The sequence below is a fragment of the Trichosurus vulpecula genome, chromosome 7 (assembly GCF_011100635.1).
Source record: "Trichosurus vulpecula isolate mTriVul1 chromosome 7, mTriVul1.pri, whole genome shotgun sequence".
In the NCBI taxonomy this organism is placed as follows: Eukaryota; Metazoa; Chordata; class Mammalia; order Diprotodontia; family Phalangeridae; genus Trichosurus; species Trichosurus vulpecula.
The window spans coordinates 21,103,144-21,225,647 of record NC_050579.1 but is presented as its reverse complement, the minus strand read 5'-3'; the positions used below and the strand labels follow the sequence as shown (position 1 = coordinate 21,225,647).

Sequence of the window (122,504 nt, the reverse complement as noted above, 5' to 3'; positions counted from 1 at the left end):
TGATCGATTATGTGAGCTTGGGCAAGTCACTTAACTTCTCTCAGGCTCAGTTTCCTCCTCTATAAAATGGTGATAACAGGAGCTCCTATCTCATAGGGTTGTTTCTGAGGATTCAATGAGAGAATGTGTGTAGAAAGTATTATCACACTTTGACAAGTTCCATTTCTCATGGGGTCACAGTATTCCTTCATTCCTATCCATCATACACAGCACAGGTAGGATCTAGAAAAACTGCCATTAGTTCTAGGAACACAAATAGGCCATTACCTTGATGACATATCCATGAAGGTGTTAGACTCTGAGGCCATGCACCCTATGTGCAAGCCCTAGCAAGGCCGCATCAGACTCTGGAAGATCAAGAACAGGCAGTTACGCTAGATAAAATACAGTGCCCTGCTCAGTCAATCAGGTTCCAGGATAGGTTGGGGAATGGGAGGGCAGAGGAAATACCTTCCCAGTGAAGGACGAATGACTGAGGTGAGTCTCTCCAGTCTCCAAGAATGAGGTTTTCAAACTCATTGACCTTTGCTTTAAAAGCTAATGGCCCTCTTCTGGGCATATGTCTCAACAATGTTAAAGACAGAAAGTCCACACATTCACCAAAATATTCACTGTAGCCCTTTTCACAGTAAGTAACAAAGAACTAGAAACTAAGTAGATTCCCATTGACTGGGAAATGGCTAAACGACATGTGGCCCATGAATGCAATAGAACTTTACTGGGCTGCAAGAAAAGATGATTGTGAAGAATATGGAGAAGTATGAGAAGACTTTTATGGACTGATGCAGAGGGAAGGGAAAAGAACCAGGAAAACAACACACAGGGCTAAAACAATGTTCGTGGAAAAATGGCCAAAAAGGCTGAAACCCGATGCTCTGTAATTATAATGATCAAACTTCACCCCCAAAGACAAATGAGAAAATTCATTGGAGTTCTCTTCTCCTGCTCTTAATCTTTTTTTGCTCTCTGAATTGGGGAGTGGGGAGAGAAGTATTTAAAAATGAAAATATGGAAGAAAAAATCTGTATTAGGTACAAATCTGCCAGAGACAAATGCACTGATTAAATGATTCGAATTCCAAGCAATTTTGCTAAAAGAAAATCCAAAGAAGCACAAATCTATTTTGCCTTTGAATATCTTTTTTTGTATTATAATCTATAGGGTTTAAGAATAAAGACAAATTCCACAGTCTAGATCAAACAGGGACAGAGACTAAGCAAGAGTTTTGAACTATCAAATGGCCCTTCACTGTTGGCTCACTCTAGAGACTCATCATTCAATCGTGCTTCAGCCATTCCCTCTTAAGGATTCTTTCAGTCCTGCCAAAAGTTAAATAAAAGATGTTTTTATTAACTGGACTAATCAAGGTCTTCTTCCTTTTCTTCATTCGATCACTTCCCCAGCCTTGTCAATACATGGGGAAAAGAGAAATATTGCTTTTATTGCCTCTCTAATTCTCTCTTTAGGTAGAATACTGTTCTTCCCTAAATTTCCCTTTAGCAGCAGATTGGGGCTTTGCAAAAGATGTTAAATTTTTGGAGACTTAAGAAATCGATGCAATGACCAATCCCAATTCTAGAAACATGCTATGCGCCTGCTGGCAGAGGTATGATGGACTCAAAACACAAATGAGTTGGACATCTTTGGATATGGACACTGTGGTGATTTGTTTTGCTTGGCGATGTATAATTGTTACTGGGATTTTGTTGTCTTTTTTTTTCAATGAGGGAAATAGGAAGAAGAGGAAATAGCAAGCCAAGTCAATGAGCATTCATTAAGCACTTACTATGTAATAATCGATACTTGCTATTTGAAATAAAAAATAAATGAAAAATTTTAAGAGAAAAAAAAGACAGGAAGTGAAAAGAATTTCAGACGAGTACGTGGTTGAGTACTGGGAAGGTTTTCTAGGTAGGTGGGACCAAGAAATTTAGAGTAAAGTGTTGTTCTAAAGCTTTATTATTTTGCAGTAAGCACCCTAGAGAGGGAACTGTGGTTGGGGGTCAGTATGCTTTCACAAGAGTGATATGAAAACAAAGGATTATTAGTCAAACTACAATGAATGAGGTAAAATAAAACAAGTGAGACTGTGTAGGAATTGGAGGTGGGTTATTTCTCCACTAGAATATTCCATTCACAACCATAGACCAAATGACTAGAAAGCAGGCTGAATTTGAATGGGGACCCACACACTGGAAGCATTTCAAAATGCCTGGGCTACAGTCCAGTTGGCATCTCACGGCCATCAGGACCTTCTGTCCCCAAAGTTATCTGACAGATGGCTTGAAGCAACAGTAGCCCTTGACTATGCTCCTAGAGCCTGTGGTAAACCACAAATGGGAGTTAAGGGAATAGGACCCTCAGGATTTTGGTCTAAATATTTGCCTTTTGAAGACAACTATAATTTTGACAAGCAGCTGGCCATAGATTGCTAAGTACTGATAGAGATGGGGAGGCTGGCCTCAAATCAGGGTGAAATCCTAAGATTCAAACTCCTCCCTTGCTCATGCCTGACATTCTATGAGATAAGAAGGGGTTGAAAGGTCAAAGGCATAACATGGTAATGGTGTCCAATGGATAGGATCGAGCCAGGCCCAAATGGAATCTCCCACCACATGGAAAGGTAGTGGGACTCCCTAAGGACTTCAGGGACCCTCTGTGGTCATGATCCAGGCTGTGGCCCTCTCCTCTACTATGATGGCTGTGAGGAACTCTTGTGAAAGCTCTCAGATAATGTCAATGCAGAAGAAAAGGGAGTCTGTGGGTTCACTGATGGGAGTGCTAGACTTACAGATTAAGGCATTAATATCATAGATATTTGCATGTTGCCTCCCACAAATTAGATTGTGAGCTCCTTGACATTAGGGGCTGTCTTTCACCTTTCTTTGTATTTCCAGCACTTAACATGGTTCTTGGCACATAGTAGGAGCTTAACAAATGCTTATTGACTGATTGACTGACAAAATATCCTCATTACCTCTAGGATCAAATACGAAATGCTCTTTTTGGCATTTAAAGCCCTTCTCAACCTGGTCCCTTCCTATCTTTGCAGTCTTACCACATACTACTCCTCTTCATGCTCTCTCTGTCCATGCAAGTTGGTCTTCTTGGTTTTCCTCACAGATGATCCTCTATTTCCAGTCTCCAACTCTTTGCCCAGGCTGTGCTCCATCACTGGGATGGATTCACTCCTCATCTATGCCCTTTAGCATCCCTTTGTTTTTCAATCGTTTTTCAGTTGTGTCTGACTCTCCATGACCCCATCTGGGCTTTTCTTGGCAGAGATCCTGGAGCAGTTTGCCATTTCCTTCTACATCTCATTTTACAGATGAGAAATTGGAGGCAAACAGGGTGAAGTGACTTGCCCAGGGTCATGCAGCTAGTATCTGAGGCTGGATTTGAACTCAGGTCTTCCTGACTCTAGGCCTGGTTCTCTATCCACTGTGTCACCTTAGCTTCCTTGAAATCTCACCTTCTTCATGGTGCCTTTCCTATTCTAACCCTCCTCCTACCTAGATTCAATGCCTTCCTCTCCTAAGTTGTCTTTTTACTTTATACATTTTCTATATATACTTATTATTTAAGTCAGAGCTGTCCAAAATGCGTCCCGCAGTGCTATTTTATATGGGTTTTAATTTTCACAAGTGAAAAAATAAAATAATAATATGCATGGAATGTGTATTAGATTTTTTAATTTTATCACTAATAAATAATCTTGCTGATGTTAATTTTCTTTGGTGCTTTTAAGCAGTATTACGGACAGAAGATATCACGTGGAATTTTCAATTGATCTGTGGGATGCATTCCTTCTGTGCGATGCAGACTAGTCAGTATGCACCTACCTTTATACTGCTGTGTTGTCGCTTTGTTGTTTTGTATTTGCTTTCACACTTCATGCCTTCCCCTGTCATATTGATGATGTGCGTTCCCCCACTTTCTATTAGTTTTTTTTATTCTGGGTGAGGCCCTCAAATAATTATTTTATTTTAATGCCACCCTAAGGTAACCTAAGGTTGGATGGGCCTGATTTAAGTATATGTCGTCTCCCCCACTTGAATGTAAGTTTCTTGGGATCATCACTTTAGACTTATAAAGGATTGTAGAAGACATCTAATCCACTTTACAGATGAGTACATTGAGGCGAAGTGGGTGAAGACCCACTAAGGTCACACAGATAGTCAGTCTACGGGATCATACATCTAGGGCTGGAAAGGACCTTACAAGATACCTAGTCCAACATCTTCATTTCTACAAATGACACTACAGAGGTCAAGTGCCTTGTGCAAGGTCACACAGAGGTCAAGCAGCAGAGCTTGGCTTGGAATCCCAGTCCATCCATCTTTCCACTGTACCACGGCCCTTCCCTTGAGGGCAGGGATTGCTTCCTTCTCTGTGCTTAAGTCCCTGGCACAGTATGTGACCCATAATAGGAACCAAAGTACTATTGGATTGATTGAAGGAAAGTCCTTGATAAAGAAGGACTGAGCCAAGTGCTCCCAGCGGGTTGGGCCTGATGCTGCACACATGGAATCAGAACATCCTCTCCTTCTCATATGAGGTCAAAACCACCCTCCTCTAACCACTAACCCTGAGAATTTCCACAGCCTCTTTCGTGTATAGCCGATGACTCATTAATGGAACAAAAGGGACCGACATCTAGCTGGCAGATTGGACCTTTGCCTCAGTTTTGGAAAGAACTTAGTGACTTGGCAGCCTAAGACTTACTGAGGGGGTGTGTGACTCAAAGGCAAAGGCTTGATTGAGATGACACTCAAGAACAATGAAGCTGACCTGTTGCCCAAGGATGGTAGAGGTCACCATCATCTCCAACCCTGGCAAGGCCAGTGTCTGCACAGGATGTGCATGTTTGGGCCGGGGGCAGGCGGGGGGGGAGCGGGGGAGACAGGCAGCAACAGTAACTGAAAGCTCTACCTTCCAGATTATGAGACCCCACTTATCCACCTGAAGCAGAACCATCCCATGAGGAAAAGTAGCCTAGGAGAAAAGTGGCAGGTTGTTTACATGACTCCCTGCTCCCACATTGCAGAAAGCTTCACATGCCTACCAGAGTGAAGGTATCGTTGGTAAAAAGCATTAAATGTGACCAGCACAATCAATGGACTTAAAATCTATGTTATAATTCCTCCCAAAGTCCCAAACATGACATCATGGCATAATGTCTTTTGTAGCATAATAAAGAGGGCTGAGAATTTGGAGTTAGAAGACCTGAGTTCAAATCCTGATTCTGCCACTTACTACCTGTGAGACTGTGGGCAAGTCACTTCACTCTCCGGGTCTCAGTTTCATCATCTCTAAATTGGGTGGCTTGGGCTTGGTAAGGTCCTTGTTAGCTCTGAGTCTATGATCCTATGATTTCCTCACACCAAGAAACACACTTCTCTGAAAAGAGTATTCATGGCCGGGCTGGTGAAGAAGGCATTACATGGGCCAGTCATACCCTCTGTTGCCCCTAAGCTCCAACCACAGTGGAGAGATGATATGACAGTGAAGTGTCAGTGGGGTGGAACATTGGCGAGAAATCTGGACTTGGAGTCAGGAAGACCTGAGTTCAAATCTTGCCCTATTAGCTGTGTGACCTGAGCAAGTCTCAACCTCCTTAGGCCTTCTGTAAATAACAGCACAGATTTGGAAAGACCAGAGCTGAATAGAAAATTTGGCTTTCAAATACAAGACTTAAGAGAGGCATAAAGAAGTAAACAGGAAAGGGAAATCATAAGGAACTTAATAAGCTTAAACTGTTTACATTCCTATGTGGAAAGATGCTGTTTGTAACTTGTAAGGACTTTCTCATTATTAGGGCAGTTAGAAGGAGTATATACAGACAGAGGACACGGGTGTGAGTTGAATATGAAGGAATGATATCTAAAAATAAAATTAAGGGGTGAGAAAGAGAAATGCACTAGGAGAAGAGGAAAGGGGAAGGTAGAATGGGGTGAATTATCTGACGTAAAAGAGAAAGAGGCATGAAAGAGCTTTGTCAGTGTAGGGGAAGAGGGGGAAATGGCAGGTTCGAAATCACTATTGTTTGGAGAAATGCAAGCACTACCTCATACCTATTAGATTGTCTAATAGGATGGCAAAGGAAAATGACAAATGTTGGAAGGGATGTGGGAAAATTGAGATGCTAATACACTGGTGCTGGAGTTGTGAACTGATTCTACCGTTCTGTAGGGCCATTGGGAACTATGCCCAAAGGCCTATGAAACCATGCATACCCTTTGACCTAGAAACACCACTACTAGGTCTGTATCTCAAAATAGATAAAAAAAACAAAAAGGAAAAGGACCTATATGTACAAAAATATTTACAGCAGCTCTTTTCTGGTGGCAAAGAATTAGAAATTAAGGGGATGCCCATCAATTGGGGAATGGCTGAACAAATTGTGGTATGTGATTGTGATGGAATACTATTGTGCCATATGAAATGATGAGCAGGATGCTCTCAGAAAAATCTGGAAAGACTTACATGAAATGATGCAAAGGGAAATGAATAGAACCAGGAGAAAATTGTGCACAGTAACAGCATTGTTGTAAGATAATCAACTATGAATGACTTAGCCATTCTCAGCAATATGATGATCCAAGACAACTCTGAAGAACTTGTGATGAAAAATGCTCTCCATCCCCAGAGAAAGAACTGATGGAGTCCGAATGCAGATTAAAACACATTTTTTTAAACTTTATATTTCTTGAGTTTTTAAATTTTGGTCTATATTTTCTTTTACAACATGACTAATATGGAAACATGTTTAGTATGACTGCATATGTATAACCTATATCAAATTGCTTGCCTTCTCAATGAGGAGGGTGGGGAGGGAGGAAGGGAGAGAATTTGGAACTCAATTTTAAAAATGAATGTTGAAAATTGTATTTACATGTAATTGGAGGAAAATGAAATACTAAATTAAAAATAGTAGCACAGACTTCACAGAGTTATTGTCAGGATTAAAGACTATATGTAAAGTGTTCTGCCAACCTTAAAGTGCTATATAAATGTCAGCGATCATTATTTTGTTTTTATTAGGTATAGAATAGTTGGGAAGTTGTATTGGCAACCAAAAATGGGCTCCTTAGCACTTAGTCAACAAGTGGCCTTGACTAGTTTGGCTTTTTCCCCTGAACTGAATGCTGTTTGTATGTTGGACTGGAGTAAGCTTGTCGGCCCCTTCACCTTGCTTCCCTTGCTTAAGCTGATGGAAAGAACCTGTGCTTTCCCGGTCAACCCCTTCACCTTGCTTAAGCAGATTGAAAGAACCTGTGCTTTCCCCGGCGTACCTTACACCCCCGCAGAAGCTGGATGGTTAAAAGCAGCTCCCTTTGGAGCCAGAGGCTGCTATGGCTATAGCTACAGCTACAGCTACAGCTGAAGCAGGAGCTGCCAGTAGCAGAGCTGACCTACGGGAGGAAGCTGAACAAAGACTTCAGGCCAGTGGGTAATCTTTTTACCATAGAGGGGGAAGCATGATTTTGCTTTACGCAATCATGCTCTTCTGTAGCCTCCTGGTTACTCTTTCAAGGCGTACTTATTGGGCCTGGAAGCTTTTGATCAATATATCAAAATGGGGTTGCTGGTTCATGGGTTGGTTACTGTGGAGCCTAAATATATGTTTTGATTCTTCTGCCTTCTACTTTGAGAGTTTCTTATATCCGGCGGTTCCGAACCTTTCAGACATGTTTATGATCCTCTTTGAGATTATAAACTCTGCCCTCCTAATACATTTGGCGACGAGGATGGGATCGCTAGGTATAAGATCTCTATTTAGAAGCAGAACAATTCCAGAGGAAGAGATGAATATCCCAGGATGGGAGGATCCATTTTATTCCTCCCTAGCAAAAGAATTGGCTAAAAAAGCTGGACCCTGTGAAAACTGGGAACCAAGGCTACGGAGAGGAGATCCTAGGGATTTAGAAAAGTGTTTACAAGAAGTTGGGATTCAGTCAGGGGCATCACTATCTAGGCAAAGCTGGATAGTGTTATCAACCTACCGGCTAGTATACGAAAGATTGAGATTAAGTGAAAGACATGGGGGCACTCCTACCCCACAGCAAGAAGGGGAATCTCAGATAGCAGGAGACCAAACTGACTCAAATGAGAACTTTTCTATTAATGTGGCTAAGAGCAACAGGAGACCAAAAAAGCCCAGAGTGCATTTCAACCCAGCCCAGAAAGAGCCTGACTGCCTGCTTCGTCCTAGCCATGGTGGCAGAGGAAGTGAGTGGGGGGAAAATGAGACGATGTTAGGGGCTGAGGCACAAAACACTACTGGGGTTCAGGATGTCCCTCACACAGAGAATAGGAGATGGTTAAATGATCAGACAAGGGCTCGACCCATACAAAGGAGGAAGACAGAAACCCGAGGTGAAGATTCAGTTACAAGGGAAATTCAGGAAGATTTCTCACCGCAAGAGGTCACAGATATTTTGAGTAGATTCAGCCAAAGAATAGGAGAACCATTGATATCTTGGATGGTAAGACTCAGTGATCAAGGGGCCAGTGGAATATCAGTAGATAGGACAGACTGCATGAGATTCATAGGTATCAGCCATGATCCTCTAGTTCAACAAGCTTTTAGGGAACATCATCAGCAAGGAGATGGTGATAGCAGGACTACTCTGTTGGCATTAGCCGCTGTGGGATGCAATAAGAGATATGCTACTGATTCTATGTGGCCCACTGAGCACAGACCCTGGTATTCACTTAGAGATTGTATCATGAGACTAAAGGAGGAGGTGATGAAGACTGCCATTATGATAGGAACTGCAGACAAATATTACAATGATCCAATGGGACTGCCTCATAGGAATTTAATAATTAGGACAGCTCCCCCTGCTTATAAACAACTAATTTTGAATTTATTACTTGGAGAAGTAGGGAGCCGTCTTACAACAGTGATAAATAAGATTTTACAGTTACATGACTTAGGTGACTGGGGAAGGGATAGATCTCCTCGAGAGAGAAGGGTGAATAACCAGCAAACTTGGCGCCAAAGGAGAGTAACAAGGAAAGAAATGTTTACTGCTCTATTGAGAGCAGGGGTAGGTTTTGAAATGATAGATGGAATTCCAACCAATGAATTATACAGAATGTATAGAGGACTTGATAACACAAGAAATAGGGAAATAAGAACTGCTCCTGCAAGCCCACAAGCCACTCAGACTGAAGGTGACCTTGTGTGATTAACGGACGAAAACTTGTACATTTGGGGAAAGGCTGGGAGGACAATCCTAGTCTCTATCTAGGATGGGATCCTCTTAGTTTAATTTTCCCATTGTGTTTCCTTGTACATCTGGGGAAAGGCTGAGAGGACAATTTTAGTCTCTATCTAGGGTGGGATCCTCTTGGCTTCCTCATTATGTTCCTTTTGAAAAGAAACATTTCCCACCTGAGTTTGGCTCTGATGTTGGATCTTTGCATAACTGAAATCTCAACCAAACTTGAGATGATTTTATTTGAAGAATAATAGTCCATACTTGTCTACTCTTTTTGTCCTTTGTTTTGGCTAACCTTGTTGCTAGTTTTGTTTCCTTTAGGCTTAAGTACCCTGCACTTTCCAGTGACTGCCTAAGCATGTAGTGTTCTTGGAATTCCTGCCAGCTCGCTGAAAGAACTGACCTCTGGAATGGGACTTTTTGGGGACAGGGCCATCTCTACATCCAATTTCAGCAAGAAGAAGCTATAGAAAATGAGACCTTCACCCCTCACCCCAAGATTTTGAGCCCCAATCGTTCAAGGGGGGTGGGAATGATGATAGTGTTCTATGTTTACTTATTTTGTGTTATCCTTGCTGTGTTGTTTTATTGTTATGATATTATTGATCCTATGTAATGGATACAAGGATCTAGGGGTGGACATTTGAATTATTAATAATTATTTTGGGGATGATTGATTGAAGAGATTATCTTGCTGGGACCTAGGGGTGGATCACATTTGAATCATAAACCAATATTTAGGAATGTCACCAAATGATATGTTTTGCTTTATTATGAATGATATGTTTTAGTTTCCTTTGTAATTGGATCACGATGTATGTTCTAGGATACATGGCTGATTAGATTATGTATCCTATAACAAGGGGTGGAGTGTATTGGCAACCAAAAATGGGCTCCTTAGCACTTAGTCAACAAGTGGCCTTGACTAGTTTGGCTTTTTCCCCTGAACTGAATGCTGTTTGTATGTTGGACTGGAGTAAGCTTGTCGCCCCTTCACCTTGCTTCCCTTGCTTAAGCTGATGGAAAGAACCTGTGCTTTCCCGGTCAACCCCTTCACCTTGCTTAAGCAGATTGAAAGAACCTGTGCTTTCCCCGGCGTACCTTACACCCCCGCAGAAGCTGGATGGTTAAAAGCAGCTCCCTTTGGAGCCAGAGGCTGCTATGGCTATAGCTACAGCTACAGCTACAGCTGAAGCAGGAGCTGCCAGTAGCAGAGCTGACCTACGGGAGGAAGCTGAACAAAGACTTCAGGCCAGTGGGTAATCTTTTTACCATAGAGGGGGAAGCATGATTTTGCTTTACGCAATCATGCTCTTCTGTAGCCTCCTGGTTACTCTTTCAAGGCGTACTTATTGGGCCTGGAAGCTTTTGATCAATATATCAAAATGGGGTTGCTAGTTCATGGGTTGGTTACTGTGGAGCCTAAATATATGTTTTGATTCTTCTGCCTTCTACTTTGAGAGTTTCTTATATCCGGCGGTTCCGAACCTTTCAGACATGTTTATTATCCTCTTTGAGATTATAAACTCTGCCCTCCTACTACAGAAGTAGATACAAAATTTGCAGATGGCAGATAGAAACTTGAATGATGGAGTATTGGCAGCTGCAGTCAACTCTGTGGAAAGGTTGCCTAGCAAAGGAAACAATAGAGTGGGAATAGAGGACTATGGCATTCAGCTTGATACCCCCTTGTATTTGTATTACCAACTGCTCTCTCCCCCTCCCCCTCGCCCTCTCCCTCCCTTCTTCTTCCTCCTCTCTCTCTGTCTGTCTCTCTCTGTCTCTCTCTCTCAGACAGGTTAAGTGACTTGCCCAGGGTCATACAGTAATAAGCATTTGAGGTCAAATTTGAACTTAGGTCTCTCTTACTCCAGGGTTGGTACTCTATCCACTGTGCCACCTAGCTGAATGGATGGCAGAAGACGGAGAATGGCACTACTAATTAAGGCTAAGGGATGACAGCTTCTCATGGGTAAGCTCTGGGTGCGTAGTTGGCTTTAGATTTTCATAGGCAAAAATCATCCATTTTCTTCTGTCCCAGGAAGGTCCTTTTGGAACAGTAGCTGTTCTGGGTGCTGTCCTGGAGGGAGGTGCTGACTCCTGGTGGCTATCTGGCTTCTGTCAATCCCTGTCAGCATCTCACCTGATTCTAGGGTTACCATGAGAACTTGTAAACCCAAAAGGCTTCTGCATCCTGGTGTCACTGAGCTTCCAGGGGGGACCATGAAATAATGGCTAGCTCTTAACTCAAGAGTTCCTGAAGATTTGGGCCTGACAGAGTGACTCATAGGATAGGATATTGTTGGTGTTCAGGGGTTTCAGTCATGTCTGACTTCTCATGACCCCATCTGGGGTTTCCTTGGTAGAGATACTGGAGTGGTTTGCCATTTCTTTCTCTAGCTCATTTTACAGATGACAAAACTGAGGCAAACAGGGTTAAGTGGCTTGCCCAGAGTCACTCAGCTAGTCTGAGGCTGGAATTGAACTCAGGAAGAGGAGTCTTTCTGACTCTAGGCTGAGCACTCTATCTACTGGGCCAGCTAGCTGAGGTGGTGTGGGGTAATGGCCCTGGAGTCAGAAGGCTGGTGTTCAGATCCCAGCTTTCCTTCTTCCTAACTATGTGACTTTGGGTGCGTTGCTGTAAGGGCAAACAAGGTGGGACTTTTTACTGTTTTTTCTTTTGGATTGCTTCTCAGCACTAAGGCAATCAAGTGCCTATGATTGAGTCTTACCTTTGTTTGTAGAAAGGCCCACACACTTTTGCTAATTAGGTCACAAGAGGTGTGAAGCCCTTGAGAGGTGTGAAGCCCTCAGGCCCTGAAAAAGGGTATGTATACCCAGAGGATAGACATTGAACTCCGAATTGAGAATTGAGAGTGGAGAATTGAGAACTCAGAACTGTGGGAGGAGAGATTTTGCTTTGGGGGCACACTCTTTGGAAGAGTGTTGGTGTGGAGACTCTAGGTAGCCGTCAAGGAGCACCCCCCACCTCCGGCTTTGAAAAACCCAGATGTTGGTGCTTCTCTCTCTGGTAACTATGTATGTAATGTGTTGGATAGACAGCTAGAAGCCTGTCTGCTGATTTGTGTTATTTGCTCTGTTTATATAACTTTTGCTTATAATTTCTGTTTGTGTTTTATCTGAAGTTCAGGGTGTTGACTTTTCCCCCTGAACTAAGTGAATGATATATGTATGTTTAATTAAAGTGAGATCGTAAACCCCTTAAAGTTATTTTCCTTAGAAAAGCAGATCAAAGAACCTGTGCTAGCGGCCCTCCTGTGTGCTGGTGCTATTGGCCTTACACAGTCACAGTAGCGGCGAGCAGCATTGTTGTTGTAGTTGCTTGGTCTCACTCTGGAGGCAGAGAACTTGTCTTGTTATGCTGCCTTTAATACCACCTTGGACCAATCATTTAACCTCTTTGAACCTTAGTTTACTCATTTATAAAAGGAAGGGTTGGACTAGGTGGCCTCTGAGGCCCTTTCCAGTTGTAAACCCATGATCTTCTTCCCCTTACAGGTCTCTCTGTGCCTCAGTTTCCTCACTTGTAAAATAAAAAAAGTTGGACTAGATAATCCCTAATGTGCCTGTTGGTTCTAAATCTATGGTGCTAAGGACAATACCCTCCAGGAAGCTCAATTCAACAGTTTTTAAATGTAATTTGCCAGAGGACACGGAAGCCCAGGATTTTACAAACTACTGACATCCGGTATCCATATGTTCGCATTAAACATGATGAAGGAGAAAAATCAAAGGATCTCAAAGAAGTCCCATTCTGTTTCAGGGAACTGGAGATCATCTGGCCTAAGCTCCACATAAAAAGAAAAACCACACAGGCTAGAAGGAATTGAGACAGAGTATTCTGCAGAATGTGTTATGACATCAAGAATTTCTCACAACAGCGAGAAGGGTTGAAGTGGTTTTTGAATTATGGTGGTTATGATTTTGACTTTTTAACCAAACACCGAACTCTAACTTTCCTGAAACAAATTTGGATTGCTTTGAGATCCTTCAACTTCCCTTTCCTGTCCTCTTTGGTATGAACGAGCTCAAGAAGAGTTGCAAAAACACTCAGTATCAATTCTGGGAAGGGGCTGAGCTGGAACCCATAGGAATACAGCAAAAGGCAGGAGGAGAAATGTTCCCCTTCCTGTGAGGAATAGTCTTTTTCAGAAGAAAAAGGGTTTTTCATTTTTATTTTTTCTTTCTTTCCAAAGAGCATAGCAGTGATGTGAAGAATTGTTGGCATTTGTAGACTTGGCTCAGGTTCATCCTACATACAGTAAGAAATGTATAGGAAGAGGAAATGAACAAGTAGCCATGATGTGAAATATACAACACTTTGTATAAACTATATAAGATTGCTTACCGTCTAGTGGGGGGTTGGAGGGGAAGGAAGGGATTGAATTCGGAACTCAAAACTTGAAAAAAAAGTTAAAAATTGTTTTAACATAATTGGGGGAAAAATAAAATATTATTTAAAAAGTTATAACATGCTTTATGGACAGTCTCTTGGACAATAGACAATATAAATTTTTAAAAAATTCCGACTATAAATCACCCTGACTCCTGGGTCCTCTTCTGTCCTCTTTTTACCCTCTCTCAGTGGCCTCATCTACTCTGATGGATTCAGTTATCTTCTTTCTGCTTATGAGTCACACATATCTTTATCTGACTCTAGTCTCCTCAGCCCACATTACTAACCACCTAGTGAGTATTTAAAATGGGATGTCGAAGAGATTGCTTAAGCTCAACATGTCCAAAACAGAACTCATTATCTTTCCCACCAAACCACTCCTCTTCCAGACTTCTGTTGGAAGCACTCCCCTTCTTTCCAGCCTCCTGGGTGTCACCTTTGGCTCCCCACTTTTCCTCATCCCACATACCCTTTCAGTTGCTAAATCTGGACATTTTCCCTTCCACAAGTTTGCTTGCATCTCACTCCTTCTCTCTACTCACAGATACCAGCTTAATCTAGAACCTTATCACCTCTCAACTGTAGTATTGCAATAGCCTCTGATTGGTCTCCCTCCTGAGGGTCTCTGCCTCTTTCCATTCCATCATCCGTATTGACACTAAAGTGATTTTCCTTCAAAAATCATATCTGACCACGTCACTTCCCTGCTCAGTAGACTCCAGTGGCTCCCTTTTGCCTTTAGGATAAAATACAAATGACTCTGGTTGACTTTTATTTATTTAAAATTTTTTTCCAGTTGGCTTTTAAAACTCTTCAAAATTTGACCTCAACCTATCTTTCCAGCATCCTGCTATATTATAATCCCCTTCTTATACTCAGGGTCTAGCCAGATTACCTTTCTTTCTGTCCCTCACACTTGATAGGCCAGCTCCCATCTGCTTGTCTTTGCTCTGGAGTGCATTTCCTCCTCCTCTCTCCCTTAGAGAAGCCTTCTCCTTCCTCAAGGTGCTGCTCCCAGACCACCTTCTATGGAAAGCCTTTCCTGACTCCCCCCTCCCCCAACTGCTAGACCTCTCCCTCCCTAATTACTTAGTATTTGGTTACATTGTATTTATTTTGTAATAATTATTCTGCATATTCTCATATAAGTACAGGTTGTCTACCTCAGTAGAATGTAAGCTTTTTGAGGGCAGGGATCTTTTCTTTTTTTTAATCTGTATCTCCAGTGCCTAATGTAGTGTCTGGCACATAGCAGGCACTTAATAAATTCTTGTAACTTGGTCAATTGATCAAAAGGTTATAGCTTTAGAGCTTGAATGGGCATTAGAAGTCAAATGGCCAACACTTCTTGTTTTATTTTTATAGTATTTTATTCCCCCCATTATATGTGAAGACGATTGTTAGCATTCGTTTTTATAAAATTTCAAGTTCCAAATTTTTCTGTCTCCCTCCCTCTCCTCTTCCTAAAATGGTAAGCAATTTGATATAGGTTATATGTGTGCAATCATGTAAAACATTTCCATATTAGTCATATTGTGAAAAGAGAAACAGGTCAAAAGCAGGAAAAACCATGAAAAAAATAAAGTGAAAATAGTCTGCTTTGATCTGCATTCAGAGTCCACCAGTTCTGTCTCTGGATGAGGACAGCATTTTCCATCATGAGTCCTTTGTGATAGTCTTGGGTCATTGTATTGCTGAAAAGAGCCAAGTCGTTCACAGTGGATCATCACACAATGTTGACGTTACTATAACACTTATCTTAATGATAAAAGAATTGAAGACCAGAAAAGTTAAGTGACTAGTCCAAGGTCATGCAGGTACTAATGGCCAAAGCAGGATTTTAACTCAGTTGAAATTGACTTAAAATCTAGCATTCTGAACCAATTAATTGACGAACAAGCATTTACTAAATACCTGATATTTGCTATGCCCTGGGGATAGAAAGACAAAAATAAAACTTTTCTGCCTCTCAGAGTTTTCTATTGAGGGCAAGGCACATGCACATGTAAATAGATAAAATAGATATAAAATTAAATCCAAGGTAATTTTGGAAGAGGAGGCATTAGTAACTGGAGGAATTAAGAAAGCCCTCATGTAGAAGATCAAGGTTGAATTGCTCTTTGAAGGGAGCTACGGATTCTTAACTGGCAAGAAGAGAGTGTATTGCAGGCACGGAAGGAAACCTGCACAATGTCATTAAGGCAGGAGATGAAGTATCACATGTGAGGACTGGTACATAGTCCAAGTGGCTAGAATGGACAGTTCCTAAAGGGGAGTAATGAGTAATCAGTCTAGAAAGAAAGGCTGGATTCAGACTGTGCCAGCCAGAGGAGTTTGTGTTTGATCCTAGAGGCAGTAAGGACCCATTGCTCCTACCTGAGCTAGGGAGCAGCATCAGACCTATGTTTTAGGAATATCACCGTAGGAGCTGTGTGGACAGGAGATTGGAGTGGGAAGACACTGGCAGGAGCAAACTCAACTAGGAAGCTGTTGCAATAGTCCAGGCTGGTGGCTATGTGAGTGGAGAGAGAGGGATGGAAGAGGGAAATGTCTTGGGGGTAGAATAGTCAAGACTGGGCAACTGATTAGATATGGGAGAACCTTGTTAAGTAGAAGAGTTGTAAAGTCAAATTTGGCTTCCAGTTAATCCAGAGTCATGTTATACTCAGCCTTTAGATAAACTTACCTAGTTGCCTGTGGTTTGTCCCCTGCCTTCCATATCCCATGTACATGTTAATGTACTAGCGTTGACTACACACACACACACATGCATATGTGCCCATATACTCTAAAGTTCTTATTGTGAACTTAGGGGCAGCTAGGTGGCACCACAGTGCATAGAGCACTGAGCCTGGAGTCAGGAAGACATATTCCTGAGTTCAAATCCAGCCTCAGACACTAGCTGTGTGACTCTGGGCAAGTCACTTAAGTCTGTTTGCCTTAGTTTCCTCATGTGTAAAATGAGCTGGAGAAGGAAGTGACAAACCACTCTAGTATCTTGTTTCAACAATCTACTAGCAGCCGCTGTAATGGTGTAAGACCCACCAACAACCAGCACACAAAAAGCTGCCAACACAGGTTCTTTTGATCTGCTTTACTAAGAAAAGCAACGTTAAGGGGTTAACAATCTTACTTTAACCCAACATACAAATTTCATTCAATCAAGTCAGGGGGAAAAGCCAGCACCCTGAGCTTCAGAGCAAATGCAAACAGAGCAAATAAATATGAATCAACAGACGGATTTCTGTCCGACAAAATCATAATATACAGTTACCAGAGAAGCATCAACATCTGGGTTTTCTCCAAAGCCAGGGAGCTCATAACAACAGCTGGCCCAGAGTAACGCGCCACTCCTGCTGTGGCTCAGAACTCCAAAAGAGAAAGCCAACCTCTGGGTTTGTATATCTTGTTCAGAGTCAGAGGTGAGTTGCACATGTGACTCACCCATGTGACCTAAAAGTGTCACAAAAATGTGACTTAAACCCACGTGGTCTAAAAGCCTCTGATGTCACAGACATGTCACTCAAACTCATGTAAACTAGGCTTTCCCTTGAGGCAAGGAGGTCATCAAAGACTCCTGATTTTTTTTTTTGACAGCACTGAAAATTGATTTTTAATGATAAATTACAACTCGGACACAGGGCGGGTAATGGGACGAGAGCTGGATTGTCTGTGGGGTTGCATTACGTTGATGGTCTCAGGGGCTGGGGCCCCAGGACCAATGCCAAATCTTGCCAAGAGGCTCTCAGCCTTGGGTACTGGCAATCTGGGAGGGCAGCAGGGCCTCTTGTTGCAGGGGAAGCAGTAGGATGACTTCTCTAAACATAGTGTTGCTGTTGCTGCTGCTGCTGCTTCTTGGTGGCGGCCTTGCTGGCCAGGTCCTTGGCTTTCTCTGTAGCTGCCAAAGCAGTTTCCTTCGCCTTCTCAGTTGCTTCCTTAGCTGTTTCAGCTTGGCCAGGATGTACTCAAAGCCTTTGATGGTCTTGGTCACGTTACTTTTGAATCTAGCTAGGCCCAACTCCTGCACAGCTCTGGAGACCCTGAACAAACTGGAGGAGACCCAGGCCTCCCGTCGGATTTCAGTCCAGCCACTGTTTTCAGGGTTCACACAGTAAACACATCTTTCCTCCACCACCATCAGCTGGGCATGGTTGATGTTCCAGGTGAAAGTGGTCATGGTCTGGTTCTGTGGATCCAAGATAGAGTCCTCGAGGATGTACACCGAGTGAGCTACCTTAGCAGAAAAGAAGCGCTCTGCCCAGAGGGGCATGCGGTTGGTCTTCGTTAGAAGCCGCCTGGACAGCAGCTTCCGATTGGGGGTCACCTCCCGGTGCACGATGTCCTCCGTCAGCACATGCTTGTTGTAGGGGTTGGGGTAACGCTGCCAGAAGGCAGCAAACACTTGGTCCCAAGAGCTCCGGAGCACGCTCTGCCCCAGGAAATACTTCACCATCGTCCCGGCGGGGGTCGGGGTCGGGGCAGTGTCAGGGGGCGCACAGCGTGGTAAGTAAGGGAGAGATGGGTCCCCGGGCTCGAGCTCTCCGTCACCGTCCCAAAGCCATCGCTGCCGCCATGAGGGGGTGTCCGGCCAAAGACTCCTGATTTAATCAAGAAAATGAAGGCCAAACTCTTCAAGGGCACTTGGTTGAATAAGTGCTAAGAGCCCATCTTGATTGCCAATACATATTTTCACCAAGAAAACACAAATGGGGTCATGAAGAGTTGAACACAACCGAAATGACTGAACAACAATGAATTATGAACTTAACAATTATCAATAAGCATTTCAGTATAAAGAAAAAAACCCAAAATAGTGTTGTAAATGAACCTGGGAACCTCTGTTATGTGCAGTTTGTTCTTCAAAAGGGTATATTAATTTGAACAAGGTGGGACCAAAATCACCCTGTTTATGTCCTCTCTTCTCCTTCTTTCTATTTCTTTTCTGGTCCATCATTTATTTTCCCATTTTGTATCTGTCCCTTTTAATATGCTGGAGGTTGAGTGGTATGAAATGGTGGACCATCCTTGCTTTCTAGTAACTCTGACTCATTTATTTCATCTGGCGTTAGGGGTTTTCTTGCTGTTAGTTAGAAAAATGATGATCTCTTGGGTCTAGAGTGATTCCCTTCTTTTGGACTCATGGGACAGAGTATACTCATTGGAAAGCAAATTGTTGATTCAGAAAAGTGAACCCCAAAAGGAAAAAAAGAAGACACTGTAGGAAGAGTCAGGAACTGCTGCTCCTGATAGTTCATCTTCCAAGTACATCCTGTGATGGGTAGTTTTGAATGTGTGCATGTATGCACAAGTGTATACATTTATGTAGATGTGTATATATGTATGTGCATATGTGTATTGCATTGTGCATGTATGTATACACACATTCATACATTGTGTATTGTGTTGTGTGCAAGGAGTACATATGCATGTACATGTGTATGCATGTGTGGATTGTGTGCCTGTGTGTAGGTGTGTACTGCTTTGTAACTATAGAAATGTTCTGAATCAACCTTCTACCCTTCAGTAATGACCCTATATTTAGAAATGGAAAGTGGAAGTCAACCTGGGAGCTGTGTCTATGGCTCTTGACAGTGCCACACTGGGACAGCATCTTTTCCTTGACCCATTTCATGCCTTTTTTTTTTTTTACTGCCCTAACATTTCTCCTTGGCTCCCCTCCTCCCCCTTGTTTTATTTGATAAAGTGCCATTTACTATGTCCTTGATATGATCATTCCTCAAATCAATTTAACAAAAGTCTAAAGCCAGCAAGTCATCTTTGGAACATTTTCCTTTTCTTCCCCTTTTATTTCTTCCACAAGTACATTTAAAAATAATTTTAATATTCATTTTTAAAATTTTTGAACTCTAAATTCTCTCCCACCTTCCCCCTTCTCCCCCCTCATTGAGAAGGCAAGCAATTTGACATATATGACATATACAGTCATGTAAAACATATTTCCATATTAGCTATGTTGTGAAAGAAAACCCAGGCCCCCTTCCCCACAAAAAAACCTCAGTAAGAAGAAGAAAGTTTTAAAAATATGCTTTGATCTACATTCAGACTCCAACAGTTCTTTCATATTTTCTCTCTCTGGAGACAGATAGCAGTTTTCATCATGAGTCCTTCAGAACTGTCTTGGATCATTGTATTGTTAAGAATAACTAAGTCATTCATGGTTGATCCTCATACAATATTGCTGTTACTGTGTAGTGTTCTCCCGGTTCTGCTCATTTCGCTATGTATTAGTTCATGTAAGTCTTTCCAGGTTTTTTCTGAAACCATCCTGCTCACTATTTCTTATCACACAATAGTGTTCCATCACAATCATATACCACAACTTGTTCAGCCATTTCCCAACTGATGGGTATCCCCTTGATTTCCAATTCTTTGCTACCACAAAAAGAGCTGCTATAAATATTTTTGTACATACGAGTCCCTTTCCTAATTCTGTTATCTCTTTGGGATACGGCCCTAGAAGTGGTATTGCTGGGTCAAAGGGTATGCACATTTTTACAGCCCTTTGGGCATACTTCCAAATCGTTCTCCAGAATGGCTGGAGCCATTCAACAATGTAACAGTGTGCCAATTTTCCCACATCCTCTCCAGCATTTATCATTTGCACCTTATAGTCTTACAGAATTGCTTGTGACATTGAGAAGTTGAGTGGATTGTTGACAGCCAGTATGTATAGGAGGCATGACTTGAACCCAGATCTTCCTGGCTCCGATTCTAGTTCTTATCCATGATGCCATGCTGCCTCTTGTTTTAATTTATACTAAGTTAATTTAGAAGTGATATTGTGCCTTCCTAGTCACTCCAAGGACAAAACTGATTAATATATTGGTTTGTTGTTCAGTTGTGACCCCATTTGGGGTTTTCCTGGCAAAGATACTGGAGTACTTTGCCATTTCCTTCTCCAGCTCATTTTACAGATGAGGAAACTGAGGCAAACAGGGTAAAGTGACTTGCCCAGGGTCACACAGCTAGTAAGTGTCTGAGGTTGAATTTGAACTCAGGAAGATGAGTCTTCCAGACTTCAGGCATGGCACTGTATCCACTGTATCCATCCAGCTGCCCAACATATTAGTTTAAAAAACACTAAAACTTATTTTAAAAACTGACAGTGAATAAAATCACTTGACAAGTATAACATGTCTTTGCATGTTGTCAAAAGGAACTGTCAAATACTTTCTTAGCCTTGTGGACATGGGATCAAAGGAGAGTTTTATGGTAATTGGAACAAAACACCACTCATGCATCACAGAATTTGAGAATCAGAAGGGATTATTGCCTCTGTCTGGACCAACCCACGCCAGAAAGGAATCCCTTCTCTGATACACCTGACAAGAGTCCTCCAGGCTGTGCTTGAAGACCTCCCTCAAAGGGAATCTGGCACTTCCTGAGGCTGCCCCTTTCACTTTTGGACAACTCCCAGCGTGGGAAAGTGATTTTGCCTTTTTTGTTCTTGTTCTAACTACCAAGCCTACATTTCCCTTGGCAACTTCTCCCCGTTGTTTCTGGTTCTGCTCCCTGGGGCTAAATTTTATACCTCTTACACTTGGCAGTCTTTTCGATACTTGAAGACATCTATCACATCCCTCCTGGGTCTTTATTTTTTCGGGACAAATATCTCCATTTTCTTGAAATGCTTGCAAATCTTGCAGGCTATTTCATAGACAAACTGTGTCCTTCATTTTCAAAGAGGATCAATGATATTGTGGATGTCATGAATTGGCTTTAAGTGAGGCAGAATTGTGCAAAATCATCAGCCTCTCTCTTCTAGAGAAGACAAAAGTCAGAATGACTGGCATGACCACCTCCAGATAGAGGACTGGCAGACCCACAGTGCAGACTGAAGCATTTTTTTTTCTTTATTTTTCTTGCTCTCTTTTGGAACGTGGCTAATGTGGAAATGTTTTGCATGACTGTGAATAATGAATAGATATTGTATTTCCTGGCTTCTCAATGAGTGGAAGAGTGGGGAGGGAGGGAGAGAATGTTCCAAATCTATTGATGAGATTCCTTGAGCTCGGAGGAAATAATGCTGGTGAAGATTTTTTTTTAAAGGTTGGAAGGAGTTCCAAGACCAGCTGACAAGGTAAGTCCTCTTCAGAAAGTCTTACAGGTCTGATGGATATGCCGGTGCCAGCAAAATGAGTGCTTAGGAGAACAAAGAAAGAAGGAGAAAGCTCAGGATTAAAGGAAATGGTGTGTGTGTGTGTGTGTGTGTGTGTGTGTGTGTGTGTGTGTGTCTGTGTGTCTGTGTGTCTGTGTGTGTCTGTGTGTGTCTGTGTGTATGCTTGCAATGTACAGGTAATTGAGTTCAAACACTAACCAAATCCAAACAGTAATGATTAATGGAGAAAGTCCTTACTGGGGGTTTTCCAGGGCATTTTCTTTGAACTAGTCCTGTTTAAAATTTTATCAGTGATTTGAGTGAATGCATAATTGGTGTACCTACCAGATTTGAAGATAACATGAAGCTTACAGAGATAGCTTATATATTGGATGACAGGGTAAGAATCCAAAAAGACTTTAATAGAATAATGGGCTCATCCAGCAAGGGAGGAAGTGTGCCTTAACGGAAACAACATTGATCCTGGAGTCAGAGGGTCTGAATTCAAATTCTGTCTCTGAGAGGTGTTACCTGTATAGCCTTGGACAAACCGCTTAACCTCCATGAATCTATTTCCTCGACTGTAAAATGAGGTTGAATTAGGTGACCTCTTCAGGCAGGGATACAGTGGATAGAGTATGGGGCTGGAGTCAGGAAGTTCTGAGTTCAAATTAAACCTCAGACCCTTACTAGCTGTATGATCCTGGGCAAATCACTAGATCTCTATTTTCTTAACTGTAAAATGGCATAATAATAGTACCAACCTCCCAGGGTTGTTGTGAGAAGCAATGAGTATCAATGTGAGTATTGATGTTTGTAAAGTGTTTAGCATCACACCTGCTCTGTAGTAAGAGCTTAACAAATACATATTCTCTTCCCTTGCCTTGCCCCCTCCCTCTAAGGTCCCTTCCAGATCCAGGCCTGTGATTCTAAGATTGTTTTCATTGTTGACTAAGCTGAAAGTTGTAAAATAGGTTAAATGGATTTCATTTGCTTTTTGGAATACCACATTCTAATTTTTTCATATCTTGTGAGTTAGTCCTGTGTGATTTTAATTATTTTCCTTGGCGTGAGGATGCTTGCAAGATTTTTTATTTAATGTTGAAGTTTTGAGGCATGACTGTGACCCTTCTAAGTAAATTTAGCTCATGTGTGGTCTCTTGCATGCAGTAGAAAGAGCACCAGATTAGAACTCTTGGGTTTCAGTTCAGGCTCCATACTGGCTCTATGGCCTGGGGAGAAAGCCACTTAATCCCTCTGGCCCTCAGTTCCCTCATCTGAAAAATGGAGTTAGATCAGGTGATTGCTAAGGTTCTTCTCAGTTCCAAGTCTATGATCTTGCAATAAGATGATATCTATGAAGCATAAATGAAAATTCTATGCTTGGGAATAAGTAGAAGATAAGGAAGATGTAACTAGATAGGAAATTCATGTGAATTTGGGGGATTTTTTAGTGGACTGCAAACTCAATGTAAGTCAATACTGTGATCTTAAACTATGGTGATAAGAGTATGACATCCAGAGGGAAGGAGGAGATAACCCTGCTCTCCTATGCTCCGGCCAGACCACTGTGGAGAGTTCTCTTCAGTTCTGAGTGCCACACTGGAGTCAAACATTAAGAAGCTCAAGGAGAATGTCTAAGGTAATGGAAGGTTTAGATACCATTTATTTTAAGCCATATGCAACTCTTTAAAAGAGCTGGAGATATTTAGTTTAGAAAAGGGCATCCTTGAGGTTGAAGGCAGAGTGAGTGAGTTTAATGGCTGTCTTTAAGTATTTGGAAGAGGGATCAGACAAGATAGTTTGTTCATCTTAAGGGCAACAGGAAGAGGAATGGGAAGAAGTTAGAGAGAGGCATATTTGGGCTCCATATCTGCAATGTTTTCCATGTAATAATGAAAACTAAGGTGGAAAGGCCTGCTTTGGCATGGAGTGAGTTCTACCTTACCAGGGGTCTTCAAGCAAAACCTGGATGGCCACTTGGGGGCTTTGGAGAAGAGATTCCTGCTGGGCAAAAAATTAGTCCTAGTGGTCCCTTCTAACTCTTTGAGATCCTGTTATCTTGTAAGGCAAATACTGGGCCAGTAAGCCAAAGTAAAAAAGTGAAAAGATAGTGAGGGGGACAGGACAGGGGATGGATTTTTAGAGGGAAGAATGAGGGAATAGGTAAAAGGGGGTATAGAAGGGTGTTTAGATTTATAGGAATGGGAGGATAGGGGAGGGGTCCTTAGAGGGGGTTAGGCAAGTAATAGGAGGGCAAGGCAGTCAGTCAAGTAAAGTAGAGGAATCAGGAGGGCTGGAAACAAGAGATATGCACAAATATAAAACAAAGATTGAGTATGTTTGGGGAAGTATATGTCTATATATGTATGTATATATAGCTATATATGGCTATAGAGTAACATATCTAAACTTTATTGTAGCCTTCGGGGGCGGGGTGGGGGGAGGGGGAAAAAGAACAAAGTAAAAAAGTGCACAGCAGAGAACAAAAGGAAACTCACAAGGAAGCAAAGAAAAGATGGGCAATTCTCAAAACAACATGGATTATTTATTATATAGGCTTTCTTGAAATGAAAATCTGTTGTTATATATTTTGAATCCTCTCTTATGTTCTGTTATGCACACAATATGCTTTTTTTCTTTGTATTTAAGTTTATGATATGTTTTCTTTTCTCTCTTCTGTATTTGTGTTATTTGAGTCTAAAATATAATTAAATTTTAAAAAGTGAAAAGATAACATTCATTGACATAAATGCCCAACAATTTCTTCCTTCCTTCCTTCTGTATTAACAATCCAATTAACAACCCAGGAGGCTGCCAGCATGCCGGGAAAGCACAGGTTCTTTTTATCTGCTTAAACAAGGAAAGCATGGTGAAGGGGTTTACCAGCTTACTTTAATCCAGCATTCAGTTGGCATACAGACAACATTCATTTAGTTCAGGGGAAAAACGCCAGCATTCAGTTAGCATTCAGTTAGTTCAGGGGAGCATACAAGCATCAAGAGACATACTTCAGGGGACAAAACCAGCACCCTGAGGTTCAGAACATTCATTTAGTTCGGGGGGAAAGAACCAGCATCCCGAACCTCAAAACCAAAATACAAATGAATTACAAATATCGACAGACAGACCCAATACAATTCATAGTTACCAACATCTGGGCTCAGCCCGAGAGCAAGGGCTGGCCCAGAGTCATGCTCCCCACCGCTGCTGTGCCAACCGGAAAAGGAAAGAGAGCTCTTCAAGCTGTCCTCTCCTCTCTTATAGAGTTTTAACATCATCAAGTGCCACCTGAATGACCAGGGCTGATTGGTTCTTGAGTTGGCCTCTCCCCCTAGCGTAGACTAGGTTAACACCCAATAGGGCATGGCTCTGGAGTCAACACCTCCCCTCAGCCAGCCCCATGACTCATCACACAGGAAGTTCTCTTCTTCCTGGCATGGTTTCTGGGCTTCCTGCCCCGGAAGAGTTCCCAGCGAGGCTCAATGAGGTGAGCTGAGTCACTCAAAGAAAACAAAGGTCACTCTGGTTACACTCCACCCATTGTGCTCTAGGATACATGTCTGATTAGATTATGTATCCTAGAGCACACATTATGATCCAATTATGAAGGAAACTAAAACATCATTCACAATAAAGCAAAACATACCATTCAGTGACATTCCCACATATTGGTTTACGATTCAAATGTGATCCACCCCTAGGTCCCAGAAAGATAATCTCTTCAATCAATCATCCCCTAAATAATTATTAATAATTCAAATGTCCACCCCTAGATCTTTGTATCCATTACATAGGATCAATAATATCATAACAATAAAACAATATAGCAAGGATAACACAAAATAAGTACACAGAACACTATCATCATTCCCCCCCCGCCCCGAACAATTGGGGCTCAAAGTCTTGGGGTAAGGGGTGAAGGTCTCATTTTCCATAGCTTCTTCATGCTGAAATTGGACGTAGAGCTGTGGCTGCCCCAAAGAGTCCCATTCCAGAGGTCAGTTCTTTTAGCGAGCTGGAAGGAATTCCAAGAACACTGCATGCTTAGGCAGTCACCGGAAAGCGCAGGGTACTTAAGCCTAAAGGAGACAGAACTAGCAACAAAGTTAACCAAAACAAAGAACAGAAAGAGTAGGCAAGTATGGGCTATTATCCTTCAAATAAAATCATCTCAAAGAACAAAAAAAAGTAGGCAAGTATGGGCTATTATCCTTCAAATAAAATCATTACCAGTTTGGTTGAGATTTCAGTTACGCAAAGATCCAATATCAGAGCCAAACTCAGGTGGGAAATGTTTCTTTTCAAAAGGGACACGATGAGGAAGCCAAGAGGATCCCACCCTAGGTGGAGACTAGGATTGTCCTCCCAGCCTTTCCCCAGATGTACAAGCTTTCCTCCATGAATCACACAAGGTCACCTTCCCTCTGAGTATGACTTCATCTGGCTTCTGTTTTACCCATACCTTAGCTCCCAACTTTATTCTATCAATGGAGCAAGACCCTTTTGCTCCTGTTTCAAAACTCCATGTACAATATAATCTCAGGACATTGGCCCTTTCAGCACAGTCCTCCAGGGCCAGGCTTATCAGTTTAAGCCCTGGGAGGAAGGGATGATCTCCTGCTCTGAGCCCCTGGGAAACCTCACCCAGCACTTCCACCTGCCTGTTTTCCTTGCTTCTGAGGCTCCACAGAACCATAGCCACCTGAAGTACAAAGAACAGTCCAAAAACAGGGAAACATTCAACCAACCCAGCACCCCAAAATGCCATGCTCTCTTGTTAAAGCCAGACCCTGACGACTACACCATATGTTTTAACAACCTGTAACCAGAATGGCCTTTGTTTTCTTTGAGTGATTCAATTTATCTCAGTGAGCTTTACTAGGTGCTAAGCCCCAGACCCAAATCCCATTAGGTGTTAATGTAATCCATGTGGATGTGAACCTCCCAGGGTCCTAAGGGGTGGGACCAACTCAAGAACCAATTACCAGAGCCTGAGCTCTGGTGATTCAGATGATGTTTAATGTCTGAAGCCCTATAAGAAGGGAGTACAGAGCCATTGGTACGGGGCTCCCGAGATGGTGTTGATGAGGAGACTCCGGGCAGCTGCAGCTAAGGAGCCCTCCAGCTTGTAAACCTGAATGTTGAAACTTTGTTGAACTCTGGTAAACTATGTGTTGGGATTTGAATCAGACAAAGTCTGTTGATGTTTGCAATTTGTTTGCATTTTGTTTTGAAGTTCAGGGTGCTGGATTTTTCCCCCTGAACTAACTGAATGATATTTGAATGCTGAATTAAAAGTAAGCTTGTCAACCCCTTCACCTTGCTTCTCTTGCTTAAGCAGATCGAAAGAACCTGTGCTGTTTTGGCAGCTTTCTGGGTGCTGGCTGTGGGTGAATCTTATACCCCCACAGAAGCTGCCAGCCAGATTGTTGACACACAACCCAGCTAGCAGCTTCTGTGGGGGCGTAAGATCCCCCCAACAGCCAGCACCCAGGAGGCTGCCGGGATGCTGGGAAAGCACAGGTTCTTTTTATCTGCTTAAACAAGGAAAGCATGGTGAAGGGGTTGACCAGCTTACTTTAATCCAGCATTCAGTTAGCATACAGACAACATTTATTTAGTTCAGGGGAAAAATGCCAGCATTCAGTTAGCATTCAGTTAGTTCAGGTGAGCATACACACAAGCATCAAGAGACATACTTCAGGGGAAAAAAACCAGCACCCTGAGGTTCAGAACATTCATTTAGTTCAGGGGGGAAAGAACCAGCATCCCGAACCTCAAAACCAAAATACAAACGAATTACAAATATCGACAGACAGACCCAATACAATTCATAGTTACCAACATCTGGGCTCAGCCCGAGAGCAAGGGCTGGCCCAGAGTCATGCTCCCCACCGCTGCTGTGCCAACCGGAAAAGGAAAGAGAGCTCTTCAAGCTGTCCTCTCCTCTCTTACAGAGTTTTTAACATCATCAAGTGCCACCTGAATGACCAGGGCTGATTGGTTCTTGAGTTGGCCTCTCCCCCTAGCGTAGACTAGGTTAACACCCAATAGGGCATGGCTCTGGAGTCAACACCTCCCCTCAGCCAGCCCCATGACCCATCACACAGGAAGTTCTCTTCTTCCTGGCATGGTTTCTGGGCTTCCTGCCCCGGAAGAGAAGCCCCCAGTGCCCAGCAAGGCTCAATGAGGTGAGCTGAGTCACTCAAAGAAAACAAAGGTCACTCTGGTTACACCTTCCTTCCTTCCTTCCTTCCTCTCTCCCTCCCTCCTTTTCTTTCTTTCTTTCCTCCCACCTTTCTTTCCTTCCTCCTTTCTTTCTTTCTTTCTTTCTTTCTTTCTTTCTTTCTTTCTTTCTTTCTTTCTTTCTTTCTTTCCTTCCTTCCTTCCTCCCTCCCTTTCTTTCTTCCCTCCCACCTTCCTTTCTTTCTTTCTTTCTTTCTTTCTTTCTTTCTTTCTTTCTTTCTTTCTTTATTCCTTTCTTCCTTTCTTTCTTCCTTTCTTTCTTCCTTTCTTCTTCCTTTGTTCCTTCCTTCCTTCCTTTCTTTCTTTCTTCCTTCCTTCCTTCCTTTCTTTCTTTCCTTCCTTCCTGCTTCCTTCCTTCTTCCTTCTTTCCTTCCTTCCTTCCTTCCTCCCTCCCTCCCTTCCTTCCTTCCTTCTTTTCTTCCTTCCTTCCTTCCTTCCTTCCTTCCTTCCTTCCTTCCTGTCTGTCTTTCTTTTTCTTTCTTAGAAAATCATTCCCATGAATTCCAGGAAGATATGGTGTGACACAAGTTCCTTGGAAAAGGCCTTCAGAGGATTGACTCAACATGAGCCAATCTCCCACTTTAGTGGAAAAGCTAATATGGGCTTAATCTTGATATTGCTTAATAGCTACATCATGCCCAGTCAAGGGAGGTGATAGTCATGTTGTCTTTTGTCATAGCTGATGAAATCTTTAATACTTTACTCAATTCTTGGGAATGTACTTTAAAAAGCCTAGTGAGTTCAGAGGAAGAAAACGAATAGGGTGAAGTGTGCAAATCAAGTCATGGAGCATTAGTTTCAACTGCGTCTCCAGCAGAGACTTTAGGTGCCGCTACTGTATCTCTAAGAGGCAATGGACGAAGAGAACAGCCCCAGCCCACCCCTTTGCAGAGGTGTGAGGGCCACAGGTCTTGCACATTGCAAATGCTTGCAGACTTTTTCAATGTATTTATATTTTCTGATGTTTCTTTCTCTTTTTTAAAATTCCATTTGTCATATGAGATGGCAGGAGTAGCAGGGGTACTGGAGAAAATTACGAAGATATAAAAGACAAAAGACCTCAACAAAAATTCCTTTTTTAAAAAAAGAGGCAATGGAATCTTGGAGCAACAGTTTCATTGCTATCCTATGAGGAGTCTTTGAAGAGACAGATTACCCATCATGAGTGATTGAGTAAAATATGCAGAGACAAAGGATGAAAGTGAACCTCTTTCCCAGAAGAACTGGATTAACTCTTAATTGGTAATAAAACATCCTGTAGAGAACTCTTCAGAGCCTTGGAATGGTTTGTTAAGAGAACTAAATGGCGGAGCTGTTTCCAGAATTGACGAGACGTCAGCTGTGGTAGTAATGGTAAAAGCTGTGGGTGATTTTTCTCACAGCTGAAAAGTTGTAAATAATTATTTATGTCTTTGCTACATTGTTAACTAAATAGTATAGCCTGTAACCTTAATATTTAAATCTAGGAGATTGGGGGATTGCAGGATTGTGTGTGTATGTGTGTGTATATGAGAAAGACAGAGAGACAGAGATGGAGAGGGGGTAGAGAGACAGAGACAGAGACTAAGAGAGAGAGAGAGAAACAGAGATATGGAGGGGGCAGACAGAGACAAAGAGAGAGACAGACAGAAACAGAGATGTGGAGAGGGAAGATAGACAGAGACAAAGTCAGAAAGTATCATTCTGAGACAGAGACAGAGGCAGAGATAGAGAGAGAGGAGAGACAGAGAGGGGAGGGGAGAAAGACAGAGACAGACAGAGGCAGATAGAGAAAGAGACAGAGGTGGAGAGAGAGGGAGGAACATAGAGATTGAGGCTGAGACAGGTGGAGAAAGAAAAGCAAAAGCTTACGTACAAGAGGTTTCTCCAGTTCGCTGCAATGATAACAGCGTCCCTAAAAATAATAATGAAGCGTCTTACATATACATAGCATTGTACGTGAAAATCACTTGGAGAAATTGAGGGAAAAGCCAATGTCACCAGGTTCTGTGGATGTAGGTGCCAGCTACATCTGGAGTCATCGCAGACTCCAGAGCTCTACACACATTACCCCTGCCCTTCCTGCAGCTGGGAGAAAACAGAAGAAATCAACATCGCTTGGACCAGGCCAAGTTCTCTTTCCAAGAGATGCTTGACCTTGGCCTATGAAACCAACAGCCCCACTCAGAAAGGGTAGACCCTTAAGAACATGGGCTTCTTAACATTTTTTTTGGATCATGGACGTTAGCAGTCTAGTGAGACCTATGAACTTCTCCTCTAAATAAGGTTTTTAAGTGAATGTCAAAATAATAGGATCATAAAGGAAATGAATTATATTGACACATAGTTATCAAAATGTATTTTAAATTCATGGAGCTCAAGTTAAGGAGGCCTGTATTCTGACAAAAGTCCCAACCTGTGTAGCCTAGATTTCAAGCACCAATTCTCATATCCCCTGACTGTTACTAACCAATTCAGAAAATCCACAAAAGGTAACTGTTACTGCTTTGGCTTTTCTCCAGAATGCCAGTATCTCTTCTACCCTGCATTCTTCAATAAAGCCTATCATGGCAAACTAACTGTGAGGATGCTTCACTGGGTCTTTATTAGGATGCCAACAGGCATCTTTTGGACCTAGTACCAAGACTCGAGGATATAACAGAATGCTTAAAAATGGAAGTGCTGTCATATGAAAGAAGAAGTAGATGTGCCTTTTATTGTTCTCAAGGACACAGAAAGAGACCCAAGACCCAACATCTGGGGTGCAGGTGCCTCATGCATCCCAGCCCTTCCAAACTCCCCCTCATCAGCACTCATGCTACTGACTCTCACTTGACATTCCACTCACTGCTATCCTCTGGCCACATCATTATGAGCCAATCTGCCATCACCAAACAAACCCACAAGCTTTCTAATATCTGTCACCCCCAAATTATAAGTATTCTCCATTTATTAGTTTCTACTTGCTACATCTGCTCCCGTTAAGCCAGTCTCATCTTTAAATATGACTTTTCTATACAAAACATGGTTGCCAAATCTTCATGTTATTGCTCAGTCTTTTTCAGTCATGTCTGACTCATCGTGACCCCATTTGGGGGTTTCTCAGCAGAGATACTGGAGTGGTTTGCCATTTCCTTCTACAGTTCATTTTATAGATGAGGAAACTGAGGCAAACAGGGTTAAGTGACTTGCCCAGGGTCACATGGCTAATTAGTGTCATAGGCCAGATTTGAACTCAGGTCTTCCTGACTCTAGGCCTGGTGGTCTGTGCATTGTACCACTTAACTAGTTTTAAAACTCGGGCATGTCTTGTCACTAGATGCGCTTCCTAGAGGTGACTCATTGTTGGTTGTGTATTTTAGTCCAATAGTCAATTCTAGGGGACCCCAATGCCTCTTTGAGAAAATCCCAATTCCTCTGTTGAGTTGTTCAAGCCCTTCAGGACCTGACCCCAAGCTCTCTTTCCAGCCTAGCCCTGTTCCTGGCACGTAAAGGTACTTAATACAAGCTTGCTTATCTAGTGTTGATTGATTCCCTAACCCCTTTTTTTCTATTTGCTGGAAGATTTCATTTGCATTTAAACAAGAATGGTTGGATTTGATCTGGCTTCTACCATTATTTGAGCAACTGGTTTATCAGAGTAAAATGAACACTTTCTTGTTTTACTACTGACCACACTTTACAAAACTAAGGCAAAGTCCTAGAATTTATAATATTGACTGTGGGACTCTCACTCGAGGCTGTATGTACAGTGGAGAGTGATCCAGCTCTGGAGTCTCAGGAACTGGAGCCAAATCTTGCCTCTCATACTTGCTACCAGTGTGACCTTGGGCAAGTCACTTCAGTTTCCTGGGTCTCAGTTTCCTCAATTGTAAAACGAGGAGAGATTTGGATTAGATGGCCTCTGAGGACCTTTTCAGTTTCAAATCTATGATCCTAATAATAAATTCTATATATCCCCTGGTTAAAAATAGTCAATTGCCTCTCTTCTTTCATTTTCTCTATATCTTCCTCCCTTCCTCTCTCTGTTCTCTCCTTCTTTCCTTCCTTCTTCTACCCTTCCTTTCTTCCCTCCTTATTTCTTTCCTTCCTACTTTCCTCCCTCTTTCCCTTCCTTTCCTCCCTCTCTCCTTCCTTCCTTCCCTTTTCTCTCCTTCCCTCCTCTCTCCAATATCCAAACAATTCAATTAGCAAATATTATGAGTTATTCATGATATTGTATAGGATACATTGTGTAGGACATTTCCTTCCCTTCTTCCTTCATTCTCTCCCTCCCTTTTTCCCTTCCCTCCCTTCCTTCTTTCCTTCCTCCCTTCCTTGCTTCTTTCTTCCCATCCTCCCTCCCTCCCTCTTTCCTTCCTCCCTCCCTGCTTCCTTCCTTCCTTTGTTCCTTCCTTCCTTCTTTTCTTCCTTCCTTCCTTCCGAGTGGAATGCTGAAATAGCGAAACCCCCCCTCAGCATGGGAAAAGACCTTACCTCTCCTACCATCCACCCCCACCCTGCACCCCTTCTGTATTTTTAGAACTGCTCTGCTGAGAAAGTAGAGATAAGAAATTACATCAGTAGACAGATACCTGCAAGGTCCTGTTTATCTAGCTTTTACTCCCTTTTGCTAAATACTAGTCCCTGGTCTCATGCCTGTCTTTTTGTTCTTTGTTCTCTGTTGCTGGGAAAAGATTCTGGGTTTAGAATATGAGCTCCAAATCCAGCCAATGGGAAGAGGAGCCAGTAGGGGGTGGGGGAACTCTGTGTTAGGGTCTACATAACTTGCTTTGAGCTGCATGCAATACACACTTGCTTGGGTATGTCCTTTCTCATAAGAAAGTAATGAACTCCTTTTTGCCTTTTCTCAAGAATGGTCTCTGTATATTTTTAGTGTGAGTAGAGGTCTCTGACCCACACACTTCCTTCGTTCCTTCCCTCCTTTCCTTCCTTCCTTCCTTGCTTCCTTTTTTCCTTCCTCTTTCTTTTTTTCTCTCTCTCCTTCCTTCCTCTATCTCTGTATCAACAATCTGGTTAGTAGCTGCTATGAGGGTATAAAGCCAACAACACCCAGCTCACAGAATGCTGCAAGCCCAGGTCCTTTTCAACTGCTTTATTAAGGAAAGCACCTTTAAGGGGTTAACAATCTTACTTTAATCCAGTATACTAATATTTACTTAGTTCAGGGGAAAAAACCAGCATCCTGAATTACAGACCAAATACAATTCGTAGTTATCAACATCTGGGTGTTCAGCCGGGGAGCTCATTATAACGGCTGGCCCAGAGTCACAGGCCACTCCTGCTGTGGCGCAGAGCTCCAAGAGAGAACACTAACCTCTGCACTTATATATTCTTTCAGGGCCCAGAGGGCCCTGACCTCACCCAGGCTGGGCATGGAAAAGTTCCCAACCTCCAATATCACATCAGATATGAATCAATGGCTCCCAATTGTCTCAGTGCTGAAAAATACAAAAACATCCCACTTTATCTGTCCCATTCAAACAAAGGCCAGAATCATTAAAGGTCAACAGCAAAAAGTCCCACCTTAATTACTATACAATCTCTCTCAACATATTTTACATTATTTACACTTTCCTAATCTTTTTGTCATTCCATTTCCTTTCTTGTCTTGCCTGCATTTGTCTCTCCATGTTTAAAGGCCTATTTTTCAGCTCACTCTGGTGCTGATTGGACACTTAGAAGAATGGATGTAAACACCTAATTAGTCACAGCTGTAGAGCCTTTTGTTTGAAGCATTTGTTTACTTATCTCAGTGGCTGATTCCAGGGTGCTGCCAAAACTCTTGTTATTTTCTCAAGCTAGTGACCATTCAAAGTTTTTTGTTTATTTATCTATTTCTTACCAGCCAAAATCTTTTGAATTTGGGTCTTTTCTCCAAGAAATGATTTTTAAATAACCACCTTTCGTTTTCAAAAAGTGTGCTTAGTCATTTTTTATTTTGAGGAGAGGGGAAATTAAATTATAAAGACAAACAGTAAAACATCTAAACAACTCAATTCAGCTCAGAAAACATTATGAGGCATTCATGATACTGTATTGGAAATTGTGCTAGGCAGTGGACAATGTCCACCTGAAAGTTTGGTTAAAGGAGGCAAACAAGCTAGGTGATGTGTAAATTTATATTGTTTATTCTCTTAAAGCTAGCAGATACATACATGTATGGAGCCAGATGAAATCTGACTGTCTGAACAAAAGAATGAGGAGGCTTAAATGCATTTCAGGACAGTCCCAACTTAGCATGTCTGTGTCAATCAAAATTTATGTTCTCCAAGTATGCTTAATCACAGTATAAGAAAGGAATTTCTTAATTGGATAGGTTGTAAATATATTAAGATAAGAGAGTTGACAAAATGTCCATTGAAATTAGGATCCAGGACATCTGTATTTTCTTTATCATTAACATACCATACCATAGTATATGTCTATAAAATACTGAGATAAGAAAAAAGTCCCATTTATTCAAGATAGTGTTTCAGGTTAAGGGTCTTCTTGAATGGCTATGAACAGAGGAAAGAATGTTCCTAAGTCAGCCCCATCTGGGCTTGTTGACATAGGAAGAGGTGTTTTCTGAGTTTACTCAGAGAACAAAGAAGTTGTTGGGTCCAAACTTTTCCTCTGGTTAATTAGTTCAGGCTCTGGCCCTTATTGAAGTTGTTAAATTGATATGAAGTGATTATCAACAAATACAGCCCCTGCTCTCAAAGAATTTATATTCTACTGGGATCTAGCAAGAATACTGACCTGGGGTCAAGGACACCTGACTTCAGACCCAGACTCAGACACTTACTAGCTGTGTGACCTTGAGTAAGGCATCTAACCTCTGTCTGCCTCAGTATTTTTTCATCTATAAAATGGAGATATAATAGTACCTCCTTTCAAGGGTTGTAGTGAGGATAAAATGAGATAATGTTTATAAAATGCTTCACAAACCTTGAAGTGCTATATAAATGCTAAGTAAATACAAAGTATGTGCTTATTGTGGTTCAGTCACTGCAGTGAATGGAAGAGTCTAAGAAGACGAAATTCAACAGGCATACTTTGGTTCAAGAAATCAGCTTCATAAGTATAGCTCAGGGGAGTCATGGTTTGATGGCAATTTATCTGAAAAAGATCTGGAGGTTATAGAAGACCACAAGCTCAATACAGATCAGCAGGGTGATATGGCAGCCAAAAAGGCCAGCTTGAGCTGTATCAAGAAAAGCATGGCTTCCTGGAATAATGATGTCATAGTCCTTATCTACTCTGCTCTAGTCAGACCATGTGGAATATTGTGCTTAGTTTTGGCTGCCACAGTTTAATAAACTAGAGAGTATCCTGACAAGGACAAGGAAGGGAATGAACCTTGATTCTATCGCATAAGAAGCAGTTGGGAGAACTAGGGATATTGAATCTGAAAGAGAGAAGGGGCAGGAGGGATATGATAGTTGCCTTCAAGGGTAGTGTAGGGCCTGGCCACTGAGGGCCCAGTCCTTGGAGCACATGCATGTGTTCCTTATTCTTTTCAATGTGGACATTTGAGGAGCCAGCTTTTGACCATGATGACTTCAGAAGGCACTGTATGTGGTGGAGATAAGCTTTCTTGTTGGCTTCAGGACTAGAAAGCTGACAACTCAACAGAAACAGAGGCTAGCATGCAGAAGGATTGGAATGCTCCTCCCAAGGCCCTTTTGGCCTTTTTTTTTCCTTTCTATACAGCTAGTGAGGCATGAATTGCTGTGGGACAGCTGGAAGGGAGGGGGTGGGACTGGGAAGGACAGATGGCTGTCTTTTCTCATCTGTCCACCATCTCCGTCCATGGGCACATGGTGCCCATTTCTTTTGTCTCTTTTGTGTTTTTTCTTCCCTTAGCTGACTGAATATCTGGAGATGGAATGACCAAGTTATGACATTATAAGCTTTGAAATGCTATTGCAGGTCCCCTTCCCCACTGGAGTCAATTCAAAGATGGCCAGAGCCAGAGCAACAGCACCTTGAATCCACCGAGGAGTCACTGCAGCAAATGAGTGAGTAATCTACTTGATTCAGTCTAACAATATAGGGGGATATATGTGTAAAGCAGTTTAACACAGTGCCTAGCACACAGCAAGTGCCTAATAAATGCTTATGTCCATCCTTTCTTCTTTCCTATTAGCCAAAGCACTGAGTCCCACAAGGAGCCAGCTCAGTTGAACAAGGGAGTGACTCCATCTCATCACTGGGTCAAGGTAAAGGGAAGAAGGTAAAGGATTTCTAGGGTCAAGAGCCCCACATGGTCCTTGTATGTGTACCTACCTACCATTGTGCTATTAATTAAGCCAACTCTCCCCAGGGACCAAGAGTGTGCAGAGGAGAGAGCAAGTTTGTGGTTTGGGTACGTTTTTGTAACTTCTCTTCTTGCTATGCATTCTTGGTAAATTTTGGTTGTTGTTTCAGTCATGCCCAACCCCCCATGACCTCATTTGGGGTTTTCTTGGAAAAGATGCTGGAATGGTTTGCCATTGAAATTTTTGGCAAACATCCCTTTGTGAAAGCTGCTCACTGTCAACTGGTTGATCTCACTGAGGAACACTCTAAATGACACCTCATAAGCGATACCAACCCCTCAGGGTCACCTCTAGAAACCTGAAAAGCAACAGTCAGCTGCCCTGGAGACCCAACCTGCTTATGCAAATGAGGTGGGGAATCGTTATCCTGGAGGAGTTGCCATACAAGTGTTTGAAAGGCTACTGTGTAGAAGTTAGACTTATTCAGAAACTATGGGTAAAAGTTATAATGAGGCAGATTTAGACTCAGTGTTGGGAAAATGGCACCCACAATGAGCTGTCCCAGAGTAGAAGAGACTGCCTGCAGAGAGCCATCCTCTTCCTTGTCATTCTTCAAGCAGAAGGTGGATGGAAATTTGTGGGGGTATGGTATTGTACAGATTCTTTTCCAGGTATGAGTTGGACTAGATGGCAGCTCAGGTCCTTTCCAACTCTCAAATTCTGTGGTTCTGTGATTCTGATCTTTTTCTCATTTCTCTTGCATAATACTTAGTTGGTAATATATTACAGCTGACCCATATGCCTCTCTATTGCCCTTTGAATGACCCTAAACTTCAAGGCTATGAAATCATGTGAGATAATGGCATAAGAGAAGAATATTTTAAAAGTGCTATATGATGTCTGAGGAGGGAAAGGAAGAAAGCCCTGATTTTATTTTCCAAGCATGCCTACTAATATGAGTTATGCAATGATTTGCAATACTAATAAATCATTTTAGAAATTCCATTGTGAAGGGAATCACCCTCAAAACATCACAAAAAGGAAAAAGGAACTTCCTATATAAAAACGTTCATAGCTGTTCCATTTGTCTTAGCAAAAAATGAGGAATGACTTACAATGTTGAATAATTGAGGAACAGTTAGCTAAATGATAATATATTACTTCTCTGACTTTTCTGCTGTGTCCTTATATCTAGCACTTTCCTTGGCCTCCCCTCCCACTTCCCACCTACTTTGGTGTGTTGTTTTCCCCCATTAGATTGTGTGCTCCTAGAGGCAAGGGCTGGTTTTTCTTTTTTCATATTTGTATCTTAAGCCCTTAGTGCAATGCCTGACATAGAGTAGGGGCTTAATAAATATTTATTGACTGGCTGACATCCTAAAAATGATAAATTTGAAATATTCAAGGATATACAGAAAGAAAAGACATGTCTGATGTGATCCAAAGAAAAATTAGAACTGCATGCATCTTGACTGCAATGTTTTTCTTTTTCTAATATTCCTTTTTAAATTAACAAGTATTTACTTTCTCTTTTCCCTATCCCTCCCATTTAAAAGAAAAAAGAAAACTTTGCAACAAATATGCATCGTCAAGCAAAACAAATCCTGCATCATCCATATCCAAATGTGTATGTCACATTCTACATTCTGAACCTAAATGTAACCCTGTGGGATTATAATCCTACTAATATAGTTCAAGAGCCCCTATTAGTATGCTTCTTATTAACAGTTGGCCAATAGATACAATTAGCTCTTAGCAAAGACATTTATTAAGAGAGAAGAATAAGAACAGTAGCTAGAAAGCATTCCTCCTCCCAGAAACTTGAGGTGTACTCTTCCACACATAAAAATAGCATTCATGGAAAGATTAGACACAAATTTACAATCTAATCATAAGGAGGCACAGATACAGGAAACATTGTTGTCAATACAACTCATAACTCTAGAACTTCAGAGCCTACCATAGCTTTCTACTCTGCTTCCAAGGATCACGTTCCTTGAATTTGTTTTGTTCCTTGGGTGACTGTCTCTCTGCATCTGTATCTGTATCTATCTGGAGTGTGAGTCTACGCCCTCAATGGAACCTCAAACTCTCTTGAAATCACTCTTCAACTTCAGGATAGGGGATTTCCTTCTGAGTAAGTCCACAGCTAGATCCCACAGCTGATGAGTGGGTGGAGAGAGGGGGAGGAGAGTTAAGAGAAATATTCTCTTCCCCTTTCTATAGAGATCTCCCTCCAGATGCTCTGAACCTTAATAGCCTCCCACTGTAAACTATTGGTTGGCTTGTTTTTTAAAAATGTAGGCCCAAGGTGTGAGACAGATTCTGTCTCATAATGTCATTGGTCCTCTTCGAGAACAAAGATCGAACAACAACAGACAATCATTAGATGTTTCCTGTTTCTTTCTCCAAAGGTCAAGGGTACATAATACATAAACCGATTAAGGAACTTCATCATACCTTGATGTGGGGTTGTAAGAAAACTCTTTAAAACCTCCTTGACATATTTATTCTGTATGTACATATACATATATACATATACACATACACACATATAGATAGATAGATGGATAGCTAGATAGTGTTTTTTTACTGGAGAATGAAAGCTTCTTGAGGGCAGGGATTATTTAATTTTCTCTTTACATCTCCAATGCCTTCACAGTGCCTAGTAACTAGTAGATGCTTAATAAATGCTTGTTGACTGACTGATTTGTTGATATTCTTTAAGCTAGACAACCAAAAGACCAAGGTAGTAAGCAGGGTCCTGCTGACCATAAAATTTTGTGCCCTGGATGTGCTAAATATAAGACATCTCATTCAATTTTGCCACTAGGTATGAGTTGATTTTATAGGAAAAGATTTTCAGGTCTGGACTTGGATTCAGCAAGACCTGAGTTCAAATTTTATCTAAGATACTTCTTATCCATATAACCCCATTATCTTCTCTGATCCTCAGTTTCCCCATCTGTAAAATGGGGATAATAACAATACCTGCCTCAGAAGATTGCTGTGAGGAACAAAGGAGATAACAAATATAGGATGCTTTTCAAATTTTAAAGTTGTATATAAATGCTAGCTATCACTACCACCACCACCACCACCACAGTAGATAGAGCACTGGGCCTGGAGTCAGGAAGAAAACATGAGTCCAAATCTAGCCTCAGACTAGAGCAAGTCTCTTGACTTCTCTCCGGCTCAGTTTCCCCCTCTCTAAAATGGGGATAATAACAGCTTCTATCTCCTACAGTTGTGAGGATTAAAATGAAATAATTATAAATAGCTTAGCACAGTGTCTGATACATAGTAAGCTCTATATAAATGTTAGCTATCATCATCATCATCGTTAATTTGTGTCCTGAATATAGGGTGAAGTCATTCTGTTTGGGATCCTAGCTGGATCTTTCAGTGTCCAGGGTACGAAACTCAGTAGCCCCACAGGGCTGAATGCCTGGGGGCTAGGATATTTCCCTGGCAATGTTTGGAGTAGAAAAGACAGTGGAGGCATTGCGGATGGGTCAGTAACAGACGTCCCACTTCCTAAGCCTCCTTTCCTACCATGCCACTCCTGCAGAGCCTGGGAAGGACCCAAAACTATCTGACAGGAAGTAGCCAACTTGAAACATTTGATAAAGAACTTGTGAATAAAGAAGAAGAAAACAGAGTCCACAGTCCCTTCAAGATCAAACTTAAGTGTTTCAGTGACAGACTCACCAAAATAATTCTTCATTTAGTGCTGAGAATGTGAAAAGTTAAAAAGTAAGATTATAGTCATAAGAAAATCCAAGTTTCGTGACCTGGCATGTCTCCCAGAAAAGTTAGATAAGCATTGCTGTGTCTGTTTATGTGGGATCGTGTGTTCGGCACAAATGCCTTATTATTGCCTGTTTGTAAATGTCATTTAACCCATAAGCACTGTCCTTGGTACTGGCACCCTCAGGGAACTTACATTTTATCTGGGGAGACAACATGGTTGTTGTCGTAGTTCTCAAAGAGGACCAAAATGACATCACTATGTTGGAGTTGAGGTTCAGTGTGTCTGACTGTGGCTGATGAAACCAATGTGAGCTTGGAAGGCTCTCCCACAGATGGGGCATGAATAGTCCATGTGAACATTTGGAGTGAAGATGTCTCCAAACTGGCCCATCTCTAGTTTCTCTTGAGCTCTACAGTTGTTCTTCACTCACAGAGCACAGCGCCTTCTTTGATGCAGAGACACCATGCTAGGTGGTCCTTTGCCGGTGCCTCCCATGCCACAAAATTGATTCCAAAGTTCTTCAGAAAAGACTTCGAGAGTATCCTTGTATATCACTTCTTCTGAACTCTATGAGAGCACTTTTACTGTGAGTTCTCCATAAAATAGTCTCTGAGGAGAACGACATATGCATAACTACATACAAAATGAATACCAGGTACATTGTGGAGGTGGTACTAGTAGCTTGGGGGGAACTCAGAAAAGGCTTCAAGTAGAAGGTAGTAATTGAGCAGTTTTAAAGGAAACCAGTGATTCTAAGAGGAACAGGTGAGGAGGGAGAACATTCTAGGCTTGGGGGATAGCCTGGACAAGGCCCAGAGATGGCAGTCATGTGTGAGGAGGAAGAGGAAGGCCAATTCTACTGGACTGTGGAGGGCAGGAAGGGGAGTCACGTATAATGAGCGAAGCAAGTGTGGCAAGTATAATGGGGCTAGCAAATTCAGTTGTGAAGGGACTTAAATGCCAAATAGAGTTTATATTTAATCCAGGGTATGGTAACTGGGAGCCCCCAGAGTTCATTAAGCAGCAGGACGACATAGTCAGACTTGCACTTTAGGAAAATGATTTTGTCAACGACATGGAGGGTGTTGGAGAAGAAGACCTCGAGCAGGGAACTTGCTAAATGAAATGGGGACAGAGCCCCAGATAAAATTGGAGTCAGGAAAGCAATGACCCAAATATGTAGTATTCAATCAGTTAATTTTTCTTTTCCTTCTTCCTTGTTTATCTGGCCAATCAAGAGAAAAGACAAGAAAAAGAGAAAGAAAGAAAGGAAAGAAAGGCCTCTTGTTCTTGAGATTATCTGAAAAAGCTAAATTCTTGACTCTACAGGAAACCAGGAATTTTACTCCTTTTGACTCTGAATTTTAGGATTTTTGTGCAGATTATGACAAAACTAGGTCTTGATGTGGTTACTTTATATACTGAGTTTCATGGTGAAGTTTCTCTGTATGGGTTGTTATATTAAAAAGTGAGATTGTACAGAATTTGGACCCAGATTTGAGAAATAAGTAAACAAAGCATTTATTAAATGCTCAGGATGTTCCAAAAACTGTATTAAGTGCTGGGGATATGAATGCAAACAAGCAACACAGTTCCTGCTCTTAAGGAGCTTATGTTCTAATGCATATAAAGAGGAGCTGGAAAGTGAGGTGAAAGAAGTAGGGGAGAAAGGTATTGTTGTAGGGTCATGGTGAGGAGATGACTGGGAAGCTGGGTAGGGAGGCTTGGGCCCAGGTAAGAGAGCAAACACTCGTCTCTCAGAGCTGGACCACTTACGCTGGTAGACTCCAAATTTCTGGCGGAGGTGGAGGGGTTAAAGAGTAGATGAGTGGTGACTAGGAAGTATCACCCTGTCTTTTCCATTCCTCCTTGCCTCCCTGTCTTTTCCAATGCTATGAATGTTCACATTTGTAAGAGTAGAGATCATGGAGTGCATAAATCTCCTCAAATACCAGCTTTTTTACCGCCTATGTGATAAACACATACTTATCTCTTAAGTGGCCTCAGTTTCAAGCTTGGAACATTTTATACAAAACTCTTCTAATGGGTGGAAAAAATGCTGGCTGAAGGGGGAATGGATGTAAAAAGTGAAGCTGGTCTGAGAACTTTGGAGAGGAGAGAGACTCTTCATTCCTGCTTTGAGAGACAGAGGCACATGTGGTTCCTGGGACTGACTCCAGACATGTGAATAGAGAAAAGATAGACTGCAGAAGGCAGTCATACATGGGAAAACCGGCACTTCAACGTGGCCTTGTTTTCTAGTCTGCCTCCCTAGAGACTATAAGTATTCTTTGATGGGATTAGAATCTTTCTCTTGGTTAAGCAACATCTCGTTTTGCTCCTATCTAAAGAACTCATTGATTCTTGGCTGTTTACTGCTATATTCTAATGTGTAGAACTTCTCTGCTATTTGCTAGCTGCTAGCTTCTTCACTATTCACTGTTTTGGATGGTCTCTTGTGTAACTAGCATTTGGTGGGAAGGAATCAGGCTCAGGGTGAAGCCTTAGGTGACCCTCCCCCTTTACAAGATAGTGGACAGCAAAAGAAGTTCAAACTTAAAAATCATGCTCCTGGACTGGGAATATTTAAAAAGGAAGATGTATATAATTATAGTCTGGTATCCCCTTTCTAAGGAAAACAGAGCAACCAGTCTCATGGCCTGTTCCTCCTGCTTTCCTCTAGGCTCCCTTGGAGAGGAGTGCTCAGGATCCCAGAGCTATTGATTCTTCCTGTGAGCTGTATTTGGACAACCCTTATGGACCATGGGTGTGGAACCTGTGGCCTTGAGGCCACATGCGGCCTTCTAGGTCCTCAAGTATGCACTTGAGACAAGTCATTTTTCTGCAGCATGACATTTAGCTCATTTGGGTCATTCACAGGAAGGGTTTAATTTAAACAATTTCTGATTGCAAATTACATATATCCACAATTCTGCTCTGAGATAAGGCAGAGTAAGAAAAGTGCCTCCTCTATTATGGGGAAATGCAATCATGTTACAACCTGGGTTTGGATTCCAAAGCATTTCACATAAGACTCTCCTAAATGGTGGAGAGAACGATGATGCAATACAGTGTGCTTATGTAAGAGGTCAAGTTGGTATGGGAACTTTGCAGAGGAGACATATTATTCTTCATCTGGGCTGAACTCCTTGTATTAGTGATTTTGATTTGAAGATCTTTCCCACCCATGAATAGGCCATGTGACCTGGTTAAGTCACAGGAAGCCTAAGTTACATGGTAGGAGGAGCTTCTTGACAGGAAAAGGAAGTTATGTCACAGAAAATGCTGAGAGAGAGAGAGAGAGAGAGAGAGAGAGAGAATAAGGCATGGCTGCTGGTGGCTGCCAACGGTTGCCCTCATGATTGTTAGAACTGAACAGGCTGTTTCAACAATTTGGCTAGCAGCTACTGTGGCTGTGTAAAACCAACAACAACCAGCACACAGAATGCTGCAAGCCCAGGTTCCTTTGATCTGCTTTACTAAGGAAAGCAACATTAAGGGGTTAACAATCTTACTTTAATCCAACATACAAATATCATTCACTCAGCTCAGGGGGAAAAGCCAGCACCCTGAGCTTCAGAGCAAATACAGACAAATTGCAAACATCCACAGACTTTGTCTGATTCAAATCTCAATGCATAGTTACCAGAGTTTAACAAAATCCCAACATCTGGGTTTACAAGCTGGAGGGCTCTTAACTACAGCTGTCCAGAGTTTCCACATCAACATATCTTCAAGAGTGAGAGCCCTAAGCAAATAGCTCTGTTCTCTCTTTTTATGCATTCTTTAGCTGTCATCAAACATCATCTGAGCAACCAGAACTTAAGCTCTTACTATTGGCTCTGGTCTTAGCAACTCCCCTTAGGACCCTGGGGGCTTCATGCCCACATGGGCTTAGCACCTAGTAGCTAGGAATTTGCAGCCTACTTGGGAGTGAAGATATAATCAGACCTCCCTCTATTGGCCTCACCTTAGTTACAAATGCACAGACTGACTTAGCTGTACTGTGAGTTTGTTTTGGGGAGGACCCCAGCAGGGGGTCAGAGAGGTTTTGGGATGTTGAGGCTCCATGTTGTGGTTTTCTGTATTGAACGTTTTGGGTTCCTTGCTGTTATGAAGTAGACTTACTGGATGTGGGAGCTGAGCATTTGGTTATGGGATATGGTTCTCTGGTGTCTGAATAAATGGTTTCCTTCTTTTACCTTCTATGTGGAGAGCCTCGTATATATTTCCGATACAGAACCACATAGGCATTTTGACAATTATCATCTTTATTGTTATTATTGCTTTACTGTTTCACTCTCACATGGAATGTATGTGCTGTTCATGTAGGATATGTGTATGTCCATAAAGCAGGGGTGGGGAACCTGTGGTCTCAAGGCCATGTGAGGCCCTCAAGTGTGAGCTTGTGAAATGCTTTAGAATCCAAATGCAGGTTGCAACATGATTGCATTTCCCCATAATGGAGGAGGCACTTTTCTTACTCAGCCTTATCTCAGAGCAGAATTGTGGAAGTATGTAATTTGTAATCAGAAATTGTTTAAATTAAACCCTTTATGTGAATGACCCAAATGAGCTGAATGTTGTGCTGCAGAGAAATGACTTGTGTCTTTGTGTTTGAGTTGCAACTTCCCAATGTGACTAAAGTATATTTTAGTAATAATAATAATGATAGCTAACATTTATATGGTGCTTAAAGGTTTATAGATCTCTTTACATATATGAAATAATTTGATCCTCAAAATAATTATGTGAGGTAAGTGTTATTATTATCTCAGTTTTTTTTGTAGACAATAAATCATTATTTATTTATTTAGTGTATTTAATTTTTAGCATTAATTTTCACAAGAGTGTGAATTACAAATTTTCTCCCCATTTCTACCCTCCCCTCCAAGATGGCATATATTCTGATTGCCCCATTCCCCAGTCAACCCTCCCTTCTGACGCCCCACTCCCCCCATCCCCTTTTCCCTTACTTTCTTATAGGGCAAGATAGATGTTTATGCCCCATTGCCTGTATATTTTATTTCCTAGTTGCATGCAAAAATATTTTTTTGAACATCTGCTTTTAAAACTTTGAGTTCCCAATTCTCTCCCCTCTTCCCTCCCCACCCACTCTCCCTAAGAAGGCAAGCAATTCAACATAGGCCACATGTGCATCATTATGCAAAACGCTTTCACAATATTCATGTTGTGAAAGACTAACTATATTTTGCTCCTTCCTATCCTATCCCTCTTTATCCAGTTTTCTCCCTTGACCCTGTCCCTTTTCAAAAGTGTTTGCTTTTGATTACCTCTTCCCCAATCTGCCCTCCCTTCTATTGTCCCCCCTTTTTCATCTCCTTCCTCCTTCTTTCCTGTGGGGTAAGATATCCAATTGAGTATGTATGTTATTTCCTCCTCAGGTCAAATCTGATGAGAGCAAGATTCACTCATTCCCCCTCACCTTCCCCCTCTTCCCTCCCAACAGAACTGCTTTTTCTTGCCACTTTTATGTGAGATAATTTACCCCATTCTATCTCTCCCTTTCTACCTCTCTCAATATATTTCTCTGTCATCCCTTAATTTGATTTTATTTTTTTTAGATATCATCCCTTCTTGTTCAACTCATCCTGTGCCCTCTGCCTATACCTATATATCTATATCTATATCCATCTATCTATCTATATGTATGTATGTATGTATGTGTGTATATTCCCTTCAGCTACCCTACTACTGAGGTCTCATGAATTATACACATCATCTTTCCATGCAGGAATGTAAACAAAATAGTTCAACTTTAGTAAGTCCCTTATGATTTCTCTTTCTTGATTACCTTTCCATACTTCTCTTGATTCTCATCTTTGAAAGTCAAATTTTCTATTCAGCTCTGGTCTTTTCCGTGAGAAAGCTTGAAAGTCCTCTATTTTATTGAAAATCCATATTTTGCCTTGGAGCATGATACTCAGTTTTGCTGGGTACATGATTCTTGGTTTTAATCCTAGCTCCATCGACCTCTGAAATATCATATTCCAAGCCCTTTGGTCCCTTAATGTAGGAGCCACTAGATCTTGTGTTGTTCTGATTGTGTTTCCACAATACTCAAATTGTTTCTTTCTGGCTCCTTGCAATATTTTCTCCCTGATCTGGGAGCTCTGGAATTTGGCAACAATATTCCTAGGAGTTTCCTTTTTGGGATCCTTTTCAGGAGGCAATTGGTAGATTTTTTTGATCATGGCTTTCAGGTAGTCCAATAATTTTTAAATTATCTCTCCTGGATCTATTTTCCAGGTCAGTGGTTTTTCCAATGAGATATCTCACATTGTCTTCCATTTTTTCATTCCTTTGGTTCTGTTTTATAATGTCTTGATTTCTCATAAAGTCACTAGCTTCCACTTGCTTCAGTCTAATTTTTAAGGTAGTATTTTCTTCAGTGGTCTTTTGGACCTCCTTTTCCATTTGGCTAATTCTGCCTTTCAAGGCATTCTCCTCATTGGCTTTTTGGAGCTCTTTTGCCATTTGGGTTAGTCTATTTTTTAAAGTGTTATTTTCTTCAGTACTTTTTTGGGTCTCCTTTAGCAAGTCATTGACTTGTTTTTCATGATTTTCTCGCATCATTCTCATTTCTCGTCCCAATTTTTCCTCTACTCCTCTAACTTGCTTTTCCAAATCCTTTTTGAGCTCTTCCATGGCCTGAGACCAGTTCATGTTTTTCTTGGAGGCTTTCGATGTAGGCTCTTCAACTTTGTTGACTTCTTCTGGCTGTATGTTTTGGTCTTCTTTGTCACCAAAGAAAGATTCCAAAGTCTGAGTCAGAATCCGAGTCCATTTTCACTGCCTGGCCATGTTCCCAATCAACTGCTTGACCCTTGAGTTTTTCGTCAGGGTATGACTGCTTGTAGAGTAGAGAGTACTTTGTCCCAAGCTTGAGGAGTTGCGCTGTTGTTTTCAGAGCTATTTCTACACAGCAAGCTCTGCCACACCAGTGCTCCTCCTCCCCCAAGAACCTGGACCATGACTCAGATCTTAAGCAGGCTCTGCACTCCCGCTCTGATCTGCCACTTAATTCCTCCTACCAGGTGGGCCTGGGGCTGGAAGCAACTGCAGCTGTAGTTCTGTCCTCAAAGCTGCACCACCTCCGCTGCCCTAGGGCAGTGGCTGAACTAGGAACTCCTTTCACTCTGTTCTGGCAGCTTTTCCCACTAACCTTCTCTGTTGTCATTGGTGTTTGTGGGTTGAGAAATCTGGTAACTGCCACAGCTCAATGATTCAGGGTGCTAGGGCCTATTCTGCCTGGCTCCCAGTCTGGTTGGTCCAGGAGCAGCCCACACTGGGCTCTGCTCCACTCTGCTCCCAGCTCTGTGTGATAGACCTTACCCAGTGACCATTCAGGCTGTCTTGGGGTGGAGCCCTGCTTCCCTCTGCTATTCCATGGGTTCTGCAGCTCTAGAATTTGTTCAGAGTCATTTTTTTATAGGTTTTTGGAGGAACCTGGGGAGTATCTCACACAAGTCCCTGCTTTCTAGCCGCCATCTTGGTTCTGCCCCATCTCAGTTTTAGAGGGGAGGAAACAGAAGCTGGGAAAAGTTAGATGACTTACCCAGGGCCACACAGCTAGTAAGTGTCTGAAATAAGATACACACTCAGGTCCTCCTGACACCGAATCCAGCACTTGATCCCCTAGGCCACACTGACTCTTGAGAGAAGATGGTAGTGAAGCTGAAGCTATTGGACCCTGAGAGATGAATATGGCTAGGGAGGAAGACAGAAGGTCACAAAAAAGAACTTTTCTAAACTAACCATAACCTTGATCTTGACCCTGAGGCTCTGCCCATTGTGGTTGCATTGAAATTGTGAGCAGAGATTCCTTCTCTCAAAGGCCTAGAGTCAATGGGGAGTGGCCAGATCCTGGCATGGTGAAAACTTCCCTGGCTGCAATGTCCCTCGTTAACCACCACTGATCTCTACATGCTGTCTTTCTCTATTATAATGTAAGCCCCTTGTGAAGCTCTATCTTGCTTTTTGTCTTCATATCCTGAGCATTAGCATAGCACCTAGTGTTGAGTATACAACTAATAAATGCTTTTTTGTTCATTCATTCATTTTGGACAGAGGCACAACAGAATCCTTCTCTTAGGTCTCTCTCTCAAAACCATCTCTTTTCTTTTAAAAATCCCTTCCAGTTTGGGGGGGTCATAAAGCAGTAAGATCCTGTTTATTCAGCATTGTGAATGCTTCAGGCATGGCCAGGAAAGAGGAAGTGAAAACAGGCACTTCCTGAAGGAGCAATCACAGCTGGATTTCCTTCCTTACACCAGAATTACCTTTGGCTGAAGCCACATTTACAAGGGACTTGCTACCATTGGAAAGAAACCCAGAGATATCAGGGTTCTCTGCAATGGGTCAGGTGACCATGAAACCCATTGATTAGTTCCTAAAAGGAAAGTAAGGACCCAAAAAATGCCACCTGAGGACAGACATAATGGTTTCTCCCAAGATTGGAACTACCACCATGGCACTGAGCATTAGAGAAACCAAAGCCCCTGCCTTTGAGATTGCCAAAGCCTAGTGTCTCAGAACTGACAGAAACCTTAGGGGCTGTCCAGTCCAATCCATAGCTGAATGAGGACCCCATTGCCGATGCTCCCAATGAGTGGTCATCTAAGCCCTGTTTGGGCTGTCCAGTCCAATCCATAACTGAATGAGGACCCCATTGCCAACGCTCCCAAGGAGTGGTCATCCAAGCTCTGTTTGGGCTGTCCAGCCTAATCCATAGCTGAATGAGGACCCCATTGCCGATGCTCCCAATGAGTGGTCATCTAAGCCCTGTTTGGGCTGTCTAGTCCCATCCATATCTGAATGAGAATGCCATTGCCAACGCTCCCAAGGAGTGGTCATCTAAGCTCTGTTTGGGCTGTCCAGCCTAATCCATAGCTGAATGAGGACCCCATTGCCGATGCTCCCACTGAGTGGTCATCTAAGCTTTATTTGAAGATCCCCACTGGGAAGAGATGATCCACCTCTTAAGGTGGCCAGTTCCATTTTAGGACAGCTGTAATTGCTATTCCCTTCCATTATTTAACCATTTCCATCTCTGCAGTTCACTGCTTCCTTGGGAGCTGAACAGGTCTAATTGCTTTTCCACATGACAGCCCTTTAGTCCTGGTGTTTGAAATCAGCTATTGTGGCTTCTCCAAGTCTTTCCTCCTCCAGAGAAGTAGGGTGAAGGTAGTCAAGTCACTCCTCCTTTTTTTGGCTTGTAAAATGAGGGACAGGGAGCTGAGGACAGCTAAGGTCTCTTTCAGATTTAACATGCTAAATTCCCACAGCCTTTCCAGCTGTTACAGTCTTTACTATATTCTAAGGTCCCTTCTTGCTCTACCATTTTGTTGTATGTCCTAACATTCTGTATTCTAAGGACGCTTCCACTGCTTAAGGACCTTCCAGCTCAACATTCCGAGTTCTAAGGTCTCTGTCCTACATTTCTTCTAGTTTCTAATATGCTTATTCTTTTGTGGCTTTTGGCTGTTCCAATTTCACCATCCCGTTCATTCCAAGATCCTTCATGGATAAATGTCCATTATTTCCCTTTCATTTGTAGTCTTTAGGTTTGGCCAATGTCTCCACGCTGGGGATTTTCCCTTAAGGCACCCCACTTTAAGATGCTGGGAACAGCTGGAGCCACCTGCACACATGAAGGGATGCTTGCTTGCATCCCTCATCTTGGCCAGCTGTTTTGCACATGGCTTTGATTACAATAGAGATGGAGCAAGAGAAAATTCATGCTTGAGCAAAAATGAATCCCTGCAAATTAGTTTGGGAAAACTGCTTAAAATATGCCCTGAGGATCAGAGTTAAAAGAAGATTTACACTCCAAATAATCGTTAGGAATCTGGTGTCTAGGCATTTCCAAAAACATGTTTATATTTTGACTGGTGTCATGGCTGACCTCAGAACCTCCCAAACCTGTGATTAAGCACCATCTCTGACACAGACCTACTGGCTGCCATGACCATTTAATACCATTCCCCTAAGACATGTTGCAGAGGAGCTGCCTCTACTTATGTTGGAGAGGATATTTACATACTGAGAATTTTCACAAGTGTGGAGTAACAACAAATACACCCATAAATACACACACGCACAGAATCAGCCAATTAGCAAGCATTTACATGCCCACCATATATTTGAGCTTAATGCTGGGCAAAGCACCAGAGATTCAAAGAAAGGCAAAAAACAACTAGTCTCTGCTTGAACCCAGGTCATCCTCACCCTGAGGCCAGCTTTCTAGGCATTACACCATGGTTTCCTTGAGGGATTGTCTAGTCACACATTCAGTAACATTGGGTTACCAAGCATTCTTCAATACAAGGAAACTTAGAGCACAAAATGAGACAGTTACTTCCTCATCTGTAACATGAAGGGCACTGAGCTGACGATGTCTGTCAAGCCCTCTTTATTGAGGGGACATACTTCTAATAAATAAGGGTGGTCAAGGGGGATGGAAACATGTCAAGTCTGCAGAGGCCCCAGATGAACTAAGACACCCAACCAGGAAAAGTTGGATGAATTTTTCATAGGATTCTTATCTGGGTTGAGCAGAATCATGCACTGAGGGAGGGGATTAAAGAGCCCAGACCTCAGGGACTCATCCTGATTCCTGCTGACTCCTGGGGAATTGGTGGCTACAATATATTCAAATTCCCCACCTAGGTTGTTACGGCTGGGCCTATTTTAACAGGGGACTCAGAGGTTTTGAGATTTACTTTATTGGGCTTGGTGGGGCTCCTATAAGATACTAGATGGGAAGCTCCTATGAGAACATCTGAAGCAAACCATTTGTCATTAAATACCCCGCAGGAGTGCAGTATTAAAAGAGATCAAAATATAAACTTGATTTCACCATTTTTCTTAAGGCCATCCTTAGGGAATAATAAAGTTATTATTATAATAAGTAGTGGATTGGGCAGCTAGGTGGCACCATAATACATAGAGTGCCCGGCCTAGAGTCAGGAAGACCCATCTTCCTGAGTTCAAATCTGGCCTCAGATGTTTACTAGCTGTGTGAGCCTGGCTAAGTCACCTGACCCTGTTTGCCTTAGTTTCCTCATGTGTAATATGAACTGGAGAAGGAAATGGCAAACCACTCCAGTATCTGTGCCAAGAAAACCCCAAATTGGGTCACAAAGAGTCAGACATGAGTGAAAATGACTGGATAAGAACAACTACGACAAACGAAAATGGAGATACTCTCAGAATCAGGGGACCTCGGGTTCAAGGCCCACATAGTGTTAGACTTGACAATCATGAGTATTTATTAATCTCCTGTTGTGTGCCAGGCACAGTGCTATGAGCTAGGGATGCAAAGAAAAAGAGTGAAATGACCCCTACTTTCTAAGAGCTTATACTCTAATTGGGAAGACATCACATAGAATAAACATAAAGAGAACAAGCACAAAGAAATATAAAATAATTAAACACAAAGGAGCATGAGAGGGAGGGCCCTAGCAGTTGAGGGGACCAGGAATGATCTCATATAGCAGGTGGTGCTTGAGCTGAGTCTTGAAGGAAGAGAAGGCCTTGAAGGTAGGTAATTCCTACCTCCATGAGGTGAGGAGGTAAAGAGGGAGTGAATATCAGTCATGAGGTATGGCTGATGCAAAGACATAGTGATGGGAGATACAGAAGGGATTGCTTCACTTTTTGTGTCAAAGATTTAGTCAACTCCCTAAGGCCATAATGTTATAGAATTTTTGCCGTTTGTGCTGAGAGTCAATGAATCACATGTAGTCCTTGGAGGAAGTGACCAAAACCTCTCCTGTTACATCACTGTTTCTCACCAGACACCATTATCAAAGGAGTCAAAACCAAGAGGGGAGACATACCCAAGAAAGTAGGGTAGAAACCTCAATCTGTTAAATTTTGTTTATTATGAGGTACTAGTAAATTTATTACTAGGTGCCAAGCTGTGGTGCTAAACACTGAGAATCCAAATAGAAGCAAAAAGAAAGACAGTCCCTGCCCTTGAGTGGCTTATATTCGGTGGATGAAGGGGAAGGAGATTGAACCAATCAAAGGAAAGGGCTACAGGGGAAGGGGGAATCTCCCAAGGTGAGAAAGCTGCAGGACATGACAGAAAAAGAAGTCTGGGGAGTCAGGAATAGAGATTCTCTTGATAGAGCGAGTTTCTTTAGATGGGAGTTCCACACATCAATGAAATCTTATGCTACACCCCCCATCAGAATAATAATTAGTAAAGTGAATATTGAGATTTAGGATGTTTCAGCACAATCATCTTTACTACTGGGTGAAAAAAGAATGTTAACGCATTTAGCCTGGGGGTTTTGTTCACATATTAGTCCCATCTAAAACTGGGTACAGCTTACTATAGGATGTCATAAAATATAGAATGAGAGATGGATCTAATGATCAAGTCAGTCCCAGACCTAAGAGATGAACGTTAGCAAGAGGATTATGTTTCTGATTCTGAAAAGAATAGATTCTATTAATGGAATAAAGACTGATTTTAAATTTCAGGGATGGAATTAGCCACCTGAGAGAATTGTCCCAGAACTAATGCATCCTCAGCTTTGATTAGTTAAAATGTCATTCTTTTCATTAAAATTTTATTTTTAGTTCCACATTCTTTCCCTCCTTCTCCCCTTTTCCAACCATGGAGAAGTAGAGAAATATGGTACCCATTCATTATGCATAGTCATGCAAAACACTCATATATTAACCATGTTCTCCCCACCACCCACCCCAAATCAAGAAAAATAAAGGGAAGATGGCACGATAAGACCAGAAATACCAGGTTCTCCAAATTTCTTTCACAAACAAGATAGAACTTCACCTCCAAGTGAACTTTGAGCAGCAGAAATAATTAAAAGTGGGGTAAAACAATTGTCCTGAGACAACTTGGGAGGACCTTGGGAAAGACCCAGACACCCCTGTACTTGGCCTGATTGCGGTGCAACCACCTCCAGGCAGATTCTGCTGAATCAGCAAACAACAAGCCCTGGGGGCAGCTGGGTAGGCAGCCTCAGCCTCAAGAACTTTCACCTCATGGACAGTTTGGGGGTAGGACAGCTGACCAGGGGAAGATTGAAGAACCCTGCACTGTCACAGCATGCCAGGCCCAGCTGTGCTGACCAGATGTGGTCCTGGGCTGTGGCTGTGGGCAGAGAGGAGCAAGCACATGTCTGGTGAGTGTGATAGCAGAGGGGTGGGGATTCTGCTGGCTGTGGAGTCCCTGGTTTTGATTCCAGGGCAGAGGGGTGAGCTGAAAGTTTGTAGCTGAGAAAGGGCCCACAGGGAACAAGAACATTTGCAGTTACAGTGTAGCTGGGGGCCCTAGCCATGGCTCAGGGGTGAGAGGGGTGCCTAATGTCAGGCCCCCAGATACTGCTTAGAAAACAACAGTAGAAAAAACTTGAAGCCTGAGGCATCACCCCCTACACCTCAGGAATAGAACCTGACTATAATAACAAGTCAGTAAAAAAAATAATGAATAAGCAAAGGAGAAAGAACCCGACCATAGACAGCTACTATGGAGATAGAGAAGATCTGGGTTCATACTCCAAAGAAGATGGTGAAGTGTAAAAAGCCATTCCTCCTTCAAGAAAAACATCAAATGGTCACAAGCTCAAAAAGAGTCCTTGGGAGAGCTTAAACAGGACCCTAAAAATCACATAAGAGATTTGAGGAGCAATCAGGAGGAAAAAAATAAGAGCAATCCAAGAAAATAAAGAAAATTATAAAAGGAAAGTTGGCTAACTGGAAAAAAAGAAACCCAGAAACTTAGGGAAGAAAATAACTCTTTAAAACCTAGAATTTGGAAAGGAGAAGGAAGCTAATGACATTATAAGATACCAAGAAATAATAAAGCCAAAAGACTGGAAGAATAGAAGAAAATGTGAAACATCTCATTAGAAAAACAACTGATCTAGAGAACAGATCAAAGAGAGGTAATATAGGAAACGCTGGACTACCTGAAAGTTATAATTTTTTTAAAGATTGTAGATATGATAGTCCAAGAAATCATGAAGGAAAATAGCTCTGAAGTTCTAGAATGAGAAGATAAAATAGAAATAGAAAAGACCCATCCATTACCAGCTGAAAGAAATCCCAAGATGAAAATTCACAGGAACATCATAGTCAAGTTTTGAAGCAAATAGGTTAAAGAGATAATACTATGAGCAACAGGAAAAAAGAAAACAATCTAAATACTGGGGAGCTACGGTCAGGATAACACAAGACCTAGCAGCTTCTACCTTAAAGAACCAAAGGGCTTGGAACATTGTATTTCAAAGAGCAAAGGAGCTGGGTGTACAACCAAGAATAACTTATTCAGCAAAGCTGAGTATAATCTTGAATGGAAAAAAAGGATATTTGATGAATTGAAAGACTTTGAGGTATTTGTGACAAAAAGACCAGAGCTCAATGGAAAATTTGACATATAAGATCTAGGAGAAATATAAGCTAAACATTAAAGACTAAATAATAATTCAAACTTCTTCTCTGGTATGAAAGTAGGGCCGAAAATTTTTATGTGGATTTTTCACATTGTGGGGGTACCATTGCCCCTAACATCTATGATGTGGAAGATCCTGTAGACTTAATTAAAAGATATTTAAAAGGGAAACTACATTATGATAAAAGGTACCAAAGAAAATGAATTAGATGAATGTAGCCAAAAAATAAATAAGAAAGAAGTTAAAGAGGTGAAAAGAGTCTTAGCTAGAGATGATAGAAATTTGGAGAGAATTGAATAGGAATAGAAAGGAATATATCTTTTTCTCAGTGGTACATGGTACCTTTACAAAAATTGGGAGAAAATTTTTATAGATAGTTTCTCAGACAAAAGTCTCATACGTTAAATATATAAAGAACTTTGTCAAACATATAAGAATATAAGTCATTCCCCAATTGATTAATGGTCAAAGGATATGAACAGGCATTTTTTCAATGAAGAAATCAAACCTATATGTAGTCATATAAAAATACTCTAAATCACTATTGATTAGAGAAATAGACATTAAAACAACTTTGAGATATCAAAGGGACAAATGTTGGAGGGGATATGGAAAAATTGGGAGACTAATGCACTGTTGGTGTAGTTATGAACTAGTACAACAATTTTGGAGAACAATCTTGAATTATGCCCAAAGAGTCATAAAATTGACCCTGCAATACCACTATTAGGTCTGTTTCCTAAGGTGATTAAGGAAAAAGAAAAGGAATTTATATGTTCTAAAATATTTATAGCAGTTCATTTTGTGGCGGCAAAGAATTGGAAATTGGGGGGATACCCATCAAATGGGGAATGGCTGACCAAGTTGTGGTATATGATTGTTATGTAATACTTACTGTACTATAAGAAATAATGATTTGGTTGATTTTTAGAAAAGTATGGAAAGACTTGAATGAAATAATGAAGAGTGAAATGAGTAGAACCAAGAGAATGTTACACACAGTAACAGCAATACTATTCTAAGAACAACTTTGAATGAATAAGTCATTTTGAGTATTATAAATACTCAAATCAACTACAAAGGGCCTGTGACAGAAGAGGCTATCCCCATCCAGAGAAAGAACTCATAAATAGAAGTATATGCACACACACACATAGACACACACATACCTATTTGCGTCTAATGGCAGGCTTCTCTAGGGCAGGATGGGGAAGGAGGGAGGGAAAAAAGTACACAGCAGAGAACAAAAGAAAACTTAGAAGGAAGAGCAGAAAGCAGGATAGCTTTAAAAATGCTGTGTAGTATTTATTATGTAGTTTTCAAAAGAAGTAAACAGTGTGAAATGGAAATTCATGGTTTTATGTTGAATCTTCTTTTTTTGTTGTGCTGGGTACATGGAAATTTTTTTTGTATTTAAGTTCCAAATGAATAAAAAAAATTTAAGGCAAAAAAAGAAAAATGAAAGAAAAAATTGCTTCAGTCTACGTTGTGAGTCTACCAGTTCTCTGTCAGGAGGTGAGTAGAGTCTTATATCATGAGTCTTTTGGAGTTGTGGTGAATCATTGTATTGATCAGTTAGTAAATCTTTCACAGACGGTCATTGTTACACTGTTGCTATGTCTGTGTACAATGTTCTTCTGGTTTTGCTCACTTCATATAGTTCTTCGCAGGTTTTTCTGAAACCATCCCTTTCCTCATTTTTTTTTGGAGGGGGGAAGGCAGGGAAATTGGAGTTAAGTGACTTGCCCAAGGTCATACAGCTAGTAAGTGTGTTGAGTGTCTGAGGCTGGATTTGAACTCAGGTCCTCCTGACTAAGGGCTGGTGCTCTACTGACTGTGCCACTTAGCTGCCCCCTCTTTCATCATTTTTTACAGCACCATTTCATTCCATCACATTCATATACCGTATGAGGTGTTCCAGGAGGACTAGCACCTCTGATACGAGGGCTTGATAGTCTTTTTCAGGGCTTCTCATCTACCTTTGGTGTCCCTCTCTCACTCAATTCTCATCTGTGGCTCCTAGAAGCTATAGCATGGGCAGTGGCCACACCCCAACAAACCACCTCAGCAGACTGACTAAACCAAGTTGAGGCTGAGGGGTCTCAAACCCATCCATGTGTCAGGAGAACACCTACCTCAAGCATGTGAAGACCTCCCCTGGTGGAGTGGGTAGATGAGAACAATTTGTCCTGATGGCCGTGTAGACAGCTGAAGCAGGTGCCACGGAGTGCTTTGAGCTTGGTCAAACATTGAAGATGTAAAAGTCAGCCACTACAACCCAGGCCATCGCCAGTTATCTTGACTTTTCTCTTGCCAGTGGACTTCAATGACTGGACGAGAGAGTGAGACTGACGACTTTGTGTAATTCTGTCTCATTTAAATCCAATTCATGTGGGAATCAAGACATCAAGACATAGTCTTGGAATCTGAATGTGGCACTCTGGGAAGAGAGGACCTGGGTTTGAATCTCAGCTCTGCCTAGGTGACTTGGGGTAAGTCACTTTCTCTCCCTCTCAATTTCCTACTCTTTAAAATGGTAAGATTGGATAAGGTGATATCAAAAGCCCTGCCAGATCAGTATCTATGAATCTATGAAATTGCACTGATATAGAAAGTTCTAGTGTGTGTGGAGACATTTGGAAAATGGAGAACTGAGAAAAGGAGCTTGGTAAGCATTTATGAAGCCTTCACAGGGGAAGGATACTGTTTCTGGCGGGAGGGAGTATTTTGGTCATTGGAAAATTCTTTTTTCCCACTTATCAATATGAATCAGCTTTCCAGAATTACATCACCCAGAGAGGCAGCAAGATTGGTATTATAAATAGGGCAATGAACCTGGAGTCAGGAAGACCTGAGTTCAAATCTCACTCCACCTCAGACACTTAACTAGATATGTGGATTAGGGATAGAGGATAGTATGTAGAGGCAGCTACGTAGCCCAGTGGATAGAGTGCTGGGCCTGGAGTCAGGAAGACCCAATTTCAAATCTGATCTCAGACACTTACCAGCTGTGTGACTCTGTGCAAATCCCTGGATCCTGTTTGCCTCAGTTTCCTCATCTCTAAGAAGAAAATGGCAAACCACTCTAGTATCTCTGTCAAGAAAACCCCAAATGGGATCACAAAGAGTCAGATAGGACTGAACAACACCTCAGCAACGATAGCATGTAGAAGGTCAGGAAAGGGACTGGACGAGGGATTTCACTGATATGCAAAGCTCCCAGGTGAGGAAATCCCTTCTCCCAATGAAGATCACCCATTTCTTTACCACATGTAGTCTTAGAAAGATGTCTGGATAGACTTGGCTCCTCTCATCAACGCAAGGTTCAAAGACAGCTCCAGAAGACTCATGATGGAAAAGCTATGCACATCCAGAGAAAGAATTATGGAGTCTGAATGGAGATTGAGGCGAACTGTTTGCTCTCTCTTTTTCCTTCTTTTTTGGTTTCGTTTCTCCTTTCTCATGATTCATTCCATTGGTTATAATTCTACTTTACAACTGGACTATTATGTAAATAAGTTCAATGTGAAGGTATATGTAGAACCTACATTGGATTACATGCTGTCTTGGGAGGGGAGGGGAGAGAAGAGGGAGGGAGAGAAAATTTGGAACCCAAAAACTTGTGGAACTGAGTGATGTAAACTAAAAATAAAAAATACATTTATTTTAAAAAAAAGATGTCTGGAGCACTAACGTGTTCAGTGTCCAGCCTGGGGTTACACAGCTTATATGTGCTGGTGGTCCAGCCTGAACTGAGCTCTTTGGGACTCCAGGATCAATGCTTTATCCTCTATTGCTTCTCAGTAGATGTGGGCAAGTCACTTAACTTATGACTCAGTTTCTTCATCTGTAAATGAATGGTTGGGCTTGATGGCTTCTAAGATCCCTTCTAAGGTGATCTTAGTGGAGGAACTAATGAAAACAAATTTTAAGTGGACAAAACTAAAGACCATACTCTGGGCAGTGATAGTACCACCAAGGTACAAGCTTTCTAGCAACAACAACAACAAAAGAATTGGAAGGATCTCTTGGTCCCCTCTGTGTGGTGTAGTGGAAAGGGCATTGGCACTACAGTCAGAGGACCTGGGTTCAAGTCTCACCTCTGACATTTCTTGTGTGACCTTGGGCAAATCACTTAATCCAGGCCTCGGTTTCCTCATCTGTAAAATGGAGGGGAACCTGAACTCAGTGGTCTTTAAGGTCCCCTCTAGCTCTAAATCTATGAGCCCGAAATAGCCAGGTGGCTTTATTCACCTTTCCTACACATACAAAAGAGAAGACACACAAGAATCATTTGGTTGGGGTGCATATAATGGGGGACTCCCAGTATTCTTACCCATCTGGGTGCAGTTGTTTTCTGGGACTCCACAAAAGTCTAGAAAGGGGATGCTTGACCTTTCCATTTCCATCAGAGGTAACCATCACTCCCACGAAGAGGAAATACTGCCCCTTTAGCAAGAAAAACACAGAACACAAGCTGAGTGGTCAGCAGAGTCAGGGTTTACCATAGCACTGACCTTGAGGCTATCCAGTTAGAGGAAGTGGGAAAATTTAGTTCTGTGAGGGCCATGCTTTGGCCTCTGGGGAGGAACCTGAGAAAAATGTACTAAGAAGGAAGAAAAGAGGAATTTGTGGTTGGAGGATTCTGACCTGAAACTGATGGAGGTCTGTTTCTCTGGAAGATAAGTCACATTGGCGTAGACTGGGGTTGGCCAACTTTCAGAAAGTGGAATGCTGGATCTTTCTTTAGTTCACTGGAATCCTAAGTATCATGTTTCAGCAAGAACTTTTCCTCCTCCAAACCACAGAGGATTGGAAACCTTTGATTAATCTGAAGCTAGCGGGATTAAAATGTCATTTACAGCCTGGTCCCTTTCTATCTTTGCAGCCTGGCTGCTCTGTGATCTAGTGACGTTGATCTTCTTGTCCTCCCTCACACACAATACTCTGTCTTTAACCTCCACCTTTTTACTGGCTGCCCCCCATGCCAGGAATATTCTCCCTGCTCACCTCCAATCCAACCTTCTAGAGGAGGCCTTTTTCATCCCACCCCACCCCACCCAGTGCTAATGCCTTCCCTCTGAGATTACTTTCTATTTATCCTATTTTATTTGTATGTATATAGTTGTTTCCCTCCTTAGAATGTGAGCTTCTTGAGGGCAGGGACTGTGTTTACCTTTCTTCGTATTCCCCAGTGCTTAGAACAGTACTTTGTACATAGTAAGAGCTTCATAGATGCACGTTGATGTTGACGATGATGGTGATGATGATGACGATGTGCTCAAACATTTATTTAACATCTACTCTATGAAAGGCACTGTGCTAGATGTGAGGGATACAATGACAAGGTTGATTTCCTTCAGAGTTAATCATCCTATTCACATCCTATTCAGCCCTTTAGTGAGAAGAAGACAGGACCCAGACTGAGGGATCAGCAGAGTGAGAGTTTACCAACAGCGCTGACCTTGGGGCTACCCTGTTAGAGGAAGTGGGAAAATTTCAGTCCTCTAGGGGCAGGATGCTTTGGGATTATTAAACCCGTATGAAAACCAGATCAGCAAGGTAACTAACAAACAAAATAAGGCATTTATTGAGGGTCAAAGAGTGGCAATCCAGAACAATTATTCAGACAGGGAAGTCCAGTGAGGGACTAGGTTATATACAACCAGGAGGGCCAGCTAGGTGGACAGGTAGAACAGTGGATAGGTCACAAGTTATTTATTGCAGGGGGGTAGCACCTTCCTTGAAAAGCCACAGGATGGGGTTATGCAGTTTCTAGCCAACAGAGGTAAACACTCCCATGCCCCTAGCCAGAGAAACCTTTAGGGTCACCAGGATAGCTGAACTGAAGGAAGGTCGTGGTGTTGCAGAAGTGTCCTTGGGGCTACCTCTGTGCGAAACAGAGGTGATTGGACACTGCTGTCTTCAGCAGAGACTCCCAGGAGTTTCCCTTGGAGGTGGGGGGTGATTGGAAATTGCTAGTCAGGACAGGGTAGGGGTCCCAGAGTTTCCCAAGGATTGACAGGATGCAAGATATAATTCAATCTCTACTGTGTGGAACGAGTGAAGACCTCTCATAAAAGGGAACAAATTAGACAAATAGAAATAAGTAGGATAGTGAGTCCCATTTCTCTGCTTAGATATTTTCCTTTCTGTAAAGCCATTTCTCTACTTAGATGTTTTCCCCTCCATAAGCCAAGCTAGTGACAGTAAGGCCCCCAAGGTTAAGAATAGGACACAGGATGCTCACATCCTGTGTATTTACCTAATGGCCAGAGGCCTGAAAGAAAGAAGGGATGAGGTGAATAAGTCAGCAACCATAAAATCCTCTGAGAGTAAGGATAGGACACAGGATGCTCACCTGCTGTGCATTGACCCCAGGATAAGGGACCCCTGGCTCGGAAGAAGAATGGATGAAAAGCCGGAAAGCCAGGTGCAATGTAGACGTGCAAGACCAGTTAGGTATAAGAATGATGGGAGACAAGGTGTAAGGGTACTGGGGATATCCGTCATAGCCACAAATGTGAAGATGAGGTAACTAACAACTAACTTCTGCCTGTCACCGATAACCGAACTGGTTGTTCAATCATCATTGTCATTATCATTAAGCCAGATTTACTACCTTGAGATTGATGGTAGAATGGAATAAGAATAGTGGGAAGGTCATGTCCATCACTGGCTTGTCAAAAATAATTAAAACTTTGTTCCTTGACATTGTCCCTGGAATAGATTTATCACGTCCAGATTGTACCCTCAAAGCTTACGTCTGCAAGCTGAGAGGAAGGGGGGTTGGGAGGGGGAATTGCGGTTAGGGACCTATATAAACAACCCAATTCTCTGTGTCCAGTGCGCTCTGACACTGAGAGGACCCCCGGTCCTTTTGATTCCTGGAGTTGCCCTTTCCCACGGGATCATAATAAATTTTCCTTTCTACTTTCATCTTGAGATGCCTCTGTTTTTAATTCTTGGATTTGTAAATCCGTACCACACACTACTGTCGAGGAGCTCTTATTCTATTAATTGGATATAGTAACTATCGTGTAAGCAAATAAAAGGTAATATAATGAGGGAGCAAGCATTAATAACTGTTGGCACAGGGAGAAAAGGAAAGCCTTTGCAGAAGAGCTGGTACCTAAGTTGAGTCTTAAAGAGAGGTAAGGATTCGAAGAGGCAGAGGCGAGAAAGGAGCACATTCCAGGCAAAAGCATGGAGGCTGGAGATAAAATACCAGTTATCCAGTTTGGCAAGAACATTGAGCGAGTGGATCAGTCAGCCAACAAAGATTTTTAAGTAGCTTCTGTGTGCCAGGCACTGTGCTGGACACTAGGAAGGATGAGAAGACAAAGCAAAACAATTCCTGCCCTCAAGGAGCTTAGCTTCTATTGGGAAAAACAACATGTGGCTATGGGGGGTGGGAGGTGGGGGTAATTGTGAAAGTCTCAATGTGCAGATACATGGCACGGGCATGGAACTTTGGGCTTCCCTGGCTACTCCAGTGGGCCACATGTGCTCTGGCTTAGCGCGGAAGGACTTGGTGCATTGAGATGAAGCTGCAACTTTGTCCCTATGGAGGTAGTAGGGGGAGAGAGATACTTCAAGAGAGGATTGTCCACTGAGGCATCAAGAGCTTCCTATTCAGTAGACATCATTTATGTTATTTTAGTTATATTCTGAACTTAACAACTGCCGTGAATTATTTGCACATTCATAGGATAGAGAAATAGGATTGTCCATTATTTCAGTAGACATTAAGGTGAGAGACAACTCTCTCTGTGTCTCTGTCTCTGTCTCTCCCTTCACTCCTCCCTTTCTACCTCTCTCTCTCTCTCTCTCTCTCTCTCTCTCTCTCTCTCTCTCTCTCTCTCTCTTTCTCTCCCTCCCCTCTCTCTCTTCCTCCCCTCTCTCTTCCCCACCCTCTTTCTCCCTCCTTCCCTTTCTCTCTGTCTCTCTCCATTTCTCTCTGTCTCTTTCTCCCTCCCTCTCTCTCTTCCCCCCTCTCTCTTCTCCATCTTCTTTCTCCCTTTCCCACTCCTCTCTCCCTCCCTCCTTCTCCCCCTGTCCCTTTCTCCCTTTCCCTCTCTCCTTCCCCTCCTTCTCTCTTTGACTTTCTGGGAAGGAGTGGGCAGGGGGACTTCTCCCTCTAGCACCTCTGGCAGTGCCCTCATATGGCAGCTAGATCATTTTTTCCAGGTGATCTTGAGTTGGGAACCCAAGGTTTGGTTGCCTACTGGTTTCGTGCTTCTTTTCCTGAGCATGGATGACCAAACAGTGAGCTTGAGATGGCCATTTCCAGTCTGAGAGGCGACTCCAGGACTGTGAGAAATTGGGAGCTCCTAGGTCTCTCAGAACTAATTGGCAGCAGGAGTTTTCTGCAACTACATCCTGCTTAGATAAGGTGTCCACTGCCAAGAGGATGAATTCACAATGGCCAGAAGATACGGTCCTTGAGGAAGATTTAGGGTTTTTTTTTGATACTGTGGTGCCTCGGTCAAGGTGAAATGACTGCTTAGCAATCCTATGAAATATTTCATACTTTAATGTATCAATCTCCCAGGACAGTGTGATAGGAATTATGGGTTACTGTTTCATCTTTCAACTCTTTATCAAATCTCAGACTCACCTTGGTAAGCAGAGATGCTTCACAGTGGAGAGCCTCCATAGGTGCTGAGGGGGGACAGAAGCACCCCTCTCCCACTGATGATCAAAGAGAGAGAATCAGAATCCCCACATGCTCAGCTGATGGGAAGAGGGAGAGAGAGCAGAACTTGGGTCTCCCTTTAGAATTCACTGAGAGCACGACTCTTCCTGACTCAGGATGAATTCCCTTCCCTTGCCACCATAACAGGGCCCAAGAGATTGTGTCTCAGAGTGCCATGTGCTTCAGAACTGAACCACAGTAAGTACAATTGGCCCATCGGCGGCCAGGGCAGTTCATGTCAGAGTCACATATGCACCATGGGACACGTCAGGGGTTCCTGGATTACCACCATTCCTCTCCTCAGAATATACAATCTATACGCAAAATAAAGTTCAAGGCGATTTCCAGAGGGAAACACAAGCATCTGGGAGGACAAGGAAACGAAATAAGTATAGAAAAGAAGATGGGAGATTGATTTTGGAGGGTTGAAGAGTTGTCTTTTATTTTGGAACCAAGGGGGAGCTATAGAAGATGTGTGAGCATGAGAATGACACGGTCAATATCTTAGGACAATTATTTTGGTGTGTGTGTACGGAGGATGTATCAGGGAGGAGAGTCACCAGGTAAAAAGCTATTTGAAGGGTCCAGGTAAATAATAATGAGGGCCTGAACTGCAGTAGAGGCCTGGTGGGTAGAAAGAAGGGGAGCACAGTAGATGGCAAGTCAAGTGAAGTCAACAGTCATTTACCAAGTGCCTACTATGTGCAAGGAACTGCAATACAAAGAAGGCACCAAACAGTTCTGCTCTCCAGGAGCGCACACTCCAATGGAGGAAACAGGATGCAAATACTATGGACAAATGAGGCATACAGAGGATAAAGTAGAGGCTCTATCAGGTGCTTGATAAGTGTTTGCTAGCTGGTTGATGGATTGGACCCAAGTGATGTCAGAGTAGCAGAATGGCGGGAGTGCTGTGCTTGGAGCCAGGAAGATCTGGAGTTTAATCCCTACCTCTGACATTTCCTACCTGTGTGACCCCAGGCAAATTGCTTAACCTCTCTGGGCCTCTCTTGCCTGATATGTGAAATGAAAGTGTTGCATTAGATGACTTTTGAGTGCCCTTCTGAGAAGCCTATACTGTGAAGGTAGAATGGATAAAGCCTAACAACTGATTAGATAAGGGATCTGAGTGAAGGGGAAGAGTCAGTCTGAGGCTGCAGACCTCAGTGGTTGAAAGGAGGTTAGTGCCCTCAGTAAAAACAAGGAAGTTGGGAAGAGGGGTGAGTATATGAGGTAGGATAGGGAAATGTGGTGGACACATTTAATATGAGTTTCTTTTTTTCCCTTCTATTGTTTTTTTTTACATTAACACATATTTATGGAATATAACAAGAATTTCCATAATATAGTACAATAAAAACTATGTACATGAAACTGCAAATCTATTAATCACACCTCACTACTCCTTTCAAATATACAACAAAATTATTATGTAAATTTCTTTTTTCTTTTTTCTAACCTCCCCTCACACCGCCCAAGAGATGGCTCTCATTAGGCACAAATAAGCATACATAATATTATCTATGTATATATACACAATATTATATAAAATTATTCTATGCATACTTTTATTTATCAGTTCTTTCTCTAGATGCAGATAGCACCTTTCTTCATATGTCATTTATAATTAATTTGGGTACTTATAATAGTCAAAATAACTTATTCACTCAATGCCTTTCTTAAAATAATATCGCTGTTACTGTATGCAGTGTTTTCTTGGTTCTGCCCCTTTTGCTCTTCATTATTTTGTGCAAGTCTTTTCATGTTTTTCTAAGATGATTGAACTCGTCATTTCTTATAGCTCAGCAGTATTCCATCACAATCATATACTACAACTCGTTCAACTGTTCCCCAGGTGATGGGCATCCCTGCAATTTCCAGTTCTTTGCACTACAAAGAGAGCTCCTATTAACATTTTAGAACATATAAGTTCTTTTCCCTTTTCCTTAATCATCTTTGGAAATAGACCTGATAAAGGTATTGCTGGGTCAAAGGGTATTGGCAGTTTAATAACTCTTAAGCATAATTCCAGTTGTTCTCCAAAATGGTTGGGCCAGTCCACAATTCCATCGACAATGAATTAGTGTCCCAATGTTTCCACAACCCCTCCAACATTGGTCGTTTTCCCCTTCAATCATTTTAGCCAATCTCGTAGGTATAAAAGGATACCTCAAGGTTGTTTCAATTTTCATTTCTCTAACCAATAATGATTTAGACATTCTTTCATATGACTATAACTTGGTTTGATTTCTTCATTGGAAAATTGCCTGTTCATATCCTCTGACTGTTAGGGAATGACACATATTCTTATAGATTTGACAAAGTTCTTTCTGTAGTTTTGATATGAAACCTTTACCTGATAAAGTGTCTATAAATTTTTCTCTAATTTTCTGCTTTCCTTCTGATCTTGGCTACACTCATTTTATTTGTACAAAACTTTTTTAATTTAATGTAATTGAAATTATCCATCTCACAACTAACTTTGCTTTCTATCTCTTGTTTATTCATAAATTATTTGCCTATCCAGAGATCTGATAAGTAATATGTTCCATGTTCTACTAATTTTCCTGTAAAATCTCTTTATATCTAGATCAGGCATTCATTTTGATCTTAATGACAATTAATTATTTAATTAATTTTAGCAAAGTAGCAAGATATAAAGTAAATCCACATAAATCATCAGCATTCCTGTAAGTCACAAACAAAACTCCGTAAGATGAGATAGCAAAAAAAAATACCCCACTTAGAATAACTCTAGACAGCATAAAATACCTGGGAATACACCTGCCAAAATAAACCCAGGAACTATATAAATAAAATTATAAAAAACATTTTATGAAAATAAAATCAGATTTAAGTAATTGGAGAAATATTAGTTCTTCATGGAGAGGCAGGGCCAATATAATGAAAATGACAATTTTACCCAAACCAATTTATATATTCAATGCCATCTCAATTAAATTACCAAAAAAAATGTTTCTACTGAAATTGAAAAAAAAATAACAAAATTCATTTGGAAAAACAAAAAGTCAAGAATGTAACAGGGAATAATGAAAAAATGTGAAGGAAGGAGTGCCAGATCTTAAGCTATATTCTAAGGCAATGCTTATCAAGCTATTTGGTACTGGCTAAGAAATAGAAAGGCAGATCAATGGAATAGAGTGGACGAACAATTTACAGCAGCGAATACACATAATAACCTTGGATTTGACAAGGGTAAAGACTTTAAATTTTGGGATAAGAATTCATTATTTGGTAAAAAAAAAAATTGTCACAAAAACTGGAAAACAGTATGGCAAAAACTGGGCAAAGACCAATATCTTATGCCATTGACAAAGATAAGGCCAATCCAAGAGTACTATAAGAGAGCCAGCTGAAAATGACTGGTAATTAGGTGGCACAGCAGATAGAACACTAAACTTGGAGTAGTTCCTATCCAATCTCAGACACTGGCTGTGTGACCCTGGACAAGTCACTTAATCTATCTTGACCTCAGTATTCTCATCTGTAAAATGAGTGAGTTGGACTCTGTAACAGCTCCAAAAAGAGATCAGGACTGTGTACGTAGAGTTCTGGTTTTATGTTGCAGAGATGTGCTGGAGCCAGTTGGATCCAGCTGGAGACAGCTTGTTAAATTTGCAGAATTTCAGACTCCAGGACTCCAGAAATCAGCCAATGGTACAAATCAGGGCTTGATGTATTTGTATTGTTTTGTTCCTTGTTTAGACCTGGGGTTGGCAGATTACAGCTCACTGGCTCTATCCATCAGCTAGGAATGGTTTTTACATTTTAAAATGAGATACGGCCTGTTGCCTATAGTTTGCTGGTCTCTGGTCAAGACTTGAGAAAATGGTGATCATGCAGATCAAATGTAAAAGTGTGTCCTGTGTAAAAATTCTTTCCTGGAGAGCAGGTTGTTAAATATTTGCCAGTACCCCTCCTGAATTGGAGCATGAGACTGGAGAGAGTTTGGTGTGACAGATACTGAGAAAATGAATGGGTTAGTGCATTGTGGTAGTAAGAAAGACTGGATAAAGGGCAGCAGGTTTGGGATAGGGTTGCTAAATGCCCTTGGACCCAATGGATACCACATGGTAAGCCACAACAAAAAGCTTTAAGATAAAGTTCTGCCTCAGGCAGCATATCTGAGCTGTGGCTGTCTGAGTCCTCTGAGGGCAATTTTTGCAGGGAATGGGGTTTGGGATGGGGAGGGGCAGGGCACAGAGTATGGAGACAGTATCATGATATAGTCATGCCTATGATGCAGATACTAGAAAGAACATGAACTTACAGCTCAGTCCTCAGAATTGTTTGCTTGTTCCCTTCTGATATTTGTATGTTAAAGTAAGGAGGGTATAAGTGCACATGTGAAGACCTGAAACCAACCAATGAACCACCAAGCATTTCTTAAGCACATATTATGTGGCAGGCACTGTGTTAGATGCAAGGGAGAGCCTGCCCCAGACAAACACTCACGCTCACCACAATGATCATACACATGTAGGAAATCATTTGAAGAAAATAGATTTAAAGGTGGAAGGAACCTCAAAGACCATCTTGTCCAACCCCCTAAGTTTACAGATAAGACTGAGGCTGAGGGAGGTGCAGACTTTCCCAGGGTCACATCTTCATCAGAGGGGGATTCAAACCTCATGCTCTGATGTCAGTCACTGTTCTTTCTGTTTTTCTGTGTTGCCTTCCTAAGTAACACAGTGTCTGAGCCATAATAGATTTCAACTCTGTCCTCATACCAAATTCTACCAGCTAAGAAGTTACCCTGAGCACAACCACTGACTCTCCTCCCTTACTCTAGCACTCTTAGCACCCAGGCCAGCTCCCATCCACCTCCTTATTTAATAGAGGGTGTCCCAAAACTCTTAGTGCAATTCTAAGCTTTTTTTTCCCTTATTTTTGCAGGGGGGAAGGCAGGGCAATTGGGGTTAAGTGACTTGCCCAAGGTCACACAGCTAGTAAGTGTGTCAAGTGTCTGAGGCCGCATTTGAACTCAGGTCCTCCTGACTCCAGGGGTGGTGCTCTACTCACTGCACCACTCAGCTGCCCCAGCACCACCTAGCTGCCCCCAGTTCTAAGCTTAAAGAGACTTTTGGGACCTGTATGCTAGCCACCTGCCTACTTTTCTAACACCCCTAAATATCCCTAAAGTGAAAGCTGGAGGGGGGAGAAGAATCTTCCCATCTTAGTGGCTTCATCAATCAATCATCATCTGAGGTGAAAAAGGTTAAAATGACTTTCCTGGAATCACACGGCTAGAAAGTAGCTGAAGTTGGATTTGAACTCAGGGCTTCCTGACTCCAAGTCCAACACTCTTTCCATTGCACCACCTAGCTACCCATCTTAATAAATGTGGAGCCAAAGATAAAGCAGGGTGTAGGTTATTACTGTGGGGTTTTTTTTGCCACTGCTCAAGCTTTGGAGGCAGGAGACAATGATCACTGAGTCTGCCTTGGCAAATTCTGAGCATAGATTGGGGTTGCTTCTTCTAGTGTGGTTCAATGATCTCATTATGATCCCATACAGTCTTCATGGAGAGCTTGGTTTGTGTGTGGATTGGAGGTGGATTGAGAGGGATGGCCTTGGACTAATGGAGTCACTAACGGGAGCACCATTGGGTGAGGTCCATGAGCAGGACAACCACCCCCACTTCCAATGAGAAGAAATGAAAGTAGAAAAGGGAAATTATCTACTTGTAACATCCCTCTTCTTATACAGCACAACTTCCTAAAATTCAGGTAACTTCTTATATCCCTTCTGGGCTTGAGCAATAGCTCTTACCAAGAACATAATCCCCAGTGAATTTCATACACACCATAGGTTGTAAACTTGTGACTAAGGACATTAAGAATAGGGTAAATTGGAGAGGGGAGGGGGAAGAAAATCTGGAACTCAAAATTATGTGGAATTGAGTGTTGTAAAATAAAAATAAAAAAATCTTAATTATACAAAAAAGAATAGGATAAATTCCAGCTTAATGTAAGGAGAATTTTATAGTGATCAAAACCACTCAATGATGGATTGGAAGTTGACTAAATAATAATTAAGACAAAATTACATTTCCCAAGGACTTAAAGATTTACAAAACAACAAAAGTTTGCCCAATCTAATTCTGTGAAATACATAGTAACTGGCAAAGCCCTAGGCATCCTAAAATTCCACATGTATTATCTTATCTGGGCTCAAGAGGCTTCTTTTTTGTAGGCTAGAAATGATTGACCTGTCTTGTCCATTCCCTACCATTTAGTAGCAAAAGCTCTCTGAACTGGCAGTTCTATAGTAGATCTGCCAACACATCAGAGAAGAAATGACCCATCTACAAAATGAATGTAGGAAGGGGTTAATCAGGGAGACCCATAATCAATTGAGTTCTCCCAGTTTGCTTGATGAAATTAGAGGATGTGTATTCCTTTGTCAGAAATGGGCATTTACTATGGAGCTAGATGTGCACTCTGGATCTGGTTTATAGATATCTTACAACCTGCCTACAACAGTAAGAAGGAATCTACATAGACAGAGGGCACAGGATATGGGGGAAAGGGAGAGGTAGAGTGGAGAAAATTACCTCATATAAAAGAGGTACACATGGAGGAGCTTTTACAGTGCAGGGGAAAATGGAGTGGCAGGCAATGTTTGAACCTCACTCTTATTGGAATTAGTTCAAAGAGGGAAAAAATACATACACACATTCAATTAGCTATAGAAATCTATTTTAGCCAACAGAGAAATAGGAGGGGAGTGGATTAAGAGAAGGAGGGGGTGATAAAATGGAGAATGGATTAAGGGGAGCATGGTCTGAAGCAAAACAGACTTTTGAAGAGGTACAGGGTAAAAGAGAGAGAGAGAGACAGACAGACAGACAGAGAGACAGAGAGAGAGAGAGAGGCGGGGGAGGGAGGGAGGAAGGGAAAGGTGGAGGGAGGGAGAGACAGAGACAGAGACAGAGAGACAGAGAGACAGAGAGAAGGATAAACAGAAGAAAATAGGACAGGGGGAAATATATGGTTAATAATCATAACTCTGAATGTGAACAGGATGAACTCACCCATAAAGCAAAAGCAGATAGCAGAATGGATTAGAAACCAAAATCCGACAATATGTTGTTTATAAGAAACATACTTGAAAGAGAAAGGCATGCACAGAGTTAAAAGAAGGGGCTGGAGCAGAGCTTATTATGCTTTAGGTGAGATAAAAAGGCATGGATAGTAATCCTGATTGCAGACAAAGCAAAAGCAAAAATAGACCTAATTAAAAGAAATAAACAGGCCAACTACATTTTGCTAAAAGTTATCATAGGCAATGAAGGGATAGCAATACCAAACATTTATGTATCAAATGGTAGTCGAATTATTTTTAATAACATTTTATTTTTTATTCCCAATTACATATAAAAACAATTTTTAACATTTTAAAAAATTTTGAATTCCAAATTCTTTCCTTCCCTTCCTCCTTGCTTCTCTCCCTTCCTGGGACAGTAAGAAATTTTCTGTGGGTTATACATGGAGCATCCGAATTCTTTTTTTAAATTAATGAATTTATTTTTAGTTTACAACATTCAGTTCTGAGCATCCAAATTCTTAAGGAAAACGTTAAATGAGTTTCAAGAGAAAACAGACTGTAAAACAGATTGTAAAAACTAATGAGGGACCTCAACTTTCTGCTCTCAGAAACTAGATAATTTAACTATAAAATAAATAAGAAAAAAATTAAGGTGATGAATAGAGATTTTAGAAAAGTTAGATATGATAGAATTCTATAGAAAACTAAATGGAGATTGGAAAAAAGTACCCTTCTCTCAACTGTACATGGCACTTCACAAAAATTAGCCATGTATTAGGGAATAAAAATCTTGTAAACAAATGCAAAACACAAATATTAAATGCACCCCTTTCAAATCATAATGCAATAAAAAAATTATGGTCAATAAAGAGCCTTGGAACTATAGAATATATCTTTATTTGAAATTAAATAATCTAATTCTAAAGGATGAGTGGAAGTTAGGATTACAAACAAAAATACCCTAACCAGCAAAACTGACTATAATCCTTTAGGGGAAAAAAAATGGATATTCAAAGAAAAAGAGGGTTTTCAAGGATTCCTGATGAGACCAGAAATAATTAGAAAATTTGACATTCAAATGCAATATTCAAGTGAGGCAGAAAAAGGTAAGTGTGAAAGAGAAATCATAAGGGACTAAATAAGGTTAAACTGTCTCTATTGCTACCTGGGAAGATGATACATGTAATTCTTAAGAACTTTATCATTATTAGGACAGTTAGAAAGCATTTACGTAGAAAGAGGTTATGAACGTGAGTTGATTATGTTGGAATGATCTCCAAAAAAAATGAGAGGGTAAGAAAGAGGAATGCATTGGGAGAAGGGAAATGGGAGAGGTATAAGGGGAAATTTTCTTTCATAAAAGAAGAGTTCAAGGGGGCAGCTAGGTGGCGCAGTGAGTAGAGCACTGGCCCTGGAGTCAGGAGGACCTGAGTTCAAATCCGGCCTCAGACACTTGACACATGTACTAGCTGTGTGACCTTGGGCAAGTCACTTAAACCCCAATTGCCCTGCCAAAAAAAGCAAAAAAAAAAAAAAGAAGAGTTCAAGGAAGAGCTTTTACTGTGGAAGGGAAAATAGGGAGGTGGTGGGTAATACTTGAACCTTCCTCTCATTGGAATTGGTTCAAAGAGGGATGAATACATATTCAGTTGTGTATAGAAATCTCTCTGAGCCAGTAGTGAAATATAAGGAGAAGGGGATAAGAGAAAGGGGGAAAGACAAAAGGAAGGATGAACTCAGAGAGGCAGTAGTTAGAAACATAATAGACTTTTGAGGAGAGATGGATAGAAAGAGATAGAGAAGAATAAACAAAGGAAAGTGGGATGAAGGGAAATACACAGCTATAATTGTAACTGTGAATGTGAATAGGCTAAGCTCACCCATAAAATGGAAATGGATAGAAGAATGGATTAGAGACCAAAATCCAACAATGTATTGTTTACAAAAGACACACTTGAAGCAGAAAGACACAAACAGAGTTAAAATAAAGTCCTGGAGAAGAATCTATTATGCTTCAGCTGAAGTAAAAAGGGCGAGGGTAGCAATCATGACTGCAGACAAAGCAGAAGAAAAATATAGACCCAATTAAAAGAGATAATCAGGTAAACTATATTTTGCTAAAAGGTACTAGACAATGAAGTAATATAAAAATTTTTACAGAAAGTTTCTTTGAAAAAGGCCTTGTTTCTCAAATATATAGGGGACTGAGTCAAATTTTAAAATAAGAGTCATAAAGGATATGAACAGGCAGTTTTCAGAGGAAGAAATTAAAGATATCTATAGCTATATGAAAAATGCTCTAACTCATTATTGATTGGAGAAATGCAAATCAAAACAGCTCTGGGTACCACATCACTCCTGTTAGATTGGCTAACATGACAAAACAGGAAAATTATGAATGCCAGAGAAGATGTGGGAAAATTAGGACACTAATGCATTGTTGGTGGAGTTGTGAACTGATCCACCCATTTTGGAGAGCAATTTGGAACTATGCCCAAAGGGCTATAAAAATGTGCATACCCTGCAATATCACTTCTAGGGCTGTATCCCAAAGAGGTCACACAAATGAGAAAAGGACCCACATGTACAAAAATATTTATAGCAGCTCTTTTTGTGGTGGTAAAGAATTGAAAATTGAGGGGATGCCCATCACTTGGGGAATGGCTGAACAAGTTGTGGTATATGAATGTAATGGAACACTATTGTTATAAGAAATGATGAGCCAACAGACTTCAGAAAAACCTGGAAAGATTTATAGGAACTTATGCTGAATGAGAGAGGCAGAACCAGGAGAACATTGAACACAGTTACAGACACACTGTGCCATGACTGACTTTGATGCACTCTTCTCAGTAAGGCAAGGTTCTAAGACAACTCTAAAGGCTCGTGATGGAGAATGCTATCCACATGCAGAGAAAGAATTATGGAGTCTGAATGCAGATCAAAGAAGACTATTTGTTCTCTCTCTCTTTTGTTTTGTTTCTTCTTTCTCATGGCTCATTCCATTGGTTATAATCCTTCTTTGCAACATGAATAACGTGAAAATATGTTTAATGTGAATGTATATGTAGAGCCTATAGCAGATTGCATGCCATCTTGGGGGGGCAGGGAGGGGGAGAAAATTTAGAACTCAAAAGCTTGTGGCACTGAGTGTTGTACATTAAAAGTAAATAAATAATTAAAAATAAAATTAAAATAAGAGTATTCAAAGTATTCACAGTATTCAAAACTTCTCCACTTGCTGAACTTAGAAGCAGTCTAATCCAATGCACTCATTTTACAGATGAGGAAACTGAGGCCACCCAGCTCAGGTAGTATCAGAGGTGACATTTGAACCCCATAATCTTTCTACTATGTGTATCAACAATCCAGCTAGTGGCTTCTGTAGGGGTGTAAGATCCACCAACAACCAGCACCCAGAAAGCTGCCAGCACAGGTCCTTTTGATCTGCTTTACTTAAGAAAAGCAACGTTAAGGGGTTAACAATCTTACTTTAATCCAGCATACAAATAACATCCACCTAGTTCAGGGGAAAAAGCCAGCACCCTGAATTACAAACCAAATACAATTCGTAGTTATCAACATCTGGGTGTACAGCCGAGGAGCTCATTAGAACGGCTGGCCCAGAGTCACGCGCCACTCCTGCTGTGGCTCAGAGCTCCCAGAGAGAATACTAACCTCTGCACTTATATATCCTGTTCAGGGCCCTCTCCTCACCCAGGCTGGCTGTGGAGAAGTTCCCTACCCACAATACCACATCAGATACAAATCAATGGCTCCCAATTGTCTCAGTGCTGAGAAATACAAAAACATCTCACTTTATCTGCCCCATTCAAACAAAGGCCAGAATCATTAAAGGTCAACAGCAAAAAGTCCCACCTTAATTACTATTACACTATGTCATACTGAAATTTTTTTAAAGCAGAGGATGGTTTTAATTCATCAACCTCCTTATAATGCACCCAGTGCACCTACACTGTACCATTCTGCTCTGTCCATGTTATAGCTACATAGCCCAGGGCTGGGGACATGATAAACAACCAGAGGTAACTTGATTTATCAGGGAAAGGGTTGGATTTGAGTTTGGTTATCCACCACTTTCTAGGAGTGTGACCTAGCAGATCACTTAACCTTCTCTGATTTCACCTGTAAAATGGCGAGAATAGTGTTTTCCCTGCTGTAGACGAAAGTGCTTTGTTCTAGCCTCTGAATAGACTCAAAGAGCCTTCATCTTATTCTGACTCTTGTCCTTCAGTCTGGTAGACCCATACTGTATACTGAATTCTTTTGAAGTTTCTGATTTCTAGGAAATTGCTAATTAGTTCCTGCCTTGCTGACAAATAGGGAAGGAAAAGCAGCATCCGCTCAAAATGAGCTCATGTCTCTCCCTTTGGTCCTAAATTACTTTTGTGAGGCCAGCTACGAAGGGTTTCATCTTAAAACAGAAGTAAAGTTCCAAGCCTGAGGTCACAAGCTTAACTCGGAATCACAGGACCATGAAGGTCATCTATTCTGATCTCTTCATCTTACAGGCCAGGAAACAGGCCCACGGCAGCTGAGGGATGTGCCTACCCTACTCTTCTGCCTTCAGTGAAAAAAAGCCCACCCTCAAGTTGTCAGATTGACATGCACTTGTTAAATGCTTGCTGTGTGCTAAGCACTGGGGGCATTCAAAGAAAGGCAAAAATAGTCCCTGCTCACAAGAAGCTCCTATTCTAATGGAGGAGACAGTTTGCAAACACAAGGTGCGTGTAAGATCTATACATGGAAAATTAGAGGCAATCTCATGGAGAAAGCACCGGCATTGAGGGAGCCTGGGCAGAGGGGTGAAGTCTCTTGCTCATGGTATGATTTGAGCTGAGACTTGAAGGGAGCCTGGAAAGCCTGGAAGTGGAGTCAGGGAGAGAGAATGTTCTAGGTATGGAGCACATCCAGTGAAAATGTCCAGAGTCAGAAGCTGGAATGTCGAGTGAGAGGGACAGCAAGAAGGGAGTGTTATTGGATTGTACAGCACATGTGTCTGACCTCCTCCCCCACCACTCATTTGAGTCAGCCGTTTCCTAAACCGGGTCCCAGTTGTGTTATGACATTTGTTGGTGTGGCCAGAGAAATCCTGATGAAACGTATCCGCAGTTCATGGGAAAGAGAAGAGGAAAGGGGGTAATCATGCTCTGGCTCAGGATCACATCTGTAAAATGAGGCTGATAATAGCACCTATCTTACACGGTGGTTGAGAAGGTGATATTAGATAGACTCTATCTAGAACCTGCAGGAGGTTGTGCAAAGTCACCAGCCTCACTCTCTCCTCTGGAGAAATCTGAGTCTAGTGGCAAGATACAGATCAGAAGGACTGGAGATGGCCCCAAATGCAGTGGGAGACCTTGGCCTTTTTAAGCTAAGGTCTTTTCCAGGTCTCAATTTGTCTGAGGCAACACTCATTCAGTAATTATGGATAGGTAAGGTACTATAGGTAAGAAATGAGGCAAAAAAATGACCTCTTTTACCTAGTCAAAAAAAAATCAATCTGGGAGGGAAAGGGGAAGACTAGCAGGGGTTCTAGCCAAAACAGAAACACTTGCTATGTACACTCACTCAGCCATCAAAACCCAAACAACCAAGAGAGGTTTGGACTGGAACCTATTGTTGGCCAACCAGTGAGATCCAGAGTGATTTGGGTTTAAAGCATGGCTTTTAAAAATTATAAAATAGAGAAGTAGGGAAGAAAAAAATAAGAAATCTAGTCCATAAACCTCAAGATATCTTGTGAGAGTTCAGTAGCCAAAATTTATATTCTTTTGGGCAGAGTGCCCACAGGTGCCCTCAGATAAACTGAGACCTGGGAAAGACCTTAGCTTTGAAAAGCCAAGGTCTCCCACTGCATCTGGGGCCATCTCCAATCATCCTGATCTAGATCTTGCCACTGGACCCAGATGACTCCAGAGGAGACAGTAAGGCTGGTGACTTTGCACATCCCTACCTCACTTAAATCTGATTCACTTGCAAGTCAACACAACACCTTCCTGACATCTTTGGTCTTCTTTGAGAACAAAAGGTAAAGAGGATTCTGGGAAGATGGCACACTAGGTCAGAAAATTCCAAGCTTTCCAGATTTCCTCCACAAACAAGACAAAACAGCATCTCAGGGTGAACATAGAGGGCAAAAATAAACAAGAGTTGGGGCAGAACAGTGGTCCTTCTGGGACCACTGGAGAAGATCAAAGAAAGACCTTGAGCTGGATGTTTGCCCTGTGTGAAGTGTAAACACCTCAGGCTACCTCTGAGGAAACAACAAACCTAATTGCCTAGGGGCAATTGGGTTGGGAAGTAGCCTCAACCTCAATCTCAGCTGCAGGAATTCTCACCCCATAGACTGTGTGAGGGGGTCAGATATCTGAGCAGGGGAAGATTGAAGGAACCTCTGCTGCTGATGAACTCCAGACCCCGTTGTGATGCAGAGATGGTGTCCTAGGTGAGAAAGGGGTAGGGATGCTGCTGGCTGTGGGCACTTATAGGAGAGCTGAGTTCTTGGTTTCAGTTCCAGGCCACAGGGGGGTCCTCAAGGAGCAAGAGCATTTCCAGCAGTGTGTGTGTGTGTGTGTGTGTGTGTGTGTGTGTTTGTGTGTGTGTGGCCCTACCTGTGATTTGGAGGGGGACAGAACACAGAGGTTGGGGCCAGGATAAAGCTCAAAAAATAACAGTAAGAAGGAGGACAGAGGCACCCCCCCCCAACTCCAGGACTACAGGTGATTATAATAATGAGCTGCTAAAAATTAAAGCAAACAAAGATGAGCGAGCAAAAGAGAAAGAACCCAATCATAAACAGCTACAATGGAAGAGAGAAGACTGGAGTTTGTCTTCAGAGGAGGATACTGAAGCAAAAAAAAAAAAAGGCTTTTATGCAAAAGAGTAATGTCGAATGGTCATCTGCCTAAAAAGAATTCTCAGAAGAAAGCAAAAAAGAACACTTTAAAATCAAATAAGAAAGATGGGGGAAATTTTTTTAAAAATATAAGGACAATCCAAGAAAACTAAGAAGATTATGAAAAGAAAGTTAACCATCTGGAAAAGGAGATCCAGAATCTTAAGGAAGAAAACAATTCCTTTAAAACTAGAATTGGGCCAAAAAAATTATAAGAGACTAAGAAATAAGAAAATAAAATTAAAAAAACAAAATTAGAAGAGAATATGAAATATTTTATTAGAAAAATGACTGAACTAGAGAACTGATCAAGAAGAAAAAGCATAAGAATAATCAGACTCCGCAAAAGCTATGATCAAAAAAAGAATCTTGATACAATAATACAAGAAAGAATTAAAGAAAATTGCCCTAAAGTTTTAGAACAAGAGGGAAAAATAGAAATAGAAAAAAATCCATCAATCACTACCTGAAAGAGATACCAAGATGAAAACCTACAGGAATATCATAGCCAAATTCCAAAAACCCCAAGTTAAGGAGAAAATATTATGAGCAACAAGAAAAAAAAAGTTCAAATACCATGGAGCCACAATTAGAATTGCACAAGACCTAGCAGTGGCTACACTAAAAGACTACAGGTCTTGGAATACTATACATCAAAAAGCAAAAGAACTGGGAGTTGTAGCCAAAAAATATCCTGCCCAGCAAAGTTAAGCATTATCCTGAACAAAATAATAGACATTTAGTGAACTGACAGACTTTCAAGATTTTATCACAAAAAGACCAGACCTTAATAGAAAATTTGACATACAAGATCCGGGGGAAACATAAGGTAAAGATCAAAGACCAGTTACAAGAGACTCAATAAGGACAAATTGTTTACTTTTTATACCTAAGATTGTCACTAGTAATTGTGTAGTTCTAAAGAAAGATTGGGGTAGAGCTGAGTATGATATGAATCTAAAAAGCAAAATGGTGTAGGAAAAGGTTAAAAGAGTAATTATCTCATACAAATGAGGCTCAAGAGGAAGAACTGATACAGAGGAATCATATGGGTCAGGAGGGCTGGTAGTGTTGGAACCTTACATCAGATCTGGGTTAAAGAGAGTACAACATACATTTAAAAGGGTATAAAAGTCATACATTTATAAAGAAATAAGAAGGTGAAGTAACAGGTTGGGGGGTATGGGTGAGTAAATTAATGGGAATGCGTTAAAGAGGGAACAACATGTATATACACATATATATGAATGTATGTATGTATGTATGTATGTATAAAAGTCTTCTAAATTCAGAAAGAAATATGAGGGCAAGGGGAGAGGGTGGAGGAAGAAGATAAGGTAGGGATTCTTGGAGGGGGGCAGGTTAAGAAATAGGAGGGCAAGGTATTGGGTAGACGTAAAACAGAGGAGTGAGGAGAGATAGGAATAGTGTGAGAAGGATAGTGAGAAAAAACAGGAAGGAGGAAAATATACAACAACTAATTATAGCTTAGAATGTGAAGGGGATGAATTTACCCATAAAATGGAAACTGTTAGCAGATTAAAAATTTGGACTCAACAATATGTTGGTTTCAGGAAATGCTATAAAAATGAGAGATACACATAAATCACGACCTCAAAGTTAAAGCTGAAGTAGATTTACTCAAAAATGAAAACTAGGGAAACTACACTATGTGTCAGCCATATTCAAAATTGTTTTAGACCATTTAAAATACTGGACAGTATAAAAAAGTCTGAGAGTATACCTGCCAAAACAGATGCAGGAACTAAATGAATATAAACATGAAACACCTTTTATACAAGTAAAGTTAGATCTAAATAATTGAAGTAATATTGATTGTTCATGGGTAGGTAAAGCCAATATAAGAAAAGGACAATTTTACCTAACTAATCTATTTATGTGATGCTATCCCAACTAAATTACTAAAATATTATCTTATTGAGTTAGAAAAAAATAACAACAGGGTTCATTTGGAAGAGCAGAGGGACAGGACCTTCAAGAAAACCAGGGGGAAAAGATGTAAAGGAACCAGATTCAGTAGTATCAAACCTGAAATGATATTATAAGGTGAGAGCATTGTTGAAGTGTAAAATGGATAATTTTGATTATTTTCAATTAAAAATTTCTTCTATAAATAAAACCTATGCAACCAAGACTAGAAAGAATGTACAAAATTGGGGGGAAAACTTTCAGAGACAATTTCTCAGACAGGATGTGATTGAGTTGGAATATTGCTGTGGTATAGGAAAGGATGAACCGATTGATTCAGAAAAACATAGAAAGACTTGGCCATATGAAGGAAGATGCTATCTACCTTCAGAGAAACATATGACAAGTGGAATAAGCATAGTAAGGTTTTACATCTATGTGTATGAGTATAGGTGTGTGTATACATATACATATATATGTTTATAGATATCTATGTGTATGTATGTGTGTGTGTGTGTGTATCTGAGCTTAATTGTAGCCTTTTGGGGGGAGGGGAAAATGATAATTAAAAAAGGGAGAGAATGAAGGATGAACAACAAGAAGCAGCAGGAGGTTGGGACTGTTCTAGCCAGCTACAATCACACTCTGTAATTGGATGGAACTCACCTGACCTTTGGCCTTCCGCTCCCTCCAGGAGAAGCTGGAGGTGCAAGAAAGGAAGTCAGAATTATAAAATGGGAGATGGGAGGAGGGAGGAGGGCTCTCCAATCATCCTGTCCTCCCTACTTTGATGCTTTGTTCTTATCTAATGCTCCAAAGGACCTTAAACTTCAACCTGTTAGGAGGAATAATGAGATGTATCCTCCATATCCAAGTTTCTCTCCGAGTCACTGATTTCTTCTGCTTGCTTTAGACATCTTGATTATTCTTTGATCCCAGTTAGCTAAAAGCACTTTTCTTGGGGGCAATTTTCTCCTTTCAGGCTCTCTTTTGTATCATGTTGATTTGTATACATGTTGTATCTACCCAGCAGAATGTAACCTCCTTATTCCCCAAAGGATAAATCATTAAAAGAACAAACAGAATTCAAAAGAATTGTTGACTGTTAACAACCAAATGAAAGACTGTTCCAAATCATTAATGGCACCAGAAATGCAAATCAGAACAGCATTGAAATTTCACCTCACATCCAGAAAATCGGTACAGATCGAAACAAATGGAAATAGTTCATGATGGAAGGACTTCCCAAAGACAAGCACTTTAATGCATTGTTGGTGGAGTTACTAATTGATATGACCATTTTGGAAAGCAATTTGGAATAATGCCAGGAAAGTGACTAAAATGTCCCTACTTTTTGACCCAGAAATCCTATTGGTAGGTATTTATCCCAAAGATGTCAAAGATGGAAAGAAGGGTTCCACATACGCCAAAAGAGTTGTAACAGTACTTTTTGTAATAGCTAAGACAAATGTGATACGTGAATGTAATGGAAGACTACTGTTTTGTAAGAAATGATGAGCGTGATAAATTCAGAGAAACATGGGAAGAAAGCAGGAACAAGGAAAGAAGAATATACAAGGACTATAACAATGTTGACAAAAAGAAAAATAAAACTAAGCTGAATGCTATGTGGTGATGAAGAGCAAGCTGGGAGAGGAACTGAGAAAGGGACATCTCTCCAATCTAGGGATGTGGAATATTCCATACATGATCAGACTTGATCCATAGGTTGGCTTTGTTTATTCTCTCTCTCTCTCTCTCTCTCTCTCTCCTCCCCCCCCCCCCCCGTTATGATGGGTGGTTTGCTGAATAGGGAATGGGGAGACTGTATTCAGAAATGAAGGTGCTAGGAGAACAAAAAGTATCAATGAGAACAAGATTAAAAAATTTTAAGTAATTATGTAAACTGAAAGAAGAAAAAATCCAATGTTCTTATTCATAAGCTGTCAGATACAGTTGATGTGCTGATTAATTTTACCGACCTGCTTTTGTCTTTCTTTTTAAATGTATGCATTTGGAAATGAATGTGATATAAAAACAAAACCTATCAATAAAAATAAGATAGTTTAAAGAAAGAATGTGAGCTCCTTGGTAGTAAGGAATATTTAATTTTTGTCTTGGAATCCCCAGTAACAAATATAATTCCTGGCACATAGTAGGTTTACAGGACCAAAATTTTGTAGCTGGAAGGTAATTTAGAAGTCATTTAGTACAACTCCTTCATTTTATAGGTGAGGAAATTGAGAGATCAAGTGACTTGCCTGATATCACCCAGGAAGTAAGTGCCTCATCTAGAATTTGAACGGAAGTGCTCTAACTTCCGACTGAGTGCTCTTCACCCCATGCTATCTGTCATTGTGCTTCTTAGGTATCACAGGACTTGGAGTCAGAAAAGCCTGAGTTCAACTGTGGTAGTAGCCACTTACTAGTTGTGTGACCCTGGGCAAGTCATTTAACCTGTTTGCCTCAGTTTCCTCGTTTGTAAAATAGAGATAATAATAGCATCTACCTCCCAGGATTGTTGTGAGGGTAAAATGAGATAATCATTGTAAGGCACTTGGCACAATGCCTGGCACAGACTAAGCACTATGATGTCAGTGACTAGTAAATATTTATTGAATCTCCATTTTTTTAGACAAGAAAACTAAGGTTCACAGAGGGGAAATGGTTTGTCCAAGGTCCAACAGCTACTACATAGCAGAGCTAGGATTTGTCCTTTCTACCCCATGGCTGTTTATAATTTTACAATAAATTGTTTATTCATATTGGATGTACCCTAGGGCCCAGGAAAAATCAAGTTTGAGACTAGAGGATTTTGTTGATATAGCAATTGTGTGTGTGAGGGGAAACTCAAAGCCTTAAAAGACCAGATTATGGCTAGGCAGGTAGAAGAGATTTTGCTCCCTGGTTTAGTTTTCTCTAGCCCCTCTATACTGGAGAATGGATGAGGTTTGGAGATGGAAAACCCGGGAACCCTGAACGCTGGAAATGACTAGCAGTTACTGGGTCAATAGTTCATACACGAAGGATGACCAAATGTCTGAGCTTCAGAGATGAAAATAAGGAGGCTTTAGGGAATGTTCATCATAAGCTAGAAAGTGAAGCGTCTGACAGAGAGCCAAACACCCACTCAGCAGCTGGGTCAAAAACAAGACAGGCATGAGTCTGAGAGTACTAGCAAATTAGCTGGAGGGTTTCTGCTCTTTCTTCCAAAGAGCTGGATGCCTGACCTGGGCACTGTCTGGGCACTATCTCCTGGAGATGACAGTCTGAGATTCTTAAGGTAACAAGATATCATTAGATAAAGAATAACAACAGAGGTTTTCCCTTTATCACCAGAAAGGCTTTTAGTTGAGATGATTGCTCTCCTAAAAGAGCTATTTTAAAAACCCAACCAACAACAACCTTCTGGCTTTTGACCTAAAGAGCCCAGCAGAACCCAATCATGCTCATAAAGAAGTGATGAGCAAGAACTTAAGTGAAGCTAGAAGCAAGAGCTGCTCCATCACACTGTGCCCAGAGGGTCTGTGACTGGTAGTCTCTGGCCATGGTTCTGACTCCAGTGAATGGCCCCAGAGCAGCATCATATATAAAAGAGGAGGAAAAAGAGCACGATTGGCAATACTGGCCCTGGCTGACCATTCCTTCTATATGTTACCTTTCTATGTGCATTCCCTACATGGGACTACTTTTCCCACTGATGATGTGGGTGGTAGTGTGTACCTTAAGTTTATGGGGGAAATGCTTTATTGCTACTTTCTCTTCTTATTCCATTTCATTAAATGTATTTGCCTTGAATTAATCATGTCTTTTGGTTGACTATTAGAGGCAATGCATCAGTGTGAGGCTTGTGAGTTCTGGGTTTAATTATAGTAATAATGGTAGCCCCATAGTAAGTGTCTGAGGCAGTTTTCAAACTCAGGTCTTTGTGTCTCCAAATTCTATATTCTAGTAGATCTAGACCCACAGAGTAGCCATCACTGGGGACCGAGTCTATGAGCTGGGGTGGGTGAATGGGTTCCCATAGGTGCTACATGCGTAAATGTGAGCTCTAATGGGCAGACCTAATTCTGTGACTCCTAGGTTGGCCTCATGAAGACCTTTCATTTGACAATCCTCCTAAATATTACCACAATTAGAATGGCAGAGTAATTAATCTGTGGGTTAAGAAAGAGGTAGCTATTGCCAATAATAATAGTATTGCCCTGAGGATGGCACCAGCCACTTCTCACCCTGTTGCTGTCTGCTGATAGCTCATAAAAGCAGAGCTGAGTTTAGCTTCTGAGCTGATATTTTGAAAGTGGCCCCTAGTCTGCAAACAATGAATGTGTTTACAGGAGGAGAGTTAATGGAAGTACCCATGTGGCAAAGCAGTTCAAGTCTGGGGAGTCTGGTAGATAGAGTAGCTTTCCTTGACTTACTCAATGTTGCATGTGTATTCCTAGAGAGAGTTTTGTGCAATCAATTGTGTTGAAAGGTGTTTGGCGGTCTTAGGGCATATCAAACACCATAAGATATGAGCACCAGTGATGAAGTCACAAGGATAGTGACATCTGGGTTCCTGAGAACACCTTTCCATTTGTCTCTGAGGTGGCATTGTCAGTAGTCTCAGGAACCTAATGTGTGAGGTAGTGAGAAAATAAAATGTGAAGACTCCGCAGGGAATATATATGTATAAATATAGATCGATATCTATTCATATCTATACTTAGAAATGTTTAAAAATCAAGAAATAGGGAAATAGGGAAGTGGAAAAATTCAGAGGCTGTGAGAGTCTGATTACTCAGCCTCTGGGAAAGTTTCATTTTTTCCTCCTGAAACTTTTTGTTCTTTTTTCTGGTTCGGGCTTAAAGATTTACTAAGTAAGAATAGGGTCACTGTGACCTGCTTTCCTTTACTGTAAAAGTACTGTAAGAGAATGGAGAGGGTCTCCCCCTCCCCTTATCTTATTCTCCTTCTTTAGATTTATAGATGTCACCTCAGTTGTAACCATTAACTAAGGGAATGGGAATTGGAATTTCTGTGCCTTGATTTCCCGGTTCTTTGTCTAGTTTTTCGTGTTCAGATTGTAAGCCTACCTCCCAGCCAATGGTGAGAAGGATGAGAGGCTGGCGGGAATTCTCTTGCATTAGGTATAATTATTGGTGCTTTGTTCCTTGTGCCTTTGCCTCCCTTGCTAATTCTGTTCTGGCAGAGGATGCCCTATTCTCAAAGGAACTGAATAAAAATTTTTTTTTTGTTCTTACCTTGAGATGGCTCCTTATTAGAAAATAAGTTTTTAATTGGTGAGGGTCTTTTACCCCACACACTAGCAATCTGGTTTTGGAGATCAGGGGCTATGTAAAGCCAGGTAAGTATACGAATTTCATTGACCTAAGCAAGGATGATCTTATCCCATATTCAGACTTGAATGTTCAACAAAACTCTGTATCTTTCCAAAATTTTGTCTCAGCCAAGTTCAGTAGTTAGGTAGGAGAACAAAGAGCATTCCACTTTATAACCAAGTAATTAGGTCCTGCCTCTGATTCCTGCCCCATCATGGTGGATTACAGCTGTGAGAAATGGTGGGAGCAGTTTTGTTTCTACAAAGTTGAAAATATCCCTCTTCCCCACCTCACCCTGCCCCCAGCTTTAGCAGAATGTAAGTCAGGTGACTGATTAGCTGTGATCTTGCAGAGACCAGGCTTCTGGTCAGGTGAAAGGTTAGAGACTTGTATTGTTGTACCTACAGCTAGCAAGATACGCCACAGAGTATAAGTTTTAAATGGAGAATTTATTAGCCGGTATCCGTCCCAGGGCATAAGCAGCCCAAATCAGAACGGCCATGAATAAGGCTGAAGGGATCATATTTATACAGAAATCAAGGTGCAGTGGTTAATTATCTCTTGAAACTTATATATGTTATTTTAGCAGACCCGGCAAGCCTGCTTTACCTCACTTTTGTGACCATGATACAAGAAGAGGAACTTTCTTAATGGAATAGATTGTAAAGACAACAAATCAGATAGCTGACAAAGTGTCAACTGAAATTACAACCCAGGATCTCTGTGTCCAATTTGCCATTAACATTCCACAACATGGTACATGCCCATAAAATATCAGGATAAGGAAAAGTCACATAATTCAAGATAATGTCTGGGGCTGAGATTTTCACCCTTAATGGCCATGGACAGACCAAGGGATGCTCCATCTGGGTTTGTTGACATAAGATAGAGACATCTCTGTGCCTACTCAGGGAACAAAGAGACTGTTAGGGTCAGGCTTTTCTTCTGGTTAATTAGTTGACATTCCTTGGAGCAGTCACAGGGCCCCAGGGACATTTGCTGAACACCAAATGGCAAGATCTAAGTCCATCTTTCTTATGCAAACTGGGGTTTTATCAGGGGCTGTGGGGCAGGGGTCTTATCAGCAATAGCTGATTTTCTCAAGTACCACAGTATGCATGCATAAATGAGCTATTTGAGGAGGGCAAGAGGTAGGCAGTCAGGGGGTTGTATCTGGCCAATGAAGAGCCTGGTGGGAGATTAGAGGTGGGGGGTCAATAAAAGGACTGCTGTCCATCTGAGTCCTTGTACTCTCCTGTACTCTGTTCAGGGGATGTACCCATTTATTCAGACTGAATAAATGTAAAATATAATTAAAACGTTCCTGGCTTCCCAATGAGTATTGTGTATTCCTTGACAATGTGAGCATTTTTATAACACTGCTAATCTCATATTTAGATGATTGGTTTTTTTTTTTTTAATGAGGAGTATATGAAAGACATGGAAGTTAGTGTCTGGATTAGGATCTCAGAAATGGAATTATGACCAGGTAGTGGGTTCTTTGAGTCCTCCCTTTGAACCTTGCCCCTGAACCCGATATTTTTGGGTTTTATTATGAGGTTGGTATTACGCCAATGACATTAGTGAGCTTGTCTAGAACCAGGGGATCAGGAAAAAATATACAGTAATTGAAACCTTTACCCTGCCCCCCACATATTCCAAGTTCTTCCTCCCCTCAGGATATCAGAGCTTGTAAAATACTATCACTCCTTCTGTCCCCTTCTTCTTCATTCCCACACCCACACCCCTTTTCACCCTACCTATCAATGCAATATCAGATGAAAGGTCCTCCAAATCAGAACATTAGATTCAAGTGGAAACTAGGAGTACTTTGCCACCTGGAGGTAAGTGTTCCTTGATTTCTTTCTTCACTGCTATGTGTCCCTAATTATGGACTTTGTTTGGGGTATTAGTAGCTATGCCCCAAGGTCAGCCTAGGACAAAATGGTGAAGTGGGGGAAGGGGGAACATTGTTTAGAACCCACTTGGAGTTTAGTGTTCAGTTCTAGGCACCACAATTTTTGGATTGACTTTGATTAGCTGGAGTCCAAAGGAAGGTGCCCAGGATGGTAAGAGAATGGGATACTGGGCCATCCAAGGATTGGCTAAAGAAAATAAGAATGCTCTGCCTGGAGAAGGAAGATGTTGGGGGTGGGGTGGGCATGATAGTTAGCTTCAAGTACTTGAAAGGCTCATGGTGGAGGAATTTGACCTGTCTGCTTTGTGAGGCAAATGGTAGGCACTTAATAAATGCTTGTTGATTGATGGCTCGGTGTCCCAGAGCAGACCTAAGTTCATTGTAAAGGAAACACTTGTTGACAATTACAGTGGCCCCAAATGTACCAAGTTGCCTTGGGGAAAAAATGGCTCCTTGTCTCTCCTCCCCCTACCCCTGAAGTCATAGACTTAACACTCAAAGGGATGTTAGAAGCCATTCAATCCAATCCCATCTTTTAGTGATGAGGAAACTGAGGCAGCCTCCAAATTCAACTAACTCAATTTCACCCTTCCTAGTGTGGAACATTTAGTACCATTTTATATCATTTTTGTAATTTCAATAAGACTCAGAGCCTGAACTAATTAACCAGAAGAAAAGCCTGATCCTAACAGTCTCTGTATTCTCTGAGTAAGCTCAGAGATGCCTCTTCTTATGTCAACACACTCAGAGCATTCCTTTCTCTGTCCATGGCCATTGTGGAAAACATTATACTATTTTATATCATTTTTAATTTCAACTAGACGCAGAGCCTGAATTAATGAGTAACTGGATGAAGATCCAGGACCTGGGCTTCTTTGTTCTCTCTGAAAGTTTGCTCAGCAAATACCCTTACCTCTGTCAACAAGACATTCTTACCTGTTAGCCATTAAGGGATGAGACCCTAACCTCAAGAGAGACTACTTCGCTTAATATTAACTGACCTTTTTCAACATTCTTTCCATCAAGGAAAATCCTCTTCTTGTATCATGGTTAAACATACTTGGGGGCCATAAACATGAGGTAATACAGGCTTGCTAAGTCTGCTAAAATAACGTATATAAGTTTTCTCATTCCTTTGTTCAGACAGCCGGAGCCTATGCTCTGACTCCTTGTATGTACAAGTAAGCTAGCTTAGCTATGCTTTAAGGGAAAATAATAAACAACATGGATCTTCCTATTACCTAGCTTGTTTGTTTCCTTCAACCAAATTTTCAGGTTTAACACCATTAAGGGTGAGAACCTTGACCCCAGACACTATCTTGAATTATGTGACTTTTCTTTATCTTAATATTTTATGGGCATATGCTATGTTATGGAATGTTAATGGCAAATTAAACACAGGGATCCTGGTCGTAATTTCAATTGACATTTGTCAACTATCTGACTTATTGTATTTACAATCTATTCCATTAAGGAAAATCCTTGTCTTGTGTCATAATCAACACACATGGGGGTCATAAAAGTGATGTAATGCAGGCTGCTGTGTTGGGACCAAAAAAGTGTATCTAAGTTTACTCATTTCTTTGTTCGGGGAGTCAGACTTAGTCCGGCCCCCATGCATGAATGTGTCTGCTAAGTTTAAAGGGAATGAATAAATAAATGTATAAGTAATATGAATTATTCTATCACCTAGCCTGTTGTTTCCTTCATCCAAACTTTCAGATTTAACACTAGCATCATCGTTTTAGCGCTAGAAGAAGCCACTGAGTTCAACCCCATTATTTTATGATTCAAGAAATTGAAACCCAGAGAAGGGTTAAGGGACCACAGAGTGCTGCTGGATTTGGAGTCAGAGAGTTCAGTCATTTCAGTGGTGTCCAACTCTTCACCATCCCCATTTGGGGTTTTCTCGGCAGAGATACTGGAGTTGTTTGCCATTTCCTTCTCCAGCTCATTTTACAGATGAGGAAACAGAAGCAGAGTTAAGTGACTTGCCCAGGGTCACACAGCTAGTAAGTGTCTGAGGCTAGATTGGAACTCAGGAAGATGAGTCTTCCTGACTCTAGGCCCAGCATTCTATACACTGCATTACCTAACTACCCTAAAAAGATCTGACTTTAAATCCTGCTTCAGATACTTAGTAGCTGTGTGACCCTGGACAAGTCACTTAACCTCTCACAGCCTCAGTTTATCTGTAAAATGAGAATAATAATAGCAAGTCAATTCCCTGCTCTGGGTTTCAGTTTTTCCATCTTAGTGAAGGGGGGGTGGATGGGTGTTTCAACTAGATCAGTGATTCTTAACCTTTTAAAGTATAATACCCCCTCTCTATTTGCTAATTTTTTAAAAAATAGAGTTTTACTGGTACTTTTTATTTTTATGTCTCCTAAATTTCCACCTGTATCCCTTTCCCCCAGAGAGTAATACTTTATAACAAAGAACTTTTTTAAAAGAGGAAGAAGAGAGAGAAAAAACATCAAAACTAATCGAAATATGAAAATGATCTGACCTAAGCAATATTCCACACCTTTTGGAGCCTGACCTCTGTGAAGGAAGGGCTGGGGGAGGGGAGGAAGTGTGCTTTCTCCCATCTCTTCTTTGTGGCCAAGCTTTTTCTTGAGAATTTCACAACTTTCGGTTTTGATGGTTTGACAGTTGTCCTTTCCATGTACGTTGCGGTAGTCATTGTATATATCGTTTTCCTTGTTCTACTTACTTCCCTTGAATTAGTTTATGGATGTCCATTCTTCCCTACCTTCCTCATGTCTCAAATTTCCTTTGGCACAGTAATATTCCTTTGTGTTCATGCCCCAGAGTTTGTTTAGCATTCCAAGTCAATATATCCACTTTGCTCTCATAAAGAAAGAACTGCTATAAATATTTTGGTTTATACAGAGGCTCTCTTTTTGCCAGCAACTTCCTTGGGGTATATATCTCCCTACCTTACATGGTAGTACCCATTTTAGTGATCGATTTTTTAAAAAAAATTCCATTTCAATTGAAAGTTTTTATTTCAAGGAAGACAAGTAAGTTTTACCTAATATGTGATGATTTCTCATAGTATGAGAAATTATCCTTAGAGTTTAAATTGGGGTGCATGTAAAAGTTTAATTCCCTCACCCCTCAAAATAGCCCTATTCTTACAAGATTTTTGGTGATTGTATCAAGTGCAGAAGCCTAAGTACAAATGATTTAGAAAGTATTCCCTAGAGCTTTGTCAGCTGGCACAGAGTGTGGAGAAAGCAGTCTCATAGAAGACTGTATCTGCTAAGGCAGCTAGATGGCATAGCAGATAAGGGTGCTAGCCCTAGAGTCAAAAAGATCTGAGTTCAAATCCAGCTTCTGACACTCACTGGCTGTGTAAGCTGGGAAAGTCATTTACCCTCTATTTGGCTCAGTTTCCTCAACTGTAAAGTAGGGATGATGATAATAGCACCTGCCTGCCACCATTGTTGTGACAATCAAATGAAATAATACTGCAAAGTGCTTAACATGGTACCTGGTGCATAGTAGGCACTATCTAAATGCTAGCTATTATTATTACATATGAAGCTGTAAGGTCAGTTTTGCCCACAGAGATTTGAAAGAAAAAGAAAAGTCTATGGGAAGATGAAGTTGTGAGGATCTTCATTACATGCATGTGATGAAAAGCCTTCTAAGCATCCTTTCACAGAAGACAAGTTGAGCATAGCGGTACTAAGACAACTCTTAACAAACTGATGAAACATATCACCACTGAATCAGTGAGTTTGTAAAAACAGGATTCTCCTTCAAATGAAAGAAAAGTGATGTGGTATTCTGCACGTGTTTCCAGTCTATGACTTATAAATCATTTAGCATATGAAAAGGAAGGTCAGATTAAGTTTTACATTCATGCCCATCTCAGCTTTTCTCCTGATGAGGCTTTTGCTCCAAATGATGGACAAATGTATTACTTATTCTATCACTGAAACACTGAGTTCATAAAAACAGGATTGTCCTTAAAATGAAAGAAAAAGTAACATGGTATTCTGAATGTGTTTCCACTCTATGACTGTGGGAATTGAGTGAACTACACTGACTTCTTGTGACTCAGTTCTGGATCTAGCTCAGTTCCCTTTCTATTCAATTATGGATCTGGTCCAGTCTCTGTCTTGTGAGAAAGCTTTGTTGCATTGTTTGAACCTAGCACTGAGGGACTGGGCTGGACCACCTCTCCCTGATGCTTAGAGACCCTTAAATAAATACCTAAGTTATGCTGCCCAGAAACCCAGTCAGGTCTGAAGACTGGTGCAAGGAGTTTTCTCACAATCATGCATCTTGAGCAACCCATGTGTCTTATCTGAAAATTGGCCAATCAGTTCACCATTTCCAAGAGGGAGTGGGCCACCTCTTTCTCTGATTTCAGGGAATTTCATCCCCTTCCAACTTGGAAAGTCTCTAATCTTTCCTCCAATTAGAAATCAGATTACCTAATATCGTTTCCTCATTTATTATCCTCTTAATTGTTTTCTTCTAATGCATAAAAACCTGTTTCCCCCTGTATTCAGAGGCCAGTGCCAAGCTGAGGAGACCCGGTCCTGATTTTATGCAATTAGCAATGGATTGTGTAATAAATCAATATGCTCAGAAGCTTGAATCTTTATTTCCTTAGAAATTTCTTAGCATACAAAAAGGAAGGTCAGACTATGTTTTGATTCATGCCCACCTCTCCTCCTGATGAGGCCCTTGTACAAAGGGTGGCCCAATGTATTATTCATGTACCTGAGGGCACATTTGTTCTGCCCTGTTTTTAAGCCCTTTTCCTTGCTTTGAACAGTTTTTGCTTTTATGATAAACAAGAGGTTAAGTGAGCCCCTCCTTGGCCCCATATCTTTGGGAAATTTACATACATCAATAAAGATGTTCTGAATAGTGCTTTTAAAATTTGTAAACACAAATAACTTTTGATAAATTTTATAACAAAACTTCATTTTCTATTAAGAAAAAAAGTAGCAATGCATGAGTGTATCTAGCTTTCCACAGCTCCTCCAATAGTGACTATTCTTGTCTTTGGTCATTTTGTCATCCTCTAGATTCTTTCCTTTGCAATTCTCTTATTATCAGTGAGTCAGAGCCTTCTTTCATATAGTTGTTTAGAGATGTCAGTTCTTCTTTTGACAGTTGTTCATTCATATCCTTTGACCATTTATCTATAGGGGAACTTCTTTTGGGTTTATTTATTTATTTCTATTGGTCTGTATACCTTGTAATCAGACTCTCATTAGACAGGTATTTGATATACACATTTTTCTACCCAGTCAACAGCTTTCTTATCATAGCTGTATTCATTTGTTTTGTGCAAAAGCTATTCAATTTCGTGGAATCAAAATGATCTGTTTTTATCTTTTGTCCACGCCTCTTTCCCTTGGGTAGTTAAGAATATATCTGCTACTCATGGCTGCAAAGGGTAGAAAATCTGCCTCTCTCTTTTTTTTAATGATATAATCTTTCATATTTTGAATTTACTGAGGAGTGAGGATTTCTCTTTTACATAAAACATGTTTGTGAACCCCAGTGTAGTAGTAGTTCTGGTAGTATTTGAAGAATGAGAAAATACAATACTAGCCATGGACCTCCTTGGAATGACTAAGTAGCCCTCCAGGATTCTGTGCCCCCCCCCCCACCTGGGCTACTCTAGACTAGATAATATCTAGATAATCTTCATTCTGTGGTTCTTTAAGGGTGTGCATAGGGAGGTAAAATAACATGGAGATACTGTGGGACTGTGGAAAGAAACCTTGTCCTAGAGACAGTAGTGAAAGCCTCAGTTCAAATCCTACCCCTGATGCTTTCAGTAGAGAAGTCACTTCAACTCTTGGCCTTCACTTCTCTCTTCTCTAAAAGTAGGCGTTTAAACAGCTCTAGAAATCCATGATCCGAGGTTTCTCCCGTGCTCCCGATGATCTCTTTTTTCCCCTCTGCATCTTGGAATGTCCATTTCTCTTGAAGATTAAGCTCAAATGTTACCTTCTTTAAGAAGCCTTTACTAATCCTCCAAATTAATTTGTATTCACTTAGCTGATCTCTCCCCCACCTCCTCAAACTGCCCCACCCTGAGATTGCAAGATTTTTGAGGTCAAGGACGGGTTCCTTTTTCATCTTTGTATTTCCAGTGCTTAGCACAGCGTCTAGCACAGAGGACTCACTTTCATAAATGCATGTGGACTTTAGCTGGATTGTAGAGTGTGTGAAGGTGGATAGTGGATAAGTTAAAAAAAAATAGGTTGGAGCCAGCTTGGGAAGGGTGGGTTATATTTGATCCTAAAGGCAGTAGGGAGTCAGAATTTCTCCAGTAGGACACTGATGTGGTCAGATTGAGGAAAATCCCTTTGGCAGCTGTGTGGAGAATTGCTCAGAAGGAGAAGGGACAGGACATTTGCAATGGATTAGGCAGGAGATGATGAGGGCCCGAGCAAGTTGGTGACTGGCCCTGTAGCTAGTGAGAAGTGCCCTAATGCAAGAGGTGTTGTGGAGGTAGAAATGACCAGATTTGGCAACTGATTAGATATGTGGGGTGAGGGAAAGGAGAGGTCAAGGATGTCAGTGGGCTGACTGAATGATGGCAGTGCCTTCAATAGAAATAGGAAAGTTCAGAAGAGGGGTCTGTGGAAGTGGAAGGGGAGGTAATGAGATCTCTTTTGGACATGTAAGTTTGAAATGTTTTTAGAATGCTTAGTTCTAAAAGTCTACCAGGCAGCTCCATGGGGATGGAGCTCACGGAAGAGTGTGGGGCTGTATAGAAAGATCTAGGAGTCATCAGCATAGAGATAGTATTCCATCCATGAAAGCTGATGAGGTTACAGAGAGAGAGAGAGAGAGAGAGAGTGAGTACAGAGAAGAAAATAGGTCCCAGAATAGAACCTTGAAGAACACCCACAGTTAGGGAGTGTAAGATAGAAGATGATCCAGCAAAGAAGACTGAGAATGAGCAGCCGGGTGGGTAGGAGAGGAGCTGAGAGAAGGCACTTTCACCAAAACTAGGAGAGGAGAGAGTCTCCTGGAGGATATTATAGTTAACAGTGCCAAGTACAGCAGAGACGTTAGGGTCAGGATGAGAATAGAAAAAAGGTCACTAGATTTGGCAATTTTGAGATCTTTGGTCACTCTGCAGTTTCCACTGAGTAAAGTCAGAAACCAGATGGTAAAGAGTTGGGAAGTAAGAAGAAAGGAAGTGAAGGCAGTGAGTGGAAATAGCTTTATCTAGAAGTTTGGCTGAGAAGGAGAAGGGCCACATAGGTGACAATTCGAAGGGATAGTGGGGTCCATTGAGGATGTATTGATGGGCAGCAGGGAAAGAATTAGTAGAGGGAGAGGCTAGAGAGATAACTGTGAGGACAATCCTCTGTAGAAGATGGTAGGGAATGGGATCAAGGGTACATGGAGAAGGGTTGGATTAACACAGGAGAAGGACCACCTCCTCATCAATCAATGTATGAAGCCCTGGGAATACAAGAACATCAGAGACTGGAGGAAAAGAGAAGGGATTAATATTTATAAAGTGCTAAATGCTTGGTCCCTTCCCTTTCCTTTACCTTACAATGTCAAATGGTTTTTAGTTATAAAGAAAGAAGAGGGAAAATATAGCACATGATTGATTGACTATTTTCTTAGTAAGTTAAGAGGCAACACCCTCCAATTGAAAGTGTGAAGGGAGGAGGAAGAGATTTGAGAGAGGTGAGGAGAGATGGTTTGGAACAGTCACTGCGGTGAATGGGATAGGAAATTAATTAGAGAAGTATAGGCAGATTGCCTGGTTGCAGTGAGGACCCAGTTGAGTTTAGCTAACATAGAGAACCCGGTCAGGATTATTGCATAATTTCCTCCATCTCCATTTGGTAGCATGTGAGTTGTTCAGGTGTTTCCGTTTTATCTGACTTTTTGTGACCCTGTTTGCCATTTCCTTCTCTAGCTCATTTTACAAATGAGGAAGCTGAGGCAAACACAGTAAAGTGACTTGCCCAGGGTCACATAGCTAGGAAGTATCTGAGGCTGAATCTGACCTCAGGAAGATGAGTCTTCCTGACTCCAGGCCCAGCACTCTGTCCACTACACCACTTAGCTGCCTGGCATATGAGTAGGCATTGATATTATGATTAATTTTTTAAAAATCATATTACAAGGGAAGGCTCCTTGGGTAGGGGAGGGAGGAAAGATAGATTCAGAAATGAAGGTGATACAGAAATAAAATCAATAACATTTAATAATAATGATTTGTTGTTATCACAGGTAGTAGTATATTATTATAGGGGGTATAATGGATATAAAGCTTTCTCTGGAGCCAGGAAGACCTGAATTCAAGTCCTGCCTGTGATATATACTGGTTCTGTGACCCTTGGCAAGGCCCTTAACCCTTTCAGTACCTCTGGGCAGCTGTAAATTACACAGCCTCTCACTGGGAGTTCTAAACCAAGGTCCAAGTTAGTAACAGTGTCAATTAATAATGACCAATGTAGGAACCCTTCCCTTGTAAGGGCAAATATATTAACCACCTTTTGGGTCAGATCCTCTGGAGCCAGGGGAAGGAGGCTGGGGGGGATACACATTTTGACAGGGGAGGGCAGGAAGGAGGATTTTGCAGCCAGGGGCACTTCCTAAGAGGGGCCAGCCTGGGTGGGGACCCACAGCGGGTACATGAGGGCTCCAGGCCCTGGGTGGGGAGGGAGAAGGTGTTCTGCATGACTGTGGTTTTCTCTCCCCAGACACAGAGCTATGTGCTTCAAGACACAAGGACTTCAGGACATGTGAGAGAAGTGTGTTGCTGCCCCTTCACTAATAACGTCTTACCAAGCTCTGGATGCTCCTTCTCTGCCCAGCTTTCAGCTCTGTGCTAGATAGGGGGAGGGGAGAAACAAGAGAAGCAGCAGACCCCTTTCCTGATGCAGCTCCAGGAATGGAGAGGGCCACCATTGGCATGCTCATGCAGCAATTATAATCAGATATATCATTAATCCATTAAAAAAGCATTTATTAAGAATCAGAAATGAGGGTGAACAGCAGTCCCCCCACAACTGTGTGCCAGGCCTTGTTCTAAGGGCTGGAGATACAAAGTTGAAAATAAAATCATCTTCATCCTCAAAGAACTTACATTCTATTAGGAAAGACAAAATCTCCATCAATAGGTAATTTCAAATATATATATATAACCTTTGCCCCCTTATTGCCACCCTCTTACCCCGCCCCAATCATGTACCTAGCTTGGGTCTTATATTCGTATGGCCTTGTCCTCCGATACTGTCATGGCCCCCATTAAAGCTTACCTCCCTAATCATTTCCATTTCCATAGGGGACATATGCAGAAAGAAAAACACTTGAGGCACACAGTGAGAAGCCCCTGGCCCTCTGGACTATTGAGTCAAAGGACCTCAGTGCGTTGAGTAAGTCACTCAACCTTAGGAAAAGAGGCAGATGGTCACTAAAGGCCCTTCCAATTCTAGATCTGTGATTCTATGAATTTAAGCTCTAATGGTGTGATTTCAAGCACTGTGACAGGTATGCAGAGGAGAGATTTTTGGATAAGAGCCCTGGCCATGTTTTTCAAATGGCTACTGTTTTGCTAACAGACACACAAAATCAATCCTCCATAGTCATTTGACTTTTACCCTGGCAAGAGCAGGAGGCTCTTAGGGGATCATACTTAGAAATGTCTGCCACCAAGGAGCAGGAAGAAATCACTAACTTTGTTTTTGAAACCCCCAACCTCAGAGCCAGACCCACTTCCCCTTGCCGTGGTCATATGGGTCACACCTGCACGAGACCATTTGATCAGAGAGCTAAAGGTGGAGACTCAGCAGCCATCAGGTTCAATCCCCCTGCCCCCCACTCCTGGGTGGGGGTGGGGGGAAATGACTAGACCAAGGTCACTTGATTAGTTAAATGACCACAAAGCTCCATGGCCCTTGGGTGAAGCATAGGACAGCTGTCACATCACCTCCCATTCTTCCTTCTCTCCCCTCATTTGTTCTTTTATTATGATTGAAGGGAAATGATTCTGACCAGGCTCAGGACAAATGAATACTAGGCCAGTGCGAAGGTTTAGGCTAGGAATCAGCAAACATGACTTGAACCTTCCCTCATCCATGCCAACATACATGGTGGCAGGGGTAGGGAACATACAGCCTCGAGGCCACATGTGGCCCTCTAGGTCCTCAAGGATTTGCCTGGTAAAACTTAGACTCAGTCAAAAGGCCACAGCTGAGGCCTAGGGGCAGCAGAGTCTCCACCCCCGGTCTAGAGCCAAGCTTCCCTAAGGGAAAGTTAAGTGAGGGAGCAGAGGGGAAGGACCTTTGAAAATAAAGGTCAGGATTTTCCCTGAATCCTCAGTAACTCCATGGAAATGACTCAGGGGAAATCTTGACCTTCGTTTTCAAAGGTGGGTGAGGAAGGGTTCTATCCTGTTTGCTGGTCATCCAGTCTGTACCTGAAGACTTCCAGTGACGAGAAAACCACTAGTGAAGAGAGAGACCCTTTCTATCCAGCAGTTAAACTTAAATTGGTCTGTTCCCATCTTCCACTGCTCCTAGGTCTGCCCTTGGGGTCAATCAGGGCAATCATATCAGTTTGTTAAAGGGCTGGCCAGATGACAGCTCCTCCCTCTGCTACAGCTGCCCCTCTTCCCTTCTCCCTCCCTCCCTTTCCTCACACTGCTGCTACCCCCACTTCTCCATATCCTCTCCTAGATCCTTCCCCACATTCTACTCGAGATGGAAATGCCTTTGCAAGTCAACTCGTCCAACCAGATGAAGAAAGTGAGTTCAGGTGGGGAAGAGATGTTCTCAAGATCACACACAGCCCTGTAATAAGATCCAGTGGAGAGAAATTGGAGTCCCATAAGACTTAGGCTCTAATCCCACAGCCGGTGGGCTCTGTGACTGTGGGCAAGTTACTTACCTCCATAAGCCTCAGTCTTCTCTTCTATAAAATGGGGATGCTAGTAATATCTCAGGCACCTACCTCATAAGATGCAGACCTTAGAGGGCTATTTAAATGGCAAAGGTCCTCCCGATGCTAATTCCCAGCTCTTTCTTCCACATCATATGCCCCAGCCCTCTTCCTTCTTTACTTTGTTCCTTCTTTTCTTTCTCCTCCTACTTCACCCCCTTCCCCAGCCTCCAATCTCTCATTGTTAACTGTTACTATTAACTTCTGATCCTGACCGACAGTTCAAAGGGGAGAGAGGATGGTATAGTGGTTAGATCCTCAGAGTGGTAGTTGGAATACTTGGGCGCCCACTTCCTCTCTCTGGGTTTCTGGAGTTCCGCTTTTACTGCCCACTTTGACCATGACCAGATCGCGTGTTTTAGATTATTAATAGTAAGAACCAGTGTTTGCACAACCTTTTAAAGTTTCCAAGGCGCTTTCCATGCGCCATCTCATTGGATCCACACAACAATCCTGAGAGGGAGGGGCTATTACCACTCCCACTGTACCAATGAATAAACGGAGACTGAGACAACTTCACTGACTCACCCACAGTCACACAGCTAGTAAATACCAAAAAAGCAGGATTAGAATTCAAGTCTTCTGGGATCCTGATAGGCACATCACCACCATCTCTGTGTCCCAATATGTACACCTCCCCTCTAGCCCAAGGCCATCCTTTATACTGAAAAATTTAAAAAAACCTAACCAATATAGTCCCAAAAAGTCTGACGTTCTATGCAGTAATGCACACCCATGGTCTTTGCCACGCCCCCTCCCCTGAAAAGAAATGAGGGAGAGGTGCCTTTTCCTGTCTCTTCCTAGAGGCCAAACTTGCTCATTCTAACTTTGCAGGATTTTCAACACAAGACATAGTGATAAAATGTATTTTAAAATAATAATCACCATTGACGCTTGTATAGCACCTTAATGTTTGGATCCTCCCAATGATAGTAGCCAGACGCTATTATTCTCCCATTTTACTGATGAGGAGACTGAGGCTCAGAGTTTAGTGTTGGGGTGCTTGTGCTTGGACCCTAATTCTAACATCACCTTTCTCCTTAGCCTCTGCTTGGGTCCCTGTGCCTGGACCCCAATTCCAAAATCACATCTCTCCCTAGTTTCAAAGCATTGGCCCTAGCAATTTCTCTCCAGTTCAAGGGCAGCATGCCTTAGCAAACCACTTATCTCTCCTCCTGATACTGCAGACAGCTGCACATATAGAATTTATTGGTCCAACTCCTTGTGTATTGCTAATTGGCTGTGCACTGGGACATAACAATATTTACTACTTACTGACCTTCCTGATATGTATCCTAGACACAGTCAAATGTATACTCCCTTACATTCATCTTGTCTAATGAGACATTTGGTGGAAGCCACCTGGATATCTTCAGCCAGCCCTGACCGCTAGTTGACTTAGTGACTGAGTCAAAACCATATCCCAAGTAGCTCTGCCTTGGGCTATTTTCCAGTGAACTCTGGGTAAGATACCTGCGTAGTAGATAAAAAAAAATACATGTTCCGTTAAGAACTGACCACCCCTTAACAACTCCCTAATCCCACCCCAAAACACCTAATTGACAGGTTTCACCCCCAAATCTCATATTTAAACTTTCCCTGCATCCCTCTAAGGTTGCAGGTTCCCTAAGAACTCTTGCCTGCTGTAAAGTGTAATAAATCTTTGCCACCTTGACTTAAAGAATGTTTGAGATTCATTCTGGGATAGCCCCGACCCTCTCCAGTACTCAGGAGACCTTAAGCAGTTAGAGTCTGTAAAGATGTTCCACCCTCAGGATCCCTTCCTAAGCATTAGAGTCCCTAAGGATGGGTAAAACCAATTTGATTCCTGAATCCCTGGGTTTTCCCCCCTCAACACTAGTATATGTCAGGAGTAGGATTTGAACTCAGGTCTTCCTGACTTTAAGTATAGCTCTCTCTCCACCACATCAGACGGCTTGTACTCAGACCTAAACTGTCTTTCTGCCTGTACCTTCATATTCATCCAGTCTGGTTCTCTGTACCTTGCCTGTTCTGTCTGGGTGGGTCTCAGACTCTACATTCTGTACTTTCTGTTTCGGGAAGACTAGGGATGGCAGTGAGTGAGGGAGGGCTGTCTCAGATAGTTACTACTATGGAGCAGTGAAGAGGGAAGCCTGTTGACTAAGAATTGCCCAATGTATCTTCATAGGTCTAGAGGTGGAAGGGACCTTTCAGGGCATCTAAGCCAACCCTCTTCATTCTACAGAGGAAGAAATGGAAGCTCATGAAGGGAAGTTAAGAGACTTCCCCAAGGTCACACAGTAGGTAAATAACAGAAGCAAGATCTGAACCCATGGCTTCTGGCCCCAGAGCCTGTTCTTTTTCCTTAGCCCAGGGATGGACATAGAAGAGGCATTTCAAAGAACTACAGAATCAAGACATTAGGGATCATATAGCCCCAATCCTCTTGTTATATTTTATTTTTAAAAATCTCGCCCATCAATTGGGGAATGGCTGAACGAGTTGTGGCATATGAATGTAATGGAATACTTTTGTGCTATAAGAAATGATGAGCAAGGAGACCTCAGGAAAGCCTGGAAAGACTTTTATGAACTGATGATGAGTGAGGAGAGCAGAACCAGGAGAACATTGTACATAGTAACAGACACAGTGTGCAATGACTAACTTTGATAGACTTGGGTCTTCTCAGTAATGCAAAGTTCTAAGACAACGCCAAAAGACCCGTGACGGAAAATGCTTTCCACATTCAAAGAATTACGAAGTCTGAATGCAGATTGAAGCAAACTATTTGCTCTCTTTTTTGTTTTGTTTCTTCTTTCTCGTGGCTCATTCCATTGGTTATGATTCTTCTTTGCAACATGACTAATGTGAAAATATGTTTAATGTAAACGTACGTGTAGAGCCTATATCAGATTGCATACCCTCTTGAGGAGGGGGAGGGGGGAGGGGGGAGGAGAGGGATGGGGAGTAAATTTAGAACTCAAAAGCTTGTGGAACTGAACGTTATAAACTAAAAATAAATTTTTAAAAAATTTCACAAACTTTTTTTTAAAAGTATCAATGTACAGTGTGTTGATACAACAGACTTCCCAGCAAAAAGCCCTTAAAAAGTCCATTCCTGGAACACTTTATTTTTGGCTTGTTAACAGAAATGGAGGGGTGTGAGCTCTTACCCTGACAACCTGATATTAACAACGAACACGGTGACTGATGCAGTTCTGTTGTTCTTACCGCACTGGCTTCAGCTCCATTGCTTTGGCCAGCCCTGCATATTGATCTTTTGGCTCCACTTTGGCTCCACTTTCTAACCCTCTGCAAGAGTCTTTTCCGAGTTGTTCATGTCTGTCATTCTCCAATTGGTTTAGATTGCTGTGGTCAGCCTTGCGTTTCTTCTCAGCATCCTTTCTCAAGAGTCTTCTCATGTTTCTCTGAGTTGTTCATCTCTATCATTCCTTGGAGCTCAGTAATATTCTCTTGTGTTCCTGTGTCATAGTTTTAAACACCCCCCCATCCCACCCCCAGCTTTGTCCAAGTTTTTGCAAGACCCTCAATTAACGGACTGAGTAAAGAGAAAAGGAATCTGACACCTAGAGCAGGAAAGTAACCAGTTTAAGTAACCAGTTTAACTGACCACAAGTCAGTTGACAGCAGGGGCCAAATTAGGATATGAGTCTCCTGACACTTGGTCCAAGTGTCTCTATAATCTGGAACTGAGCCTAGGAAGATTAGTCAGCTGGGTAAGTGAGGTTCCTTCAGTTGGTCATAGAAGCCACTGTCTGTGTGGTACAGTAGAAAGAGCTCTGAATTTGGAGCAGGGACCTGAGTTCAATCTCCACTCTTCCACTAATACCTGTGCCACCTCCCTGGGCCTCAGTTTCCCTCACCTGAAAAACAAGGCAAATTGTTCTATCAGACCTCTAAGATGACTTCCTGCTCTAGATTGTGAACCTATGAACACTCCCAAGCCAGTAGCAGCTAACTTGATCTAATTAAGTCTTTCTGGTAAGTGTTCTCAGGAATGCAAAAAGAGAGGGTGGGGCGGAGTTTCTGGATGCTTGCTTCCACTGATTAATCAGCTGGAGCCAGCCCAACTCTTGAGAAAATCCCGCCAAGGACCACCTCCTGAAAATGGAAAAAATGAGGTTTAGTTACGGATCAGTCCTTTTTCAGCATCCCCCAAAGTAAACCCCTTGATTCAGCCCCGCCTCCAACTTCCCTTTTCTTGGGCGGTAAAATACTGGGGATTCTTTATTCGCAAGAAAGGATATTTCCTCTTTATTGGGGAACTATAAAAGGAGTGGAGAAACTAGTGAGGAGTCAGAGGAGCAAGAGTAGCCCATTCTCTAGAGTTCTTCTATCTGGTTTTGTTTTGTTTTGTTTTAAATTTTTTTCACAAGTACTTAACTATTTACAAAAATCCCTAGGTCCATTCCTCCATCTCTCCTCCCCTGACAAGACCATGAAGACTTCCATAGTGATTCTCCTTCACCTCTTACTCATGGTAATCTGTTATCCAACTGCCTATGCAGCAGGTAAGATTGAATTCCTTCTACTCGCCTTCCCTCTCTTCTCCTTTCCTCCCCTCCCTGTGCTGAAGGTATGGGTAGTATGATCTCTGCTTCCTGAGGCAAAGAGCCTAGGGATATAGAGTGGGATAGAGTTGAGTGCAATGGACAAGTGTTAGCGACTGGGGATGGAGAGGGTCAGTAAGAGCCAGGAATAGAAAGGCTAAGTGCCAGGGAGCAGCAGGGTTAGGCCACAACATGCACTGCTGTATCAAAGCATCCCTGTTACACCAATGTAGTGGGGAAAAGTAACAGGATTCAGTGTATGGAGCCCTGGGTTCTGGTTATGGTTCACTATCACCTTGCTTTCTGCCTTGAGTGAATCCCCACCCAACCAGAACTTCAGGTTTCTCATCTGCAAAATGAGAGGGTTGGACTAGATGGTCTCTAATGTCCCTTCCATTCTGATATTCCATGATTCCATAAGAAGTCAACTAGACTCAGGGAGGTAGTGGAAGGAAGAGAAGCAGGCAGACAATAGGGGAACAGAGAAGGAAGAGGGGATGTGGGATGTTACTACTACCACTACCACTACCACTACCACCACCACCACCACTACCACCACCACCACTGCTCCTACTACTACTGCTACTGCTACTGTTACTTCTACTACTGATCAAGAAAGCTATTTACATGTGCCTTAAGATTTGTGAGGCACTTTCGAGGCATTATCTTATTCAATCATCATGACAACCCTCTGAGAAGGGTGCTGTCATTCTCTCCACTAGATCAGCCTCTTCCTGCTGAATTCTGGGTCCAACCAGTTATTTGCTCCAAGCTTTAGTCCATCCAAACCCACGTGTGCCTCTCCATTCTCTTCTGTCACATTCCAGGTCTTGCTGTCATATAACAAGTCAGGGACAATGTTGTCTCTTTTAAAGTTGGGGTTTTGCTTTCCTGAGCAGCTTGGGGTCCTTGGAGAAGGGCTGGAATTCAAGAGTGCCTTAAAGGACCATGTTGTAACATTTTTTTCTTTCTCCATAAGAAAGAAAATAGAAATAGGAGGGTGGAAATTTGTATTTCAAAGAAAAATTATAATATCTGCTTGTAATTGCATTCAATGTGTGTTTGCCCAGTCAGGAGAATTTATGGTAAATTACAGTAAATTTTTTTAAAAAGTCTGGGTCAGTTAACGTGCCCCGTCCTTCTAGCATTAAAAGAGTTTTGCAGTTTCCTGAAGGCATCCAGATGAGGAAACCAAGGCAAACAGAGGTGAAGTGACTTTGCCCACGGTCACATAGTAAATGTCTCAGGAAGAATTTGAACTCAGGTCTTCTTGATGCTAAGCTCACAATCTAGACCTGGAAGCAAATTTAGAGTTCCATTCCCTGCCCCCCAATATTTTACAGATGAAGAAACCAAGACCTGGAGAAGTAAAATGGCTTGGAGATTAGAACCAGGTTCCCTGGCTCTAAACCTAGAACCCTTTCTTTTTATCACACTTGAGATGGGAACAAAATTGTAGGAAGGAAGGAAGGAAGGGAGGGAAAAGGGAAATAAGTATTTATTAGGCACCTACTATGTGCCAGGCACTGTGCTAAGCACTTTACATACATTACCTCATTTGATCCTCCTGACAGCTCTGTGAGGTACGTGCTATTATTATCCCCATTTTACAGTAGAGGAAACTGAGGCAGACCAAAGTTAAATGACCTGGCCAGGGTCACATAGCTATTAAGTGTGTAAGGTCAGATTTGAACTCAGTTCTTCCTGGCTCCAGGTCCAGCGCTCTATCCCCCACCTCATCTACCTAGTTGTAGGGGCTGGGGGTTCGGGCTTAGTTCTGCAGTGTCATATCTCACCCCAACACTGGAGTTCAAGCTTCCCTGGGGAAATAGCAGTATCTGGTTTCATGTTTGTATTTCCAGTTGCCCTTACCCAGTAGGTGCTTAATGAATGCTTTTTGCTGAATTAAATTGAAGTCCTAGCCATGGGTCTGAGCAGCAAAACTCTCCTAAAGCAGACCCACAGAGAGATAGAGGAAACCCTCTCATTCTGTCTTTCAGGAGCTTCGGTCGTTCCCTCGCTTTGTTGTACGAAGTACGCACAGAAAGCATTCCCCGCAAGCATGTTGCTGTCCTACCAAGTGACCAACCGGAGTGCCTGCTCCATGCCTGGAGTGGTGTGAGTGTTTGGGTCCTGGGCCTAGGAATCATTCTTACCTCCTGCTCTTTACTCTCCTGGACCCTCTAACCAATCAATTCATTGCCTAGTATTGATTCTCCCTCCCCAACATCTCTGCCACCCATCCTGTTCTCAACACTCATATGATCATTGTGTCAGTTCAGGCCTTCAAAAGCCCCTCCAAAAAGACCCCCCCCCCAAGGATGTCTCCAAGCTCCCCTCTTCGATCCATCTTCCACTCAGCTACCAAATTTATTCAGTCCTAGTGGCCCTCCAGAGGTCGCATCCATATAGCATGCTATATCCCCCTTCTGTGTCTACCATGCCTAGAATGCTCCTCCCATACCCAAATCATTTGGTATCTATCCCCATATTTACTTATCTCAAAATGTGTTCTATTTCCCCACTGGAATGGTAACTCTTTGAGGGCAGGAACTGTTTCACTCATTTAATAACAGTAACAGCTAGCTATTATACAGCACCTACTCTGGGCCAGGCACTGTGCCCAGAGCTTTGCAAATATATGTATCATTCGAGATGATGGGCAGGAGGGAGGTGCTATTATCCCCATTTGACAGTTGAAGAAACTGAGGCAAAAGAGGTTTAAGTGACTTACCCAAGGTCGTTTGTTATTGCTATTGCCTAACACAGGGGCTGCATATTTAGTAAATGGTGATCGCTTGATTGGGTCTCTTGACTGGGGGTGGCTGTCGTATGGTGGCTTCTTCTGCCCCAGAGTTGGTTATGCGGCCCTGGGAGGTTAGACCACAGAGCCAAGGGCCCCTACATGACCTACATGACTGTCACTCCTCACACTCAGTGAAAAAGAATTGGTTGTAGATTCCTAAATCCGGAAGGAAGCTTAGAGGAAATCTATTTAAACCCCTTCCTTCTACAGAGAAAATTGATCCTAGAGAGGGCAAGGGACTTGCTTCAAGTCCCCCAGCTAGTGAATGATGAACAAAACTAGGAAATCTGTGTTGCAAAGGACAGAATGCTGGACTTAAGTCAGAAAGGCCTGGATTTGAATTCTACCGCAGCTACTTACTAGCCATGTGATCCTGGGCAAGTCACCTAATTCTCTATGCCAGCTTCTCTTATCTGTAAAATGGACCCAATGAACTTGAGAGGTTCTAGCAGACCTTGGATCCTGAACTTCTTTTCCATCGGCTTTCTCTGAGTTTTCATAGCCATCTTCTTGTTTAAAAAGTCTTCATGGACAATGGTTGTATGATATGTTTTTTACTACACCATTTCCTCTGGATCACTCCAGATTTCATTTTGCGTGTTGTTTTTATGGTACAATTCATTTCCATCGTGATACCTGAAGCAGCCAGCTATTGCTAGAAAAACCCTGCCCCCAGCCCCTAATTGCAAACCCCAGTCTGCATAAGAAAAAAAAAACAGACTGAGTTCCTGCCCTTTGGCGAGTGTCCTGGGCCCCTAAGACTTTTCCAAGGAATGTAAGCTAATTACCAGGAAAAGCCTAACGATCATCCTTTGTCTAACTGAGTGGGCTCAGAGATGTCTCTATCTTATGTCAACACACTTAGAGCATCCCTTGGTCTGTCCATGGCCATTAAGGATGAAAGCCTCGGCCCTAGACGTTACCTTGAATTATATGGCTTCTGCCTTATCTTGAGCCTTCCTTGTTGTGGGAGTTATGGCAAGATGGACACAGGGATCCTGGGTTGTAATTTCAGTTGACACTTTGTCAGCTATCTGATATGTTGTATTTACAATCTATTTAGGAGGTTCCTCTTATTGTGTCATGGTCATAAAAAGTGAAATAACACAGGCTTGCTGAGTCTGCAAAATGACATTTCAAGAGATAATTAAGCACTGAATCCTGTATTCTCTATATAAACTACCCTCTCGCTTCAAACGTTGCCATGATTTGGGAAGCCCCAATGGCTGCCGGCTAATAAATTCTCCACTTAAAACTTATACTCTGTGGCCTATCTCACTCGCTTCTGGTATAACACCATCACATTCTAAGTTTTCTACTATAATCTGGGTTAAATGTGGTGCTCAGGGGCAGTCTCCTTGAGATTGTGGAGGCTATGAGGTTATTCCCCTGCCTTCTTTACCCTTTCTTGTCTTTGCATCCCCCACCCTCATCTCTTCCTCCCTCCCTCCCCCCTTCCCTTCCTTCAGGTGCTGAATGCTTCCCTCTATCAAAGGTTAGGATTTGGAGCTCATCATAATTATCTGAATCATATTGATAATAGTTTTGGCTTTCATTTTGGACCATTTCTTGATCAAGTCCCCTTTCTCTATATTTATCACATATTTCCCAAGAGATTCATCTTTTTTAATGTGTGATTTTTTTCTTTCTTTCTTCCTTCCTCCCTCCTTCCCTCCCACCTTTCTTCCCTCCCACCTTTCTTTCCTTCCTCCTTTCTTTCTTTCTTTCTTTCTTTCTTTCTTTCTTTCTTTCTTTCTTTCTTTCTTCCTCCCTCCCTTCCTTCCTCCCTTCCTTCCTCCCTCCCTTCCTTTCTTTCTTCCTTCCTTTCTTTCTTTGTTTTTCTTTCTTTTTCTTTCCTTCTTTCTTTCTTTTCTTTCTTCTTTTCTTTCTTTCTTCCTTCCCTCCTTCCCTCCCACCTTTCTTTCCTTCCTTCCTTCCTTCCTTCCTTTCTTTCTTTCTTTCTTTCTTTCTTTCTTTCTTTCTTTCTTTCTTCCTTCCTTCCTTCCTTCCTTTCTTTCTTTCTTCCTTCCCTCCTTCCTCCCTCCTTCCTTCCCACCTTTCCTTCCTTCCTTCTTTCCTTTCTCTCTCTCTCTCTCTCTCTCTCTCTCTCTCTCTCTCTCTCTCTCTCTCTCTCTCCCTTCCTTCCTTCCTTCCTACCTTCCTTCTTTCCCTTTCTTTTCTTTCCTTTAGGCTTTCTCTTTTATGAAATGGGATAATTTGATTTTGAACATCCCCAAGCTCCCTTCTGTCTCTGATCATCTGCTGTTCCTTCCCCTACAGCTTTATCACCAAAAAATTCAAAGAAGTCTGTGCTGACCCAGCAAGACAGTGGGTCAAGGATCGAATGAAGACACTAGATGCTAGGGAGGCCAAGCCTGTCATGGTGGCTGGGCCAAAGGCCTTGAAAAAAACCCTCAGGAAGCAATCTTCTAACAGCACCACCCTGGATCACTAGGATGGGGCAGCATTTACTGGCCAGTTTCCTGAGGGAATAGAATGGGTGGTAGAGAAGGCGGCCTTCCTTCTCTCTCAGCTGGACCATCATCAGAGTGAACGGCTAATACTTTGGACCTCCCAGCTCCCCAGATGCCTGCTGCCCATGTGACCCAGAGCGAGTCCTTTTTGTTCTCCTGGCCAAGTCCCTTACTCCTCCTCTGTAAGATCAATGGAACCACAGACTTCGAGTTAGAAGCACCTGGAAGTCACTGAACTTCCTCCACTTCATTTTGTAGAGAAAGAAACTGAAGCCCAGAAAGGGTCAGCCAAGGTCACAAAATTGTCAGAGCTGGGATTCAGACCAGGGCCTCTGGCTCCAGGGATGGCCTGACTGGCTGAGTTCTGTGATTTCTTCCAGGGCTAATTTCCTATGCTGGTTCCCAAATGAGATGAGATATGTGTGTGTGTGTGTGTGTGTGTGTGTGTGTATACACACACACATATATATATGCAAAACTGCTTTTTCTTCTTTGTAAAGTGTTCCACTGATGTATACTGTTTCTTCCCATCCCAACCCCCAGCTCTGGAGTCAATGACCCCAGTCCTGAGCTGGCAGGGGGAGAGGGAGGAAGGGGAGGGGAGATGAGGATTTCACTGGGAAAGGATGCCTTGGTTACTATTTGCACCATTGGGAGGGTTGGGGTCCTTTCCCCTCTGACACAGAGGCTTATAGAAACGCCCTATAGGCCCCAACTCAAAAACTTTCTAGAGGCATGGACTGTTTCATTTTAGGCACCTGGCACAGCACCTGGCACAGGGTCGTGACAAATATTATTGATTGACTTGTTGGTTGTCTACCATATACAGAGTCAGAGAAAATGTGGCCTAGTGGATACAGGGCCAAGCTTAGAGTCAGGAAGACCTGGGTTCAAGTCCCATCCCTGACACATACTGGTAGGGACCCTGGGTGAGTTGTTCTGCTTCTAAATACCCCCATGCAATTCTCTAAGACAAATGAGTCCCTGCTTGCATCACTGGAGTGAGTTTCCACACTGGATGGTCCCACTCCCAAGATGTCACAAGACTAGATGGAAAAGAAATATGCAGGACACTGGGTTATTGATGTGCCTGGAACAGCAGTCAGATTGTTATCAGAGAGAGAGAGGCTCTACCTACACTCCTGGGCCAGACCCTAAGTGAGCCTTACCTGGGGCAGTTCCATTTAGCTGCTACATTGAGTTTGGAGTCAGGGGACCTAAACAGTTATCCCCTCGGGGATCATGCTATCATTAGAGTGGCAAGGGGCCCCTCATTTTACAGATGAGGAAGCATGAGAGAGAATACATGACTTCCCTGTGGTCACACAGCTAACAAATGTGAGAGGCAGGATCATAAACCTAGAACAGACCTGGAGGTGGCCTTGTCCAGTGGCCTCACTTGACAGCCGAGGACAATGAAGTCCAGCAAGGTGGGCAGTCAGGACAATTGGAGGGCATGGAGTTACAGCATTGATGGGGGGAGGGGCTAATTTCTGTAAACTTCTAGTATTTTAACTTGTATTCTAGTTAGTTATTTGTGTATTTATCTTATCCCTTTTCCTAGAATGTAAGTCCCTCGAGGTCAAAGCCTCTAGCTCCTTCCGTCTCTGTAGCTACAACTCCAACCCAGTGCTTTGTATTGAATGACTGTTTAATAAATGATTATTGAATGAAATAAACTGAACTTCGGTTGAGATGGGGCTGGGAGAAGGTCCACAGGCATATTTTTACTAGAAGCTTTCTGGTAGGTAATCCCATTTTAGAGAAGAGGGCACTGTTTGTTTCTCGAGAGGATTTGCCAAAAGGCTCTCTTTGCGGTGATGTAGTGCCAGTGGGTAAAAGTGCAGGACTCAGAGTCAGAACACCTGCATTCAAATCATGCCTCAGACACTCCCAAGCTTTGGGATCCTGGGCAAGCCATATAATCTTTCTATGCCTCACTTTCCTCATCTGTAACACGAGGCTAATAATATAACACTTGCCTCACAGAGTGGCTGTGAGGAACTAAGAGGACTATGAGGAGTAAGATGTGGAAAGCAGTCTGCAAACCTTAAGGCACTCTTGAAGTCCTAGCTATTATCATTTGAATAGCTCCCTCCCTCAGAACTTTTCACTGTCCCCAAGAGCCATTTTACACTCACATAGTGCTCAGAGCAGGACATTAAAATGATCTGCTATTGTCTCAGGGAGCTGTTAATTTTGTAAAGTGGTGGCTTCTGGGAGGGTGAAGAGAGGGATTTTGACTCTGGTACAGCTGCCTGTGGGAAGTTGGTTCTGAGGTTCTGGGGCCTGAGGGGCTGCTGCTTTCCCAGCCTGCATGAGGGTGGGGAAACTGAGGTTTAAGGGCCCACCCAAGGACAAATGTACAATGAACAGTGGAGAGGAGGCCGGACTGCAGGTGGCATGCCTTCCTAGTCTGCCTTTATGGACCTGCTTCAAAACGGTTTCAGATCACAGCCTGGAGACATGGCAATCATTCCAGGAGGCAGGTCCCCTCAACCTGATGGGGAGATGAAGACTTTCACTAGAGTGCTCAGCAGAGAGGAGGAGACCATGTGGAAAGAGGAAAGAAGGCAGGGAGGGCCTCATGAAAGGTTAGCAGGGTCTCACTTGGGAGTATCCCTGGAAGACCAGCTCTCTTCCTGCTGGAACATTTCTTCCCCCCTTCTAAAGTTTCACTCAACTTGGAGACCTCAGTCCAGTGGCTTTGCAAGGGAATAAAGTACTTTTGGCATCTCATCAGTGGAGTGTGGGTTTTAAATGGTGTTGCCAACCATGTAGATGGGCTGCATTGAACCATTCATGTTTTTACAAGGCACTTTGGAATGAGGACATCTTGTGCTACAGTAGGCTAGATCTAGGTCTCAGTAAATGGAGTTGGGGTCTATCCGTAAATGGGGTTAAGGTCTCTTCCTTCTCCCTTATCTCTTACAACCAATCAATGGCCAAGTCTCGCCAATTCAATCTCCGTGACTTCTCTCCCACATATTGCTCGCCTCTACGCACACAGTCTTACCACATAGGCCCCCATCACTTCTTCCCTGAGATATTGCAACGGCTTCCTAATTGACCTCCTTGCCTTCAGTGACCTATACGCCCTACTCCACCGTCTGCATAGTCGCCAAAATAACTTTCTGTACGTCTGATCATGTCTTTCCCTGAACACTACCTATTTGCACTTCATGAAGGACCCTTAGAGGCTGCATTTTAGAGAAGCTCAGACAGGTTAAGGCAGGGGTGGCCTCAAGGCCCCATGCGGCCTTCTAGGTCCTTGGGGGCAGCCTTTTGACTGAACCCAAGTTTTATAGAACAAATCTTTTTATTAATGAGATTTGTTATGTGAAGTTTGGATTCAGCCACAGGGCCAAACTTGAGGACCTAGAGGGCCACATGTGGCCTCAAGCCCACAGATTCCCTACCCCTGGCTTAAGGGATTTGCCCAGGCTTCCAGATGGTAAGTGTCAGAATCTAGAACTGGTCTTTGGGACTCTCAGTCTATCATTCTATCCAAAATGTAAAAGACAAACAAACAAAAAATTAAGCCTTATTAAACAATCCAGCAAGGCTGGGGCAGCTGCTTTGAGTAAAAATTGCTGAGGAACCCTGCCCCTCCCGTTTGCTTCCCCAGAAGTTGCAATGACCTTCCAAAAGTTCCTTGGCTTGGGACGAAGCAGATACCATGCGTTCTTGTTGCCCCATTTGCATTCACTCTGGCAGTTTCCCTTCTCCCACCTCTGCTCCCTCCTCTTGACTGGTACAGCCCTTTGACCTGTGGTTTCTCAAACCTGGCAAGGATGAATCCCTCTAGCCTAGGCAGGCAAATAAATCCCCTGACATCTTTCCCAACCACAATATTCTCAGGAAATCTCTTCAGGGACCCCCCTCCCTAATAAAAAGAGAGTCAGCCTCAGCCTTAGGACTATTGTCCAGCTGGGTGGAATTTGAAGGAACGCTGCAGAATCATGAAGGTCTCCAGGATAGTCCTCTGTGTCCTCTTGGTTGGAGTCCTCTGCTCCAAAGTCCAGGCTGCCATACGTAAGGCTGCTCCCCCAGCTGCTCCCTGAAGTACCTTTCTTTTCTCTCAGGGCTGGGTGTTAGGGGAAAGGGGTGAGGAGGATAGGACATTTCCCAAGTCTGTCTTGCTTGCATTTTTAGAAGGCGGTAGCATTGCCGGATACTGTTGTGAAAGATACACTTCCAGACCCATCTCCAGGAGGCTGGTACAGACCTTTGAGCTGAACAAGAGCAGCTGCCCTCTATCTGCTGTAATGTGAGTATGTTTTCAGGTCCAAAGAATGCGGAGAGGGCCTCAGAGATGCCAGAGACAAAGCAACCTTGTGACCAGGCAGGGTGCTTGGCCATTAGCATCGACAGCCTTAGTATGACTGAATGTTTGATGGATGCACTCATTCGTCACTATCCCACCTCCAAAATTTACTAGCTGTGGGACAGTGGGCAAGTCACTTTCCCTCTTTGTTCCTCTGTTATCTGCAAAATGGGGGTAAGAATTCTATGATCCTAAGTCACTAAATCTCCCTGAGCACAGGACTAGTGTATTGATGATGTAACCTGATCTAGCCTCTGTCTTTATGTAGCAGTTCCAAGAAACTACAGCTGCTTCTAGGAGCATTGTATTGTTGGTGTTGTTGTCGTGTTGTTGAGCTGTGTCTAACTCTGTGACCCCATGAACTTATCCAGGGGGTTTTCTTGGCAAAGATACTGGAGTGGTTTGCCATTTTCTTCTCCAGCTCATTTTACAGATGTGGAACCTGAGGCAAACAGGGTTAAGTAACTTACCCAGGGTCACACAGCTAGGAAATGTCTGAGGATGGATTTAAACTCAGGAATTCCTCATTTCAAGCCCAGTGTTCTATCCACTGTACCACCTAGTTTTCCCACAGGAAGATTGTAGAGGTCTAGTTTTTCCTCAGGGTTTAGAGTTAAAGTATATACAACCTGAATGTGTTCTGGGAAAGCTGGGGGTAGGATGGGATGGAGAGGGGGGCTGTTCTATGGCAGGGAAGTAACAGATCATCAATACAGAGCTGGAAGGGATGTTAGAGATCATCTAGTCCAACCCTTTCATTTTACAGAGGGGCCTGGGAGCCCGGGGCCTGGGAAGCATAAGTGATTTAAGAATCATAGCTGTACAAATGAGGTGTGAGAGGAAGAACCAACACAGAGGAATTAGATGGAGAGGAGGGCTGCTAGTTCTGGAAACCTACTTTCATTGGGAATGGGTTCAAGAGGGAACAATACACATATATCTAGAAAAGTATACATCTTTTAAATTCAAAAAGAGATAAAATACTAAGGGGATGGGGGAGGGGAGAGGATGAGGGAGGGATCTCTAGAGAGCAGGATGAAGTAGCTTAAAGGAGGATATCAAAGGATGTTTAGATTAATGGGAATGGGAAAAGGGAGGGAGCAAGAGGAGGAAGTAGAGGTGGGAGAAGGGAAGCTGCCAGAGTAAATTACTTTATTAAGTGACAGGAGGGTAAGGTAGCAGGTAGAAGTAAAACAGAGCAGTCAGGAGGGATAGGAAATGAAAGATATACACAAACATAGGAACAAAGTTCAGGAGTAGAATTTGTTAGGAAAAGTTTGTGTGTTTGTGTATTTTGTGTATGTTGTTTGTCCCTTGTATGTATGTATGTATATATGTCTGTGCCTATATGTATATGTACATATATAAATATATCCACACTTAATTGTAGTGGGGTGGGGGAGGGGAGGAAGGAGGAGAAAAGAACAAAGTAAAAAGTGCGCAGCAGAGAACAAAAGAAAACTTACAAGGAAGCAAAGAAAAGCTGGACAGCTCTCAACACAACCTGTAGTAGTTATTACATAGGCTTTCTTGAAATGGACATTTATTGCTATTACATTTTGGATCATCTCTTATGTTCTGCTGTGCACATGACATGCTTTCTTTTCTGATTTTGTGTTGAAGTTTTAATATTTGTTTGTGATGTACCTTTTTTCTTTTCTTATTGTGCATTTAAGTTTTACTATTTAAGTCTAAAATAAAAAGAGATTTAAAAATCATAGCTCTAGATATGGAAGGGCCCTCGGTGACCATTCAGTCCAACCCTTTTCTTTTACAAGGGAGCACATTGGAGTCCTGGGAGGCTGAGCTGACCAGTGTCACATGGGGAGTAAACATTAGAGGCAAAGTAGCATTTGAGCCCAGGTCCACTGACTCTGGAGCTTGTCCTATCTCTAAGTCCAGGACAGGACACTAAAGGGTTGTTACAAGGAGAACATTTTAGGGGCAGCTAGGTGGCCCAGTAAGTAGAGCACTGGCCTGGGAGTAAGGAGGACCTGAGTTCAAATCTGACCTCAGACACTTGACATACTTACTAGCTGTGTGACCTTGGGCAAGTCACTTAAGCCCAATTGCCCTGCCTTCCCCCCTGCAAAATAAAATAAAAAATAAAATACAAGGAGAACATTTTGTAAATGACAAAGCTAAGGTTGTGTATCACTAGTGTCATGCCCATGATGGGGACATAGTCAAAAGATAAGGGTTGTTTTTGTTCTCTCTCTACAGATTCATCACCAAAAAAGGATACAAAGTCTGCTCTGATCCTGAAGCAAAATGGACTCAGAAATATGTGGCTTCCCTGAAATCCTGGAGGGTCCCTATTTGAACTTGACCTCCTATCCAGGACTGGAAGGGCTCAGCAGCCCTGCCTCCTGCTCACTAACCCAGTAGCCCCAAAGAGGCCAGAGGCCCATTGCCACAGAAAGGTCTTGGTTTCATGATGGAGGCGGTGAGGGGAATGGTCCAGCAGGGTCTTTTACCAAAAAGAGGCTGCCTAGGAAGTCCTCCTTCTTTGATAGGATGTGTAACTAAATGTATTATAATAAATGTTGTTGATCTCCAAACCTGTGTGGCCTCAGCTGTGATACCTTTGAAACATGGCATAGTTTAAAGAGGGATGAAGTCAGATCAGGGGACTTGGCTTTGAGTTCTGACTCTGCTGTTTGCTAACCACGTGACCTTGGGCAGGTGGCTGGACCTCAGTTTCTTCATCTGTCAGATGAGAAGGTTTGGCCTAGAGGCCCCCTTTAAATCTCTGATTTTAAGTCATGTGACCTTTCTGAATCTCAGTTTCCTCGTCTGACAAATAAGTGACCTGGGCCCCTAAGGTCCTTCTAGCTCTAGATTCATGATCCTATAATTACAATAGCTAACATTTATAGGGTACTTGAAGGCTTGCGGAGTGCTTTACATAGGTTTTCTCATGATCCTCACAACGACTCTCTGAAGGTGTTATTATCATCCCTACTTTATAGATGAGGAAACTGAGGCTGAAAATGTTTAAGTTACTTGCCCAGGTTCAAACAGACAGTAGGCACCTGAGGCAGGAATTGAACTCAGATCTTCCTGCTTTTAAGTCTAATCCTATTTCCAGTACCATCTAGCTGCCCATCCTATCACTACTTACAACCAAAGGGGAGGGGAGATAGGCTGCTCATTTAGTCCAGTGTTGTTGATCAGCTGGTAGGTCAAACAATACATCCAAAAGCTCTTTTTAAAGCACCTACTCTGTGCTAGATGCTGTTGTTGTTATTGAGTCATTTCAGTTGTGTCTGACTCTTCTTGACCTGATTTGGGGTCTTCTTGGCAAAGATACTGGACTGGTTTGCCACTTCCTTGTCCAGCTCACTTTACAGATGAGGAAACTAGGATTAAGTGACTTGCACATGGTCACATAGCTAGTAAGTGTCTGAAGCCAGATTTGAATTCAAGTCTTCCTGACTCCAGAGCCAGCACTCTATCCACTGCAGCACCACCCAGCTGCCTGCTAGACACTAGGGGATACAAAGGCAAAAGGGAAACAATCATCGCCCTCAAGAAGCTAAAGTTCTAAACTGGCAGCTGACATATACACATCCTTGTGTCTACAAAACGCATAAAAGAGATACAAGGTGGCCTTGGTATGAAGGGCATACAAGAGATATGAGGTGACCTTGGCAAGAAGGGCAAAGGGGATACAAGGTAACCTTGGTGTGAAGGGTGTATAAGAGATACAAGGTAACCTTGGTGTGAAGGGTGTATAAGAGATACAAGATAACTTTGGAGCATGGGCATAAGAGATACAAGGTAACCTTCATGGGAAGGGTATATAAGAGATACAAGGTAACCTTGGTGTGAAGGGTGTATAAGAGATACAAGGTAACCTTGGTGTGAAGGGTGTATAAGAGATACAAGATAACTTTGGAGTGATGGGCATAAGAGATACAAGGTAACCTTCATGGGAAGGGTATATAAGAGATACAAGGTAACCTTGGAGTGAAGGGTGTATAAGAGATACAAGGTAACCTTGGTGTGAAGGCCAAAGAGATACAAGGTAACCTTTATGGGAAGGGTATATAAGAGATACAAGGTAACCTTGGTGTGAAGGGTGTATAAGAGATACAAGGTAACCTTGGTGTGAAGGCCAAAGAGATACAAGGTAACCTTGATGTGAAGGGTGTATAAGAGATACAAGATAACTTTGGAGCAATGGGCATAAGAGATACAAGGTAACCTTCATGGGAAGGGTATATAAGAGATACAAGGTAACTTTGGAGTGAAGGGTGTATAAGAGATACAAGGTAACCTTGGTGTGAAGGGCTTGGACAGCCCAGGTATCTGAGATCAGGAAGGATCTCAAGCTGAAGAAAATGCTGCAGCTGAGCTTTGAAAGAAATCAGGGATTCTAAGACTTTTTGTGGGTATAAATCATGTGTCCCCAATGAGACTTTGAGCCCCTCCAGAGGACAGGTCACAGCCTCATCATTACAGATTTGAATGGAGGCTGCATTTGGAGTGGGAGAAATTCAGAAATTCACATCTAATCTCTGTTACTAATTAATATGCCATGTGACATCTGGGCAGTTATTTCCTTTGTCTTGGCCTCAGTTTCCTCCTCTGTACAATGACGTAGTTGGGTATATATCCCTATATGATCAGAGATGGAAAGAAAAATCCCATTCATATCAAAAATATTCATAGTGGTATTTTTTTGTGGTAGAAAACTGGAAATATAGTAGGTGCCCACTGATTTGGCAGGGGCTGAAAAACCTATGGGACATGAATTTAATGGATCATAGAATCAGAGAGCTAGAGCTAGAAGGGACCTCAGAGGTCATTGAATCCAACCCCCTCTTTTTACAGTTGAGGAAACTGAGGTGTTTTGTCCAAGGTCACATAGGCAATAAATTGCAGAGCTAAGATTCAAACCTAAGTCTTTTGATTCCAAATCCTGAGTTCCTTCCAGCTTTCTCCTCCATCTAGGCCTAGTTTAGGACACTGAGAACTCTAGGACTAAGTCTGGCTGAGGAGAATCCTAGGTAATTCTACCAATTCAGGCAATAGGAAGGCAAAGGCCTACCCTTTCAGGGAGAGACAGAGCTATAACCAGGACAGGGTGAAAGGAGCTTTGTTCCAGGGTACTGCTTCATCACCACAGTCATCTTCTGACACCTCCCCAACCCACCCATATGTTAATGTCCTGGCAAATATCAGAGATCTTTCCACAGGCCCATACCCACACCTATTCTTCCATCCCTCTTCCAGACATGGAAGTCATTGAGTCATTTCAGTTGTGTCTGACTCTTCTTGACCTGATTCGGGGTCTTCTTGGCAAAGATACTGGAGTGGTTTGCCATTTCCTTGTCCAGCTCACTCTACAGATGAGGAAACTAGGATTAAGTGACTTGCACATGGTCACATAGCTAGTAAGTGTCTGAATGGCAGATGTCCCATTTATACCTCTGGAGAGGGGATAAGATCAGCCAATGGAGAGTGTTGGGTGAGGGGAGACAAATTTTCTTACTACAAGGTTATATGAAAAATATGGAAAGAACACTGGTCTGGAAATCTGAGACCTATGTTCACATCCCATCTGGCAGGTAGGTGATGCAATGGATAGAGCCTAGAAATGCCTAGAGTCAGGAACACCTGAGGTCAAATTTAGCCTCAGGCACTACTAGCTGTGTAACCCTGGCCAAGTCACTTAATCTCAGCCTCAACTTTCTCATCTATAAAATGGAGATGATAATAGGGCCTACCTTCTAGGGTTGTTGTGGTAAGGACCAAATGAGATAATAATTGCAAAGCACTTTACAAACCTTAAAATGCTATGTAAATGCTAGCTATCATCATCATCATCATCATCATCATCATCATCTGTGTGACCCTTGGCACAGCTTCTCTGGGCCTCAGTTTCTTCCTCTGAAGAATGAAGTGGGGGTGGGCTAAATTATCCCTAAGGTCATTTAAGTCTCCGCCATCCTATGGTGCTCATCAAATTGGCAAATATGACCAAAAAAAGGAAAATGATGTGTTGGAGGGGCTGTGAGAAAACAGGCACGGTTTAACCAATGCACTGTTGGTGGAGCTGTGAATCAATCTGGTCATTCTAGAAGACAATTAGAACTCTAGTTCCCTACCCCCACCCCCCACGAAAAGTTACTAAATGTGCATACCCTTTGACTCAAAGACAAAAAGGACTAACATGTGCAAAAATTGTAGCAAAGAATAGGGAAGAAAGTGGTTACCTATAAATTGGGGAACAACTGAACAAACTGAGATATATAGTTTGTAATGGAATATCTTTGCATTGTAAGAAATTGCAAAAGGGCTGGATTCCAAGAAAGCTGGGAAGACTCATATGAAGTGATGCAGAACCCTATGAGCAGAAGCAGGAGGATAATTTATCTAATGACTACAATAATGTAAAGCAGAGGTGTCAAACTTAGCCCAGCTGCAGACATTAAAATGGAATTGAGAAATGTTTAACAAAGCAGATAAAAATACAATATGACATAGAGAATGCTAATGTGTGGTTTTCTTAGGCCATCTGTGGGCAGTAGGACTCAGTTTGAGTTTGACATCCCTAGTGTAAAGGACCACAACTTTGAAAGACATAAGAATTCTGCTGAATGCAATGACCAGTCATGACTCCAGAAGACATCCAGTGATTTGGCTTTCCACCTCTTGGCAGAGTGGATAGAATAGAGGTCGTAATGAGATACACATATGTAGACATGGCCAATGCATGACTTTTATTTTGTTTATTTTTATCTGTTAGCAGGGAGGTGTTTGTTTGGCCAGGAGAAACTTTGGAAGTGGTGATAGTAATGCAAAAATCCCCCCAAAGAATGTCAATGGAACATTTAAAAATAAACAGAAGAGAGCAAATTGAAGTTCAGAAGGAACACATACCAGTAGTACAGGCTTGGTACTATTGTGTTAAATCGAACATGCACCTTAAAAATGGTATATAGTAGAAGTTCAAACTTTTAGATAGAATCCAATTTTTCTCTTATTTTGAAATGTTCATGTCTGTTGATGGTTGTTATTTTCGTTGTTGGGTCATTTTAGTCATGTCTAACTTTTTGGGACCCCATTTGGGGTTTTCTTGGCAAAGATACTGGAGTGGTTTGCCATTTTCTACTCTAGCTAATTTTACACATGAGGAAATTGGGGCAAACGGGATTAAGTGACTAGTCCAGGGTCAAATAGCTAATAAGTGTCTGAGGCCAGATTTGAACACATGACGATGAATCTTCCTGATTCCAAATTTGGTGCTTATCCACTGTACCATCTAGCTGCAGATGGTTGTTAAGTTCATAAAAAATCAAAAAGGAAAAAATGAGATATGACCTAGGAGGAAGCTATGGGCACCTCACTGGAACCATGGTGACTCTTGGTCATGATTGTAGATAATGTATATCTGGCACCCTTCTCACACCCAACCTTGGCCCAGTTCCTCAGAGCACTCAGATCAACCCTCTTGCAGCCAGGCTGTCTTGCTCTGGTATCTGTCCTCCTTGGTCTTAGGTACCTTCCAGGCTCTGACTTTCTCAATCTAGGTCTCATTCACCCAAGACTTTGTTTTAGACCAGGTGACAATCGGATCCAATGTGCAATCAGCGAGGAGAATCTTCCATCAAGGGTAATCCTTCTAGGTAACACAATGTCTTAACTTTTAGATTCAGACAAACTTGGGAAGATTTATATGAACTGAGGCAGAACAAATAAGTATATTCAGAAGCCCGGTAGATACCACGAACACAACTAGGTAAATGAAATGTTACTAATTAAAAAACTAACAATGGCTTCACAGAACAGATAATGAGATATGCCTCCTCCTCATGGCAGAGAAGAGAGGAACCGCTGGAGAGAAGGCTGTATACCCTGCCAAAGGTAGTCAGTAGAGTCAGTGTTTTTGCTTTCCTGTTTTTCTTTGTCCCAAGGGAGAGAGCTATCTAGAAGGGGTAAATTGGTATTTCAAGAAATGACTAGGACACAAAAACAAAAGCCATCAAGATTCCAAAATGGTTCTTCCTGTTTGTATAGCCTTAGATTACATGAAAAGCACTTTCCAACTTACGATGTTATTTCATTTGCCTATAAACCCCACTGGGCAGAGGTCAAGGCTTAGACACCCTAGCTTCTCAGGGCTTCCATGCCTGGCTGACCAGCTAGCCAAACCATCCTGCTGCAAACCTGGCTCCAAGTTCTCCATAGCTGGAACTCCAAGTCCCATTACTTCTCACATCTGAAACTAAGAACAAACACCCCTGAACAGAAACAAATACCCCCAGGCTCATTTGTGTTTTATGTATATTTGATGTAGTATTCTTTTCTAAGCTTTGTCTTTTCCCTTACCCCTGAAAAATGAAATTGTGATTATCCCCAAAGAGGGGCAAGAGGGAGGGACCAGGGGAAAGCTATTCCTTCCCCTTTCACTGGAGTCAGGAAGGAACCTCAGAGACCATTGAATCTAACCACTTCACTTTACAGATGAGGAAAGTCCATGTATAGAGGATGCCAATTCACAGCATCCATGCTGGGCCTGGCACATAGGAGTCCCTAAAAAGAGCACAGCAGAAAGACAAAGGACATAAGAGAAACCGAAAAGCTGGCAAAAAAGACAGCAAAGGGCTCAGTCTTGGCACTTTTAAAGATGTAGGTAGCCAGTCAAAGGAGGCTCCCCCACCCAGGTGGGCAAACTAGGCATGCTTAAAAGGGCCCTGTCAAGGGTGCCTCTGTGTTAAAACTGGGCATGCCAGTTCTAATCCAGTAAGCCTGGGTTACAATTATTGTTGATTCTATCATTACACAACATATGACTCTCCCCTCCATGGCCCCCAATAGGCTGGTGGTTAAATCTAGGGCAGTAGGACAGTTGGTCTCACAATATCCTTTTGTTCTTTCCTGTCCTTCCCCCATACCCACTGTCCTCTCCTCTATAGCAAACACTCAGGACAATAAAAAAAATCAGTGCATCTTTATGTGGAGACAAAACCCCTTATAAAAATACAAACAGCAAATGAATAAAGTTTTAAAAGAACCAAAAACTGTTGTGAGTAAACAATGCCGATTTACTAGGCTTTGATGAATGTTGAAGAAAGGGAGTAGAGTCAAGTCAGCAAACATTAAGCACCTACTATGTGCCAGGTTTGTGCTAAGAGCTGGGGATACAAAGAAAGACAAAAGCAGTCCCTGTCTTGGAAGATTTAATATTCTAATGGAGGCAAACAACATGCAAACAAGATTTATGTAGGATAAATTGGAGATGATCCACAGAGGGAATGCACCAGCATTGAGGGGGATCAAGAAAGGCTTCCTATAGAAGGTGGGATTTTAGCAGAGGCTTGAAGAAAGCCAGAAAGCCAGGAGGTAGAGAGGAGGAAGAAAATCTCAGATACGGGGGGACAGTCAGTGTGAAGGCATGAAGTGGGAAGAGAGAGTGGCTCTTTTGAGGAACAGAAAAGAGATCATAGAGCATGTGGAGGAAAGTTGTAAGAAGAATGGGAATAATGGAGGAAGGACCCAGGTTGTAAAGGGCTCAAAAAGCCCAATGTCATTTCTGATTTTATTCTGGAGGAATTAGGGAGATACTGGGGCTTATTGAGAGAGACAGAGAGACAGAGAAAGAGAGAGAAAAAGAGAGAGAGGGAGAGGGAGAGGGGGAGAGGGGGAGGGAGAGAGGGAGAGAGGGAGAGAGGGAGAGTGGGAGAGGGAGAGATGGTCAGACTTGCCTTTTGGGAAGATAGCCAAGGGAGGATGGGCTGGGGTGGGAGGATGGACTTGAGGCAGGGGGATTAACCAGAAGGCTACTGTAAAAGTCCAGGTATGAATGGATACATTCATTTATTGCCACAGTCCAAGCAGATATTTACATCCTGGGTGGGCAGATCACTTCTCAAGCAAGCCAGTGAGTTTCAATTGCTTGTTATCACATTCATTTAAGGGCAGCATCACCATTCAATTGCAATCAGCCTCACCTGGGTTCTTTCCTCTCTGGAGAGTTTAAAAACTCCTGGGGTTTCCTTATCCTTTGTGGCTCCCACGATTCTTCAGTCTCTCCTTCCAGCATGGAAAAATAAAAGCCAATCCCCCTGCATATACACAGAAAGAGCTCAGATTTCTAGAGTGCTCTGAGGTTCGCAGTTTATATACATTATATCACCTGAGTCTTTTAGTATGAGGGAGGTGGTATCCTTGTTACTATTTTGTGGGTGAGAGAGTGGAGGCTGGGGGATTGTAACTTGTGACTATCACAAAGCTCGGAGGTTTTAGAAGCAGGATTCAAACCTAACTCTTCCTCTGGCTGCACGTCGATTTGTCTGAATGCCTCTTCAGGGTGAGGCCCAACAGTGAACAAAGTATTCCAGATTTAATCTGATTCGGGCACAGATCCCATGGCCTATCTTTTCCTGGATATCAGATTTTTCTAAGGAAACAAATAATTGCATTAGCTTCTTTGGAAGTCTGTGTAGGGGAGCAGTCCAGAATGAGTCTGTGGTCCCCTACTGGCGCTTTGTTTCCCTTTTCCTGGAAAATAGCTCTTAACCCAAATGACCCCCACACAATAGTGAGATAACTACCTACACACACACACACATGCACACACTCTAAGGGAATTTAACATTGGTTAAATTTTGTTTTTGTTCATCCTAACTCATTAATTCACAATCGTAAAATTTCAGAGTTGGAAGAGAGCTCCATAGCCATCTGGCCAAATCTAATTCTTTCTACATTTTAGAATTTACAACTTAGCCGAGAAGCTGTTCAGCTTTTGATTGAGTATCCCATCCCCAGGGAAGGGGACTCCACTCCTCGAGGGAGGCTTTTCCACTTTTTGGATAGCTCTAATTATTAGTGAAGCTTCCCCTCACTTCCAATTCTAACCCTATTAGACACAGAACACCAGGAATTATTATTCTGGTGTTGCAGGTGGAGAATCCAAAGCCAAGAAAGGCAGAAGGAATTAAGAATCATCTAGTCCAATCTTACACTCAGTGCAGGAATTCAGCCTTTCCTTGAAGGCTTCCAGTGAGGCAGAACCCACTATCTTCCAAGGTAGACCACTAAACTTCTAGACCACTTTGCATGAATTCA

General features: G+C 42.1%; 2 protein-coding genes, 1 long non-coding RNA gene and 1 pseudogene across 3 annotated transcripts; 3 read left to right on the top strand and 1 right to left on the bottom strand.

Moving 5' to 3' along the window:
* Positions 1–17,465: 17,465 nt before the first annotated feature.
* LOC118857262 lies at positions 17,466–18,138 on the bottom strand (annotated as a pseudogene).
* Positions 18,139–35,925: 17,787 nt separating this feature from the next.
* Positions 35,926–95,055, top strand: LOC118857264. The gene is made up of 3 exons (XR_005010911.1): positions 35,926–36,000; positions 36,129–36,215; positions 95,027–95,055. It is a non-coding gene; the product is annotated as an uncharacterized LOC118857264 (long non-coding RNA).
* A 6,316-nt stretch (positions 95,056–101,371) lies between these two features.
* Positions 101,372–107,549, top strand: CCL24 (C-C motif chemokine ligand 24). Its single transcript, XM_036767937.1, has 3 exons — positions 101,372–101,779; positions 103,819–103,936; positions 106,905–107,549. Exons 1-3 carry the CDS (start codon positions 101,707–101,709, stop codon positions 107,077–107,079), a joined length of 366 nt encoding a protein of 121 aa, XP_036623832.1. The 5' UTR covers positions 101,372–101,706; the 3' UTR covers positions 107,080–107,549.
* A 3,511-nt stretch (positions 107,550–111,060) lies between these two features.
* On the top strand, positions 111,061–113,748 carry CCL26 (C-C motif chemokine ligand 26). The gene is made up of 3 exons (XM_036766656.1): positions 111,061–111,133; positions 111,254–111,368; positions 113,649–113,748. The coding sequence occupies exons 1-3, from the start codon at positions 111,061–111,063 to the stop codon at positions 113,746–113,748; spliced, it is 288 nt and encodes a 95-aa protein (XP_036622551.1).
* Positions 113,749–122,504: the final 8,756 nt, after the last annotated feature.

Excerpts from the sequence above, each read along its gene's own strand:
- CCL24 (XM_036767937.1), top strand. The coding sequence starts at position 101,707 with ATGAAGACTTCCATAGTGATTCTCCTTCACCTCTTACTCATGGTAATC. Across the intron at positions 101,780-103,818 it reads TCCAACTGCCTATGCAGCAG|GAGCTTCGGTCGTTCCCTCG; the intron begins GTAAGATTGAAT and ends TCTGTCTTTCAG. Across the intron at positions 103,937-106,904 it reads TGCTCCATGCCTGGAGTGGT|CTTTATCACCAAAAAATTCA; the intron begins GTGAGTGTTTGG and ends CTTCCCCTACAG.
- CCL26 (XM_036766656.1), top strand. The coding sequence starts at position 111,061 with ATGAAGGTCTCCAGGATAGTCCTCTGTGTCCTCTTGGTTGGAGTCCTC. Across the intron at positions 111,134-111,253 it reads CAAAGTCCAGGCTGCCATAC|AAGGCGGTAGCATTGCCGGA; the intron begins GTAAGGCTGCTC and ends TTGCATTTTTAG. Across the intron at positions 111,369-113,648 it reads TGCCCTCTATCTGCTGTAAT|ATTCATCACCAAAAAAGGAT; the intron begins GTGAGTATGTTT and ends CTCTCTCTACAG.